Source organism: Eupeodes corollae, chromosome 1 (assembly GCF_945859685.1).
Source record: "Eupeodes corollae chromosome 1, idEupCoro1.1, whole genome shotgun sequence".
Taxonomy (NCBI): Eukaryota; Metazoa; Arthropoda; class Insecta; order Diptera; family Syrphidae; genus Eupeodes; species Eupeodes corollae.
In genome coordinates this window covers 195,005,288-195,149,466 of record NC_079147.1, presented here as the reverse complement: position 1 = coordinate 195,149,466, position 144,179 = coordinate 195,005,288, and the positions used below count along the sequence as shown (strand labels likewise).

The 144,179-nt window shown below is 34.1% G+C and overlaps 3 protein-coding genes and 2 long non-coding RNA genes across 7 annotated transcripts; 2 read left to right on the top strand and 3 right to left on the bottom strand.

The window, feature by feature from the left end:
- Nucleotides 1–532: 532 nt before the first annotated feature.
- LOC129939193 (uncharacterized) lies at nt 533–1,458 on the bottom strand. 2 transcript variants are annotated; one of them, XM_056047111.1, is made up of 3 exons: nt 1,301–1,458; nt 1,055–1,243; nt 533–955 (listed from the first exon to the last, which is right to left on the bottom strand). In XM_056047111.1, exons 1-3 carry the CDS (start codon nt 1,361–1,363, stop codon nt 764–766), a joined length of 444 nt encoding a protein of 147 aa, XP_055903086.1. In that variant the 5' UTR covers nt 1,364–1,458; the 3' UTR covers nt 533–763. The 2 variants fall into 2 exon arrangements, 1 of the variants encoding a protein (XP_055903086.1); XR_008780515.1 differs by lacking the exon at nt 1,055–1,243.
- Nucleotides 1,459–6,679: 5,221 nt separating this feature from the next.
- Nucleotides 6,680–7,344, bottom strand: LOC129939197 (uncharacterized). Its single transcript, XR_008780517.1, has 2 exons — nt 7,243–7,344; nt 6,680–7,179 (listed from the first exon to the last, which is right to left on the bottom strand). It is a non-coding gene; the product is annotated as an uncharacterized LOC129939197 (long non-coding RNA).
- A 2,587-nt stretch (nt 7,345–9,931) lies between these two features.
- Nucleotides 9,932–10,639, top strand: LOC129939196 (uncharacterized). Its single transcript, XR_008780516.1, has 2 exons — nt 9,932–10,103; nt 10,173–10,639. It is a non-coding gene; the product is annotated as an uncharacterized LOC129939196 (long non-coding RNA).
- Nucleotides 10,640–11,229: 590 nt separating this feature from the next.
- Nucleotides 11,230–12,938, bottom strand: LOC129939192 (uncharacterized). 2 transcript variants are annotated; one of them, XR_008780514.1, is made up of 4 exons: nt 12,690–12,938; nt 11,997–12,637; nt 11,418–11,904; nt 11,230–11,354 (listed from the first exon to the last, which is right to left on the bottom strand). XR_008780514.1 is itself a non-coding variant. In XM_056047110.1 (3 exons), exons 1-3 carry the CDS (start codon nt 12,765–12,767, stop codon nt 11,344–11,346), a joined length of 576 nt encoding a protein of 191 aa, XP_055903085.1. In that variant the 5' UTR covers nt 12,768–12,933; the 3' UTR covers nt 11,230–11,343. The 2 variants fall into 2 exon arrangements, 1 of the variants encoding a protein (XP_055903085.1); XM_056047110.1 differs by lacking the exon at nt 11,997–12,637 and having other exon boundaries at nt 12,690–12,933.
- Nucleotides 12,939–47,722: 34,784 nt separating this feature from the next.
- On the top strand, nt 47,723–111,417 carry LOC129947899 (protein dissatisfaction). The gene is made up of 5 exons (XM_056058657.1): nt 47,723–48,193; nt 69,151–69,238; nt 75,892–76,053; nt 109,397–110,307; nt 110,370–111,417. The coding sequence occupies exons 1-5, from the start codon at nt 47,723–47,725 to the stop codon at nt 110,853–110,855; spliced, it is 2,118 nt and encodes a 705-aa protein (XP_055914632.1). The 3' UTR covers nt 110,856–111,417.
- Nucleotides 111,418–144,179: the final 32,762 nt, after the last annotated feature.

The following is a 144,179-nucleotide window of genomic DNA, read 5'->3' as shown; positions in this document are numbered from 1 at the left end:
TTTATGGAAGAGATGGGTTGTAGAATACCTACCACAACTTTTACGCCGTTCCAAGTGGCATGACAAACCACCACCGCTTAAAGTCAACGATCTGGTCATCATTTGCGATCATAATCAACCTCGTAGCCAATGGCAAAAGGGACGAGTTACAAAGGTTGTCCCAGCTAAGGACGGCCACATCAGAATAGCCGAAGTGAAAACTGCAAATGCCCTTCTAAGACGCCCTGCCAATAAACTAGCCGTTTTGACGATTGATGGTGAATCCTAGAGGATCCACGGGGGGTGGATTGTAAGAATGAAATAGAGAGAGAAGGATCAGTGATCAAATCGAAGCCGACGAAATCGGACGCCGCGAAAATAAACAATTATTAAACGATAGTACAAGAGTAAAAATTAAATAAAAGTTCTGTGTAAACAAAAACGAGAAATAAATGTATCTTATTGAATAAACGTTTTGTTAAAATTAACATTGAGTTTTGTCGACGTAAACGTACAATAAAAAAACCACCCTTTAAAAGAAAAAACATCAATGTAGGCTATATTCAATTTTTATTTCTTTTTTATTTTAAAATGTTTTCAATTTATTGGTTCTCCCACTTGGCTGCGACCTTTAAAAATCACTAAGTCCAAACCACTTTTCAATGGTTTTCAGTTTTTTTTTGTTTCAATGCTATTCTCTTTTCGGTTAAAGGTAACCAACAAATAGGTTCATAAAACTTATGATCCATTACTTACAATCCATTTTTGTAAATACTTTAATACCTCAACGGCACTGATAGCAATCACAAGATGGATAGTAAGCAACTACACATCGGTAGCTTGGACCAGGTCGACGATAAGGTCTCCCCAAAACAAGCCATTGAGGTGTTTCATCTTGGATTCCATTTCGCTTACAGCATTCCCAAGAACTATAAAGCACATCAGATTTAACCTTTTTGGTTATACGAGTAAATGGCTTTTTCAAAAGAAAGAAAAATTATTTAAAACAACATTTAAATAAAGGTTTAAAATCTTGAAGATAGCAAACATTCGAATAGATTATTATTTCCCTTACCAAATTATTTATGGTAGTAGGAATACATTTTCTCAAGTTCTCTATCGTCAATGGCAAAACTTTGTTTTTCTGAGACGATTTTTTATTCAAAACTGGTAGAATTTCTGAGGACAATGCATTTTTGTCTGATATTTCTATCTCCTGCGGTATAGCTTCCATTTCTGATCCAAAATAACATTCGAATGATTGCTATCCGAAAGTGAAAACATTTGCAATCGAAATGCTTTGAATTTAAGAAAAACTTACCCCATAAGGCATGCAACATGGATCACATGGCTTGCAACAAGAACAGGACGAATTTCGTGACATATTTTTACAATTTTTTTTGGGAGATTTTAGGTTGTGTTACTTAAATTTTGAGCTCAGTTCGGAAAGTAAATTTGAAGTTATTCTCCAAGAATATTTAATTTTTCACAGAAAGAAAAATTCACAAAATTTAAAATGTCAAAATATAGGCAAGTATATGAATCACTTAAGTTTTTTTTATGGTCATTAAATTGACATTGGTACATTGATTTTTCGTTTTTGGTGGTGTTGATATTCATATACCTTTAAGAATAAGAAAAAGGACGCACTGAAGATAGTAACAGTTTTGAAGAAGTAAGCTTAATGAACCAAGATCTTGGTTTTTAAATTCCAGTGATGAACGTTGTTAATTTTTGGTTTAGAAGGTAATTCATAAATAAACGAAACACATTAAGAGATTATTTACAACCATTTTTGATAAATATTTCACATCGTTATGAAGCTAAGACTTTTCCATTAAGTATGAAAAATAATATCATTAAATTGACGCCTCGGGAAGATTGACAACATGCGATTCTGTTGAGGTACTTTGTAATCACTTTTTTACATATTTCGGGCATATCTTGGGTAATGGTGGCTTCCGAAGTGTCTAAAGTTCACAGATTATTATTTGAGTAAACGCTATTTTTTACGTTTGATCGAGACGCGTCAGTGTTTTAGATTCTTTCTTGATGACAAACTTTACTTTGTTTTGCCGCATTAATCGTTAAAACCATTTTTGCCGCCTCTGCGTCAATATTCACAAAAACCATATTGACACCACATTGAGTTCTTCCGATTATGGCAATGTCATCAATTTATGTTGGTAATTGGACAGACTTTTAAAAGACAATGCCTCTAGTGTTGGCGTGGGAACTCTGCACAGTTCTTTCAAGGACGATGTTAAAAAAATCGCATGACAGCGCATCACTTTGTCTAAAGCCATTTATCAACATCAAAAGAACAGTAGCTTTCATTGTTGTTATGTTGTGTCCAACCATAGAGAATTCTCCATGGTCATCCTGCACCAACGGAAGAGTTTGGCAGGGATGCCAAAACTAGACATGGCTCTATACAGCTCGTCCCTGTAGATGCTGTCATATTGGGCCTTGAAATCAATGAAAAGATGGTGGGTGTCGATTTGGGTTTTTTGCCAAGATCTGCCGTAATGTGAATATTTGATCGACTGTGGACTTTCCTGGTCTAAAATCTTAAATTACACTGATAAGGACCTATCAGGTTGTTGACGATGGGCTTTAGACGTTAACAATATGTTAAATAGGCGATGTTAAGTAGCGACTAATTACTCTATAGTTGGCGCACTTTAGAGTGTTTAGTTTTTTCAGGACCGGGCAAACAATACTGAGGTGCCATTCATCGGGCATGCTTTCTTCCGACCATATCTTAGAGATAAGTTGGTGCATGCTCTTAATCAACTTATATCCAGCTGCTTTAAAGAGCTCGGCATTCAAGCCATCCGCTCCAGCGACTTTATTATATTTCAGCTTAGATATGGCAATCTTTACTTCGTCTAAGTCGGGATTGTTGGCTTTCGTCGTCCATGTTGAATGGATCATCCTGACTGACAGCGGAATTCGGTTCTCCGTCGCCGTTATAAAGTCTGCAGAAGTGGTCCTTTCATATCCTTAGCATTGACTGCGGTTCCACTATGATGTTCCCACTTTCATCTTTGCAGCCTTCGGTTCTAGGTTTACGTACCTGTGAATTTCGTTTCACCTGTTCATAAAACTTTCGAACTTCATTCCTGCTTTTAAACTTCTCAATATCTTCGACCACACGCTTCTCATGCCCTCTCTTTTTCTTTCTGAGAAGTCGGTGTTCCTCTCGCCTCTTCTTCTCATAGAGCTCGTGAGCATATCAATCTCTTGCAATTGTAGCCGTTCGACGTTGTACCTTCTCCCAGCACCTCCTGGTTTTGCCTTGGGTCTGGAAACCCGAAGTGCTACCTTGGGTACAATGAGGTAGTGGTCCGAGTCGATGTTAGCCCTTCGGAAAGTTCGCACATCCATGATGCTGGAAGCGTGTCTGGCGTAGATCGCAATATGGTCAATCTGGTTGACGATAGATTGATCTGGAGAACTCCAAGTTCTTTTGCGGATGTTTAAGTGTGGAGAACGCGTATTGGCTACCATGACGTTTCGGCCCGCAGCAAAATTTATGAGCCTGAATCCGTTGTCGGAAGTGTTGTCGAGCAGGCTGTTCTTCCCGATTATTCCACCAAAGATGTCTTCCCTTCCTAGCTTGGCAGTAAAATCGCCCATGACAATTTTAATATCGTATCCAAGACACTTCTCACATGTTTTGTCTAAGAGCTCGAAGAACATATCTTTGGGGTTGTCATCTTTCTCTTCTGTGGGGGCGTGCGCGCATATCAGGTTAATGTTTTGATGCTTATGGTCATGAGGCGCTCATTGATGCACCTATAGCTCAAGACTTCATGTCTTAGTCTGGCTCCAATGACAAAGCTGCATCCAAATAAGCCCTGTTAGTTTTCGTGGTACAAGTCCCCATAATAATTATCGCAGTTTTTCATCCTCTTTTTGCCTGGACCATCGCATCGTATTTCGTTGATGACACTGATGTCTGCTTTATAGCAGTCTAGGGCCTCTGCTAATTCTTCGGCCACACGTGGTCTGTTAAGGGACCTAACATTCCACGTACATATCCGAACTTAGTTGTCCTTAATTCGTTTGCGTAGGTTGTCAACTGTAAATCCGTCCGTATCCGAGGCTTGTTGGTGCTTTGCAACTATGAAGTTTTTACGTGGCCAGGAAGCCACCCCGACGGCACAACCCCCAACCTGGAGGGCCAGATTCTTGGTATAACTTTAAGGACGGAGAGCATAAAACCGCTCCCTATAGGTCTGGGCTCCGAAAAAGTCGTAGAAGACCTATAAGGTTTTCACTAAGTAGTTCAACCTTATTGGAACTTTAGACGCCACCGTTGATTCCATCTCGGGAATTCCTCCCCTGCCGTCTGGATAAATAGAGGTGCCTTAGTGGCAACACCTTTCCCCCCTCTCTCGTTTGCTGCCCACAACAACTTTCCACTGGGGTTGGAACCCAATCTCCAGTTGAAGTACTAGGCACCCGATGTTCATCAGTAGTAGAGTAGGAGTTGATAGACAAAGGTGGGTTTTGAGAAAAACCCGTGGACGCTTGTGTCTTCTTAAATGCCCACGTCTACATTTGAACATCAAAAAAAAACAAAAAAAAAAAGGCTGGGATGCGACCCATACTGATAACTTCCCGTCCCGTCTGTCTATTTGTCTTGCTTAGAAGTTTGTAGGTTGGGTTAAAAAAGTTGTTAGTTGAATTATTCTTACAAATTTTAAAATTACCAACAATATTTTTCACATAAAGAAATAGTTTAGTTTGAAAGTCCAGTTTTGTTAAATAGATTTTTATTGGAAACAAATTTTTACCAATTTTAGAAGCATTTCTTAAATTTTTACAATTTGGATGAATGAAATTAATTTAAGAGATATCAAGAACCGAACATCAATTTTTTACCAAATTCGCGTACTATTTTTTGTACATTTTATTTTTTTATGAAAAAACGAACTGTTGAATTTTTATAAAAAAAACTTCTGCATATCGAAAACAATATTTTCTGTGCAATAGAAAGAGTTTGAAGACAGTATTTTTAATTTTTGTAAGGCTATTTCAGTCAAAAGTAAGTTTTAGTATTGTTTTTTTTGTAAGGTTTTAATTTTTTGTAGAAAAAACTGTTAATTAGATTTTCCTCAAAATTTTACTAAGTTTTAACAACAATAAAAGAAAAAAAGTAGTTTCAAGTCAATATCTCAAAGTTTTGATATTTGAGTCGAAAATAAATTTTTCAACTTTGAGTAATGTTTTTTAAGATATTTATTTTTTTTTTAAACTGTCAATTCGATTTTTCTCAAAATTTTATAAGATGTTTAAAACTGTATTTTTCGTTGCACGAAATTGTTTTGGAGATAAAATAATTTGTATTCGTAAAATTTTCGACTAAAAAATGTTTGTTAATTTTTTTTTTCAGTTATAAAAAAACCGTTTTTTGGATTTTATTCAAAAAATATGCTTGTTTGGTATCACGTTACAATATATTATATAAAATTTGTTTCCAGTCTCTAGCGTTTTTGGTTCGTAATATATTAATAAAATAAATAAATTAGGTGGCGCAACAGTCGGTTTGAGAACTAGGGCCCAGTGACTGACAACTCTAAACCATTCCTGTGTGCGAGTACTGTTGTCAGGGATGGAGGGGACCTACAGTTTTAAACCGAGCCCTTTCAGCATCTTTCTGCCTTATTATCTGTATAACACAATTTATTTGAAGTCGATATCTCTTCTGGTTCTTCAACTATGGACAACGAAAAAAAACGTCGCGAACGTACGGACGTACATAGGTACGTACGAACGTACGTACACACGCACGCACAGACATCTTTCTAAAAATCTTTTATTTCGACTCTACCGAACTTGAAACGTCGAGAAATGTCAAAATTTTCAATTCGACAAATCGGACCCATTACAATAAGTTCCAATGTGAAGTTAAAAATGCTAATTGGATCTTTTAAACATTTTTTTTTCAATATTAAAAAAAAATTAAAATATATTTTAAATTATTGCAAATATATGTATTCGAGTCGAAATCAATTGTTCCCAACTTTAATATTTCTAAAAATTTTTCCAGATTTCAAACAATATACAACGTACAATTTTTTTGCAGGTAGTGTAATTTTTTGTTCGCAAGTTTCAGTTTCAAATTTGAAAGAAGCGCTCAATTTTTTGGAAAGTATTTTATTTTCTACATCTTTTGATGGTAATATTCAAAATTTTCCAAGCCACCTGGCAGAGTCAATTTGGAACTTGTTCGCAGATAATTTTAAGACTGCCTTTGAATATTATTCTTCTGCAAGCACATCTTCTCTAATTTTTCCTAAAACAATGTTTCCAATGTTTCAAAGCTAAATGAATGTTTCAGATGGGATACCTAACGCCAAACCATAAATATGTTGTAACAATTTAGTTACGAATTATCGTCCTATAGCGAAATTGTCTGCTATTCGTGCTAAATTTTAAATCCTTGTCATGCGTTATATTCAGGAGTAACCCTTCATGTCAATCTAAGATCAATTGTGGTATACCTTAAGGAAGTCACCTCGCTCCATTGCTTTTTTTTATTTATAAATGATTTACTTTCTACTTTTAAAAAAATTATATTGCCAACATACTTAAGAATTGCTAACAGAACTTCAAATAATTTCATACGAAGTCTTAGAGATAAAAGCCACCCGAATTCTTTAAATAAATATTTTAAAAATGCACACAATTTCAAAAACATTTCATTTTTATTAATTCCTTTAAGTGACTGATTGATGTATGTATATATACATATCTCAAGCAGCCATTTATTGAATTTTTTTTTTTCAACACGTTCTATATTGAGGTCCTGAACACGGTCCATAAGTGCAGTAAGTCTGATTTGGTGCCAATGGTTCGAATGGTCCACACGGACTACAAGGAGCACATGGACCATCTGGTCCATATGGAGCACATGGCCCACAGCTATAAAGGGCTCCACACGGCTTACCTGATCCGTTTGGCATTCGAGGTCCAGAAGCTATTGGTAGACCGCAGGGACCACATGCATATGGTTGATTTGGTGTACATGGCGGATATGGTCCACATGATACAGTGCCATAAGTTCCACAAGTTCCATAGGGTCCATATGGACCGCATGTACCCTTAAAACCGCATAACGAATACCTTGGATCACACATTTCTAGATTATTGAGGATTTTTGTTTGAAATTTATTTAAGGTTTTTTACCTAAAGATATAATAAATGAGATTATTGGATTATTTTATTTTTATTATTTTTTGTCATTCTTACTGTAATTTAAAAATTTTGAACTTTATTCATCGAAATTTGACTTTAAAATAACTAAAATTATAAAACTTCATTTCAAGGATAATGATTTACTTTTCTGAAAACAAAAAATATTCAGTCTAAGTGTATTTTAACTCAGCCGGTTTAATTTTGTTTTTCAAAAGCTGTGCGGTTAATATTAATCTAAGAGTTGATGTCTTATTTTTGACTTGGATGTCTAGGTGCCGAATTTTTTGCATCAAAGATAGCCGAGAATGCTTTTTTGGAGTTTTACACTTGGTTGGTTGCATTTGAAGGCCATCAAATTCCTTAATATGAATATGTTTATGACAGACGTGTGGATGCCAGATATTTTGAACAAATCTTCTGATAACAAATATAGGCCAATAATATACATATATTATTAAATTTTATTTTTAGTTGGATCAGAAGATTTGTTTAAAGAACCCGGGCTTGAAGATTCCGATCATTTGGAATTTAATATAAATGGGTATAATTTAGTGCCATTATTCTTTCCCCACCATGGTTTCGCTTTTTTGGTCAGACAAGGAAGGTATGTTGAAGTCTTAGCTGAGTTATATCAATTTTGGAATGGTATGGTGGAAAGCTTTAGAAAAGAGCACGAACCTGAAAACATTGACAAAAATTCAAAGACTTGTGTGCACTGCCGTTACGGGAGCAATGAGATCCACTTCAACTGCGGGACTAGAAGTTTTGCTCAATCTAATTCCCCTAGACCTCCTTGTTCAAGGTTAGGTTATCATATGAAAAAGATGAGAATCAGTTCAAATGATCTATACAGAGGATGCTAGTGACGAGGAGGTGCATGAAGACACTCCGCTCTTTCTGTGTCACTGTCCCGCACTCTTCCATCAAAGGAAGAAACTGCTTGGCAACTATTACTTTGGTGATTATGAAGAACTCGCTAGTACGCCAGGTACGAACATTCTGAACTTCGTCAAAGCCTCTAAATGGCTTGACTAACTGAACAAATAGGTTTTTCTTATTAGCTTGAGTAGCAATACTCGTATTGATCTAAATGTGACGGTAAAAGCATCAAATGTCAGCCACTCAACCTAACCTAACCTATATCAATTATCTCAGCTTGTTGACGAGCAAACTCGAATTTCTTACCCTTATCATGTTTGAATGAGAAATTTTATACCGCATAGGGTAAAATTTATTAAACTTTTGAGCCGAGTTATTAGGAATCCTACTGAGGAAAACTAGAATAAGTTTAAACAAGCTAGAAAGACCTGCAATGCTCATATTCGAAGAACCAAAATTTTGCATTACCAGAAATTGAGGCAAAAAATACAACACTGTCAAAAGGTAGTACAAATTACTGTAAAAACGTACGAAACATCACGTCGTCCTCGGTTCCAACGCTCGTTCACAATGACACTCCCTATGTAAGCTCGATTGATAAAGCCAATTTGCTTTAAGCACAGTTTGAATTCGACGCTACGAGAGAGTATCATCAGTCCTCCTGTTCTTGAGAGCGTAAATGATTTTATAGGACGATACTTCTTAACGTACACAAATCTGTTGGCCCGGATAGTATCCCCACATTGTTCCGGAGAGGTGACGCTAACAAAACGACCGCGTTCCGTATTTCCTACTCTACGGGTCCCCTTCCGATCGAATGTAAAACAGCATTTGTCCAGCCTGTTCCTAAAAATAGCGAATACTCCTCCAACTGCCGTCCAATAGCACTCCTGTCCTTTCTTTCCAACAAACGTCATGGAAACGCTGATTGATTATATCTCGAAGAACGGAAGCTTCTGAATGATCGACAGTATGGCTATCGTAGCAATAGGTCCACTGGTGATCTAATGCTTTTTCCCACGGAACAGTGTAACAAAATTTTACATCATTTTGGACGAAGTACTTGATATTTCAAAGGCATTTGATGGAGTTAATCACTAGTTTCTCTTATCGAAATGCTTTTGGTACTGATGAATCTCTTCTTCTTTGGATTAGAAACTACTTTTCGAACTTTTTAATATTTTTTAATTTGATGGTTTCTGAAACTCACAAAACAAATGCTGCTGTCTTTTTTACTCATTATCATAAACGATATCATTAAATTCTGATCTCGACAACATTGTCTAATTAAGAATTAAGAGCCGTGAAGAATTTAATGCATACAAAACATAATGTTGTCTCCTGCCGTTAAAGTGTTCAAGCTTTCAAAATGATGGAACTATAAACAAAGCATTTACATCATTCGAACACCGCCTCAATGTTTCATGCCTTTCGTTGTTTTAAAGATATTTTTACAAACAATATTCTGTTGAATGAGCCAGTTGCATTTTAATACAATTCAGCCGTAATAATCGCACTTCCAGGAATGCTCATCAATGGTTTAGCTCAATTTCGGACGTACTTTTAAGTATAGAGATTCTTTTTTAACCACTCATCGAGAATTAGAAATTCTTTTCCGAACTCTGTTTTTCCCTCCCATTCTAACATCCAAAAACTTAAGATCAAAGTGCACCGGTATCTCTTCTTAAATTATACATTATCAGCGAGTCAAGGTGTCAAGTATTAGTTTACCATCATATTTCAATTTTCGGAAAAGTTGTGCCTTTTTCATCGGAATAGCTACCAATACCTGAAACGTTTTAATCAACTGGTTCCCTTTTTCGCAATAAAATTAGCCCTAAGCTATTAAACCAATAGGAACCGCATTGGTCAGGTACTAAAAAACAAAATAAACCGAACGATTTAAAAAACACTTTCCAAGGAAATGTCTCTTTTTTTTCAAAAAAACATAATCATCCTTGAAATAAATGTGCCATAGTTTTCAGTTATTTCAAAATCAAATTTCGGTGAATAAAGTTCAAAATTTTTAAATTTTGGTAAGATTGAAATTCAAAATTAAGGAGATGAAAATAGTCAAAGAAACTTTTTTCTTATTTTTTTTTAAGGAAAGAACATTAAATAAACTTCAAACAAAAATCCTAAATACTCTTTAAAATGTGTGATCCATGTTATTCTCAATGCTGTTATAGGGGTGCATGCGGTCCATATGGAACATGTGGACCTTGTGCCCCCTTATGTGGACCATACCCAGCATGCGCAACAAATCAACCATATGTATGTGGTGTGCCGTGTGGAGCAACTTATAGTTGTGGGCCATGTGGACCTTGTGGCCCATGTGGCCCATGTGGACCTTGTGGCCCATGTGGACCATGTGGCCCATGTGGACCTTGTGGCCCATGTGGACCTTGTGGCCCATGTGGACCTTGTGGTCCGTGTGCTTCACCATGTCCGAGTTACTGCACGTATGGACCGTGCTCAGGACCGCAATATAGAACATGTTGAAAAAAAAGTCAACAAATAATTGCAAGAGATTATTTGAAGGCATTAATAAAAAATTAAGAGGTTTTTGGAAGTTGTGTTTTTTTGTTAAATATTTTTTTTTTGAAGAATTCGGTTAACTTTTTTTTCTAAGACCTCACGTGTTCTAAACCAAAGTTATCAAGACTTTAATCGTCATATTTTTACGTTTCGAAAAAAGGAAATACAAATCTCGTTTTACATCAAGCCAACTGACGTGATAAGTGATTGTCGATGCGTAGGAATGTTATGCCAGAGGTCTTGGGTTCAATCCCGGGATGTGCCATCTAGTTTTTTTTTCACAAATTGAGTGCTTTCTAACATTACTGGCGAGGAATTGTTAAATCTTCTAAGAGTATTTCTTGTCATAAAAAGTGATTTCTCAAGTTACCCGTTCGGGTTCATTATGAAACTTTAGGTCGCCTTCATCTCTTGCAACACTACTCGCATACAGGAATGGTTGAGAGTTGCAAGTCACTAGGCCCGGTTCACTAGGGAATGTTGCACCACCAAATTTATTTTTATAATTGACAAAATTCACAGAAATTCATAAGTAGGGCTTATCGCCAACAAAGGGTCTTAATAAATTTCGCTACAGACTAATGGAAAAAAAGCTTAAAGATCAAAAAATTACAACCACTCATATTATATTTTTAACAACAACAACAATAATTGTCTCTTTATTTCTCAACATCTAAAATTCAAACATTTTAAGACTTAAATCTTTTTTCGGTCTAATCTTCAAGAACCCAATCTTGTCTACATGTAGCCTAAAAATGGAAAAGTGGTTTTTTGAAATTTTGTTTAAGTACCAATGGATTCTTTTAAATTACATGGATAGTTGCTTTGGTTTCCCATATTATAGTTCTGAGCATTTTGCATTAAGTTACCAGGTCCTGAAGAATAAGACGAAGGGGGAGCTTGAATACCCATAGGCATCTGAATTGGCATTTGCATAGTATTTTGATAACTATTCTGATAACCATTCATTGGCATCGAGTTATAATTCGAAAAATTAGATGATTGTTGTCCGGCGAGACCATTTTCAAAACCTGATGCTTCATAGCCTTGATTTGGAAAACCCATCATTGCCATTGAATTTGATTCACCAGGATATGACGTTGGAGGCATGTAGTTCTGGAAAGGTTGCTCTTGTTGTCCTTGGTGAAATCCATCACCAGATTCTCCTTGGCGACTTATTGAATGAGAACAAGTGTCTTGGAGACCATTTCTTCGAAAACAATCACAATTTGTATACAAACGACTTGCTCGAAGTTCATATTTGTTGAAAACGTTTTTATTGCTGTTGTTGTTGAGGGGCTGAAAAAAAAACAAAGAAAGGCGGTCTTAAAAATAACATCCAGCAAGGAGTCTGGCATCAAGCTTATCAAGGCAATCAAATCACAACTGACCTTGATAAGCTTTAGAAAAGAATATGATCTCGTTGATTTCGATTTGGGGGCATGTTTTGTGGTGGATAGTAAAATCTATCAGGACGACCGGAAGGTTGGGTGAATTCGGGCATGAATCCCTGGGGTTCCATACTCTCCATTGGTGGCATAAAGCTTTGATTGAAAGTATTGGGAGAGCAAAAAGATCCACATTTCTCACAGGTTGTATGGGAATTCCTTTTCATATCAAACGAGTAATTTGCAGTTCTGGGATCACTCATTCCTAAAGGCGGAAAAGACTGTTGTGTCATAGGTCTCATCTGAATTGGTTGATATTGGTAAGATGGCAATTGCTGCTGGTAATAATTTCCTGAAGGCTCTTGTCCATACATTTGATGCATACTTTGAGAAATCGGACCGGATACTGGGAAATACTCGTACCCTTGTTCAGGGAGTACCGAAGGACCAGCTTGTACATTTGAATCAGGATAATATGAAGGAGAAAAATTGTGGTCCATTTCCGGAATTTGAGAAGATTTCCTTGGTGGCTGATATACAGAAGGATTATTTGGCTTGGTGTATCGTGGAACATGAGTTGATGATGAACGAATTGGTTCGAGTTTTGGTGACTTCGAAACATCATTGTCCATCGATGATGATTTCTTTAAGGGGAATGAACATTTTGTAGAGAATTTATAAGAGCATTTTTCTTACCTCATATGGTCCAGGCATTCCACCTCCACCACCACTGGCACCAAATTCATTTCCAAATGGAATTGGCATATCACACATTTTGTTGTAATTTAAAATATTTCAAAATTGCTTAAAGGAAATGAATGGGTGATTTCTTTTTTATAGAATTAACTTTTGAATTTGTATTTTTAATTTTCACTAAAAATTTTGTTACGTGCTTTTCGTGAGCTTGAAAATATTCGAATGAGATTTATATTTTTTTTTTTGATATTAATAATTTTTGATTAAACTGTAATTTTACTTCAAAGTGTTTTTTTTTTTATTCAACAAAAAGCAAAATTGGTAAACAACTGGACCCGAAAAAATCAATTCAGACTTTAAAACAAATTGGAATTAAAGAAAAAAAACTTTGCCATTGTCAAAGTTAGGGGAAGTTGGCGCCGTTGTCTTCTTTCTGGTGGTTCCAGGCTGTACTCACAGATTTCTTAGATTATTTTGGCTTTAAGTTTTTGAATCGTTTTCGGATTGTTGACATAGCAAACACGTTTTGAGAATGGCTCTGCAAAGCCCAGCGTTGACCGAAACGTGTTGGCTTCTCGACGAGGCTAAGATGCGGCAGTTTTATAAGTTTACGTTTCCTACCATATTAAAATAGGGACCGTCAGAAGAAATGATTTTTCACCCAAAACCATTATCAAAGTCAAGCTGCGAATATATAAAGGAGTGTTTTGGCCGTGCGTTTTCAATTGTTGAGTTACAATTACACATCTTCTTTTGTTCGTGATGCTCGAGTGTGGATATCTTAAGTGTAGTACCTACACTCAAAGTCTCACGAAGTTTTTGCACAAATTAAGGTACCGCAGGCAAGGTGGATGGTAAACGGTTAAACTAAATGCTTTCCTTTAATTCCCTAAGCCAAGCAAGAAGACACAAATTACCAAGTTTCTTTGACTTTTACTACCCACCAGAAAGTTGGTTTGTTTACAAGCAATTTGAATAACAAAAGGCCTTTTGGTCTTGACAAAATTTTAAATTCTATATTATGTCCTCTTTTCTTTGATCTTATTCTAACAACGGATATTTTCCAACAGCTTGGAAACAGTCCAAAATAGTGTCTATAGCAAAAAAAGAATAATGCTTCAAACATTAACTATTTTAAAGAGTTATATCAGAAACCCTGGAAAGCTTGCTCGACGGTTCAAATGTTATACCAAACATGCAATTTGATTTTAAGAAACACCACTTAACAGACTATTGCCTTTAAGTGCTTAATGATAGAATTGTCCACAATCTTAGACAAAAGAAAGAGTAAATAAAGGGAAATAATTTGGTTAGGAGTATGCACTAACTTATCGGTAAGATGAATGGAACCTCTGTATTGCTTGTCCGATACTGGAAAAGGAGACTTTTAAAATACAATAACTACAGAGGCTTACAAAATCTTCTCTGCATCATGCAGAATTCACGCTGCTCCATAAGGGTTGGAAACAACTTTACCGAACCTTTCGATGTCAAAAAAGGCTAAAATGGATTTAGTAGTTAATGAAGGCAAAACAAAATACATGCTGCCATCGACAAAGGCCTACAAAACCGTCACGACGTCTAGTTCAAAACGTCATTATCGACAGACGTAACTTTGAGGATTTTAAGGTCGTTGTATACCTAGGATCCGCTATGAACTCAGAAAACAACATCAACGCTTACCACTATTTCTTTGGGCTACGAAAGCAGTCGAGTAGTAAAGCTCTCTCTCGAGCGTCCAAAGTGGCACCCCCGTCATACTATACGGTGCAGAAGAATTAACTATGACAAAATTGGATGAAAGCCAAGTTGGTTGAGGTCCTCTCCCACCTGAGTGCGACACCTGAGTCACGGTCTTCCTCTATTGCGCCCTCCCTCGGGATTGGATTCGAAAACCTACCGGGCTGGAGCGTAGATGTCCATTCGCTCTACATGACCTAGCCATCTGCTAACTAGGTCAGTGCCGCTGTACAACCCATACAGTTTCGTTATATCTTCTCCTCTATTCTCCATCTATGCGTACGGGACCGAAAATCACCCGAAGAATTTTTCTCTCGAAGCATCCTAAGATTCTCTCATCTTTCTTTGACAGGCCTCAGCGCCATAAATTAGAACCGGGATGATGAGTGTCTTAAAGATGGTGATATTAGATGCTCGAGAGAGGACTTTACTTCTCAATTGCCTTCTAAGTCCAAAGAAGCTCTGTTTTGCAAGACTTATTCTTCGTTTGATTTCAGCACTAGTGTCGTTGTTTGTGTTAATAGTGGTGCCTAGGTAGACAAAGTCCTTAACTACCCCAAAGTTAAAGCTGTCCATGGTGACGTTTTGTCCAAGACGTTGTTGTTCAGTGTCCTTTTTTGATGACAGCATATACTTGGTCTTGCCTCATTGACCACTAAACCCATCTTCTTCGCTTCCGTCGCAATGCTCAAAAACACTCCACTGTCATCACGCTTTGATCATCCAATTATGTCAATATAATCTGCGTATACGAGTAATTGGATGGACCTTTGGAGGATTGTGCCTCTAGTGTTGACGGTTAAGTTTTGCACAGTTCTTTCCAGAACGATGTTGAAGAAGTCGCATGACAGTGCATCGCCTTGTCTAAAACTATTTTTGACATCAAATGCATCGGTAAGATCTTTTCCGACCTTGATAGAGCAGCGTGAATTCCCCAATCGTCATTCTGCACAAACGGATAAGTTTGACAGGGATGCCAAGCTAGACATTGCTCTGTAGAGCTCTTTCTTATAGATGCTGTCATACGCGGCTTTAAAATCGATAAAGAGATGGTGGGTATCGATTTGATGCTCCTGGGTTTTTTCCAAGATCTGCCATAGTGTGAATATTTGGTCGATAGTGGGCTTTCCTGGTCTGAAACCACACTGATAAAGACCTATCAGGTTGTTGACGAATGGCTTCAGACGTTCACATAATACGGCAGAGAGGATCTTATACGCAATGTTAAGGAGACTGATCCCTCTGTAGTTGGCTCCGTTTAGAGGGTCTCCTTTTATATATCGGGCATACTATGCTCAGATTCCACTCATCGGGTATGCTTTCTTCCGACCATATTTTGCAGTTGAGTTGGTGCATGCTCCTTATTAAGTCATCGCCTGCTGCTTTAAATAGTTCGGCAGCGATGCCGTCAACTCCAGCAGCTTTGTTTGACTAAAGTTTAGATATAGCTATCTTCACTTCGTCAAGGTCGGGTAGGCGTCGCCAAGGTTGAGTTGTTCCATCTCCCTTACAGTGGAATTCAGTTCGTCATCGCCGTTATATAATTTGGAGAAGTGATCTTTCCATATTCTCAGCATCGACTGCGGTTCTACTACGATGTTCGCCTGATCGTCTTTACAGGCTTCGGTTCATGGCTGGTAACCTTGGTAGTTTTTTTTTACCTTTTGGTAAAATTTACGAACCTCGTTCCTGTTGTGACATTCCTGTATCTCCTCGATCGCGCGCTTCTCATGCTCTCTTTTTGTCCATCTAAGAAGCCGGTGTTCCTCTCTCCTCTTCTACTCGTAGAGCTAGCGAGCAGCTCTGATCTATTTGTGCAGCGCCGTTTTGTATGCCTGCTGTTTCGCTGCGTGCGCTTGCCGACATTCGTCGTCAAACCAGGGGTTTCGCTGTGGTGGCCGTGTAAAACCTAGCACTTTAGAGTCGGCATCGCTGATGGCTGCATTGCAATGTTGCCACTCGTTTTCAATGTTTAATGCAGGCAGCATAGGACTCCTTAAGAGGTTACTAGAGACTCGATCGGAATAGGACATGGCAGTCTCTTGCGATTGTAGCTGTCTTACGTCGAATCTTCTCACAGTACTCCTTATTTTCGCTTGGATCGATATATCCGTAGCCATACCTTGGCTACAACGAGGTAGTGGTCCGTGTCAATGTTGGCCCCTCACAATGTTCCGATATCCTGTATAGTGGAGGAGCGTCTTGCATCGATCGCAATGCGGTCAATCTGGTTGACGGTTGGTTGATCAAGAGATTTCCATGTCCCCTTGTGAACTGCGTACTAGCTACCAGAACGTCTCGCCCCTCAGCGAAATTGATCAGCCTGAATCCGTTGTCGGAGGTAATATCGTGCAGGCTGTATCTGCCGATTATGCCACCAAAGATATCGTATCTTCCTAGCTTGGCATTGAAATCTCCTAAGACAATTTTAATGTCATAGCCAGGACACTGCTCATATGTCTTGTCCAAGAGCTCGAAGAATATGTCTTTGGTGTCTTCATCTTTCTCCTCTGATGGGGCATGCGCGCATATGAGGCTTATGTTGGCAAATTTAGCCTTGATGCGGATTGTCGTCATGCAAAACAAAACCACACCCGAATAGACGCTGTCTTTGTTCTCGGTAGCAGTCGCCGTAGTATACATCTCAGTCTTTTAGTTTGCGTTTGCCGGGTCCATCCTATCGCACTTCTTGGATGGCGGTAATATCTCCCTTACAGCAGTTTAGGGCTTCAGAAAATTGTTCAGCTGTACGTGGTTTGTTAAGGGACCTAACATTACACGTACTGATCCAAAGTTCGTTGTCCTTATTTCGTTGGCGTGGGTTGTCAACAGTGAATCCGTCCGTTGGTGCTTCGCAACTAAAAGTATTGTTTACGTGGCCAGGAAGTCACCCCAATGGCACAACCCCCAACCTAGAGGGCCAGATCCTCCAAGGACGGGGAGCCGGATAAACCGCTCCTTACAGGCCTGGGCTCCGAATAAGTCGAAGAAGCCCTATAAGGTGTTCACTAAGTATTTCAACCTTACTGGAACTGCAGACGCGACCGTTGATTCCATCTCGAGAATTCGTCTGCTGCCGTCTGGATAAGGAGAGGTGCTTTAGTGGAAACAACTCTCCCCGCCTCTCTCGTTTGCTGCCCCCAACAACTTTCCCCTGGGGTTAGAACCCAATCTCTAGTTGAGGTACTAGGCATCCGATGTTCTCCACGGGAAGGTGAGAGTAGGAGTTGATAGACAAAGGTGGGTTTTGAGAAAAGCCTGTGGACGCTTGTGTCTTCTTGAATGCACATGTCTACTATTTGAACATAAAAAAAAGTTTTATGTTGGTTAAATTAAATAAATGACTTTCATAACATCTATTTTAAACTCTGTACTTAGAACTGGTGACTATCTAAAGCTTTGGATGCAAGCCAAAATTATCCCACTTCTAAAAAATTCACGTTGTAAGAATTTTAATAACTATACTTCCTTTTCTCTTTAAATAAATAAATAAATTATGTGGCGCAACAACACACCATTCCTGTGTGCGTGTAGGGTTGTCAGAAATGGAAGGGACCTACAGTTTAAATGCCGAATCCGAAAGGCTAATTTAAGAAAGTACTTTTTTATGACAAGAATTACTCTTGGAGAATTTGTCAATTTCTCGCCACAGGCAGGTATTACACCCAAGACTCTTGCATGACAGTCCAACGCACTATCCATCACGCTACGGGCACTACTTTTCCTTTTCTCTTTAAGGTAAAATAATCACTTTTACTTTTCATATCAGATCAAATATGATTACACTTCTTCAATTTGCTTTTTGTTCAAAGCATTACAGCCTTTTTGAAGTTGAAGGAAGATTTGAGGCAAGCAGTTTATGACCATAAGGTTAATCTCTTAGTTTTTCTGGATTTCTCAAAAGCCTTCAACACAATTGAAAACTCGATTTTCATTCGGATGATACTACAATAATTTAACTTCTCAACTTTTGCAGCAAATCTGATACAATTATATTAAAGTGAACGAAAGCAGGCTGTATCTATTTGCCATTTTTTAAATTTCCTTTGAATGGCTATCCATAATGACCAATTATATTTGGTCCCAGCTTAAGGCTTAGTTATTTCTAAAATGCGACTTGATCTTGCGTATTTCCCTCGGTTATTTCTAAGTGACACTGCTATTTATTTTGTATAAGCTGTAGAAAACTTTGAAGTGATCTTTAACACATCTTTAACTTGGGAAAATCATATAAATTAAATTTTTGGAAAAATTTACGGAAATCGTTCAAGAATTCCAATACCTTAATGTTGGGCAAAACTATGATTATTACTTGATTAAAACAACTCAATAAAGAAAACTGAACTGAACGAAACGGCACTGGAAAACTTCATTTAAAAAAACGCACTGTTTTTGTTACACAGAACTCACTTTGGGAATAAATTTTCTACATTTTCCAACGTTGGAATATACGTTCCTAACGTTTCGTCAAGATTTCATGTGGGAAACACTGACAGTATTTTAAGATTGACAGCTGTCAATAAAGTGAAGAAGTTCATATGAAAGTCTATCCAATTTAATTAAATAAATACTCAAAAGCTTGTGAAAGTCAAAATAAAGACTCCTTTTATCTACGTCTTTTTTATTGCAAGTGAGTGATAGAAAGTTAAGGCATTATTTATTATTATAAAAAAAATACATACTATATATAACATGCATAAGAGAAATGTGTATGCTATTTCTCCAGAAACCCCCATTCCAAATAAGTTACAATTATCTCTAAAAATATCAGAATTGGTGGGGGAAATGTCCAAAAATGACCTTTTAAACATTCTTGGAACACTTTTGGATTCTAAAATGGAAGAAGTTGCAAAAAAGAACGATATCGATGCAATTATCATTTCTAATCAACAAATCATGGCTACGAACATTCATATAACAAATAAAATCGGGCAACTAGAAAAAAAATTCGACCAATTATAAAGCAAAATGGAGGAGATAGAAAAGAAAAACACAATAATCTACGGATAAAAATCCAAGAAAATCAGGAAGAAACAGTGGTTGCAAGAAACACATCCATGAATATGATCAATCCACCGCCATCTGAAGCAGACTTGCAAACTCGGGAATTACGATCAAGAAATGATAACGTAAAGAGCTTTCTAGTCAGACTTGACTCGAAACAATAAGTTATCTCAGCACTCAAGTCATCTAGCACACTACGCAACACCGGAATCACAATGTCAAAGGATCTGCCAGCCTCTGTCCGGCAAAAGAAATACAAATTGATGCGTTTCAAAAAACGGCTTAATGAGTTTAATTCGCAAATTAAAGTGCTGGTTAGGGATGATAATATGTTTATCAATAAAAATGTTTTCCGCTAGAGCCCGACGTTGGGTTTAATTAATATCAACAAGCATAGCAATGCGACGGATGGAGTTAAAATTCTTACTGACATTTACAATGCACATATAGTTCAACAGCTGGGTTCTCTATTTGTAACAGATGACACTTTGGGTGATAGTGCTGCCAATAAAAATAAAACAGTTTCTGATGATGGGAGTCAATCAAGGTTGCAATTTAAGCCCAAATCTTTTTGCCTTGTTCAGAGAGGACCTGATTGATTTTCTTCCTGGTGGAATTAAAATATCGAGGACACTCATCAAAGCCTTGCTTTTTGCAGATGACGTCATATTGTTTGCTTACTCGCCCGAAACCCTACATTTGATGATTAACCGACTCAATGTGTATTGCCGGTTACAGAATCTGAAAGTTAATATGAGCAAATCCAAGGCGATGATATTCCGGAATGGTTCTGGTAAAACAACCAGGAATGATAAATGGCACTATCTTAATATGGAAACACATCTTAAAGAAAAGCTGATTAAATCTAAAAGTGCAATATCTGCAACATGGAGGAAATGCTTCTCAAACCAGTCAATATCACATAGTTTTAAATATAAGGTCTTTGTTGCAGTGGCGGAATCCATTATGATGTATGCAGCACAGGTATGGGTACTGGAGACGTTTGAAACGGTCGAAAAACTTCAGAGGTTCTTCATTAAAAGATGCTTTCGTTTACCGAAAAACACCCCAAACTATACGACCTCAATTGAGACAGGACTACCACCGCTCTTCATGAAAACTATTAAATGTCATATTGATTATATCCAAAAAGTATATGCCAGATGAAAGACTCCCAAAAATTCTGGAATTGAAAACAATTGAGAAGAAAAATCTGCGGTATAAGAAGCTAGAAGACCAGGTTGCCTACTGTAGAACGGACTTTCAAATAGTTAATGAAAATGGTAATTGCTGGGATGACGACTTCAGGAATCTAATTGCAAATTTAGATGGAATTTTATGTGAAATACGCAGAAATTTGCTCATCAGCAATACAAAGTCAGCAGAAGAAATAGTTGCCCTCCTCAACTGTGAAGGAAACGTTAATCAATTATTCAATTATTACTTACCGCAATCAAATTATAAAAAAAAAACATTTTAAAACAGTAATTTATTTAATTTATATTCTAAATGCTAATTCAAACAAAAAAATCCATAAAATAAACATTGTTAATTTTCAAACAGAAGTCAATCGGCAGACGGCATAGCCTAGCCTTCACGATTTTACTAAATTATTTTTGTAAACAATGTACATATGTATGTATATAAACGAATGTTACTATATCGAATTATCTATCTATCTATCTATCTATCTATCTATCTATCTATCTATCTATCTATCTATCTATCTATCTATCTATCTATCTAACACTGTCAGTATCAAAAAAGCCTATGAAAGTTTGAATAAAAGCGCTGAAAATATTAAGTCTTAGGGTATAAATTATTCTCGCCCAATCAGGTTCTGGTGTTAATAACGCAGAAAGTGTACCTGAGAAACAAAAGAAAAAGTCTAAGAAAAGAAGCCGAGAAAACTCTAAACCTGCTAGAAATTCTACCCCACCATCAAAAAGAACAAATGTCAACATCATTCCAATACCTACAGATCCCACCGGAACTCCCAATATACCTCAAATTGTTGCCTCAGATTTAGCTTCCAATAGTGACACCGTTACAGGAACTGTAATAAACAACGTCATCCCTATCAAAGCTGTCTCCAAACCAAAAATAATTTTTATATCTCGTCTGGACCCAGTTACTACGCCAGAAGATATAACTTCCCACTTAGTATCTACCAAGAGCATACCTTCCAGCTCATCTATCAGGTGTACTAAGATCAGTAAACCAAAAAGCTTTGTTTCCTCTTTTAAATTAATAACAAATCCCACTTACTTTGATTCTATTTGCAACCCAAATATATGGCCCGCAGAGACTTTAGTCAAAGAATTTACTTAACAACAGGCTTACGCTCTTCTACCAAAACGTAAGGGGACTTCGTAGCAAGACTACTGACATTTTTCTTAACTCCCAATCATTTCCACACGACGTATTCGTTTTGACAGAAACGTGCCTTAATTCAAGCTTTTCCGACACAGAACTTTTTAGTCAAGAGTTCGAAGTTTACAGAAAAGATCGTCATGTTGGTAATGCAAAGGATTTAGGTGGAGGTGTTCTCATAGCGGTAAAAAATACATATTTCTCTTCTTCTGTATCTTTTCCATTTGTATTATCAATTGAACTGGTATGTGTAAAGATAATGGTACAGACTAAGACTTTTTTCATTTTAAACGTTTACATTCCTCCAAAAAGTTTGGAGTCTGTTTATAACCATCTCTCCTTGGCATTAGACTATCTTATAAATTTGTCCAGCTCTAACACCAATATCTTACTTTTAGTTGATTTTAATTTACCATACATTGACTGGATTCCATCCAAAGACGAATCCTGCCTTGAAGCCTCTCCTTCTTCTTCACAAATGGAACTATCTCTTCTCGATAAAGTCCTTCTTACTGACTTACAGCAAACAAGCTGTATTTAAAATTCAAAAAATCGAATTTTCGATTTAGTCTTTTCTTCTGACGCTATTAGTACTCTTGTTCTAGAATCTAGATCAGGATTTACTAATATTGACAAATATCACCCCCGTTTGGAAATTTTTTTTGACTTAAGTAATCACCTTACTAATCACAATAATTCTTTTGATTGCTTACATATATAATTTTTATTTCAGAAGAGCCAATTTAAAGCAGTTGTCTGAAGATTTAACCATTTCTGGAATTGCTGATACACTAGCATTTTCTAACATTGACGAAGCAGTTTCAACTTTTTATAGGAACCTTAATTGTTGTTTTGAAAAAAATATACCGATATAGAAATCAAGAAATTCAAACTTTAGCCATCCATGGTACACGAAAGAATTGCGTTTACTGCGTAACAAAAGAAATAAGGCATGTAAAACGTATCTCAAAACTCTGTCTCCAGTCGACTTCTCTTTTTATGTTGAACTCTTTAACCAATTTAAATCTCTTTCTAATTTTGTATATGCTTGTTATGTTACTGATATGGGCACCTCTTTGAAAGAGAATCCTAAAAAATTTTGGAATTTTGTAAACTCAAAGAAAAAATCAGATGGCTTTCCAGTTAACTTCACTTACAATAACCTTTCGTTAGATAAAACTTTTGATATCTGTAACGCTTTCGCGACGAATTTCCGTGAGTCATTTGTTAATAGCCCTCAAGAAGTTGATGAAGTATATTTTCATAATAATCACACTTTTTCGCAAACTAGCTGTAGTCACATACCTGTGCTACAGAGTACGGTCCTTGATCTTTTATCTGCGTTGAATGATGACTGCTCAGCCGGTCCTGATGCTATTCCCCCGATAGTACTAAAAAAGTGTAGTAATGCTTTAGTTGAACCCCTTACGTTTTTATTCAAACTTTCTCTAAAAACAGGCAAATTTCCCAGTATATGGAAGAAGTCATTTCTTACACCAATTTTCAAGAAAGGTAACAAGTCGGATATAAGCAACTACAGACCCATTGCAAAGCTTTCTTGCATGCCTAAAGTATTTGAACAAGTTGTTTGTGAAAGCGTAGCATATTTTAGTAAAAATATCATTTGCGAACAGCAACATGGTTTTGTGAAAAAAAGATCAACCGTTACTAATCTCCTCACATTCTCAAACATATGTTCAAACGCTTTAGAACAAGGTTATGAAGTTGACTGTGTATACAGTGACTTTTCTAAAGCTTTGACCAACTTAGCCACGGAATTATTTTATTTAAACTTAAGGCTCTTGGTTTTACACCATTTTTCTTAGCTTGGAGGTAAAATTTAGAAATTGTCATTCTGAACCTTTTGTTGTTCAATCTGGTGTTCCCCAGGGAAGCCATTTTGGCCCTTTTCTGTTCATCCTGTCTATTAACGATGTATCGTCATGTCTACGCTCAAGTGAACTTCTTATTTTTGCTGATGACATGAAGATTTTCAAAATAATAAAGTCAAACCATGATCGTATTCTTTTACAAGCCGACATTGATAGTTTCACATTTTGGTGTGGGAAAAATAGCCTTTTACTCAACCCTTTAAAATGCCAGACTATAACTTTCACTAAAAAACTAATCCGTAACGTATTTGACTACTGTATATCGCGAAAAACTCTGTCGTGTCTCCACATTTAAAGATTTAGGTGTACATTTCTGTTCCAACTTAGAGTTTACACATCACATTAATGTTATTGTTAATAGGGCAAGTTCTATGCTTGGTTTTATAAAACGCTGGGCAAAGGAGTTCAATGATCCCTATGTTACCCTTTCTTTGTATAATTGCCATGTTCGTCCTCATCTTGAATATGCTTCGCAGGTATGGACTCCCTATTACGAAATTCATAGAAAACGTATTGAATCAATTCAACATAATTTTATTCGCTTTGCCCTGAAAGGTCTTCCTTGGGAAGATCCTTATGATCTGCCTCCTTATGAACATCGTATTCTTCTTCTTCAAATGCAATCTCTTCATCAAAGGCGTGTTAATAATGACTTAGTATTTTTTCATCAACTCATTAATGGTGAAATTGATGCACCTTATTTGCTATCTTGTGTACATTTGAATTGCCGGGGCGGAACTCATCACCTGCGCACATTTGATTTTATACATATTGACTCCCATAGAACTAACTATGGCAAGAATGAAGCTTTAAGTCGAATGAGCATTTTATATAACTTAAACTGTTCATCGATAGATTTAAATTTAAATAAGGTGGGATTAAAATCATTGTTTAGAACCAGTGCTCCATTATCGTAAACGTTCTGTAATAGTTAAATGCTAGTTTTGTTTTGTATTTTGTGCGTGTGTTAGGCTATATTTGTATTATTTTTTACTAACAACTAACACATGCACTTATAATGAGCCTCTGATCGTAGTTTGACGCTTGCTATAAGTTTATTATTTTCTGAAATTATTGGAGCTATAGAGCTACATATTTAGACGAAAAATGTCCTCCCTACAAAAGATGAATATTTACAATGTTCGTACTGAAGTAGGTCTACGCAGTACCTTTACCTTTAACTAATATCTATGTTATGTGTCCGCCCGTCTAGAGGCTTAAATTAAAAAAAATAAAATCCCAAAGTCTGTGCTCAGAATAAAAATCCTTTCATTACAATTATAGAAATAAAAAAGAAAACACCGCCCCAGCTATTACAGGACGAGTATAAAAATTCAATCAAAATATAGTGAAAAATATTCCGCCTTCTTATATTGGTGGTGGTCCACAAAGGTGTGCATAAGCAAATAAAAATTGTAAAAACTCAGCCAGGATTTCATTAATTTTTCTCTTTTTTTCGAAATATACATTTTTGTAGATTGGTAGGTACTTTCCATTTGCTTCAATGTTTACTAAGGAATTGTTTTAAGTCTGTTTTTTTGTGTTACTTTCATAGAAATTTTCCTTTAGTCCCTTTTCAGAAAAGAGAAAAAACCTTTATAGAAAAACAAAAGGAATAAACTTGAAAATCAGAGTAAATTTCCACAACGATTACACCGTAAGAATGCAGAATCACATCACGCAAAAATGTGGAAATCAAAATCAAATAGTAAGTAAGAAGCGAAACAGAAAAAAAATCAAGCCCAGAAACACACTGCGAGTCGATGGATTGAAACATATTTGTGCTTATAAAATTCTCAAATAAAAGAAGGCCGTTTTAAATCAACTAAAAATTTTTTAATTTCATGTGATTTAGGAAATTTCATGTGAGTAGGGAAATGATTTTTTGTATGGAAAAACAATCGGCTGTTTTTAAATTCCTCTTAGTGAAAAAGAATACATTGCACATGTTCCTAAATCTGTCATTTAAAAACACGACCAGCAGTTATTATAAAAGGAAACCAATTTGTGGAAACTAAACATTTCATTTCACGCATTCAAATTTCGCTTATTCTTCCATATTGTATTGTCCAGTGTGCTTTGGAGAAATAAAATGGAAAAACGAATCTTGTGGCGTTAAAAAGAAGCAAAAGCTTGTGGGTTTTAAAATCATTCAAATCACGGCCCTAATTTTCTTTACTTTGATGGAAAAGTAAAACCAAATACCAGTGTTTTGGAGGAAAATCTATCAATAGTATAGTAGAATTTTACACGAATAAAAAAAACAATATTCGTAGTATGAATACTACCGATAAAAGTTAAAGTAGAATTTAACTACGGTTTGACATTCATACGAGTCTCTAATGGATCTTATGTGATTTAGTTGCTACGATTGATATTGCATTCGTATCTGGAGTAGTTGTCCATTTGGACTCAAGTGTTTTCCATTGGCGAACAAAAATCAATCTGTTACTGTTCATATTATTTAATTTTGTTCATGAAAATAGACTAACTGGGCTTATTTTGCAAGAGAAAAAAATAGAAAAGATTATTAAGTTTTGCTATGCTTCCACCAAAGGTTTATGCGGTGTTTCCACTGCACAAGAAGATTTAAAAATGATTAAGCTTGACAGCAATTTCATACTAAATGCAAATGGTGTTTCTATGTTTCTTATGAAGTGCAAGTGAGATAATTTGATTGGTGATAAACAAATAAGAACTAAAAAGCTGCTAATAGCCGAACTTCAAGCTCGCTACAAAACCTTCTTGATGTTTTTATTTTCTGTCAAAGCTGCAATTGTTAAATGCACTTTTTTATAGAATCTCAATTTCCAGATGTTTTCTTACCATTTCTTGTTGAAAATGGCCCATTTTATTAGTTTTAGTTAATTTTTTTGCTTAGTTAATTTTAACTTTTGATTTTCAAAAATCTTTCTTCTATTTCTGTGTTTTTTTTTTTAAATTATTATTCTGAACGATCCTCTTTCAGTTGTACCAATTTTTAATGCCGATGCATTTTTTGGAAATTGTCTGCTATACTATTTATAGAATTCCAAAAAACAACGTGAAACGAAAACAGTTGAAATGTTGCATGTGATCTTAGGCCGGCTGTTCAAGACACAAATTAAGTGCACAAATTGATATTTGTAAAAATTGTTTGTGTTGTTTTGGGATTGTTAGCTCGAATTGTTGAATTAACTGTTTAAAAATCAAAATACATAATTGTGATGTATGCTCAGGTTCTTCAACTTTGTGACGGGAGTTTGAAAATCTGCACAACCATTCATTTAAAAAAAATGTCTGGAATGCACATTGATTTTGCCAACTTTTAAACTCTTAAACTTTTAATAATAACAAATGGGCTATACAGGAAAAACACCGGTTCTTGTGAAAGTAAACAGTCCTAATTGTAGCAACAGGATTATAAAAATCAAGGATACGATGTTTTAAAACGAAATATTAACAAAAATTGAAATGTCGACCGTAAGACAGCTGTGAAGGATTTAAATAATTTCCAGCCAAATAACCGGAAAGAGCTTTGCAAAGTCCAAAGCAGTCAAAATCTAAAAAAAATTAGGTGGCGCAACAGTCCTTAGACAACCAGGGCCTAGTGACTTACAATTCTCAAATATTCCTGTGTGCGAGTAATTTCAGGGATGGAGGGGACCTACTATTTATCTGCCGAATCCGAACGGCTAATTTGAGAAAGCACTTTTTTCATGACAAAAATTACTCTTGGAGAATTTGTCATATTTTCGCAAGAGGCAGTACCCGTGAAAAAAAAAACTGTAGGTGGCACAGGCAGGGGTCGAAACCAAGACCTGTCGCAAGACAGTCCAACGCACTTACCATCATGCCACGAGTACTACAAGTCAAATGTTACTTTTCTTTTATATGGATTATATTTTTAAACCGTCGTTATGCTATTTTTTAACAATTTTGCTTGTTGTGTAAAATTCTTTCCGAAAAATAGCTGTCAAGAATTTTAAACGTTCTTAGCTGTTTTCACTGTTTTTTTTTGTGCAATGCAATAACAAGCAATATACTCGTGTATCGCCCGCGAGCAACCACCTCGAGTCCATTTGGTTGACCATCTAGAGTTCCACCCACTCGACCAGAGTGAGATAAAATTACCCATTACCAGGCTGAAGTGAAACAAAGCGGCCGGTGATCACGGTCGGCAGGCAGAGCATTTTAAGTACGCTGGAGCAGATTTGGTAAGGAGCATGCACCAGCTAGTTACTAAAATTTGGTCGAAAGAAAGCATGCCTCAGGTCTGAAAAATCTACCATCGACCAAATTTTCACTCTACGGCAAATCCTGCAAAAGACCCAAAAACATAACATCGAAACGCACCATCTTTTCATCGATTTTAAAGCAGCTTATGACAGTATAGACAGAAACGAACTATACCGAGATGCTGAGTTTTGGTATCCCTTCCAAACTGATGCTTCTTATCAGGATGACGTTGGAAAATGCATTTTACTGCGTCAAAATTGAAGGAGACTCAACCGAAACCTTCAAAACCACCAGAGTACTTCGACAAGGGGATGCGTTGTCATGTAGCTGCTTCAATATTGTTCTTGAAAGAGTGGTGCGCAACACCAACGTCAATACAAGTGGCACCATCTTTCAAAAATCCACACAATATCTTAGATATCCAGATGACATCGATATTATGGGCAGTACCAAACAAGCTGTGACGGGTGCCTTCTCTAATATCGAATGTGAAGTGAAGAAAATGGTTCTTGACTTTAACGAAATATTAACTCTATTATTTACAAATAGAGTCGATGCACACCGTAGACTTGATCAAAACGTGACAATTGACAGGTATAACTTCGAGGTGTTAAACGAATTTGTTTATCTGGGAACTGCTGTTAATTCTGCAAATGACATCAGCTCGGAGATCAAACGTAGAATAACCCTTGCTAATCGCTGTTTCTTTGGCCTAAGCAAGCAGTTGAGAAATAAGACCCTATCGACAAGTACCAAAGAGGCACTGTACAATACCTTAATTATCCCAGTCTTGCTGTATGGTACAGATGCACGGAACCTCTACCAGGCGGATGAACGATCTCTTGGTATCTTCGAGAGGAAGATTCTGCGTACGATCTATGGTCCAGTTTATGTCGTACATACCAACAACATGAAAGCGGAGAAGATATAATCTGAGCTGTACAGCGACATGCCATTGGTCAAAAAACTGCGTGTTCAACGCTTAAGATGGTTAGGTCATGTCAAGCGAATGAACATGGAAGCTCCAGCACTTGAGGTATTCAACGCCAAGCCTGAGGGAACAAGAAGCATTGACGCACTTCAATTTGGTATTCGAAACTGGAGGCAGCAAGCTATAGTAAGCTGACGAAAGTTATTACTTAAGGCCCAGGAGTATTATGCGCTGTAGTGCCAACAAAAGTAAAGTAAAGTAAGTTTTCTAAAACATTTTTTTTTAAATTCTCAAAACTGTAATTTGTATCGTGTGTTTTTTTTAAACGGACTTGAGCAAAATATCAATTTGCGCAGTTATTTTTTGTCGGGCTTATTAAATGCGGTAACAGAAGCGTTTGTCTGCCGGCACGTAGTTGCCACGCTTGCGATTAATAGTGCATTAAAAGTATAACTTTTAGGAAAGGTGCAATAGGGAGGCAAACCACATTAAACGCATTGCGTTTTGACAAGAATTACGCTTAGAAGATTTGTCAACCCGTGAAAAGGCTTTGGGTAGCACAGGAAGGGTTTGAATCCAAGACCTCTGGCATGACAGTTCTATGCACTAACCATCACCTCACGGGTAATATTGTAGTTCATAATAGTGTTAGAACAATTGTATATCCTCCCTCTTTCAACACAAGATTCGTTTTACTAACTCAAATAGAGATGACACTATAATTTTTTTTTAATTCTGATGTAAGAATTTCCGAAAACTTGTATAGAGATAAACATGAGAACTAAAAAAGGTTTAAAAAAAATTTGTATAAATCAGAATGACCTGAGTGTAAAGCAATCACTTTGGAGAGCTATGTATGTGTTTTCTCTTCTTTTTTTTTGTGTACATGCATACGGTTCCGCAGGACTAAAACATTTCGTGACGTTGCAAAAATTAACAGTGGCAGGATTCAATTTTTTCTGTTCTGCCTTGTCGTTCATGTTCCTTCTTCATTTTTTACATAAAAACACCATTCGCAAATAGCTTTGTTTTTTCCATTCAACAGAACGCAGCAGAGGGTGTTTTTTTTCCTCCATCGAATTATGTACTTCTAGGTATAAGAGAACGAAGGGATTCATCATTGTTGCCTCATTAAGGCGATTTTCACTATTTGTTTTGCAATTTTTAAGGATTTTCTGGATTTTTTCATTTTTTCTTCACCACACCAAGAAGAAAAAGATGATACAAAAACAAACATGTTGACAGATGATAAACGTCAAACAAAACAAAAAAAATAAGGAAAAAACAAATAAACGACAAAATTAAGTGGCTAAAATGAGATCCTTATTTTGAAATGACAATGGCGATGACAACGATAAAGACGACGACGACAACGACGTTGACAGATACTTAAGAAATTCCCTTTTATAAATAACTCTCCTCTGTACCCCTGCGTCAAGCTATCACCCACTTAATTCCTTCTCGGCTATGTGATGGCGGGGATTTATGTTTTCAAATATTCTTTCTTCAATGTGATGAGAACAAGAAGCGCCATTTTCGTATCTTCTTTTGTTTGGTTTGGGGTTGGGCTGGATTTTTTTTATTTCGTTCAGCAACTCCCAACCCCCAAAAAGACCAGGAAATCGGTGGTGGTTTATTCTTAACTGGCTGATGATGGTGGTTCCAGAACAAAACCAACACGCGATAAGCCGATAAGATATAGCTAGCTCTAGTTAGCTTGATAGGTATAGGTATAGGTTAGGCAGATACTTTCGTTTCGACTAACTCAGATGTATTTTTCATGATAAATGAAGTGACAATTTTCATATTTACATACCTTAATCCTATCAATTTGTCTGTCGTGCAAGGGGAACTTGAACATTTATGTTTTTTTTAAATTTTGTTTTTGTTTTTGTGTTGCTTGTTGTCTTTTTGTGTTTGGTTCGTTGAGAATTTCTGTGGGCTGTATGGACAATCTTTGGTCCGTGTCAATTAATGTTATTGTTTTTTCCAGTTTAGGGACTTTTTGCAACTGGTCATCTTAAACATATAAGAACGACTTAAGAGCGACGTTTGTCTGAAGTGTTAGCTTTAGACCTTATGCAAGCTTTGAACATACAATAAGTCTATCATCATCCCGATTACGGTATTCGGCGTATCAGCTTAAGATTTATATTAAATTTAAACAGCACGCTGCTCTTTTGAGGTAGGAAAAGATGTCAAAAAAATGCAATGTTATGCGACTTCTTTAACATAGTTATGGAAAGAATTGTCTAGAGGCATAATCTTCCAAAGATCCGTCCAATTACTCGTATACGCCGATGCTATTGAGATCAAAGCGTGATGTCAGTTTCGCTTTTTTAAACATTGTGACGGGAGCGCTATAAAGTTAGACAATAATACCAGCGCCGAAATCAAACGGGTAGTAACTTACAAATCGCTACTTCTTTGGACTTAGAAGGCAATTGAGTAGTTAAGTCATCTTTCAAAAAATTAAAGTCATCATCTATAAGACATTCATTATCCCGTTTCGTATTTATGGCACTGAGGCTTGGACCTTGTGAAGGAAATATGACATTGTCTTGAAATGCTTCGGGACAAAAGTTCTTCGAATTATTTTTGGTCCCGTATGTACGGATGGAGAGTGGAGGAGAAGATACAACGACGAACTGGAAGGGCTGTACAGCGCCACCGATCTGGTCAAAAGAATAAAAGTCCAACGATTTCGATGCTCGATTGAGCTCGAGCTTTCGAGCATGAGCACACATCCAATCACGAGGGTGTGTGCAATAGAAGAAGGACCCGATACCCTAAAGCATAAATAATCTTGAGACGCTCAAAATTTGTTATTAGTTTGTAAAGCTTTGGTTTCCACTAGTTGGAGTTACAGTAGTTGAGGTTATATTGTATTCCGCATTATTGGCTTATTTCCTCCTATTTTTTCATCCAGCTTGTTTTAAAGTCTTTCATTAGACATAGTGAAGGTTTTAAGAATAGAGTCTAGGTTTTTAGTCATAAGTACACCAATGTAATTGCCCCATTTGGGGCTTGCAAAAACCAGCACATTAATGTCAGAAATTGCGAAATAGGAACCTAAATACCAAGTTAATTAAAAAGTTTATAAAAATGAATGTGTTTTTTTATAGATGTTTTAATAGGAAACAATTTAGAGAAATGGAGAAAATGATAAAGACTCAACTGAACATAGCTAGTAATCTAAAAAAAGTCTGTTGATAAACAACAAGAATTTTGAGAAGACTCCAAATTATTCTTATGACATTGGTCTAATGTATATGTATTTTATTAGAATTATCTACTTTTGATTCCTTGAAATTTATCTTTATGACCACAGTAGAGGCGGAGGTGTGGTCCCTAGAAAAAAGCAGATTACAGATACATGTATGTACTTAAAGAACATCTGGGATGAAGTAGATAATTTGAGAGATATTAAGAAGCTTAAATCTAGTGTCTTTAGCAAGTTGGACTTAAAAACTTAAAAAAAATGCATTGGAAGCAGACAGCGTAGGTAAAAAAGTTCAGAAATGATACGGTAGTCTTAGGAATTTCATAACAAAGTCCTACAAAGACTGCGAAAGGTCGAGATAAATTCTTAGAATTATGTAATCGACCGTGTCTTATCGATTTTCTTGATTGACCATAGATTTTCTTCTCAATACAAGTGTTATCATCTAACTATACACATTAGATAAGGAACAAATCTAATGCAATGAAGCTTTTAATTTTTAATTTGTACATAAACAAATTTTGAAATTTCTTAGAAATCTAAAAGAATCTCAAGTTCAGAACTTTTGGAGTTGTCTTAAAATATTGTCTATGATAGCTAGCACAGCATTAAGCACAGCAAGGCATACCGGGTATACAAGTTGTATTCACTTTGTAAGAAGCAAATGAACCAAAAATTGTATCAAATCAACGATTAAGCAACACAAATCATAACTCAAATTGAAAGGAACGAGTGTCAATAATGAAGGTCTATTGACCAAGACTCGATTTAGGCTTAAAAATTAAAAGAAAATCGTTTTGAAGTTTTAATAAAAATCAAGCGTAATTGTTTACGAAATTGGAAGAATAAGAATGGGCAGATAGCCAAATTGCCTTCTAAGCGTTTATGAAGTGCTATGGCCTTAAAGTTGACGCCATCCTTTATCTAATATTTTCGATCAGATTTATAAAAAATTGCATAAGTGAAAATCATATAGGTACATTTATGTAGTTCTTCAATCTTGTTTGTGACCTTGAAAAACTTTCAAAAATTGTTATAAATTTCACTACTAGTTATAACACTCGAAAACTAAGCTTTGTGGTTCATCACGTACTAACGGATTGACTTCATAATGGCTTCTTTTTGAATTTTAGGATGTTTTGACATTTGCAGCAGTTTGCCATTTAATATATTGACAGAAAATCAGTATTAATTTGAATTGCATGTAGGCTACACCGTAAGCTTTATGATTTGAAGATTTAGCCGAAATTAGTTTTTTTCAAAGTCTCCTTAGCCATACTATACGGACAGAGAAGAATGTCTTACTCAATTCTCACATAACTGGCCATCGATTTCAACAACTCAGCATTTAAACTTGAAGAGAATTCTGCTAAATAATCTCGTATTATTAGCTTAAACGGTCCAATTGACGACACTTGGCGCTTAAAAACCCGCAAATTAATGTCAGGGTTCACTTCATTGCAAGATGTCCTGTTTTGAAAGAGTTCCTTATAAAATATTTTAGAGCAGCTTTGATGGAATTGGCAGAAGCAGAACGGGAAAGTAGGTTGGAAAATTTTATATAAATATTACAAACGCATTGCGCTATAGACAACGTATCCGTGAAGGAGAATTTCAATTAAACAACTAGGTTAATTAAACAATTAAACTTAAAACATTGTCAACCTGGTAGACGGCCAATGGCCAACCATATTTAACAATTTTTCAAATAAAGTTTTTCTAACTTCTAACTAACTTCTTGTCAAAGATCAATGCATCCATAGAGAATTTAGTGATGGCATCATTGAATATATTTTCTTGGAATATGAAAATAGATCTTTTTCGCGCTCCAAATTCCGAAATCGTGTTATCAACGGTTTTGGAGACCTCAATTGCCATTTTTTGGAGCAATGATTTCGACTTCTTTTTACTTTTTTTTTTTGGAGAACCGTTAAGGGCCGATGTTATGTCAAAGAACCGAAAATGATTGAAAAGCTAAAAACCAATATAATTAAAACATTTTGTGAGCTATAGCCCGAAACCATTAACAAGGTGTTAGAAAATTGGAATGACAGACGAAACCGGCCGAAGCAGTTAATTAAACAACGTTGTATTTCAGTTTAGGATGTAACAAGTGTTTCTAAATAGTTTCAAAGGAAGACAGGAGTCAGGCAAGGTTGTGCTCTATGCTCAAGCTTATTCGCACTATATTTATCGAAGACATTACAAGAGCAGGAGGTTTTTGGAGTTAATATAAAAGCTTTGCTTTTCCCAGAAGATATAGTTCTGTTTATCAACACCAAGAGTAGATCCAGACTTTTTATCAGGAGGGGTCACACACTTAACATAAAGACAAGTTTTTACTCTCCACTTTAATGTTCCCGAAATGAGTCTGACCACATTTCAAGGGCTAAAGTCACAAATTAAGTTACAAAATTATTTTAGAATATACTATTGTCCAGTAAGGTACGGTCTTACTTTTTAATTTGGATCACTCGTTAAACATGAAAGCATTCTAAGATTCCAACATTTTTCTAAATATGCCATATGTAAGAGCTAAAATACAATAGTTTAATAGGTTTTTAGTGCATTTAACGCAGAAATGTAACAAATTGTTTTGAAACGTAGCTTTTTTCAAAAAGAATATATACTTTTCTTGTTTCCATTTCTATTAATGCGAAGAATGCTACAAAATTAAAAATTCAGAAAATGAAAATGAGAGAGAGATATGAAGAATTTTCTAAATTTTTTTTCAAATTCAATTTTCGTTAGCCTATTACTACTATCTCTATCAGTCTGCCTCGTAGATGCTAGAAAATATTTTGATCTTAAAGGAGTCAACAAAAGTTAAAAATTGTAAAGAGAACAATTTTTGGTTCTTTAATTTAAGAAAATAATTGCATTAAAGTACACAATTTCTCTAATTTGTGTGCCACTTACAAATTACACGTTTCAAAATCTTTTTTTACTTCAAATCTCAAGTGATTCAAAGCCTTTATATCAATAGATATGAAACGTTCATTATGTTTTTCAATTAGGCATTAGTTTAACAAAAGTGTCAATTTTGCTGTTTTTGGGACATTTATATTATTGAAGTTCGTGTTTAAATCTTAGTTCTAGATCATCAAAAGCTAATTCACATCAAACAGTAGATTTATTGAATTTTTAAGATCATAAAAGTTATTTTTATTCGACAGAAAATCAATTTTGAAAGAAATAAAATGCAGGACTGGGTCCCTAAAAGTTTTTTATGTCTTCCAAAAAGACTGTTTAAAAATATTTATTAAATTTTAAGATTTGCAGGAAAAGTTTTTCTCAAAAATTGTAAAGGCATTTTATTTCTCAAAAAAACAAAGAGAATTTTTTTAAATGACTTTACATATACAATTTTTAAATTTTGTTTTAAAAATATTTTTGGTTTGCAATTGTTGTGTATAATTAAACATTTTACATGGTGACCCCTTTTTTGAGATATCGAATTTTGTAAACAGAAATGAATACATTTTTAAAAATCAATAAAAGAATAATGACATTTTTGAGAAAACATACAAAAAATAACTGTTTAATGAAATGTACTCTTCTGGATCAATACCGAAATATGTTTTTCTTGAAGAATTTAAGAAAAAAAAATTAGAGAAAGTTTGAAAAACATCTATCTGTTAATTTTTATAAAATGGACAGACGGAAAGAAGGATGGATGGAATCAAAGGACTCACTTTTTTGATTTTGTCATATTTGATGAAAACCTCGAGTTGGAAATTACGAATTACTAATTTTTTAAATGTAATTGAAGGCTAGTTTCAGGAATTAAAAGGCAACTTAATATCAATTTAACGATCTCTTATTTAAGGTTTCTTTTTAAGAACCTAAATATTTGATCTTTTTCTTAGAAACAACTTTTATGAAAATAATTTAAAGTATTACTAAGGTTTTTATAAATTCTAAATAGTGTGAAACAATTGATTGCAAACCACTTTTTGTGAAAATTTCTATAAATTACTAACCAATCTTTAGATGAAATCTTTGATTTTCACATTAACTGTGTAAGCTTTTAATTCATATGACCCCCCCTTGGATCGTCCATTGGTAAAAAGTGGATAAACTTGTGCTCCGTTATTGGAAAAAGGAGGAATTTCCAATAAATATTATGTTCTCAGCCCAGTCCTCAGTTAAAAGTAGTACTTTAAGCAAACAAATTTTAAGGAATTAAAATACAAATTTTCTTTTCATATATAAAAATAAAATTAAAAATATAAAGGGAGTCATATCCATTACCGCAATGCAATAGTTTTGAATTTAAGGGAGTTTCTACGAAAATAAAAAAAAATATTCTCCCAGGGGGGGTCATGATGCCTACTAGACCCCCTCTGGATGCGCTATTGGTCAACACTCCGGTATCGATGCAGCTTATGATAAACAAATTTTCCGAATACTGCATGAGATGGAACCTGGGTGTTAACTTGAATAAGTCGAATGTAATGGTATTCGTAAAAGGTACATGCCGGCCTAACAATAACGATTAATGTTGTTTGAACAACGAAGGATTTTGTTAAAGAGTATAAATACTAAGGAGTCTAATTTTATTAACATCTCAATGAAAAGTTGGTAAAGTTAGAAACTGCCATAAGAAAATTGTAGACAGCAAATAAACAAACTTTGAAGTTGAATCAGAATATGCACTTTTTTAAAATAGCTCAAGTGTGGGAATAAATTGCCAATTTTATAAACTACATGATTTGAAATGTGCCCGATCTTGTTGTTAATAACTTATAAGATGCATTTAAAAGGAACATTTCTCTGTAGTTTTCTGCATAAAATAACGATCTTTTCTAGTGGATTGTCAAAAGTCATCTAAAAAAAGTTATTATTCCAAAACTGTATTCAAACGTTTTAAAATATCCTCCTTGAGCATGGCATTTCCATGCTTAAAAAATTCGACTGTAATATCGTTCGAACATGTCACAAACGTTCTTTTCAGCTCTTTAATTGCAAATGCACAGTATAGAGAGTTTACTATGACTCGGTTTGATGTGAAGTGTAACTTAGTCGGCGTTGTTTCAGGATTTCAAAGATCCTTGAAATGGGAGAGCATTGTATTTAAAGACAGTTTGGAGTGGACAGTAAAACGTTTTCCAACAAATTAGAGGAGTTTTTACAAGATGCTAATTGGATTTCTTGAGTTTCAGCGTATAACTTTTTTTCAATTTTATAAAACTCTTTGAACTTCTTATTGTGAACTATATACAAACCCTTAAAAAGACCTTCGGTGGAGTTACGGAAGATCTCTTACCACGCAAGAGATGTTTTTGGAGGTTATTGGCATTCTTCTTCAAACAAAAGACGATAACATCAGTTATTTTTTTCTTACAAAAGGAAACGTTAAACAATTCATCATCAAATCAAATTTTTGACTTCAAGGAACTACGTTATCGAACAACATCGTTTGCATGGAGATTAAGTTGACCTTTAATGTCTTTGTGAGAATATAGTTGAATTTTATACGCTTATGACGTTTTTGATGACAAATGCCTGTAATCCACGACTTGAAATCATAAATTTGTATTCCCTGGCTTATACGTTTGCAATACATCAACACATAACAGATAACTCCAGACGAAGGTATTACAAGATTAAATCTTCTATAATCCTCTTCAAAAGTTCATAACCTCTAAACAATGACATGTGTTGCAAACATTAATCAACATCACTCTTTCCATTTCCTATACCAAAAATACCGAATGCAACTCTGGATGCACCACCATCTATTTAAATCACCTGGAAGAGCTATCTAGCTACAGTTACATAATATTCACTCCCGCAATTGTCCTGAAAAAAAGCACTAGGAACTCTTGAACAAAACAAAAAATTCCACCTCCCATGGTTAAGCCCAGGTGTCAAAATTCCCACTATCACGATGGCTCCTCAACTACCGCCGACTCGACGCAACGACAAATGATTCCTTCACCAAATTCAGCCTCTCTGCCGCCCGCCGCAACTCTGATGGCAAAGTTATATTTAAGGGTGTACGAGATGCCATAAAGATGAAATGAGATGAGACCTGGAAATGTGGACGATAAAGCAGCCCGCCTGCTACCACAACATTTCTGATGCCTTCGAGTGGTAATCCGTAAAACGAGTAATAAGGTTAATTACAAGAGGGTTTAAGTTGAAAGGTGAATCCATCATTATTCGCCCCCTCTCTTCTTGTGCGAAAAAGGGATTTACATGCGATGGGTATCCATCCACTTTGATGGGTATTCTCTTTTTGTGTTCGATCCTAATTTGTTAATGAGAAATGTTAATTCAATTTATGCCTCAAAAAAAGGTACATTTTTGGGGAAAGAAGATCTTGAGGTTTTAGTCACTCCAATGCAAAAATTCTACAGCATCCAACTCCGAACTTTAACTAAACCTTGGGCGAGAAAAACAAAATCAAAAATCAATTTGTTCGTGACGTTTTGGCTAAACAAACATTAAACATTTCATCATCATGGAGTATCGGCTCTGTGGTGTGGAATAACATCTCATCCTTTTCACCAGGGTTCACAGAGGATGCTATGATGGGTTAAGGACTTTTCGTCAGAAAAGCTCATAATTAAACCGAAGAAATCAATACATTTTGTTTTAGCTCCTGGCATCCAGCCCATGATGATGATGATGATGATAGGTTTTTGGCTCACTGTATACTAGTTCATGTCAAGGGTATAGGTGATGGGATGTATTGGAACCTATAACCTAGATGGAGATGTTTGTGTTCTGTCAAAATTTATCCAGGGAGAGGTCTTCTTTGAAAATCAAAAACCCAATTTCGAGCTACAAAGCATGACTATAATGGGATGTGATGTTGGGTCAACCACATAGTTTGCACAACACTCGGAAAGGCCAAAGGGATTGGTGCTATAGGAATAGGTTGGAAGGTCGCAAACACCCCTTTTTATGGATCTCTATACCTATGTATGAATGTTTTCTATTGATGATGGGACAGAGTTTATACTATAAATATGATGAAAATGGAAGGATGATTGAAAAGCTGGCATTTGGCATTCATCGGTTTATATATTTCGATGTTGATGACGATGATGTGATGCTGATGCTAAAGCTCATGAAAACGACATCAACGACAAAACCATGAACGATGACAAACGACTACGTGACAACATGGATTCTGGAAGTTGAACAAATATTTGTTTTATCAAAAATCATATAATCAATTCGTCGGATTATTGCTTTGAAAATGAAATATACGTAGGAAGTTATACATAGGTATCCTCTTGTTATGATGATGATGAAACTGAAGCCGATGATTGGGGGAAAAACGGAGATTAAAAGGGAAGGAATATATAAATATTTATACATAAGTGGAGGTATTTATTGGGGTTTGGGGGGAAAATGTATGGCTTTTATACCTCCAGACTTATACATAGTTTTCTCTTTCAAAAGCTTTTGGATTTTGAATTTATTGGACTTTTTGATTTAAAAGGCTTAATGAATATAAATTGAAATCGAACGTAGAAAAGCCAGAATTCATAGTTCTATCCAGTTTAATACAACATTTGTTATATCTAGGGTTGATTTTGAATGTTTATTTTTAAATGAGGGTCATTAAATGTTCTTGGAAAAGAAGGAACTGAATTTAAAGATTAGTTCTTAAGAAACTTTTATATAAGCACTTTTATACAATAAAATTGTTTTATGCTTCATTCAAAAACCTCGAAATCGATGTCGAGATTATTACAGGCATTGTAGATGCCCGGTTTGGAGAAACGAAAGATTGATATTCACCTATTGTATTAAAAAATTGAATTTTAATGAAAATGCACATTCTAGATGAAAAACAAAAGGTCAAAATATTGATATTCATATTTGCCAAAAGTTGAGATTTGATACTTTGTTTTTAAATACTTTTATTTATTTTGTCGTTATCAAATTGTACTAATTTTTATATGTTTGATGTATTGAAAATAAATATTAATACTGTTCAGAATCTTAAAACATCAGGCTATGGGCCTTACCACGATCTAAATACAAAATAATAAGGAAATTTGTATTGAGAAAAGATGTCTGAAACGAAATTCAGTATTGAAAAGCTTCGTGGAAGCGAAAACCTCGAAGACAAGAAATTTTCCGTTGAAATTTATTTCCAAATGAAAGGACTTTGGAAGGCTGTTTATGATGGTAGTGACACGGAGAAGGATGCAACAAAGCTCTTAAACGCAAAACCGGACCTTACATTGCTTGTTGAATATCCTCACATAAGACATTGCAAAAGCGCTACGGAGATTTGGGATTCTTTTCAGAAAATTTTTCAAGATTCTGGTCTAGTGAGGAGAGTTGGGCTCATTCAAAAGTTCTTATCTACAAAATTGAAAGATTGGATAGGATCAAAGTTTTTAGCTAGTCTTCCCGAAGAATACATGCCAATGATAATGGGAATCCAAAGCTCTGGGATTCTTATTACAGGAGACAGTATTAAAACTAAACTTATTCAAGACGTTAATTTAGATGCAAGCCAAGATACTGCTTTTGTTGGCAAGAACAAGAAAAACTTTGGGAATAAGAACTTTAAGGGTGCCAAATGTTACAACTGCAAAGAATTTGGCCATATTGCTGCTTAATGTCCAAAAAAGAATTAGAACCATCAGAAAAAGAAGAATGCGATGGCTCTTGACAAAGAAGAATGGTATTTCGACTCGGGAGCGTCAGCTCACATGTGCTCAAATAGTGTATGCTTTTCAAGTAAGATGGACAATCTTAACTCTGAGGTAATGCAAGTCCAAGGTATAGGTAAAGTCGATATGAAGGTATCTATTGGAAAATTCAAAGAAAGTGAGGTTGGATTTTTAGAGGAACTTCACGTTCCTGACTTATGCATTATTCTTTTATCTATCTCCAAAATTGTTCAGAAGGGCTTTTCAATGGTTTTTGCCAAGAATGGATGTTTAGTAAAAGACCAAAGGGTTAATGTTATTGCAACTGCAAGCTTGGTGAACAATATGTTCCGACTCAACAGACCATCCAATTAAAGTGCATATGTTACAAAAAATGTACCTTCACACTTTGAACTTTGGCACAAGCTTGTTGGACATCCAAGTATTGAAACCACACAAGCTATGATTCCGAAAGTGGTGCAGAATAGTGATTGCGATAGTTCAAAAATAAATTGCATCACATGTATCAAAGGTTAAATGGCACGTCTGCCGTTTTACTCAATTGGTACTAGAGCAGAATCAATATTAGAGCTAGTACACACAGATCTTTGTGGTCTGATTGAACAAAAATCAATTTTAGGTTCAGAGTACAAGCTTCTATTCATTGATAATTTTTCAAGAAAAATCTTTGCGTTTTTCATTAAAAGCAAGAATGAGGTAGAGGAAAAGTTCCTTGAGTTCAAAAATTTTTTAGAAAATCAGACTGGTAACAAAATAAAGGCCATTAGAAGCGACAATTGAAAGGAATATTGCAATTTCAAGATGAAAAAAATTCTAGCAGATGCAGGCATTTAACATCAAACAACGGTTCCATATTCGCCACAACAAAACGTGTTGGCAGAATGAATAGAACCATAATCGAAAAAGCGCGTTGTCTTCTCATCGAGTCTGGTTTACATAAACATTTTTGGGCTGAAGCTGCAAATACGGCAGTTTATTTAACGAATAAAGGTACATAAGAAAAAACACCTGAAGAAATCTGGAGTGGAAGAGAAGTGAGTCTGCAGCATCTTAACAATTTCGGTTGTCAAGCAGTTATTCACATTCCAAAAGAAAAGCGGAAGAAACTCGATGCCAAAGGAAAAGAAGTAATTTTTATCGGATACTGCACACACTCTAAATCATATCGCTTCTATGACGTTAAGAAAAAAGAAATCATAATAAGTCGAGATGCAGTTTTCCATGAGCAAATTTTTCTTAAAGATGATGAGACAAACGATACATCTTATTGTGATATTTTTACGGGATTATCATTCAGTGATGAATGAAGACGAAATTCAAGCAATGAATTTAAGCAATGAAATACCAATCGAAATACCTGACAAAACTGCAAGTGAAAACAGATTCTTGGATGCCCAAGATGATTTTGTTGTTGAAGAATTTTCAAAAGGAATCATTTCTGAGAGAGAAATAAGACAATCCACCTGAAAGATGCGGTTATCTGCGGTACGTGGCCAGCAACAATGATGAAGATCCAAAGACAGTCGCTGAGGCAATGAAGAGCGAAAATTTGTCTGATTGGAAAAAGCAGCTCTTTTGAAAAATGGCACTTGGCACAAGTTTCTTTACCAAAAAGGAAAGAAAGCCATAAATTCCAAACAGAAATTTAAGACGAAAAAAGATGCAAGTGGTAATGTCAACATAAAGCTAGATTGGTCGTAAAGGGGTATTCGCAACGTCAAGGGATCGATTATCAAGAAATATTTTCTCCCGTCGTAAGGTACACGGCCATAAGGGTACTTTTAAGTTTGGCTGTACGATATGATTTGGATATCGATCAAATGGATGTTGTGACTGCTTTCCTGAAAAGTGAACTTAACGAAGAAATTTACATGAATCTCCCTGAAGGTTTTGATAATGTTCAAAATAAAGTATGTAAACCCAAGAACTCATTGTACGGTCTCAAACAAGCTAGCAGAGTTTGGAATAAGAAATTGGATGAAACTTTAAAGAAAATTGGACCTAAACAATCAAAAACTGATCCGTGTATTTATTACAAGACAAACAGCACGGATAAAACTTTCGTCGCTATTAACGTAGACGACATACTGATTTTTACAAATAACAAAGATAAAAAAAGAATTATCAAAGAAAATTTGGCTAAGTCATTCGAGATAAAAGATTTTAGAGAAGCTAAATTTGTGCTTGGTATGCAAATAACTCGCGATCGAGAAAAGGGAAAGTTATGGATAGACCAACGGACATACTTAAAGAATATTCTCAAGCGATTCAACATGGAGGAATGTAATCCGGTATCCACACCCTTAGATATTAACCAAAAGTTTACAAAAGAAACACATCAACAACGCAAACACGAAACTGATTACATGAAAACCGTCCCATATCAAGAAGCTATTGGAAGCATTTTATATGCAGCACAAGTAAGTCGCCCAGATTTATCCTTTGCAGTGGGGGCTTTATCAAGATCAAAATCTCATTGAAGGATTATTATAAAAGGAACAATGAATTACAAGCTAGAAAACACTCGAGACAATGAAGGATGTTTAGAAGGGTTTTCAGATGCTGACTGGACTAGTTACTCTGATGACAAAAAATCAGCTACAGGTTATCTCTTTAAATACCAAGGAGGACCTTTTTCGTGGAATGCAAAGAAACAACCTATTGTCGCTCTCTCCGCCACAGAGGCCAATTATATGGCCTTAGCCTTAACATTTCAAGAAGCACTTTGGCTTCAATCTTTATTGCGAGAACTAATTAATTGGAATCAAGAACTTATATTGCAATGCGATAACAAGAGTGCAATAAACATATCTAAAAACAATGTTTATCACACACGTTCAAAGCACATCGATATAAGACATCATTTCATTCGAGATCTTATAGAAGACAATAAATTAAAAGTAGAATATTTGAAAACTGAAGAGATGCCTGCTGATGTTCTAACCAAAGGACTCCCTGCTACAAAACATAACAACTGTTGTACTCTCATTGGCATAAAGTATACAAATATAGTGGGGTGTTGAAAGTTGAGATTTGATACTATGTTTTTAAATACTTAGTTTATATTATCGTTATAAAATTGTACTAAATTGTATATGTTTGAAAATAAATATTACTACTGTTCAGAATCTTAAAACATCAATATTTCTAAAAAAAAGTCACTAACAAATAGAAAACAGTGTTTTCCAATAGAGACGCTACAAAAATAAAGCGACTGGACAGCAAAAAACGCCATATTTTGCCGCTCTTTTGACATTTTTCTTTAGTAAGGTTTGCCATTTGCCAACAAAGAGACGAAATTATAAAATTTACTCCCGAAATTCGGAGTCAGTGGCCAATATTCGGAGTCAGTGGTCAAATATACAGCCTCAGTACAAAATGTTCCCGTGCAAGGAGATAAAGAAGTGCCTGTAGTGTCGAGGCTCCAGTTGCAGAAAGCCCAAATGTATCTCTCACACGTCGTTTTCAAGCGTTGTGAATCACTGTTACGTCGATGTGGCGAATTTTGCGAAAAGATCTTGGCCTACATCTTTACAGCATTAAATTGACGCAAGGACTGAAGCCACTTGACCACCACAAGCGTAGTATGTTATAGATTGGGCTGAGCAAAAACTTTGAAAACGATTCGGATTTTCATCGAAAAATCATCTTCAGCGATGAGGCTCATTTCTGGATGCATAGCTTCGTCAATAAACAAAATATGCGGTATTGGTCAGGCAGCAATTAAGTCGTATTCCATTAGTTATTTTTGCACCTAGAAAAATTACAGTTTTATGGGCCGGGCGGCGTCATTGGGACGTACTTTTTCCGTAATGATCAAGACCGGCACGTTAATGTGAATAAAGATAGCTGCCGTTCAATGATAACCTAATATTTTTGGCAACAATTCGATAATATGGACTTGGAGGACACCACAAGCCACACAGCAAATGTCACAATCAATTTATTGGAAACCAAGTTTGGAGAACGTGTTATCTCACGAAATGGTCTAGTCGTTTGGCCGCCTCGGCCGTGCGATTTGACGCAGTTAGACTACGTCAAGGGGCTACGTCAAGTCCATGGTCTATGCCAACAAGCCAGCGACGAGTGAAATTACGGCAGTATCGAAAAATATAAAAGAAAACGAGTTCCATACATAATAGCATCGAACATACTTTCACTGGAATTTCATTGATATCCAAAACGGTTTTTGTTTTAGATATTAAAAAAGAAACTTTTGTAGCGCTCTTATTGAAAAACCCGATATATGTTATTGCTTTAAAATGTTTTAGAAAGTAGAGTTAATGAAAAAATTGTATGATGCATTTGTTGTTTTAAATATTCTGTACAAATAGTCCGAAAATTAAAAAATAGTTTTTGTAATTTAAAAATGTTTTCAGTTTTATTTTACTGAATATTGATTTGACAAAATTTAAAATATGCAGTAGTTCATACATTTTGTAAATTTTTGACATAGATTTAACTTTAACTTTTCAAATTTTAGAAAGATGAAAATAATTTTTGTAGGTTATTGTTTAGGTCAAGGTATTTTGAGTTGTAAGTATTTCGAGTCATAACATTGGTATGAAAAATGAAAGCAAATACTAATTTTGAATTTATATATGAAAAATTTGCTTAACATTATCAAAATTTTATTTTTTTGAACTTTAATTTCAATATTTTGAATTTAGGGGCGAGATATACGAGCATGAAGCTATCATTGAAATAAATCCTAAACATTTTTGAATGGATATTTGACTATGTTTTCTTTTGATTTGATATGCAAATTATGAAGATACTATACTATTTTCCTGACAGAAATATATTTTTCTGAATAGCTGACAGTCTCAAATTGAAACAAATCGTTCAGTTGATTCATGCTTCAATTTCAGACGATTCCAATGACAGATATCTGCTATAAGCGACCGGTCAAAAAATTAAAATGACTCCATTTAATGAGAGATATAGCTAGCTCCTTAGTTTCTTATGTAGTTTTTGGTAACTGAACGTTACTTTGTTAGTTTAAAGTGATTTTAAAATTCGGAGATTTCATAACAATTATTAGTTTTCCAAATTTGAAGGAACAATTTAAAACTAAGAAAAATTATTGCACAATGCTATTGTAGAAAATATATATGATAAGCTGTGTAGTTGCACAGAGTATTGGTTAAAAGATATCTGATCAAAGTTCTTGACTAAAATCTCCTTCATACTTCTTTTCCTTACACTTATCAGATATTTTATATCACGGTTTTTAAAGTTGATCGAATTTAAAATAAAATGAATAAATAATTTTAATTTGTATTTACCTACCTTAAACTTCCAGTTGTCAATGATTCTTATAATTGACATGCATTCATTGAACAGTCGCTGGTAATTTTATTCCCAAATTCCATTAAAATCCAACTTGATTTATAAGACCCATGCGAAGTGTCTGCGTCAAATTATTGCTGTAAATAAATAATACAAAAATAACATTAGAAAGTGGAAAAAAATCCAGTATGCGGCTATTAACAAAATTTACACTTTTTAATAGCGATTTTGATGTGTTTTTAATATTTAAGAACTTTGACGGACAATCATAAAAGGTTTTAAAATATGTATATGTCAAATAAAATAGATACAAGATTTACAGTAGCGTGATGTTTAAAAATATTTGTAAACATTTTTGAAAAGCTTTAAGGAAATACACTGTGGCGTATGTGGAATATGTTTTTAATTTGTAGGTTAGAGCTTCAAGCAGCCGTCATCGGAGCTCGATTGACCAAGAGCCTTCTAGCTACCTATTCAATTCAAATTTCTTTACTAACATTCTGGTCAGGTTCGCGCACTGTACTATTTTGGCTTCGTTCGGATTACCGTCAGAAAACGTAGCTGACGAAGCAACGAAGTGGCAACGGATTCCTGATTTTTAAAACGACAGTCGATGGTTAAATGGACCATCTTTCTTAAAACTTAATTCATGTCACTGGCCAAAAGAATATAACAAAAGTAAAACAACAGATGAGGAACTTCGCGCCCAATATATATAGGATACCATGGTAAAGACAGTCTGGCTGGTGAGTGTTCTATTGCTATTGAACTTAAACGCTTCTCTTAATGGAAAGGATTGCTAAAGATTATGTCAAAAGTCATAAATTATGCTCGATTTTGAAAAGAAAGGGTCATTGAAGAAAAATTAAAATCAAAACGTGATTCGAACTTTCAAGAAGGTTTCGTTAAATGTAAACCTGTCTTGCAAAACGAAATTTAACATTCTGAGATAATTTTGTGCAAAAAGCACATTGCGATGAATTCATGGATGAAATCTTGCTGCTATCGAAAGGATATGCCATTAAGAGATTGAGCCCCATGTAAAAGCTATCACCCTACTTGCATTATAATGGCTTACTTCGACTTAGTGGAAGAGTGGCCCTCGAGAACAGAAATGTTCCTATCATATTGCCTAAGTATCAATATATTACACAACTAATTCTTCTTGATTATCATTTTACCATCACCATCACTGTAATAACGAAACAGTTGTGAATGAAGTAAGGCAAAAATATTGGATTCCACGTCTCAGAGTTATTCTCGACAAAACTCGACGAGATCATTGTCAATACTGCAAGAATCAAAGTGCTCGACCATCTCCTCCAAAAATGTCATGTCTCCCACAGACACGCCTTACTTCATATTGCCGCCCGTTTACATATGCTGGTGTAAACTATTTTGGCCCTTTACCTGTCTCGGTACGACGCAGCAGTGAAAAAAGGTATGGAGTGTTAATAACGTGTTTGACAACAAGGGCAATCCACCACGAGGTTGCCTATTCGTTTTCGACAGACTCCTACATAATGGCCATTCGCAACTTCATGGCCAGACGTGGGTCTCCTATTGAACTATCGAGCGACAATGGCACAAACTTCAAAGGTGCGGAGCGTGAATTGAAAGAAGCTTTCGAACTGGTTGATAAAAACAAAATACCGAGTGCGTTTATGAGCTCTTCCATGAAATGACGTTTTAAACCACCCAGCTCACCACATATGGGAGGAGCCTGGGAGCGTTTGGTGCGTTCCGTTAAGGATGTACTTTATAAAATTTTACCATCACGCAATCCTAATGATGAGCTCTTACGTAGTTCCTTAATGGAAGTGGAGATAATTGTGAATTCTAGACCACTTACATACATTCAAATTGATCATGAAGAAGAGGAATCCCTGACTCCTAACCACTTTCTGCTTGGCAGTTCTAGTGGTATTAAGCCAATAATTGAAGATGTAAGCAAGGGAGTGCAACTCCGAAGAAATTGGCAAACCGCTCAACAACTTGCAAATGGATTTTGGAAAAGATGGCTACGTGAATATCTACCAGTTATAACTCGACGTTGCAAATGGTTTGATGAAGTAAAACCAATCGAAGTAGATGACATCGTACTCATTGCTGATCCTGATAGTTCTAGATTCTGTTGGCCAAAAGGAAGAATCATTGCCACTAAAGCCGGCGCTGACGGTAGAGTGAGAAGTGCGTTGGTTAAAGCTTGGGAACATATACTATTTACATATTTTTGAAAAAGTAACAAGAACAGTTTTAAAACATATGCAGCAATATTTCATATAAATTTTGAAATGATACATTTTAAAAGCTGGTAAAGACAATTTTACATTGAGATGCTTATAACTTTGAATAGAAGATCGGATCGTGCTGATTCTAATCTCAATATTTGTGTGATGTTTCATTTAGTGGTCTATTTGTCAAAAAGTCTAAGGTGATATGGCAAAACTTGATTTTTACTACTTCAACTTCAAGCTGAAATATCTCGAAATTTCTTAAAGTAATTTTGAAAAATAATTATAATATACATAAAGCAAAGCATCAGCCTTAATTTGGTACTTATTTCATACATATACACACTAGCCCCAAAATTTTTTGAAACATATTCCACATTTTTTTACAATTTATGATTCAACAAAATAAAAAGGAGTACAAATTCATTTCAATAAATTAAATGTCCATCCAAAACCAAAATATTAGGATTTATCAGTGATAAACTGAACAAAAATAAAGGTCCGTAGTTATTCTAAAATTCAGCTTCTTTCTTCTAAATTTCAAATAACTCACTTACGTAATCTACTTGAGTAGAAAAGGTATAGCCATTTGTGTCCATAAATATACACTGTACTTATTTCAATAAACAAATCGACTACAATTTAGATACCTGTATCTTTCAAAGGGTTACAATTAGTTTGACCTTTTACACGAAAGAGGAACATAATCATCATCATGATTGAAGAGTGAGAAAATCACCAAACAAATCAACTTATAGGTACTATACCTGATCCCTTAAAACAATTTATATACCAAAAACGAACCTTTTCATTTTCACTCACATCCCTTTTTACCTTTTCATATCATATAAGTTAACCCTCTACCGATACCTATAACACATGTGAAAATTTGGAACCTAAAATCCAATCTAACCTTACCATATTCATATATATTCCCACCTAACTATAACTATAACTTAAAACACAAGAGAAATGATAAAGAGGGGTAAGTGAAGAGGCGAGATGAGGGAGAAGGGAAAAATCAATTTGTGTGATGTCAGTCAGCGCGAGAAAAATGTAGCTTTTAGCTTTTCCGTTACAAAATATCTTCTTCATGACTGTCCTTCCTTCCTTCTAACTGTCTGTGTCTGGATGTCCCTATAGCCATATCTATCTATACGATATAAATACCCTCATACAGAGGAACCTACCAATACTTACCACCACCTACAACAAAAACAAAAACTAGAATTTCCCATTAAAATGTTACATTTTTCACCACTACATTTGCTCCATGATCTTCTTCTGTACTATAAATGGACCGACCTGAACCCAAACCCGGCACAGACCAGGCACCAGGACCAGGAATATACCAAAACCAACCAATGCCTGACGTATGCGCTCTTGATGCTGAGCTAAAAATGATTTTTTGGCTTGCTTTACGCTTAGTGGTTGGCATATTCCCTCTTGACAAGAAGGTGTGGCCTTCCAATATCACACAACGACTACGACGACTGTAACTCTCTTTCTCCTTACAACATAACATCAGGAACAGGAACTGTGTGTATAGAGCAATTTTCAAAATGGTGGTCTTTTGAGCACTAATACTATCAGACAAAGAGTCAAATTCGTTTAGGGGTTGCATAGCCAACCAGCCAGCTATCTAGTCTAGGACACAGGCAACGACAGCAAGGAGCAGGCAAAAGGACTAACCGACTTACTGCTGCTGGATGCTACTTATGTAACCACAACATGTCTTCTCTTCCTTGTGCATCATCATCATCATCATGGTTCATGGTAGTGCAGGGTGAGATCGAGATGAGCCTTCTCTGTCATCCTCCTTTCACCACCTCCCACCACTGAATATAAGAATGAAATACCAGGAAGCTGCAGGGTGATGATGGCTATAGTGGGTGGTGGTAAAGTAACCTATCTTCAGTGATGTGGCAGGAGTCAATGTCATTTACACTCTTCACATCATCCACATAGCTCCACCCTATGTATATGAATCCTTATTATGGTGTGTGTTTTTATGTGTTGATGTGTATGTCGCTGGGGATAGGGATATTCTGATTCTCTGATGTAGGTACCTTTTGTCTTAACTCAACCTCACTTTTTACGATTTTAAGTCATTTCAATTTGCGGAGTCAGTAAATCAACCCTCATGCGATACACACGCAGCCATTTTTATGCACACACATTTTTATATGACCACCGACGACGTTAAAGTATCTTGATCCTGGGATTTGTCTTTATATTTTTTTTTACTTTCGCATTCGCAAATCCCCGCCCTTTGAAATACTTTTTTTAAAAGCTTTTTGGTGGAAAGTCCAATTTTTCAAAGGTGGCAAGTCCTTTAAAAACCCTTCTAAAGGCATTTTCACCCTCAAATGACGATGCTGTCATTGAAATTCATTAATAACGGTTTATATCTGTCAAAATAATAAACAAAAATCGTGTTATGTCATCGTTTAATGGAGGCAATTATAAAGACAGCATTGCCAGAAGTTGATTTTTTGCTAAACAAAAACAAAAATCCTAGTCGCATTGCAGCAGTCAACTTTGAACGAAAAAGGTATTAGTGTGGGGAAGGTAAATGTATGTGTGTATCATGTGAGTTAGTGTGTGTGTGTAGAATAATAGAGGGTAGAGGGTGGTTCATGTGTTATACTTAAATACATAGCTTTGTCATTCTTGACATTTTGTGGTGAATTTGTCGAAAGCCACAAGGAAGATAGGTAGGAAGAGGAAGGAAGGAAATAATATAGAGGGGGATGTTTTCTATCAAGGATGCTATTTTTTTTGTTGTTGCTCTCTCCGTAAAGACTGTATAGGGTGCTGTGTGTATATGGGCGTTATTTTTACTGGTACTATATTTCCTGACTTTGTTTCTCTTTCTCTCGAGAGCACCAGCAAGGACATCACTGCAACATAGCACAAAAATGAGATTGAGAGTAACGTGAACGTATCTCGTACCTTGTTAAAAGAAGTGGTATAGTGGTAGTGCCGAACATCCTATCCAGAGAAAGGAAAAAGAAGCGCATCCTTTTTCTCATTCCCTGGTGGAAAATTGTTTTTTTTTTATTCTAATTTTTTTTCTTTCTTCAAATTTTACCGGCTTTTTGTTTTTTCATTTTATTCGGCAAAAGCTAGAGTTGGGTTTTGTTTGGTGTGCGATTGTTGTGCGTGTGCGGCATCAGGATAAGGCATAGGAGGGTGGGTGAGATTCTGTGGCCAATGTCAGAATTTATATCGTTATAAGAACCGGGGGTGGAATTGGATGTGTATATGGTTTGATGGTTGGTATGGTGGTTGGTTGGTTAGTCGAGTCGAATAGAGTCGAGTCGGGTTGGTTTGGTTTTTTTGTGTTTCATTTTATAGAGTCAGAGCAGATGGTATATCACCATCACCATCACCATCATCTTCATCAACACCGCACACCGTATCACCGTATATAGTGGAGTGAACTTTTCATATCAATGTCATCGTCATCGTTGTTTTGTCATCATCTATCAAAAAGGATGTCAGGGAAACCAACCAGCCAACAGAAACAGAAACAGAATCAGCAGCAGAAGCAGAAGCAGCCACATTTTCGAGTGGAAGATAAGTCGTGTCGGAGTCACTGACTGTGCAAAGTTACCGTGAGAAGGACGTGTACACTTAAAAAATATATTGTCTTGTGGCATAAACGTGTTATATTATTTTTTTAGTCGTTTTCGTCGATATGTGTTAACTTTCGAAGTCTTTTTTTTTGAACAAAAAAAAATTGTTACAAAAATTATTGAGTGAAATTTTCAAAATATTTTAAACGTTCGGTGGTTTTAGATATTTTTCGAAAAAAAAAATTTAATGATAGCTTTTAAATAGATTTAATTTTGTCGGATATCAACAAAAAAGTTAAAGTTTAGTGTGTTGGATGATTTTTTTGGAGAATTGTTAATTTCTTGTGGAAAATCACAAACAAATAAAATATCAATTTTAAGAAATAAAAGTCGTTCAAAATTGCTATCGCCCTGGATACTTTAGGATTTAAATATTTCCATCAACGGAAAATGGGAACAGGTAGGCTATATTTTCTATTTAATAAGAATTTTGTTTTGATTCCTATCAAATAAGTACACTAGTTGAGTACTGTGTCAGTTATTTTTGAAAAAGCCGTCGGGATTTGATTAAATGATGCTTTTGTTTTTATTTTTCAAAATGTGTTTTTTTTAACATGAGTTATATCTTTTTTTTTGATACTTGAAGTAGTCACTGTTATCTTCCAAAAAAGTACTTACATTTACAAAAGCTGTCACGGATATTTTTAAAATAATTTTTTTGACGTGGGTCCTATACAAAAATTTGGTTTATTGTTATGTTTAAAATTATGCAACGTTTTTAGGAAGGTGCAGACAAATCTTTTATTTTACTTAACAGTTATCAAAACAATCGATACAAGATGTATGGAATTTGATTCCGTAGGTAAAGCTATACAAGGCTAAGAAGTATCAAATCAAAAGCTTGCTTCTTTAAATGTAAATGTCAAAGTATTTAAATCCATTTAAGAGGATAATTTCAAATACAACCCTTGACCTATTAGAAAAGCATGGTGGATTGTCATTAGGCACATTCCAACGAAGCTACAGATGGAAGTTAAGGGTGATGTAACGAAATTAATGTTTCTTTCCAAAATTTTGAAAGATTTTTTGAATCTTATTCTCACTCCTAATTGGACAGCAATTAGTTTTTTGTTTTTATTAAGAATGAATATAAGGGTGATTATACAAAAGTTGAGTAACTTTGGATATTGGATATTGTGTTTACGATAGTTATTAAATCAAACTTCTACAAATTCGGGTGTAATATGAAAGCTTATCTAATTAATATATTGTTCCCAATCAGTACATTCCCTTTTTTGAGTACATTGGAAGATATTTAAAAAATTTCAAAATTTGACTGCCAGGGGACTGACGAGGCAGTTTTGAAAGTATTATAATGAAATCTTAGACAAATTAGTAAAAATCTTTTACGATTTAATAATGATCACTTAAAATCACTTAGTAACAATTAAAAATAATTATTGGTATGTAATACTGGTAAAAAATACTATATCAGTTTTGTACAGACTTTTGACATTTAACGTACCGTTATTTACTTATCTTTTACTACTTTCACATAGTTTTGCTAAATATTTCTAAGTAATCAACAAACAATATAAACAAAATCGAAAAGTTTCATCTTAAAAGTACTAATGATCATGAAATGAAGAACAATAACAATATACCTGACTGACACCATAGGACTGACGAAAATGCCGAAATTTAAAATTATAATCAGCACTAACGTTTTTTTTTTGTAATTTCGAATATCAAAAAACTACATTTTATCAAATCAAATTAACAAAAAATAACGACTCACCATAGGACTGACGTGTTGACTGGCTTAGCACGTGAAAAGACAACAAACATAACCCAAACTTGGTTCAGTTATGGTGGCCGTCAAATTGTGCGACCCACAAACTTTATTACCAACATTAAAATTCAAAGTGGGATTTGATGTTGAGTCGGCGATATTTCGCTCGAATTTTAAATTTAAATACAACACAACGGACTGACGAATGAAACTGAACACAAAACTTATTTTTTTTTTAAATAAAGTGGAGAACACCGCCTTATGAAAGTTGTAATATATACTAAACTATATATGTTCATCACAGATTGTAGTAAATTGATAAGTTTTCTCAAATCAAAGATAATGTTTAATAGACAGCCACTTTATTGTTGGTGTTCGGTTTTTTGTGACTTGCCAAAGGTTTGACGTTTTAAGAACTAATTGTGTTTTTTTAATAACTTGTATTAAAAATGAAGAAATTGGGTGACTAAATAAAGGTATTTCCATTGACTTAAAAAAATAAATTGTAATCTCAATAAAATATAATAAGACTTTGTATATATGTATATATTGGTTGATGACATCGAGTTACCCAACTTTTGTATCCTAAATTCTAGGATGCAAACCATACTGATAACTTTTCATTCGTTCTCTTATGCAAATGACATAATTTTTAAGGATAAATTATGATTTAAATAATTTATGCAATTCAACATTATTAAAAGTTAGGTTAGTTGCGGTCAAGATAATCGAAAAGTTAAAAGAAAAACGCCATTTTTAGTCACATAAAATAATCTAAAGATAATTCAAACTTTGTTTCGTAAAATATTTTTGAACTGCCAATTTTTTTAAAGTTTTTTTGATTAAAAAAAATAGTTGGTCGAATTTTTTAAATTTGTATCGATTGTGTTTGAAGTCATAACGTATTAAATACAATAAAATAAAAGTTGATAGCATGATTAGTTCGTGTGATATTTGGGATATAAAAAGAATTTACTAAAAAGATCTTTTAACACATCTTGAAAGTTTTTGAGTTATAGAGGACAAGAAAGTTACTCCGAAAGTACGAAAGTACACATCACACATCTCTAAAAACCATAGATTATGATTTTAGGTACCTTGAAACGTAAAGAATTGCCAAAATGTTCAATGATGGATCAATAAACCAAAGCAAGTTCAGCACTTTTAATATGATTAAAATATTAGTAGAAAGTATTCTAAATCTCAATTCGAAGACTTCAAAAATCAACGCTGGTAGCACAGTAATCAAAAAACTACATTTTAATGCAATTATACTAAGTTATATAATTAGCTATTTGTGAGATATCTAGGTTAGGTTAGGTTAGAGTGGCTGTCTAGATATCATTGACACACGTAGACCTCAAGGGTCCATTGTGATACCACTAATGAGGTTACTCATGGGAGTAATGAATTTAAACAAACCATTTTGTGCTTTTAATAAAGTTAGAGAGACGTTTTGTGTCAATATTTGCCAGTTCACTGGTATTATCGAAGAAGGGATTACCGAGAAAGTAATTCCTTCTAATGGAGAGTGCTGGACATGTACATAGAAGGTGTTGGACTGTTTCCTCTTCCTCCTCGTCCATGCAGCTTCTACAGAAGTCATTTGTGTAGACCCCTAGCCTCAGAGCATGTCTACCTATGAGGCAGTGTCCCGTTATTACTCCAATTGTAGAGCTTATACTTTGTCTGCTTAGTGATATCAAGCCTTTTGACCGTTTTAAGTCAATACTTGGCCATATTTGCTTGGTTGCCAGGCAGGTGGTACTTCGTGACCATCTAGTATTTGTTGTTTCTAAAGCATATTGCTTGAGAAGATATTTGCATGTAGCAAGTGGTGTTCCTATGTTATGTTTTTGTCTAACATAAGGCAGAAGTGTTCCGTTTTTGGCGAGCTCATCGGCTTTGCAATTTCCCGGAATGTCTCTGTGGCCCGGCACCCAAATGAGGTGAATGTTAAACTGTTCCGTCATCTCCTTCAGAGATGATTGACAATCGTGGACTGTTCGAGAGTTTGTGGAGACAGACGCGAGAGATTTAAGAGCGGCTTGGCTGTCCGAGAAGATACGTATATCCTTACAAGATATAACGTTTTCTTTGAGCCAGGATAGTGCTTCTTTTATCGCCATTACTTCTGCCTGGAACACACTACATTGATTGGGAAGTCTATAGGATAGACTGAGATTCAGTTGTTCTGAAAAGATACCACTTCCAACTCCGTGATCGGTCTTTGAACCGTCAGTGTAGAAGTGTACCGCATCGTCTTCCAGGGGTCCCTCTTCTTCCCAGGAGGATCTTGAAGGGATGGACACATGGAATCTTTTACCAAATACCATTTTTTGGGGTGGTATAGTCTAAGCGATCTGGGATAGATCTGAAATTATCTAGAATGGTTGTATGTCCAGTATTGTTACTGGTCCATTGAGAGGTGGCTCTAAGCCTTACACATGAGTTGGCAGCCACCTTTTTAGAGAAGATGTCAAGTGGTGTTAGGTTTAAAAGCACTTCCAGTGCTGCGGTTGGTGTTGTGCGAAGTGCTCCTGTGATGCACATACCTGCTGACCGCTGGACTTTAATGAGTTTATTTAGATTTACCATCTTATCCAGTGCGGTCCACCATACGACGGCTCCATAAATGAGTATCGGCCTGATTACCGAAGTGTATAGCCAGTGGGTTATTTTTGGGGAGAAGCCCCATTTTGATCCTATGGCCTTTTTACAAGTAAAAAGCGCTACAGTAGCCTTTTTGACTCTTTCATCAATATTTGCCTTCCAATTTAGTTTTTTGTCTAAAATGAGGCCCAAATATTTAGCTTGGTCGGAAAAGCTTAATGGTATTCCTTTAATCTTTGGTGGGCTAATCTGAGGAATTTTATATCTTCTCGAGAAGAGTATTAATTCTGTTTTGTGTAGGTTGACGTCCAATCCACATTGATTAGCCCATTTAGTTAGCCTGTTTAGGGCATTTTGTAGGAGTTCCGAGAGAACTTGGGGGTGCTTCCCAGATACGGATATCGCAACGTCATCAGCGTAGGCAATCACCTTGAAACCTTCTGTTTCCAATGTTGTAAGTAAGTCGTTTACTACCATGTTCCATAAAAGAGGCGAAAGGACTCCACCTTGGGGAGTGCCCCGATTCACCGATCTGGTGGTAGTAAAACTTCTCATGTTAGAAATTATTGTCCTGCTTTTGAGCATGAGACTTATAAGATCTATGAGTGACTTCTCTAATTTCAGCTTATCCATTGCTGTTGTGATCGCCTGGTAACTGACGTTGTTGAAAGCTCCTTCAATATCTAGGAACGCTACCAGGTTATATTCTTTGTATTCGAGGGAATGTTCAATAGTACGTACCAGTGAGTGAAGTGCTGATTCTACTGATTTTCCCTTAGAGTAAGCATGTTGAGCTGTGGAAATGAGACATGGTTTTAAATTATGTCTGATATAAATTTCAATCAATCTTTCCAAGGTTTTAAGAAGGAAGGATGATAGGCTGATTGGTCGTAGATCTTTAGGGTTAACGTGTGAGGGTTTCCCTGCTTTGGGAATGAAGACTACTTTTGCCATTCTCCAGGCTTTGGGAATATATCTCAACCTTACACAGCTTGTCAGAATGATTTCCAATGGTGGAATAATCATGTCTGAGCATTTTTGTAGTTCGGCCGGAATGATTCCATCTGGTCCTGGAGATTTATATGGATCAAAGCTGTCTATGGCCCATTGCAGTTTTTCCCGCGTTATTAGATCAACTAAATCGCTTGTAGAAGCTTGAGACTCTGATGTTAAGTCGTTGAGTATGTTAGAACTACCTGGAAAGTGGGTGTCTAATAACAGGTTAAGAGATTCTTCATCTGTGATAGTCCATGTGCCTGTTTCTGTCTTTAAAGCACTAGGTATTGTTGGACTTTTTGAGAGAATTTTCCTGAGTCTTGAGGCTTCTGAAGTATTTTCTATTTTACCACAAAAATTTCTCCAAGAAGACCTCTTACTCTTTCTTAATTCTTTTTTATATTGCTTTAGAGCTTGTTTGTATAAGTCCCAGTCAGAAGGAGATCTAGTGTACTTAGATCTATTGAAGAGTTTACGACAGCTCTTTCTGAATGGTTCTAATTCTTTATGCCACCAATGAGGTTTCTTTTTACCCTTTAAAATGGTTACAGGGCATGAAGATCTCATTGATTCATTTAAGGCTTCGGTGAGATGATTTACAGAAAGGTCTAGTTCATCTTTACTGGAGGAGCTTTTAAGAAGGTTATGATTAAGCAGTTGTGCTAGTACCTCCCTATAACGCTCCCAGTTGGTATTCCGGTGATTTCGAAATCCCGTAGATGTATTTGCTACATCTTTGAGCTCAAACTGAATGTATTTGTGGTCAGAGAAGGAATTCTCTTTTGAGACATGCCAGTTTGAAATCATATTGTGGATCGAGTCAGAGGTAAGTGTAATATCAAGTACCTCTTTCCTATTCTTGGTTACAAATGTGGGTTCATTACCAATATTACTTATGAGTAGGTTAGTGCTTAGTAAATAATCAAATAAGTACTCACCTCTCTCATTTATATCAGAGCTACCCCATACCGTGTGATGGGCGTTAGCGTCTGAACCAATTAGGAGACCAACTTTTTTCGATTGCGCGTCCGCAATTGCCTTCCTCAAGGTGTTTCCTGGAATTGGGCTGTCGTGGCCAAGGTAGGAGGATATGAGCCAGTAGGTGGCTTTATCTGTTGTTAGGACAGCGGTGGTGGTGTCCTTGTCGCTGTAATTGGGGAGTAAAAATATGTTTAAGTCATTTTTTACTAACATGCATGACCTTGGTTCACCTTTCTCCGATGCATATAATATTTTATAGCCAGGAGTCCTGAGACCTCTGATGATGGAGTTTGAGACCCACGGCTCCTGTATTAAGACGATGTCTTCCTTGTTCTTATGCAGTCGGAGTATCAGGTTGTTTGTGGCCATGATGGCGTGATGGAGATTAATCTGTACTAATCGCAGCATTGCTACTATTAGTCAGATCAACCTCCACCACTGTTTTGTCGGCGTTTTCCTCGTCTGAGGAGGACCTAAGCAGGTCTTCCTCACTCTGGGTGATGCCTAAGGTGGCGTCTTCAGTCTCCATGTCGGAGTTACTGTCGACTTTAGTTTTAGCCTCCACGTCGGATGGCTTATTTGGGGCAGTGGATGTCGATGGTTCCACTTTTGGTGTTGCATCGACCTCCATTTTCGTTGCCAATGAATCGCTTCCCTCCGCTGAAGAGGCTTCTGTGGGGGGCGTGTTTAGCGTATCTTCATCTTTTTTATAAATACGCATCATGATTTCATCGAAACCATACCTAATCACACCTTTGGTCGCGGCCAGTGGAGCCAGTGATTCCCTATTGATCAGCACGAGAGCCGATCTATAGTGACCCACTGTCTCCTTCTCAACCTTTGGTACTTTCCAGTCGTGAGTAGGCAGGTCCGGATTACTTGTTTTGATCAGTTTCATGATCATGTCTGGACAGTTGTGAAGAGCCGGGACCATTATACGTGCTCTTGGCCGGCAAGGAATATTCTCCCTTGCAACAACCTCGAGCTTGGCACCCGGCCAGACTTCTGGCAAGCCATTGACAGCAGCCCTGTATAGATCGAAAGATCTCTGATCACCACAGGCGATGAGTTTGATGCGATTTTGGTACCATCCTGCATCGGCTGTGTCTGGGAGAGGCCCCGGATTTTCCTCGATAACAGATAAAAATCTGAAACCGAGGTGAGCCTTGACCTCTGCCCAATGATCATGAGAGATGTTACCATCCACATGACTCCTGTCAATGACCGCGGCAATGATCTTACCTTTGAGCGCGTCGCTGAAGGAGAGATCTTTGTTGACGGCTGATGTGCTGTTGGAAAGCACCTTCTGCCTTTTTGGTTCGGGCTTGTCACCCTCGAAAGACCTATCTCGCTTTGACGTTGAGTCGCCGCAGGTCGGTTTAGCTTTTTTGCTAAGAAAGCCACTAGCCCACTCGAGTTCACGCGTTTGCTCTGGGGTTCTTTCCGCCGCCGGTATGACACCGACTGCGGCTAGAATCCTTTCGGCGTTGCGTTGGTCTCGATTGGCCTGTGACTTCTTGGACTTCTTTTTGGCCGGCCCAGAACTATGTCCGTGTATCACAGATGTGGGTCCACCTCCAGATTTAATCGCTACCGATGCCAATCCGGGTGTGCCCTCACCCTTTGAGTCAATTCCACATGTCGCAGATTTTGTCTCTCCGGATGGGGTGTCCCTTTTTGGGGTCGCTTGCGACGTCCTAGCAGGAGCGGGGAAGAGGTGGGGTGTGGAATTTCCGCCATTGGGACTGCCGAGCGTCACAGCTGTTCCACTGACGGGTAATTCCTTTAAGTATATGTTGCGGCTAGTAGAGGGAGAAGGACTCTCGCCACTAGTTGCAACCACAGGGTTGACAACACGTTCACACACCTGATTTGGCTCGACAGCCTTTTCAGGTGATGTGACCGCATTGGCAGCCTTGGTGCGATTTTTTTGTTTAATAATTGTTTTGTTTGTTTGTTTATTTTTAAATTTTTTCATTTTATTCCCACGAGTAAAGCGGAAAGACGGTCAGCCCCGGCAGAGCCGCTTGCCGGGGTAAGGCAGAAATATGACGGACCTTGCCACAGCATCCGAAAGAGCTCGTTAACGGCTGGTTTATCCCCCAGCCTTTCATTCTTCGGCACGGTTTTCGTACTAGTACGCTCACACCACCACTGAAATTAGGAACCTCTAAACTATGATTAAATTGGGTTTCCGAACGTTGCACTATTGAGGAGTTACAACAATTCAGCGATCCAACTCAACCTTAGCTAATCACCATCCTGCCAAAAACGCACAGGACTACTGTGGTGATCATTGCCCGCCTGGCACCCACTTGGAGAGTTTGAATGAGGATTTTGCCGGGCTGTGAGATATCTAATATTGGTACGGTTCATTTAGGGTTCCATAATACACGAATCTCAGTTTTTTTTTTTTAAATTTATAGCTAAAACAAAACAAACGTCTTAAACTAAAAATAAGACAACAGAGGAAACGCTGTGATGCCTTACCTCTTTCTGAAGAAGGAATTCTTGTTCTTTAGTTTGCGTACTTTTTTAACTTCGTTTTAAGGCCACTAAAAATTGAATACATTTTTCGTCGGCCATATATCAAAAACCGGTGAAGATATTTGGGCACATTCATAGATGTTTGTTAAACTCTTCCTAAGTTGTTATTAAGCTAGCTAGTGTTTTAAATATAAACATAGGAATTGCTATGTTTAAGTAGTTATTATCACAGACAAATGTCATATTTGATTTTTGTTTGTGAATTGAAAAGCTGAAAAAGTCAATTATATCAAATACATTTTAAGTAAACTTGATGTCCAGAAAAATGTCGATTGATATCGCAACTAAAGAAGATATGGATGTCTTAGAGGAGTTTGAGTTATTTGGTGATCTGCAAAATATACCACCAAGAAAAAGAAAAATATACAAAACACTGTTTTATCCATTTGAATTAAGCTACAAGGATTTCTACTAATGATATCGTTTGGATAAAGAAACAGTCAAATTTGTTTTATATTATTATTTTTGTATATATCTAATTTGAGGAATGACAGCACAAAATAACAAGTTTGAAATTATAACAGTATTTTTTGCTTTGCCCTGTCATTTGAAGTATACTTGTAGTAGAATACAATCTTAACCTAGGGTTTTACTAAACACAGCTAGAAAATTGACTATGAACAAGAGCTGTGTTTATTTAACCCACAAGCCTTAAACTATAGATGAAGAAATCACGGCTTTAATCTTTCTCTATGAATACACCCCATTACCTTTAAATACATAGTCTCTAAATTGTAAACATTCTTTTTTTTAAGGTCTTAACATTTAACTTATTAGCAATTGAATAAAAACATTTTTTTTTTGTTTGCTATGTATTTATTAGAATTCCCAACTGTGGACTGGACCATTCCACTTACTGCTCTTTTAAAAATAATGATGAACAGATGTCTATGATAATTGATAAAAGTAAAAGTAGCTTTTTCGCGACTTTAGCAAATTGTTAAAATATAGTAAGATATTAGAATCGTCTTTTAGCTTAGTGATTTGCTAAAAATCATTTAAATTTTGCGCCTTTGAAATAAGAAAAAGGGATGATTTTCCGGAGAATTTGCTTTGAGGGTTTCTTTACGTTTCACCTTTGGAAGAAATTATTTTTCGAATTTTAATACCCGTGTTTTGTTGGAAAATCTATCAATAGTATAGTAGGATCTTACATGAATAACAAAAATAATATCCATAGTATGAATACTACCGATAAAAGTTAAAGTAGAATCGTACTACGGATGGGTTTTTGACATTTATACGAGTCTCGAATAGATCTTATGAGACTTCGTTCTCAAATGATGGTAGGTATTACATTGCGTTTTTATCTCAATGGCTGTGTTCGTTGAGTAGTTGTGCATTTGGAATCATGGGTTTTCCATTGGCGAAAAAAAAAATCAATCTGTTACTGTTAATATTATTTAGTTTTGTTAACGAAAATGCACTAACTGGGCTTATTTTTCAAGAAAAAACAATAGAAAAGATAATTAAGTTTCCACCGAAGGTTTATCTCAGTTTAGATTAAATAAATCTTGTTGGTGTTTCCAACCGAACAAGAAGATTTAAAAATGATAAAGGTTGACAGCTCTTTCTTAATTGCAAATGGTGTTTCGATGTTTCTTATGAAGTGCAAGTGAGATAGTTTGATTTGTGTTAAGTTTAGTTTAGTTTAGTTTATTTATCAAACAGAGATTACATTAATCAATTAATTCAAATTAAGCTTATATTTAAACAAAGCAAAAAATAAATAAATACATTTCAATTAGTATTTGGGAAATGGAACCCAAGTTTATTTTTTAAGGTGACTCTATTTAAACGGAAATCAAAGTCTCTTACATTAGAGACAGAATTAGTTTCCCTAACACAGTGAGTTATAGGTTCATCTACTGCGTAATTAACCCTATGGTAACTTCCGTGGAATAGATCATAATCTCTAAGTTGACGAGAAGGTATATTTAACTCAAATAAAGGAGATAATGGTATGGTCAGTTGAAATGATGCGACAGAATATCACGAATGAATAAAACAGAGAAGATTTTACTTCGATTTTCAAGTGATTTCAAACCGATAAGTTTGCATCTCGTAGCATATGAAGGAACTTCTATATTCCATCCAAGTTTCCATGAAACAAACCTAGTGAAATTATTTTAGACTCTTTCAATTCTTAATAAATTAATTCTATAGTATGGGTGCCAAACCACACAACAATATTCTAAAATAGATCTTACGTATGAACAAAAAAGAGATTTAATAAGGGTCTGAAAAGTCTGTCGAATTTCTTTTAATAAAACCAAGCATTGAGTTAGCTTTGGAAGCATGTTTGATAAAATTGAGTTTGAGGTCAAAAACAAGACGAAAATCTTTCAAGAACACTACTGCCAATTTCATATTCGAAGAAAGTAGGATAGTAAGAACGATAGAATGAAAAACATTGACATTTTGAAACGTTTAAATTTAATTGATTTTTCTTGCACCATTCAATAAGCATGTTAAGGTCATCTTGCAATTGGAGGAAATCAACAGTTTGTTTAATACATCTATAAAACTTAAGATCGTCTGAAAATAAAATTCTAAGAGAATTATGAAAAATCTCTGGCATGTCATTATTAAATATAAGAAATAGTAAGGATCCCAGGAGACTACCTTGAGGGACTCCTGCTGACACATGTACAGGAGTGGAGAAAACATTACCAATGGAAACAAATTGAATGCGTCTCATAAGATAAAATTTCAACCATTGCAAAATATTTGAATGAAAACCAATTCTTGATAGTTTGTTCAGTAGAATAAGGTGGTTGACTCTATCAAAGGCCTGCAAAGTCAGTATAGATGACGTCAACCTGATACCCTGCCTTAATTTTATTGAGAACGTAGTTTTTGAAATGGAAAGGTTAGTATTTGTCGACCTGCCCGATACAAAACTTTGCTTAAGCAAAAATGAAAACTTATCACACACAAGAATTTCAAAAAGTTTTGGAATTGTGGACAGTTTGCAGATTGGATGGTAGTTAGATATTTCTAGTTTGGTCCTGCTTTATGAATAGGAATTATGAAAGATTTTTTCCATTCGGAAAGAAATACATCTTTAGAAAGAGAGAGATTAAAAATATAAGAAATAGGTTCAGAGAGTACTTTTAAACTTTAAAAAGTGCTTCTTCAACTTCAGACTTGTTTATAACTAATCTTCCAACATTGATCGCGGTAACCGAATTGCCATAAACAGTTTGTTGGTGACCTATGGTACTCGCAAAGTTTGATTTAAAGTATTCAGCACACAAATTACAAATCGTAGTCAAATCGGAATAGATAGCACCTTTATACTGAATATTTTTTTTGGAATTCCACTGTTTTTTTACGAACGGTGAAAAGCATTTACTATTTTCTTTTAAACTACTTTCAACCGAGATAATATACATTTTATATAGAAACTTGTTAAGAATATTGAATTCCCTTTCAAGAAAGAAATATTGTTATAAAAATTGTATTAAAGTTTTAAGCAGGATATATCAACAGACTCTTTTTTATATTTTGTATAGTAATAAGTTTTCAGGCTATAAACGCCCAAAAAGAAATTGAGAATTTAGCATAGTTTGTTTGGTAATATTTTTAATCCTTATAATATGTTGCGTACGTTGTGTTGACGTAATTATGTAAGTGATACGTTGTTATGACGAGCAACTCAAAGTAAATCTTACAATATAGTATTTTGTAACTTTAAGTTCAATGCTTTTCGAAAAGAAATTACTGTTGGGTTCATAAGTTATATGAGTAAGTGAAGTTGTATAACTGGAGTAGTATTTTTTACGAAACATTGTTTTATTGCTAAATTCTGAGTGAGAACCAAAAGTTTTGTATGTTATTCGATAGTAAAATTAATGTTGTTTAAAGCTTTATGAACATTTTTTAGGTTCAGAAGATAGAAATTAAAGAAACAATGGCAGTTTCAGCTAAGCTGCAATTAGCTGCTACTCTATTTCCTGGGAAGTGCACTCTGCAGTTGATAAGATATTGAAGGTCCTAAGCTGTTGCCAAAGTCTTAATAACTTTGTATTTGCATTTCCCTGTTGACGACTCGGCAATATTGCTTGTACTAGATTGCTCATTAACTCCAGCGGTAATGCCAAATAGTCACTTCTTTTCATGTCGATTAGTTTTTTATATTTTTTGATTTTTGAAAAAAAAGCTTAACTAAATAACAAAAATCAATTTAATACAAAATAAATCATTCAAAACAACATATTCATTTCTCTGCAACATATTCGACAGATTTTTAAGTATAGCCTTCAATTGATAAATTATCTATCGAAATCAGAGGACTGGAAATTTAGAATTTTAGAATTCTGACACAATCGTTGTTCTCCCTTTTTTAATTAAACTTCATTTTTAACTTCCCATAGGAAGTTATTGTTATCGGTCCGATTTGTCAAATTGAAAATTTTGACATTTCCCGATGTCAAATATCTCACAAACTAAAACGCTAGAGACTCGAATTAAATTTTATATAATATATTGTAACGTAATATTAAACAAGTATACTTTTTGAAAAAAAAAATACAATTAACAGTTTTGTTTATAAATGAAAAAAAAAAAACTGAGAAAAAAAATTTGTCACCTCGAAAATTTTACGAACAAAAAATGATTTTATCTCCAAAAGAATTTTGTGCAACGAAAAATAACGTTTTTAACATCTGGTAAAGTTTTAAGAAAAATCGAATTAACATTTTTTTTTTTATAAAAAATAAAAACCTAAAAAAACATTATTCAAAGTTGGTAAAAATTGAATTTCGACTGAAATAACTTTTCAAAACTTTGAGATTTTAGCCTAAATCTAATTTATTCTTATGAGAAATATTGGTTTGAACATTGGATACAATTTTTTTAAAAATCGAATTGAAAGTTTATTTTACAAAAAATTAAAAACCTAAAACAAAATTTAACAAAAAATGGTAAAAATTGATTTTCGACTCAAATATCTTTCTAAAAATTTGATATTTTGGCTTCCAACTAATTTTAGCTTATAAAAAATATTCTTTTCAACATTCGAAATCGGAGAAATTTTGAGAAAAATCGAATTGACAGTTTAAAAAAAATTTTAGGAGTTGACTTCAAGATAATTTTATCTTATAGAAAATATTGTTTTCAACATTCGATCAAATTTTGAAAAAAATCGAATTGACAGTTTTTAACAAAAAATAAATATCTACAAAAACAAATACTGACACTTGCTAACATGTACTTTTGATTCAAACAGCTTCTCAAGAATTAAAAATATTGGTTCCAAACTTATTGTATCTCACCTAAAATATTGTTTTCGACATTCAGTGAATTTTTGATTAAAATCCAACAAAATCCAAAATGTTCGTTTCTCGATATCACTTGAATAGTATAAGATATTGACTTCAAATTAATTTCATTCATTCAATTAAGATTTGTTTTAAGAAATTAAAACCTTTAAAAATGCTACTAAAATTGGTAAAAATTGATTAACGACTAAAAACTCTCTTTAAGAAACATAAATTTTGAAATCAAACTATTTCATCATATGCAAAATATTGTTATTTATTTTAAATTCTTTTAGAATAATTCAACTGACAACTTTTCTAGCAAAACAGGAAAACCTACAAACCTTTTAAGCAAGACAAATCGACAGACAGGATGGGAAGTTATCAGTGTGGGTCGCATCCCAGCCTCTTTTTGTGTTTGTAATAATTTGCATGGCAAATATATGTTCATGGATCGCATCCTAGCATCTTTTTACTATTATAATTATCATTTTTGAGAAATGAACTCAGATTCCTTAATGCTGAAATTTAATAAATAACTGAAACAAATAAATAAAATTAACGATGTATTTTTTTAATTTTCTAAAAAATAAATCAGCTTAGTAACAATTGTATTCTCGTCTATCTTACTTTCAAATACTCTTTCGTCCAAAGTTCATCAATACGTTTACATTTGGTTTTGTTAAAATGTCCTGAGTTACATGGATTGCTCCGGAATTTTAAAGCAACAGAAAGGCATAGCTTCTTTTTAAATATCGTATCGAAACATATCATTTACAACTTGAAATTTAAAGTGCTTATCTAACTATTTCAAAAGCATATTGCTTTTCCTGTAAAATATCAAACCTAAACATTCCCAGACGACATCACTTGAACTCTTTTTAACACTTTTTTTTATTCCCACCATCTCCGAAAAAAACAATAAAAAACCTTCTCAAACAGTCCTTTACACTTCTACAGTCAGTCCTTACCCTTTTTTCAATTTTAAAATAAAACAAAAAAGAAAAGGAAGACCCTTAAAAAAAATATTTGCTACTATTCACCAACCCACACGTCTTTATTTTCTTTTTAAAAATAAAAACAAAAAAAAAGCAATTCAACACCTTAGTCCTTTTAATAGTGTCTTTTTGGCATGTCGCAATGTGCCACCGCCTTTAAACAATAAGCTTCCCATCATCATCACACTCCTCTCTCGAATAGCTGGTTTTGTTATAAAGTTTTAAAATCAAATCAAAACAATAAACGTTTTCACTTCGCCTATTTAAATAAGATTCAATTGAATCTAAAAAAATGGTTAAATAATATCCTTCTTTTGTGTTGTCCTTCGGAACTAGGAACTAATGGAACAAAACAACCCTCTCGTCGAAATCCTATATTTTTGACACTTGAAGCGCATCTAGCAGGCAATTGAGCAACTTATGAGCGCACACATTTTTATATAGAAATAGCAAAACGTGCCACCGTTTAAATGTCACAACCCCTTGTATTTTGACAAGTGTCAAATTGATGATTTTAACGAGTACCTACCTTAACCTAAACCTACCCTCCAAACCAGGAAATATCTAGCCTCTCTGTATACGGAACAAAGGGATTAGCCACATACTTATGAGGGACACACTCTTTTGTAAATAGCAAAAGAGAGAAAGTGTGAAAGGCAGACAATAGTCGAATGAACAAATTAAATCAACAACAAGGACAAAACAAAAAAAAAGGACGAAAAGGGACGCGTGTGTGTTTGGATGTAGCCTATTTTTCTTTTGTGCGGCTAAAATCAAGGACTAACCACTTTCGATGCAAAAAAAAACTAATTTCCAACGTAATCCTGGATAATTTCATTTGAATCTCATCCTCCAAGAGGTCGAAGGTACAGGGACGTATTCACTATACTCCACAAAAAAGGCCACTTTTGTTGGAATATGGTCTCATATTGTTCAGGGATTTCCAAGTTTTGTCTTCCAACTGTGGATATGAGACCTTTACTTTCGAAAAGTTAGAGGTGAGCCTAGAGGAGGGACGAACATTTATAGGTTTTTAGAAATATGGTAAATTATCTCAACACTAAAATAAAGATCAGTGATAAGGCAAAAAGTATGAAATCAGACAGAAAACAGTTAAGGTTACCAAATAAACAGACAATTTAGAGAACCCCGATTTTAAATATTGTGGCAAGGCCTTGCAATACTTTAGTCCGGCAATGAATTGATTTTGATACCAACCACATTTGTTGCGGGTGCGTTGTGCGTATGCATGCATCGAAAAAAAAGAAAAGAAGAGGTGTTGAATATCCTTGTCCAGGATAAATAAAAGCTAATTCATTTCGGTTCGCTCTTCTTTTTTTCTGTTAGTCTGACAAAACAAATCCTTTTTTCTCGAATAACTAGTTAAGAGAATACCCTTAAGTTTTTTTTTTATTTTATATTCACTGAGAAAATCACCACTAGGTGGCAATTAAACAAGAACAAGGAAGAAGAAAAAAGAAAAAGGATTCACGCAAACATTTATAAGCGCAACGTGAAGAAGAAATCCATACCCAGAAGACAACACTGATGATGAACACAGCGAAATTAAAGAAAGAAGTACAAAAAAGTGCAAGAAATCTCTTTTTTGGCATTTAAAAGGATTTTCTTGTCCTTCGGAACCGGCGGCGGCGCTCGGTGGCAACGGGAACTGGCGTCATTTTCAGTATCTGTATTATAAATTTCAGAAGAGAGTTATGGGGCAAGGGGTCGTAGGAAAATCTTTAATTTAGTTGCTTTGCGCCAAAAACCACCGCATCCACTTAACTCTTCTTCGTATTCAATTAAAAGTGAACAACATTTTTTTTTCATTTCTTAGGAAGGTGTGGGGGGTAGTCAAGGAGTTGAAAAAAGGATGATGTGTAAGGAAGTTCTTTTCCTTGTTTTACCAAGGGAGAAAAAAAAGAAGAATGTTTTTATGTTTTAAGGCAAAAAAGAAAAGTTCTTATGCCGCATGAAGTCCTACCGATGATTCTACGATGACGCCGCAGAGTGCCTTTCTTTTACTTGGAAGAATTAAAGGATTAATATCCTTCTTTTATTTTAAGTTTTATTTTATTATTATTTTTGGTTGAATTATTTGTTTTAAGTAAATTTAATATTTGTTTATATTGTTTTTATAGGAGATCGGCTTCTGGACATTCCATGTAAAGTTTGTGGTGATAGAAGCTCAGGAAAACACTATGGAATATACAGCTGTGATGGTAAGTTATATATACAACATTTTAAAATCAATTGTAAACCTTAAAAGATATTAACTTCCCATAGGAAGTTATTGTAATGAGTCCGATTTTTTAAATTAAAAATTTGGGCATCTCCCGACGCTTCGAGGTCCCTACAGTCGAAGTAAAAGATTTTTTAGAAAGATATCTATGCGTGCGTGTGTACGTACGTCTGTACGTTCGCGACGTTTTTTCGTTCTCCATAGCTCAAGAACCAGAAGAGATATCTACTCCAAATTAATGTTGTTATACAGATAATAAGGCAGAAAGATGCAGAAAAGGCTCTCAAAAAAATTGCGTGGGCGGTTTTTTTTACCATAGCAGGTTAAAAAACAGGTGACATTTTTGTTAACTCTAAATATCTTACGAACCAAAAACGCTAGAGACTTGAATTAAATTGTATATTATATATTGTAATATGACACCAAACAAGTAGGTATATTTTTTGAAAAAAATGCAGTTAATGTTTTTTTTTTAAATCAAAAAAACTGAAAAAATAAAATTTGTCACCCCGAAAATTTTACGAATACAAAATAATTTTATCTCTAAAACAATTTTTAGCAACGAAAAATCATTTTTTTTAAAATCTGGTAAGGTTTTGAGAAAAATCGAATTGACAGATTTTCTTACAAAAACTAAAAATCTAAACAAAAAAATCAATAAAAGTTGGTAAAAATTGAATTTCGACTTAACATCTTTTCAAAAATTTGAGATTATGGCTTCCAGCTAATTTTAACTTATAAGAAATATTGTTTTCAACATTCGTTAAAATTTTAAGAAAAATCGAATGGACAGTTTTTTTTTAACAAAAAATAAAAATCTAAACAAAAAAAATCAATAAAAGTTGGTAAAAATTGAATTTCGACTAAATATCTTTTCAAAAATTTGAGATTATGGCTTTCAGCTAATTTTAACTTATAAGAAATATTGTTTTCAACATTCGTTAAAATTTTAAGAAAAATCGAATGGACAGTTTTTTTTTAACAAAAAATAAAAATCTAAACAAAAAAAATCAATAAAAGTTGGTAAAAATTGAATTTCGACTAAATATCTTTTCAAAAATTTGAGATTATGGCTTTCAGCTAATTTTAACTTATAAGAAATATTGTTTTCAACATTCGCTAAAATGTTGAAAAAAAATCTAATTGACAGTTTTTTTTACAAAAAATAAAAAGCTATACAAAGAAATTAATAAAGTTGGTAAAAATTCATTTTCGACTAAATATCTTTTCATAACTTTGAGATATTAGCTTTTAACTACTTTTTTCTTTTAAAAAGTATAATTTTCAACATTCAGTAAAATTTTGAGAAAAATTGAAAAATTGACAGTTTTTTTTACCAAAAATAAAAACAATACTAAAACTTGGTAAAAATTTACTTTCGAAATCAAATAGCTTTTCAGAAATTAAAAATATTGTCCTCAAACTTTTTATATTTCACAGAAAATGTTGTTTTCGATATTCACTAGTTTTTTTCATAAAAATCCAACAGTCAGTTTTTATTTCATAAAAAAAATAAGATCTACAAAAAGTAGTACACAAATTGGTAAAAATTGATGTTCGGTTTTTGATATCTCTCAAATTAATTTCATTCGTCCAATTTGTAAAAATTTAAAAAATGCTACTAAAATAGGAAAACAAAATGTTCGACTAAAAATCAATTTAACAAAACTCAATTTTCAAACTAAACTATTTCTTTATATGAAGAATATTGTTGGTAATTTAAAAATCTTTAAGAATAATTCAATTACCATTTTTTAAACCCAACACGGAAACCTATAAACTTTTAAACAAGACAAATCGACAGATGTGATGGGAAGTTATCAGTGTGGGTCGCATCCCAGCCTCTTTTTTTGGTAATATATTGAACAGTGAGATTTTCTTACCCACCACTTTTAACAAGAATTCCGTTACACAATGTAGGCCAACTTATTGACAACTCCTTGAAAATAAGTTGAAATTGAAAATAATTAAAAAAATGTGCAAACACAAATGTTTACATTTTGACCGAATTTTATCAACATCAAAATATTTCCGTCAACCTTAATATAAAAAAAAAGTCTTCATCTAATTTGTTTTGATAAAGCTTATAATTTAACCATAGACTTAGAAAGTAAACTCGATTACGCACTTCTCCTATTTAATCATTGGATGAAATTTTGTATTCCTCCAGAAGTTTAAGTTTTGTTAACAGCCATGCACAAGCTCAATAGTATTTCATGATCAAAAATGTTAAAATTTAACAGACAGCTGCTTTACCGATTTGTGAATAAAATTTTCGTAAAATCTAAATGAATTGAAAGAATTTTTTTGAAAACAAACTAAACTTGTGCGACCTAATGACGAATCAATGAGAACTTCATGCCCTGTAACCATTTTAAAGGGTAAAAAGAAACCTCATTGGTGGCGTAAAGAACTAGAACCATTCAGAAAGAGCTGTCGCAAACTCTTCAATAGATTCAAGTACACTAGATCTCCTTCTGACTGGGACCTATACAAACAAGCTCTAAAGGAATATAAAAAAGAATTAAGGAAGAGTAAGACGTCTTCTTGGAGAAACTTTTGTGGTAAAATAGAAAATACTACAGAAGCCTCAAGACTTAGGAAAATTCTCTCAAAAAGTCCAACAATAACCAGTGCTTTAAAGACAGAAGCAGGCACGTGAAGAATCTCTTAATCTTTTATTAGATACCAACTTTCCAGGAAGCTCTAACATACTCAACGACTTAACATCAGAGTCTCAATCTTCTACTAGCGATTTAGTTGATCTAATAACGCGGGAAAAACTGTGTGAGGCTTAGAGCCAATTCTCAATGGAACAGTAACAATACTGGACATACTCTTATTCTAGACAGTTTAAAATCTATCCCAGATCGCTTAGAGTATACCACCCCAAAAATGGTATTCGGTAAAAGCTTCCATGTGTCCATCCCTTCAAGATCCTCCTGGGAAGAAGAGAGACCCCTTGGAAGACGATGCGGTACACTTCTATACAGAAAGTTCAAAGACCGATCATGGAGTTGGAAGTGGTATCTATTCAGAACAACTGAATCTCAGGCTATCATATAGACTTCCCAATCAATATAGTGTATTCCAGGTAGAAGTATTGGCGATTAAAGAAGCACTATCCTGGCTCAAAGAAAACGTTATATCTTGCAAGACATACGAATCTTCTCGGACAGCCAAGTCGCTCTTAAAACTCTCGTGTCTGTCTCCACAAACTCTCAAGTAGTCCACAATTGTCGATCATCTCTGAATGATATGACGGAACAGTTTAATATTCACCTCATTTGGGTGGCGGGCCACAGACACATTCCGGGAAATTGCAAAGCCGATGAGCTCGCCAAAAACGGAACAGTTCTGCCCAATGTTAGACAAAAACATATGATAGGAACACCACTTGCTACACGCAAATATCTTCTCAAACAATATGAAGAGAACCTTGATTAGCACATGTATGTTGTTGCAAACGGCAGAAGAATTATTTTAGCTTTCCCTGACAGTAAACTGAACTCGTCTTTCAGCATGCAAAAAGTATTTTTATCGACAAATCTGATGCCAGGTCAATCAAGCACTCAAACTGCAGCGATGTCAGTGAAAGTGGTTTTTCCAACGCGAAAACGCTCACTGCATAACATGTCTCCCAAAAAAAAGTTGTCGTCAATGAGGAAGTTCGAACTTCACCTGTTATTTCGGAAAGCCGCGTCAGTGTTTTTCCGAGAAAGCCACCTTACTTCTACTTGAAGAAGTAAAGACGTATGTTGACTAACCATGTCATCACACAATACTTTAAAAAGTCTTCTATTTTTTGGCCGTGATTTAATAAGTTAATTATTTTAACGCTGTCGTCCAACACCTATTTAAGGGAGACCGGCATTTTCATTGCAATCCTTTAATAACTTTCTCAATTCTTGCGACGGCATCGAACATTTTTCCATTCATGGCCTTGGCACCGTCCGTCCATACTTCCACGCATTAACCCATGGCATGTCATTTACAATATAAAATTGTCAATCACGCTTGCAGAAGAGAGCAGATCTTTTTGAAAGGACGGGAAATATTGGTAGCGCACAAATACTATTAAAATAGCGAACCCTGCAACATCCGTTGATTCATCAATTTGCAGCGCAAATTTTGTGACTTTTATTCGTTAAAGTAAAGTAGCTAAGTTGAGATTTAGTAAGTTCAGCATACTTGCTTTTGCTATCTGGATGAATGCCTGCAAAGTGAAGTCTCATTTCTGCTGGAAACATTGCACCGTTCGGCAACACTTTGCCTCAAATAACGAATTGAGGTTTGTTGTCACTTGTCTCAGCAAATCCAAAATTCAAATATGATTCGTGGTACTTCCTTTTAACTGATTTTTTTTTCTGTAACTTTGAGAACCGTGGAACTAGTACTAGGTAAACTATCAAACTCAAAACCTTCAGAAATCTCTAACGCCGCTGTCTCTCTTGCGTCATTTTACTTCGCACTAAAATAAGTATATGGAAAACCGAAATTGAACAGACAAAATACATAAAATCATTGAAATAATTTTGTGCGGTTAAATGCTCCAAAAGCAGAAGTTATTAACCGAGGATTGCTATTGTACGTAAATTATGGTTTTTATTGGACATACCCGTCAGTTGGTGATTTTTTGGCAGCTTTGGGTGCTTTTGCGGAGCATTCACGTGCTTTTTTGAAAGGTCCAGACTTTAGCCAGCGATTCATTCGGAAACTGTATATATTTTTTTTTAATATTAAAACTTTTCTTTCAATTTTGCAATTTTTAAATTTGTATTATTTGAAAAAATTGTATTATTTTTTTAATTTTAAAAATTGAAAAAAAAAATGATAGAACTATTTTTGTTCTGTAAAAACTACTGACGCATTCGGTCATTTTGGATAGGTCCTTCGCTTGTACACAAAATTAAACAAAAAGATATGAATTTCTCATAATTAAAATTATTTTTCATTTATCATTTAAAAAAGATTTTGTAAAAAAAGCGCTGGGTGCATTGATTGTTTGGGTTATAGTGGCCGAAAGCAATTGAATCGTTTCTAAAATACTGGCATTACATCGGTTCCTTACGACAAGGAATATTTGTCTTTCTTAAATTAAAAATTATAAAGAAGAAATAAGGAAACATAAAAGGAAAAACATCCACCAACAGTTGCCCAAAAAGCTTCATTATTTCAGATTTTTCAGCAATCTAGCCATTTTCACATAAACAGGATCATTTAACTCTTTATTATCTTCATCAAAACAAAAGTTTGTAGGTTTTCTTGTTGGGTTAAAAAAGTTGTTAGTTGAATTATTCCTAAAAAATTTAAAACTACCAACAATATTTTTCATATAAGGAAATAGCTTAGTTTGAAAATCTAGTTTTATTAAATAGATTTTTAGCCGAAGCCAAATTTGTACCAATTAAGTATTTCCTAAATTTTTACAAATTGGATGAATGAAATTAATTCAAGAGATATCATGAAACGAACATCAATTTTTAACAAAATTTGCGTACTATTTCTTATTGATTTTATTTTTTTTTATATAAAAACGGACTGTTGGATTTTTATACAAAAAAACTACTGAATATCGAAAACAATATTTTCTATGAAATAAAATAAGTTTAAAGACAAAATTCTTAATTTTTGAAAATCTGAGTCGAAAGGAAATTTTTACCAACTTTTTTTTTCATTTTTCTCAAAATTTTACCAGATGTTGAAAACGTTATTTCTCGTTGCATAAAATTGTTTTAGAGACACAATTTTCGAGGTGACAAATTTTGTTTTCATTTTTTTTGATTTATAAAAACTGTTAATTGAATTTAAAAAAAAATATACTTGTTTTTCTTTTTTAACATTAGTCTTAGCTTTTTTTAATATATTAAATATATTTCTCTAACTTGATATTATAGCTATTCATTTTTTTACACCTTCGGTTGGTTTTAATATTAACTTCTAAAGATTTCTATATTAACCTAGTACTAAATATAGCCTATGTTACTCAGTGATAATGTAGCATTCGAACGAAAAAAGAATTATTAAAATCGGTCCAGTACTTTTTGAGTTTATTCGTTACATACAAAAATACAAATCTTTCCTCTTTATAATATTAGTGTAGATTATATAGACATCAAGTCCTAAAAAGAAGTAAAAACATTTCTAAACCAAGTTCTAATTTTGTAGACAAACATAGTTGAGGGTTTAATAAATCAAAGTTTCATTTCATACCGATACCTAATTCAGTAATAAATGAGTAAGAACTCAATCAAATTCTAATTTGTCAATATGTATAAGAACAAAGATTCTCGTTTTTGTGTTAAGAACCGTTTTAGCATAAATTCTTCAAAGTTCTTTTAAGGTTTATGTAGGGTAGGTGAAGAATTAAAACTTATGTGGATTTGTTGGAAAATAAATAAAATACTGAAAATATTTACACGAAATTTGAAAGTGGTACGGGCTGATTTTGAAAACTAAACTTTGTTGCCAAAAAAAACACCTTTTACTAATGCACGAATTATAAAAGGATGTATACCAAAAACAGGCAGTTGATTCTTAGTCGGCTTATGTGCTTCAAAAATAAAAATAACAGTTTTAAAAAAAAACTTTATTTCTTACACAAAAACTTATTTTTTTAAAATCAAATTTCAGGTTGTTCTGGTTTCTTTAAACGCAGCATACACCGAAATCGAATATACACTTGCAAAGCAACTGGTGATCTAAAAGGCCGCTGTCCCGTTGACAAAACTCATAGAAATCAATGTCGAGCTTGTCGTCTAGCTAAATGTTTTCAATCAGCAATGAACAAAGATGGTAAGTTGAAACTTTTCCTATAAATACAAATCTAAATTATTCAAAAATTACTTAAATTTACAAAATAAACATCAACCACCAAGGACCTCCCTCCCCCCAAAAAAAGAAAGAACTGTGTTAACCGACAAAAAGCCAAAATAATTCCCATCATCATCGTCAAATAAGAACAAATCCCTCGGTTTCGGTTTTTTGAAACATTTTTGCATGATTAAGTTAAATTAAAATTGTTATCCTTGGTACTTTGTTGTGAAAACAATAAAATTTGTTGCGAGAATTAAATCCGATAAAGGTGTTTGTACAATTCCATTCCTATAAAGACACAAAGGTTAAGCAGATATACATAAGTATATACTGGTGTACCAGCAGCTTCCCCAAAAGCTGAAGAAGGAATATAGAAATGGGTAAGGTATAAGTATAACAAATCCTGGAGAACAATACCAAAAAGTGGTCCTGTGAAATATTAAACTAATTTGCATAGAAAATGAGAAGAATTTGTTTTTGAAAACTCAATGAATGGGGTCGAGGTGTATACCAACCAAATCTACCATCAAAACGAGCATCCTTTTCATCACTTGTCCCCCTTTGTCTCCCTGGATAACAATATTCTGTCAGAATAATCCTATGGAAGATTCCTTGCGGAAACGACTTATTCCAGAATACTTATAGGAAAATATCCTTTTTTGTTTGGAGGGTGTGATGATGGGGTTCCTTTCTTACTTTTTTGGTTTCTGGGGAGAAAAACTGAAAACAACATTGGTTTTTCGTTCTCAAAACAATAGGAAAGGATATCGCTTCCGCTTCCGATGTTAGTACATGGTGTGGCATTTTGTAATCCTATTGGCACTGTGTCCTTTTCTGGGATTCCACATTCCAGGGTGTTAATGTTATTTTTATTTCAAGTATATTTGTGTATGGAATGTGTGGTGAATTACATGTTATATACAATGCAGGATGTCATGTCGACAACAAGGCTTCTTCTTCTTTCTTCATCTTTCCTTCGATTCGCCTGATGCCTTATGTGAAATTCACACGACCAGAAAAACCAAAAGAAACAACCACACTTCGTCCTTATTTTCTTCCGCAGTTCCTCAGAACTATACGCCGAGTATATGAGGTTAGCTCTATAAGGACAATGTGGGATGTCCTGTTTTGCGGGATGTGCGGTTTTTTCTGTCGGCTTTGAAAGAGACTTTTCCGTGAAAAATCATCATCCTCTTTGGAGATTGAAGCCCAAAAAGGAGAATTTTCAATTTTCTTCTTGTTTTTTTTTTGGACAGAAAGATAAGGAAAAAGTTTCGATCTTCTTGCGGTTTTAGATGATATAGGAAGGGTTTTTTTAACTATAGAATGAAGATGATGATGATGATGGGTGGTGGGGTGGCCTCTTTCATTAAATTGGTTTTTGGTAGGATTAAGTTAGATCCCATCATTTTATGGATCATTAGATGCGACACAAAAGTAAATAAAAGGATAAATCGAAAAGTATATTATTATATTGTTGTTGATGGTGGTGTTGTTGGATCTGTCAGTCTGAAGAAAATTCAATATGCTTTCTATAGAAAAAGGCTAATTTTTGTATTTCTTCTTTTATTAATGACATCTTCACATTTTGTATATAGTTGAGATGTTTATAAATCGATTGGTAAGGTTGGGTCGACACATCAAGAATTCAAGGAGTGTTTTGGTTCACACAGGGTTAGGTAATCTTTTGTAAGATCTAATTCTCGACTTTTGATAGGCAGATCAATTATTTGGGGATTAAACGAATTTGATAAGAACATTTTGAAGCCGTACGTACAGAGAACATTTTAAAAAATTTGTTTTTTGTGTGGGTTAAATTTGATAGATAATTTTGATACATGACTGAAGAGTGGTATTGATACTTGAAATTACAAATTGATACAGCTTTTTTACTTTTTATTGCTGTTAATTTGATTAGTTTTTATTTATTAATTCATTGGTTTTATTTAAATTTATTTGGGTAAGATTCTTGACAATTTAATACATGGATTTGCTTTTGAAAATTTAATTAAGTTTTGGTTTTTGGCTGCCTCAATAAACAAAGTTCAAAAATATGTTTTGGATCAAGACGGGTTTTTCAAGTGGAACAGGCTGGGAATCGTTTTTGTTGAAGAGGTATTAGTGAGAAACAGATGTGTATCTGAGTTGAAGTTGAAGTCTAGCGAAGTTAGTTATATTATTTTTCGAACACTTAGTACGGTAAAACGACGGTAAATTTAAACTGGTGTTTAATGTTTAGTGATATAGGCTCCAGCCGTGGCTATTTTTGTACAAAAGATATCTTTCCGGTGTGCTTGAAGAGATCGGTTTAACTGAAGGCATATATACCAACACGTGCGTTTTTGGAAGTTCGCAACACTGTCAGCTAACTAATTTCTACATTTTCCAACATCGCCGGGGGTCCACTGGTATGCTGTAGAAGCATATAAATAATTTTGTGGAAAGATTGCAGTTCTAGTCGCTTGAAATGTAACAAATGCTATTACTTATAGTTCCAAGTATTTATGTAAAAAAATTAAATAATAACCTGTGTTTTTTAAAGTGTTAGCTTTATACCTGCACAAATTGTATTCAAGCCTCATTTTTTTCCTTAAAGGCAAAAAAATTTGCAATACCGAGTACGTGCAAATTATAAAATTTTGAGTTTTTGCTGAGCTATTTTTATTTATAAAGATACAAAAACTGATTTAAAAAATAATTTTTCAATATGAATTCAGTGAGTTTCGTCTCGGTAAAAAATTATGCTGAACTATAATTACGAACAAAATTTAAGCATTCAAAAGGTTTTCTGACTCGGTAACTAATAAGTCTGAAAGAAAAAACATGGACTTAAAGGCTATAAAGGAAATCAACTAAAAATTAACAACAGTATTTTGCATCCAATGAAACAGTTTGGTTTCAAAATATATTTTTGCTTACGAGATTTTTAGTAGAAAACCGATTTCTAAAAATTGCTATGCTAAAAAACCATCCAAACAAAGTTCATTCAAATTCGATTTGATTTTGATTTTTGTGATTTGGACGAAGAAAAAAGCTTCCCGAACGTACGGACATACGAACGTACGTACACACTCACGCACAGACATCTCTCTAAAAATCTTTTATTAAACTCGAGAAATGTCGACATTTTCAATTCGACAAATCGGAACGATTACAATTACTTCCTATGGGAAATTAATACATGTTGTATTTTGCAGAATGTGAATTTTTTGTAACTTCAATTCGTTTGTGAAATGCTCTTGCAAATGAATTGCAAATTACAAAAAATATTAAAACTAGTTTCTTATTTTTATGATAAATAATGGTTATATTTTTTTATGAATAAATATTTAAGTTGCTATACGAGTTTTTGTATGCATTTTTCATAATTTTGAATACTTAAAAATTGTGCAGCTATCGAAATCCTCAAACATTTTAATTTGGACGTGACATTTTTAAAGAATTTTTCTTTGAAATAAATGAAATGAGCCTTCACACTGCATACACGACACGGCTACACCACTAGAAAAATTCACGAACAAACAAATATTTGTTTAATAGATTAAACATTTAATTAAATTTAAAATGATTTCTAAAAAAAAATGATCATATTTTCTAAATAAAAAAGCTATCAATGTAAGACCCTCAATTTTAAAAAAGAGCTTAAAATTTTTATAAAAAGTGAATCCACTTCCCGTAAAAAGCTTAAAGCCACATAAAACACTAAAGTTTAGAGTTACATTTGCCACTTTTTTTGTATAATTGCATTTTGAGAATGAATTTAATCACTAAAATTGAAATTAACATGAATTTTGTGGTTGTTATAGTTATTAAATTTATTAAAAAGATCGCAAGCAATCGATTAAATATGAAATTTTAGTTTTAAATAATTGCTATTATCGTTTCAAATGCATTTCTTGCTTAACATTACAAATTGAGCTTCAGCAAAAAAGCTTATAAAAATAGTTTACATTTTTTTTACAAACAACAAGATTATATACTTATTGCAAACATTAAAAGGAGTTAAAAAGAGATTGAACTTACAATGCTAACAAAATTAGCATTTAATTATTACAGAACAAAAAATAAAATGAGAACGTTTACGATTGTGGAGCACTGGTTCTAAACAATGATTTTAATCCCACCTTATTTAACAGTTTAAGTTATATAAAATGCTTATTCGACTTAAAGCTTCATTCTTCCCATAGTTAGTTCTATGGAAGTCAATATGTATAAAATCAAAAGAACGTAGGTGATGGGTTCCGCCTCGGTAATTCAAATGTACACAAGAAAGCAAATAAGGCGCATCAATTTCACCATTAATGAGTTGATGAAAAAATACTAAGTCATTATTAACACGCCTTTGATGAAGAGATTGCATTTGAAGAAGAAGAATACGATGTTCATAAGGAGGCAGATCATAAGGATCTTCCCAAGGAAGACCTTTTAGGGCAAAGCGAATAAAATTATGTTGAATTGATTCAATACGTTTTCTATGAATTTCGTAATAGGGAATTATACAAAGAAAGGCTAACATAGGGATCATTGAACTCCTTTGCCCAGCGTTTTATAAAACCAAGCATAGAACTTGCCTTATTAACAATAACATTAATGTGATGTGTAAACTCTAAGTTGGAACAGAAACTTTTGCTGCCATATACAGTAGTCAAAAACGTTACGGATTAGTTTTTTAGTGAAAGTTATAGTCTGGCATTTTAAAGGGTTGAGTAAAAGGCTATTTTTCCCACACCAAAATGTGAAACTATCAATGTCGGTTTGTAAAAGAATACGATCATGGGTGGACTTTATGATTTCATATCGTCAGCAAAAATGAGAACTTCACTTCAGTGTAGACATGACGATACATCGTTAATAGACAGGATGAACAGAAAAGGGCCAAGATGGCTTCCCTGGGGAGCAACAAAAGGTTCAGAATGACAATTTGTAAAGTTTACCTCGTAGGATCTGTTTTAAGGGCATGACTTAATCCAAGCTAAGAAAAATGGTGGAAAACCAAGAGCCTTAAGTTTAAATAAAATAATTCCGTGGCTAAGTTGGACAAAAACTTTAGAAAAGTCAGTGTATAAACAGTCAACTTCATAACCTTGTTCTAAAGCGTTTGAACATATGTTTGAGAATGTGAGGAGATTAGTAACGGTTGATCTTTTTTCACAAAACCATGTTTCGTATTTTTACTAAAATATGCTACGCTTTCACAAACAACTTGTTCAAATACTTTAGGAATGCAAGAAAGCTTTGCAATAGGCCTGTAGTTGCTTATATCCGACTTGTTACCTTTCTTGAAAATTGGTGTTAGAAATGACTTCTTCCACATACTGGGAAATTTGCCTGTTTTTAGAGAAAGTTTGAATAAAAATGTAAGGGATTCAACTAAACCATTACTACACTTTGTTAGTACTATCGGGGGAATACCGTCAGGACCGGTTGAGCAGTCATCATTCAACGCAGATAAAAGATCAACGACCGTACTTTGTAGCATAGGTATGTGACTACAGCTAGTTTGCGAAAAAATGTCAAGATTATGAAAATATACTTCATCAACTTCTTGAGGGCTATTAACAAAAGACTCACGGAAATTCGTTGCGAAAGCGTTACAGATATCAAAAGTTTTATCTAACGAAAGGTTCTTATAAGTGAAGTTAACTGGAAAGCCATCTGATTTTTTCTTTGAGTTTACAAAATTCCAACATTTTTTTAGGATTCTCTTTCAAAGAGGTGGCCATATCGGTAACATAACAAGCATATACAAAATTAGAAAGAGATTTAAATTGGTTAAAGAGTTCAACATAAAAAGAGAAGTTGACTGGAGACAGAGTTTTGAGATACGTTTTCCATGCCTTATTTCTTTTGTTACGCAGTAAACGCAATTCTTTCGTGTACCAAGGATACTTCGAAATAAACACAGTCCTTATAAAGGATATTTTTTGAAGAGGAATGAAATAAAAGAAAGTTGATTTTATAAAATTGAAATTTAATTTATTTGGAAGATGCCTTTATTCCAAAATTTGTGACCGTGTATCGGCATAACGAGGTGAATGTGTTTTTTCAAGTGCGCAATTGTTTCTAGCTTATTGGCGTAGATAAGCGACTTCACAAATCCCCATAGAAAATAGTCAAGTGGTGATGTTAAATCAAACGATCTCTTAAGAAAATTCATGGGTCCGTAAAGTGAAACCAAAAGTTTCCTTTCAAAAATAGAGTGTAGCACGTCTTATTGATGAAGCAGTTCTTGCACACAATGGGTTTTTAGTTGATGAACAAAAATCATATAGCATTGACCATTGACTGAAAATTTTCGGTCAGATTTATTTTTACTTGATTTGTATTTCTTGTACAGACCAATTATCAATCTTACCCTTAAAATACAGTAAATAGTAAGTTTAACATAAATTTCACTTAAAATACAATGTTTCAATGACGTATCTATCAAACCAAAAGTGAATATCATTTCTAAACAAAACTCAATTTTTCCGTATTTCGAACAGACTCATCATTTTCCAAACAAATTTGCATAAGTTTTGTGCATTTTTCAAGTATCTGTCTATTCTTGTTCAAATGCCAAAACCAAACTAAAAACAAATTACTTGAGAGCTGAAAAAATGGCCGCCATTTAAAAAAGTGGTCTAACTTTATTGTATTATTGTATACATCTAAAAAACACTTATGAAAAATCCTATTTGAAATATTAAATGTCATTTTAAAATGCCGCTTTTAAAACTGAACAAGCTGAAAAACAGCATTTTTAAATCTTTGCGAAAAACATCTCCTATTTTTCTAATCCAATAACTTCTATTTTAAGATCTTAAAAACTCTTAAAACTCTTAAAAAAAAGATATACTATGCTTTCAATCTTTTAAAAGTGGGTATAAACATTGTATACATTTTAAAGTAACTTAATTTCTTGCCAGCTTTATAAATCGAAACATTCAAACAAAATAAACTATTTACTTTTCACCAAACAATGGTTTCTCAAATATACTTCTATAACTTTATTTATATTCACAAGCTGTTATATAAACAATTAAACATCGTATCACTTTGATCTATTCAGCAAATATTTAACATATTTCTTATATATTTACCTTACATGTTGTATTAACAATTTGTTACTTTAAAAAGTCAAAAATACTAAACAATTATAATATTGTTGTTGTTAATTTTAAACCTTGGTTGGATGGATGCGTTTGTCATGAATAAAAATAAATTAATTTTTAAGATACATGCCTCTTTAGCTCAGTGGCAGAGCACTGGTCTTGTACAGGCTCCACCAACGGTTGCCCCAAAGGCCCCTGTGCCTAAGGCACCAGAGGTGCAGCCTGACATTGTAGCCTTGTTGTTGAGCATTCAAGGTCAACTAACAGGACTGCAAAGTCAGATAAAGGAGCAAGGCAAAAGGGTAGATCATCTCTACTCTTTGTTGCCTGGCCTGGCGCAATTTAGATCATAATGGGCGCGCTGCCGGAGACGCGCCTTAAAGTCCTAGCTGTGAATGTAAATTCACTGATTAGGATTGAACGAAGAGCCAATATGTTCCAATTGTTGACAGACTACAGTCCCGATGTGTTTATGGCTAGCGAAACTAAGCTAAACCACAAACACAAATTGACTCATAAAAATTACAATATCGTAAGAAGAGACCGGCCCGACTCCACTCAAGGGGGCGGTGTCGCTCTCTTTATACGAAAAGGCATTAATTATAAAGTCATATACAACAATGAATTGCGAAAGCTCAAGACGCTAGAAGTTTGCGTTGTATGCATCTCTCTCTCTCAAGGGAAGCGGATGTATATGATTGCAGCTTATGCGGCTGGAGCTCCGCAGGTTACTTACTTTGCTTCAGAACTCGAGATTCTTTTTAGGGAACTTAAACTGAGCTTGGAAGAAAACTATTTCATCTTGGCCGGTGATTTGAACGCAAAACATGAAGATTGGGGAAATCAACATAGTAATCCCAGAGGTAATCATCTTTTTAATTTGATGAATCTTTACAGCGTTGAATATGGCGTCGACCTGCTGGATACTGAAAGGCCATCGTATCCAAGAACCGGCTCCTTTCTTGACCTTTTGCTGTACGACACCAGACTGACAGTTACAGACAAAGTGGGTAATCACCCGCGAAACTGCTTACAGACAGTCGAGTACGACAGTGATCACTGCGGACTGGCTGCTGTAATGCAGATTCCGAACGAACGCGTGGAGTTGGAGGAATACGTTCCAACGCATTCTTACAATTACAGTAAGATGCGGTGGCCTCGTTTCACCAATGCCCTAGCGAGAGAACTTCGTTCGAGTGACATAGCCCCACCAAACAACAGAAACCTGACAAATACAGAAATCGACCAACACTTACAACAGATGGACGAAACAATAAAACGAACGATGGAACGGACAATCCCAAAGTACATTGAACGGGACCAAATGGACGCTTACAGAAACGCGACAATTGACACACTACGTAGGCACAAAAGTGGCTTACTGACAAGACTCAAAAACTTGCACAGACGACTTACAGACCCACACGACCTGGAGGTTAGGACACTGAAGTCGTCAATAAAAAATGTCAATCTGTTGATTAAGGAGAACTACAGGCTATCAATTAACAAGTACTGGGACCGCAAGATCCGGTCAGTTAATTCGAGCGACCCTAGTATGTTCCCTAAAATCAACAAAATATTCAGAAAAAAGAACGACAATGACCTTCCGAGTCTGAAACTCCAAAGAACCGAAGAAAAAAGAGACGTACTCATGACAGCGCAAATAGATCCAGAAGAAGCCATCTTTGACGATGACTTTTATATAATTGAAGATCCGAAGGAAAAAGTGGAGGCGGTGGGAGCTGCTTTCCAGCAAGTGTACAAGGTGAATGTTAGCATTCGCCCCAACCACGACCTGGAAAACAGAGCCCTACTTAATCACTTTTACCTTCGAAATGATATCACACAATGGCGATCTGAGAACCGCGGTTTCATGCGGTTCAATGACGATTCCTTGGCAAATGCCATAATCGCCGAGCAAACGGGACCAAGTCCCTTGTTAGTGACGAAGGTTGAGCTTCAGCTCATCTTTAATTCAATAAAAAACAAAAAGTCAGCAGGTGTCGATGGTATATCCAACGTTGTACTAAGACATTTACCGTTGGAAGCAATTGACATATACACCACGCTCTTCAATAATGCACTGAATAATGCATATTATCCAGTGCATTGGAAGACCGCTGTGGTTCATCCTCTCCCGAAAAAGGGAAAGGACAACTCCAACCCGTCAAATCTTCGGTCGATAAGTCTTCTTCCGAGCATCAGCAAAGTTTTCGAAAAGATCATTAATAGGGCTCTGACTAAGTGGGCTGCGGACAACAAAATAATTCCGGATAAACAGTTCGGGTTCAAGGCGGGTCATGACACAATTCATGCTGCGTCTAAACTCGTTTCTGATATCCAATGGAATAAATCAAAACAACAATGCACAGGTGCTGTTCTGGTTGATTTGGAAAAGGCCTTTGACACCGTATGGTTGGAGGGTCTTTACCTAAAACTGAGCAGGCTTGGCATAAGCAAGCCATTGTTGTATATACTTTATGATATGCTTAACGGTAGAAAGTTTGTTGTCAAAAGTGGCAATGTAACTTCTACCACAACATTCTCAATTAAAAATGGTCTTCAACAGGGAGCGGTGAATTCGCCGATTCTCTTCAACATTTACACCAGCGATCTGATAGGTAGTCTTACAAAGGCAATTGCGTACGCCGACGATCTAATTGCGTACAGAACGGCCCGAAAGGTTGAGGTTATTAGAATTCTCTTGCAGCGTGATTTCGACAAGATTCAGCGATATTGCGACGACTGGAAACTGAAAATAAATGTCCAGAAGTCAGAGACAATTCTGTTCCGGACTCCGTTGGCTAGGGCCACGGGGGATACGTGTAAGAATTGGCGCAAGATGGTCATCGTTGATCTTCACGGGCAGCCATTAGCGAGCAAAAGTGTAGTGAAATACCTCGGTATCTGGTTAGATCAGTATTTATATTTCGACAGACATATAAATGCTGCTCTGACCAGGGCCAGAGGAGCCTTTACTTTGACGAAACGGCTGTTTTTTAGCAGTCGGCTTGACCCCAGAGTGAAGGTTATTTGCTACATGGCCCTCATACGGCCAATGATCGTGTATGGTTGTCCTGTGTGGTTCAACGTTGCCCCTTCCCAGATGGAGAAGTTTCGGGTGTTCGAGCGGCAGTGTTTACGACGCTGTACCGGCTTATATCGAACAGCCGAATCTTCTTATGTGCATTATTATTCCAACGAGGTCCTGTACAACGGGGCTCGAATCAACAGAATTGACAATTTCGTGATAAAACTCGTTCGAGGTCACATTGCAAGAGCTATGTCTTCGACCAACAATTTAATTTTCGGGGCGTTCTATCCGAACGACGAGTATTTTGAGAGTGCACGCTTGAGCGGCTTCATTCCCCCAGAGGCATTCCTCTTTTTAGATAGATGCGGTCTGATACAGGATAGATTGGCAGTTCCGTTAATCTACCACGTCAGACGAAGAACCGTGGATAGGCGACTCCTGTACAATCAGGACGTCATGGCACAAGGCGGAGCAGAGCTCCTTCGGTTCAGTAGGGCTGTGTCCGAACGGGACCGAACTGATAGGGTGAAGCAGGAGAACCAGTTTTGGTGGCTTCAATCGACACTTGATAGTGGGTAGTCGGGATGGGGTTTTAAGCCTTGGCCGGCTTACATACTTGTTTAATAGTATTAGGGTTTAGTTTTAAGTAGAATAGGCATGGTGGCACGAAAAAAAAAATTAAAAATAAAAAAAAAAAATAAAAAAAAAAAAAAAAAAAAAATTAAAAAAAAAAACAAAAAAACATTAAAAAACATTAAAAAAAAAAATAATAAATAAAAATAAAAAAAAAAAAATAAATAAAAATAAAAAAAAAAAAAAAAGACAACGAAATATGAAAAACAAAAATGTTAGATAGTTAGATTTGCTGCTGTGGTTGTTCTAGTTTTAAGTATGTTATAGGTAGAATAGGTAGTTTAAGTTAGTTTTTAAGTTTTATTTAAGGACCTTATTTTAAGTAGTTTGTAAGTAAAAATAAATAAAAAAGGATATTGATATTAGTTTTTTTTCAACTTTTCTAATAAATACAAAATAAATAAAATTTAAATGAAGTAAAATAGATCTTAGGGCCGAAAGGCATTAGTAATTAGTGTTATATTTTAGCTTAGAGTGTCCGTATGGGACCATTAAGTTAGTTGTAAGTTATGGATAATTAGGCTAGTTTTATGAATTTTTGTCTAGCTTTAAGATAGGTTTAAGAATGAATCAATAAAAATGAATTTAAAAAAAAAAAAAAAAAAAAAGAGCACTGGTCTTGTAAACCAGGGGTCGTGAGTTCAATCCTCACAGGAGGCAAGTTATCTTTTTTGTCTAATAATTGAAATCCCTTTTGAGAATATAAAAACACTTAAATTAAAAAAAACACTCATAGGTAAAACTTCGTCTATTTTTAAATGATTTCAAGTTTTATGACTTCTGATCCAATTTGTTACAATTTAAGGGCTTTTCTACATTTTAAAAATTATGAAAACATTTTTCTCAGAAACAAAAACTCACAAAAATAAAGTTAAATTTTATACATGCTTTACATAACATGAATCTGGGTTTCCTTGATTTTTCGATTCCTGGATTACAGTAGCACAAAACTTAAATTAAACTATTCAAGTGCACCCGTTGATTTTGTATTTACAATATTTAAATAAAAAGAAGAAATGAAGATGTATGTATGTAGATTTATATCTCAAACGACAAATTGATTTATGTTTATAAGCTCAACACCTCATGAAAATGCCGTCGGCCAAAAATTCCCACACGTATATGAATCTACATATTGATGTACATATAAGGTCCTTCATTCCATCATTATCATCAATTTCAACATCATCATTGAAAATTCACTTTGCAACCCTTTTGGGATTTTCATCATCATATCATCATCAGGAGTATTTTCATTTTCACACCCTCTCATACAAAAGCTAACATGACATTACACCTTGACAATCGCATCATCCACCTGGGAACTATACAACACTGCGTCATCTGTTTCAACAGAAAGTCCTCATCAAAAAGGACTTTCTCTCTTTCTCTTTCTGTTTTGTCATCTCTACATATTTATATACACAACACACTCATGCAATACATTCAAAAACCGATTAAAACAAAGTCCTAAAGTGCAAGAGAGGTGATTTATTAATGCACAGGACACAGAACCAGGATATTTATCATACACATCTCCCTGAATGAAAAACGTTCGTACATACATTTGACACCCCTTATCGTTTACAGAATATTGTCATTCACACGACACCTCTGGTATATCTACATGTGTAGATACAGCTATGGCCAAAATATTAGGTATTACCAAAATATTGTGGTAATTATGGCTTGAGTCCCAACCATTTCATTTTAGTTTTAAATGTTTTTTTTACGTGTTTTAGTTTGTGGTTTTTAAAAAGTAATATTAGATCTTATAGTTTAGAGGCTGTCAAAAAATGTCAATTAATTTCCTACGTTCTAAGATTTCACCGGGTGTTTTTTTTAAACGTGTGGTTTTCATCTGAAGATACTTTCTTTAGAGTTGGTATGTTTAACAGCTGCCACTTTATGTATGCTTACTTTGGTTTGTTATTTCATAATGAAAAGACTTACTCAGCTTATCTGGCGTAGTGGGCCTGTGGCGTGGCCTACAAGATCGTGCAATTCGTTGGGTTATGCGAAGTCAATTGTTTACTCAGATAAGCGAGAGATGATTGACTTAAAGGTCCTAATTGCGGCCAAAAATTTTCGAAAATAAGGTCTCTCAGCTGAAATTTGTTCGAGCCAACCGGGTGGCGACTTGTCCGAAATTATTAATAAAACATAATGTGGAAAACACTTAGTTCTCTTATTTTTTTTAAACCACACGTCTAAAAAAACAATATCAAATAGACTCAAACAAAGGTAATGAGAATACCACTCAAAAACATAAATTTGGGTCCTTTAAAAACAGAGCTGTGTTAAGATTACAGTAGACTTAGGGTCGTTACCCTGTTGAAAACACCATCGAAGGAGCGTATTTTTAAACGCAACATTCTGTTTTATGGTAACAAACACGACTTTTGAGAAATCATACCACTTATAATCAAAATTAGACACATGGTCACCCAACAAGAGCTTATGGTTAAATCCTTCTTACATTTGGTGGCAAAGAAACATGTTTCAATCCATTCAAAAATTAATATATTTTTGATTTAAAACTCTAAAGTCCAACTAACCTTCGTTTATACCATTATAAGGCCCAGTTTTTCAGACCGAGGTTGTATTAGTTTCAGAGTTAAACTCAAGTTAACTCCTGAAACATATTTTTCAGTCTACTATAATCTTGTAGTTAAGCCTACAAATAAAGTGAGTTAAGTAAGTCTGGTTTCATTATTTAGATGTTTTTGACAGATACTTAATATTTCTTTGTTTGGAAAAATTCATAATAATCAGTTGTAATATTCAGAGAGCGAAAGGAATGTATACTCAATTTTAAGTTTGAATTTCATTTATTCATATTGTATAGTTTAAATAAATCAACTAATGAAATCCACTGACTGGTGGCTGTCAACCAAAATGTCAAAAACTATTGACTTCGGTAGTTTTTTTGACAACGCATCGATAACTTTTCAGTGAGAGTAAATTATTATACCAATCATCAAGTTAAAATTGATCCCTCACAGAAAAGCCTTTTATCGCGAGTTAACTCTTCATTCAGGATAAACTAAAAACCTGGGTTCAACATTGAGTTAACATAACACTGAAAAACTGGGCCTTATACATCTTGGTTTATACATGTACCTGTTTGCTAACTACTGCAACTAAATGTTGTAATAAAGTTCAATATTAATTATATGTCTCAAGCTTTCTGTCAAAAATGAATCTTTACTATTTTGAACTTATTATTCTACATTCTTAAAAGTTATTCAAAATCATTAAAATGGGTTGATACCTCTTTAACTATTTTTATTTTCTTAAATATCTACATACTTCTGAGCATAGACATAATTTTTTCTCTTCACCAGAAATTTTTACTTCCTCGTTTCTTTAATATAAAACAAAGTCGTAGGGGAGTTCTAACTTAAATTATATTTAAAAATAATTTGAATTAACACGAAGCGGGAGGGGGAAGACACAAACCATTAATCTTCATTTAGGAGTGTTAAATTTTTCTTAGGATGAGTTTTTGTTTTGGTGTGATGAGATTTGGGGTTCTCTAAAATCATTTAAAAACCATGTTTTTGGGTCTTACAACAGCATGACTAAGAATGATTTAACTCATTTTCCGCGTTAAAAATCCATGTCACCAGTGAGTGAGAACAAACTGAAAGAATTCGGTCCGGCGTTAAAAAAAAACCTTATATATAATTTGAAACTATGTTCCAAGGTTTTAAGAACATTCAATCGTCACTTGATGTTTTCGCAATGCCGTTTGATGTAGATCCGGAAAATGTCTCTGCGGAATTGCAGTTAGAAATAATTGAAATTCAGTGCAGCACCCATTTAAAACAACTGTTCTTAAATTAAACAAAATTAGATTTTTAAAAAATACTGCCAAAAACTAAATTCCCCAAGATTATTTCTAACGCCCAGAAAATATTGGCGATATTTGTGGCGTCGTACATGTGCCAACAAACTTTTTCGACCATGAAATTCCGGAAAAACTCTATCAACAACCGACTTACTGATGAACACCTTATTGCGCTGCTGAAAGTTACTTCGTTACAGCTTGAACCTGCATTCAAAAATATTATGGCAAATCAAAAGCAATTTCATACATCTCACACGCCTACCATGGCAGGGCCTTCAAATAAAAGTTAAGTTGTGTTTTTGAACATTTCTCGAAAAGTGTGTAATGCTGCACCTAATGTCTTTATGTGAATAAAAGATTCAACACAAAAGACATTTTTTCACATAGTTCTGGCCCTCTGCGATTTCTAGAATTTTTTGGCCTACCATTAAGAAAGTTTGCCCATCACTGCTCTAAGGAAATAACTCATCCCAAAAATAAAAAATACCGGGAAACTAACATATCCAAAAATAATGGTTGGTGCATTCGATTAGTTAGTTCATTCAAATACACAAACTTAATATTTTCACAGTTATTATAAAAAAAGCAGAGTTTTAATAAATAATTAACTTTAACAATCTCTTTCTTTTGGCTCCTAATTTTTTTTAAATTAATTCAGTTTGATATAAGAAAAATGGGAACTTATTAACAACATTTTTGGTATATGAAAAAACGACACATTTTATGGAAATCGTGCTGTTAGGTCTCGTCCTAGAGCCGACCGTGTTAAAATCTCCATGCATATTTTGTGTGGCATAGACAGCTTAGCCTTTGATTTTTTCTATTAAAGTTATTTTGTCTCTAAGTCATTTTAAAAGAATATGTTTATTTTAGGTAACATTCTTGCAGACACACAAAAGTATGAAATGTTTCTATTATATTGGCCATAACTGTGCCACCATTATGCATTGCTTCCAGCTATAGTGTTGGTATTTTTATCTGATGATATGTGTATGCGCAATGACACAACAAAATTTGAAAGTGACAAATTCATTTACACAAAACAGTTATATATTTACCTATATTGCTATTGGTATTTACAGTGCTGTGCCATAAAGTAAAAAGTTTACATACTCTAGGTGTTGAAAGGACGATTTTTGTTCTGAATAATTTTACATAAGTAATACAATTTTTGCAACTCCATGACTTTTAAGACCTTTGCCATGAAATATTTTATAAATGAAGCAAATATAGTTGTTCTATCATGCATGGAAATGTAACATAATTGATCCAAATTATGAGATATGATTTGGCATTATTCTTATATCAAAAGATTATGAGAGAATTCGTGACAATATTTTTGCAAACAACATTCTAAATACAAATCCTAATAACATGGATAACCAAGAATTTACAAACTTCAACTATTCACAAATAAAAATTACACATACGCCACCGAACACATCCAAAACAAGAGTTATTAAGTTTTTATTTTTTAATGTTTTTATATGAGAAATAATAAGTTTATAACTTTTAAGAAAATATTCGAATATTTAATTTCAGACAGATGTTTTTGTTCCAAATGAACCATAGTGAAAATCAGAACTATGGAAATAAATTCTTAAAACTACAGTTTGTTTAGAGTAATTTTAAGTTTTTATCAAAAATAATCTAGATATATCTGGGACAAATATAAGTTTTTTTTTAAGCAATACAATTAACAACATATTATTTGTTCTAATTATCAAGTGTAGCTCATTCTGCCATTCTAGTTTTCAAACATCTTTTAATGGTTTAAGGATGTAGTTCACGGATGGTTTGATGACATTGACCTCAAGTGATTTTATATTTTTCGGATAAAATTAGTCCTTCAATGCTCTCACCATAAAAAATTCCAAAGTGGTCAAACCGGACGAGGCCAATTGACAAAGCCAAGACGAATAATTGCAGGACTTACGAATTTAATGCTAATACGATCTATTTCTTCATGGCCCGTGCGACATGGCGCACCATCTTGTGTGAAACAGAGGTTATACAATTTAAGGCCATGCCTTTAACTGCAATACACAAAAGAGTTCAAATCTAACCTCACAATCCAAAATAAAACAAGGTTTTTTTGGAATAAATTGGCTTCTCGGCAATAAAGTGCTGGTTTTCGACGGCCAGCTGCTGAAATTTTTCTTATGAATAAAGCCGCCGAGATCCACCTTCAGTACCTGAGTCAATTTTGTAAGAGAATATTTCGAGATCTTTGCGTAGAATTTACATTCTCGTGTGTACGACAGCGGAGAGCATGACTGTTGTCCACTAGCATTCCACGATTGTTTTGCACAAACTTAGGCACTGCAGGTGTAATGATTTAAAACTTTTCCTTTCAAGAAAAGCGCTTTTTAGGCTAGAGACACTCACTTTATAAATACGTTTTCAATATTTTCAGACTTTGTTCAAGGGTGACGCATCTCAATTCGTTCTCCTAAGGGTACAAACTGACTTTATGTCAAAAAATGGAAACATTCATGGTTTAGAAATTAAGTAACTTATCCCAGCTTATTTGAAGAAGATCCAACATTCGAATTCTTCAAATATAATTTTCATTCCAAAATATAACTCAAAAGAAAAGTATTTGTCCTTTCTTTGTTTGTCAAATAAAACATATCAAAAATCGATCGTTTACAAATTCAAAATATGCTCAATATAATTTTGAAATTCTATACTTTTGAATATTGTATTCTAGATTCCTGAATATTTTATTTTCAAATTCTATATTTCTTAATATTTTGACTCTTTTTTTTTACTTCCGACAAACAGAAAATCTATGGTAACTTGTGCTTTCGTATATAAAATTTTGAAAATTAAATCAAACATGATTATTATGATAGTTGATGTTTGAAAAAAGTGGTTCGGCCGGTTTCGTCTGTCAAACTGATGAAGTTCAAACTTGGACATTAAAGTTTCAAACAGATTCGTGTTTGGCGTTTTTCATTTTGTTTATACCAAGAATAACAGCAGGCCTTACAAATTTATTAGTCAAAATTAAAAATTTTAATTTTCTCAAAAGTTTTGCACCAAATTTTATCTAATTGGTTTTTTCTTAACTTATTTTCTCTTAAAATAAAAATAAATGTTGTATTGCTTCAGAAGGGTACCCATCTATAGTAGCCTTTTTTTTTTTTAAATATTAAGAAAACCGCTCCAACCATTTTCAAAACAAAAATTTAATAGGTTAATGGAATTAAACTACTCAAAACAAAATAGGTCCCAGCCAAGATTTATTTTATATTTTGTTTAAAAAATCCATCATCGAAGCCCAGCATTTTATCGTAAAGACTGCATGTGATTCCATATAAATACTTTGAGCAACAATTTTACCTTTACCTTCAAGTGAAAAGGCAAAAGAGCCGGTCGTTAGAAAAGGTTTCTTTATTTAATTGTTATTCTTAATTTTTTCGTGATTGAAGGAGATTACAATGTCCGGTTCTAGACGCCATTTGGATATTGAAAACACAATTAGAGGGTTTAATATGATGGGGCAAGGAGTTTTTTAAGAGGCGATGTGCCGCTGCGAGCTATCCGAAACATGTGGGAACTTTCCCAGGAAACAGTTAGTGTAGCAAAGAGACCTAGATCAGGAAGCATTTGAGCCACAACTCAGTAAGAAGACCGTACATTCGAATAACTGCTGGTCGGGAGCGTAATGTAACTGAACGGGCTTTACAAATTCAACAAGCCAACTGGCACTCAAGTCAGTGATCAAACCATTCGCAGTTGACTCCACGAAGATGGTCAACGTTCTAGAGTATATGTTATTCGGTCGAGACCGAAAGACCAGTAAATCGGGTGATTAAAGTACGCCCGTGAGCAAGCAAATTTGACCATGGATGTCTGTACTCTTTATAGTCGAATGCAAAATCAAATATTTGAGTGATAACAAACGAGTTCTAGTTTGGAGAAGGGTAGGTTTTATCGTATGAGCAAGAATAAGATTATCCTGGATAATGATACCATTACTGCTGCCAGTTACATTAAAATGGTAATAGGACATGTCTTGATCCCATTTTAACAAAGAGATGACAATGGGTTTGTTCTTATGCAAGACAATGCTGGCCTATATACGGCCTGTATCACGCAAACAGCTTTTTCTGACTTCAATATTATACTTTTGGCTGGGCCAGCAAAGAACTTCAATACGATCGATCTTTTATGGGACCAGTTAAAAAAAAAGCGTCATAGAAAACCGCAACAGTGTCCACATAAAACAGGGGCTCATGAACGCGTTAAAAGCCTATTGGGAGCTTATTCCCCTAACAAAATGTTACGCATCTGATAAAAAACGTATCAGATGGACTTATATAAAGCATACGGAGTAGAGGAGGACCTACTTGCTACTAAGCAAAATAAAACAACAAGAAATCATAACAACAAATAGTGATATGTAAAGTTTATTTTTTTTTAAATGTTCTTATAAAATGTTTTCATCACTGTAACTTGTATTGAGAATTTTGTATCCGTGTCAAAAGTGTGTTCACTATAATTGAAACTTAGTTGAAACACAATAACCTAAAAACAACATAAAAATACAATTTTTTTCAGACTAAAGCCAAAAACTTTGTGGACCCTATTTTGTTTTGAGTAGTTTACAATTTCTTAATCTTATTTAAATATTTAACTAAATGTGCTACTTTTAAAAAGACTTTCTTAATACGGGAGTTTTTTTTTTTTATTTTAAAAAAAGCGATAGAAAAATGAAGTCGCTTAAAAAAGGTGAAATGTAAACAATGTCCTAAAATTTATTTTGTATCAATATTTGCATGATTTTTGACACATACTACTTATGATGCAACAGATTCAAATCTTTTTGAAAATGAAATGCATTTTATTTATTTTACCTTCCCCAAAGTTTATAATTTTATTCGAAAATTTTAAATGATTGGTATTTTTGATCGATAGTTATTATTTGGTTTATATTTCAAAGATCTCAGAAATATAAACGAAATGTCTTATACAAAATTCACTTTTTTGATGACTAAATTAAAAATGTTAAAAAATGCAAAGTTAATTTAAATTCTAGGTGAGAATGAATAGTGACTTCTGTTTATATTTGTTTCACCTGTGAATCTGAATGACAGAATTTTCAAAAATCATATAAATACAAACTGTTTTAACATAAAAATCTCTCATTCAGAAAGCCTATTTCAAAAACTGGAACAACGAAACCAAAACTAATAGCTACTTTTTTTTTACTTCTGTTTAGTGCATTCGTCAAAATTGTTGCCAAAGTTTTCGAGAGCAATAAGATTTTCCATAAGTTCTTAAAAATATTCTTTGTCTCTTTTGTCATTGCAGCTAAAAGGATAAATCGATTTTTATATACATATGTATGAATAGAAGGAGCAGGACCAGTTTATTCAATTTCTATAATTATCGTTTTCCTCGTGTATAACTTAAACTTTAACTTAACTTAATTCTCAAAACATGTTCCACCTCCGGACAAATTAAAATTACACAGCACTATTATTCAAATACCGTATATCTGCAATCAGGTCTGAATATTTCCCATAACAGAGAAATAAAGCAATATGCAGAGTCATAGTCACAGTCATAGTCACATAGTACAAGTCCTTGGTGCAATAATGATGATGGGGATATCCCCCGAATGCAGTCATTTCCTCGCATTCAATTGACATACAAAAGGATTAAAAATTTAAAATCGACTCAACATGACATTGCAGTTTATTTTCCATGTTCCTTCCGGCTGCTTCTCTCATGGCTCCTATCTCCAATTCCAATAAGAAGAGAAGGTATGAGTCCGATGCGATGCGATATGGTAGGAAAGTCCATGTCGATGTTTATCATCATCAATCTATACTAAAGGTGTGGACATTGTCCATTCCTCGACATTATCATCATATCACTCATAGTCCTGCAATAAGAGAAAGATAGAGAGCGCAAAGATGGGGGGGGGTGTTAAGTTTAAAAAAAGGTGAAAGATTTTGATAAAATTCACAACTGGAACTCGACGAACATCGAGCATAGATTATTCATGATGATGCATCAACGATTTTCAAGCTTAACCAACTGAGCCATGTTTCTCTGGGGGCGGCTTTTTAGTTAAAGGATTATAAAAGGCAACGTCGTTAAAACATGACACACAGATGTGAATTAAAAAACTGACAGAATTAACTGTTTTTTGTGTTCTTTTGATTGACATACACTTTGCAGCTGATGAAATTCCCTCGATTTATAAGTATTTAGATCTATCATAGATCAAATTGTCAGTCTTTATTTTTATTTGTTCATCCTTAAAGAGAAAGAGAGAGAGAGATATAAATGTTAGGGAAAAGGATGTACAAGTTCATCACGCACACATGACTTCAATGTCATGTAATTAAAAAACCACCCTCAACTCTTGATTTCAACAAACCCTGTAAACTGTTTAGCTTTTGAAATCTTCACCATTCTTCTATTCTCTATCCTTGTGTAGACAAAACTTAAGGCATCCTGCGTATACATATGTGAACTATCTCACGCCAGGGATGTTCTATTTTTTTTTATTTTCGGGAAATCTTTAGAAAACTTATCCTTTTTGAAACTACAATATCATATCAACCCGCTTGAATAATTCGAGTGTGTTTTTCAAGAGTCAAGGAGAGTACCTATAGTAATAGAAGACGTAAGAAAAGGAACCACACTAATCCGATTTATTGGCTAAAAATAAACAGTTAATTTCACTTCAAATAACCAAAAGTCCTTTTTTGAATATATATTCTATATGAATGTATGTCGGTTATGTGTTTGTAAGAGTGATAAAGAAGAAAATGTCCTTTTATTAAGAAAATTACAAGAAACAAAGGAAGACATGATAAAGGTCCTTTCAAATGGGTGTACATGTAGATGGTATGTAGATTGAAGATAGTAAGTGAGAGAGATGTGATGGCATCTTTATGAAGATCATTGGAGCATTATTAACGAAGGTCCTTTATTTTAAGAAGCTTAAGAATAATGTCTTAGTATAAGAAATTAAATATATATATGTATTTGCCTTTTTGGAGCTTTCTGTGTCTATACGTTGATAAGTGAAAATGTCTTGACAGTTTTTGGAATATCTAATGTTAGTTGAGGCGTGGATTTGCTTGTTTATACTTAAACGAAACTGTCAATATCTGGAGATTGTTTGAAATACGACCCAGAAGTTTTATTTTAGAAATACATATTATCGGATAAAACTTTTTCGGTTATAAGTTGTGACAATATCGCTTTTCTCAATATAAAGTTTCGCTTCAATACAACTTTACTCCTGGCGCCGTTTACAGATCGTAAAAACGAGGTAATTAGCTTCCTTCCTTCCTCAACATAGCCCTATTTAAACAATCATCGGTTTGTGTGTTCATCTTTAAGCTTTAGTCAGTTAAAAATGTCAGTTTACGAGCCGAATTTTTGTCATTTGCGGGAGATTTTACTTTTTTTTTCAAATGAAGAAAACTGCCGCTGTTGGGGACGATATTAATGAAGAAAGTACCATGAATGGTTGAAATGGCATAAGGGATAAAGATTTCGAAGATGCAGAATTGGAGACATTACTGATTGATACCCTACATCTCTTTATCGATTTTAAAGTCGCGTATGACAGCATCTATGGGGAAGAGCTCTACAGAGCAATATCTAGTATTAGCATCCCTGGCAAACTTATCCGTTTGTGCAGAAAAACGATGGAGAATGCACGCTGCTCTATCGAGGTCAGAAAAGATCTTACCGATGCAATTGATGTTAAAAAAGACAAGGCGATGCATTGTAATGCGACTTCTTCAACATCGTTCTGGAAAGAATTGTTCAAAACTCAACCGTTAACACTAGAGGCACAATCTTCTAAAGGCCCATTCAATTAGTCGGATACGCAGATTATATTGACATTATAAGAAGATCAATGCGTGATTTCAGTGAAGCGTGTTTGAGTATTGCTACGGAAGCGGAGAAGATGGGATTAGTGGTCAATGAAAACAAGACCAAGTATATGTTGTCATCAAAAAAGGACATTGAAAGACGACGTCTTGGACAAAACGTCACCATGGACAGCTATAACTTTAAGGTAGTTGAAGACTTTGGATACCTAGGCACAGCTATAAACTCTTTAGGACACTCATCATTAAGGTTCTTATTTATGGAGCTGAGGCCTAGACCCTGTCAAAGAAAAATGAGAGCGTCTGAGGCTCGTTTCTCACTACACGGTTTTGACCGTACGGCAAAAAACCGTCTACTGCCACTACAGTATACGGCAAACGGACGGCTCGATGAGCTTAGCGGCGTACGCGACAAAATGCACAAAAAGAATTAAAGTCTAACAACTTAGATGGCTGGGTCATGTAGAGCGAATGGACATCAACGCTCCAGCCCGGAAGGTCTTCGAATCTTATCCTGAGGGACGGTGCAGTAGAAGAAGACCGCGAATCAGATGGCGCACGTAGGTAGGGACCGAGCTGGCTGGAGACGCATATTGGTTGAGGCCCAGGTCCGTCTCTGACTGTAGCCCCACCTTTAGTAATTAAGTAAGTATCCACTAATTGAAGACTCGTGCCAAACTCAAGAAGAACCGGTAAGTTCATTGGAAGTGACACAGCAAGTGATTACAAAACGTCGCAAAACCATGGGTATCATTTAGAAAGAAGTACTTAGGGTTCCGAATGAGTTGAATTCATGAGACATTTGAACGGTGTTAAAATGTTTGCCTAAAGTTGCTTCAGATGCAAAAAAAGCATTGAACGGGGACAAACCGAATATTTTGTTAGCATTTGTGTATAACCTGCTAAAACCAAGTGGAACAATCACAAGTGACCGTTATCGAAGACCATTAGTGTGTTTTGTATATACTTGTTAATACAAAAGAAGAAAAAAATTCTGGTGTAGTGGGAAACGGCGATAGGCAGTTCAGTTGCAGACTTTGACCTTTTTAACCCAACTATGCATCGTCTCGGAGCGCGAAATAACCAAGAATGGTTGAAAAACAACGTTTCGAACTAAAAAATACACTAGCCCCAAGACGCTGAAAAAAAGCCACTGTCCGGAAGTGGCCTTAAATACCGACAAGTTACGTTCGAGCAGCTTGCGATTTGAACGTCTCAAGGCATTATTTAAGATAAAAGGTGGGCATTTCGAGTCGAATTGAATAGATTACGTTCGGACAGCTTGCGAATTATTATTGAATGTCTCCAGGCGAAATGTGGGCATTTCGAACCAAAGTGAATAGATTTATTGATTTCAAAAATTCTGTTCATTAAAATAAATGAAAATCATTTTGCAAAATCGAATTTTTATGTGAATGGAATAATTGGCCCGTACTTCTTTAAAAACGATGTTGAAAAGAACGTTACAGTTACAGACTGCCAGAAGATAATCTTTCTTATAAAGTAAAGCTTACGTCATGGAATAAAACAAATGTTTTATGAGGAATTTAAAAGTTATATAACTTTAATAAATATTTCAAAAGTTTATAATTCCAAAAGCCAAATAAAAGCAATATTTAGAAATAAATACTAAAATAAGGAGGGATGCATTACTACTGGCAATGGTATATGCCCTAGAGCTGTGTGGAAAGGTTAGGCAGTTTTTAGACTTAGGCCGTTCGTATAGTAGGGCCACATCGCATCGTTGCTTGAAAAATGAAAAATTAGTGCGAACAAAATGTTTAAATGTAATTTTATACATTTTCGTAAAGTGGAGCTATAATTAATGCGATTCTTACAAGTCTTCACAAGACTTTTGCTTTAGAACAAAACAGGATTTTGTAAAGTTATAAGTTACCAGTTGCGAGAAAAAAAAGCTGAAACAAAAAATACTAAAAAGTATCTAGTATACAAATTTAATTTTGCGTAAATATCTCAACAATAAAAGAAGATACTGACTTCGAAGTTGTTTCATGATATACATAGATATATGTTTTTTGTTATATTAAAAGATAGTTTTTCATCATAGAAACACATTCATATTTCTCCTCGATACTTTTCCCTAGAAATCATGCTAAGCTTAAATTGACTTCATACAAAAAAATGAAGTTTGAAGCCTCTTTCTCTTTATTTTTTAAATGCTGGAATCCTCCCAACATCAAAAAATTAAATTTCCGAAAATTTCTTACTGTTCTGGAATGTTACTCAAAATTAAAAAAATGTCTAACTTGTCACATCTTTTTGACTGTACATATTGAAAAATTAGCATTTCAAAATTTGTCTAGCTTCTCGATCTTAATACTTAATAATATACTCTTGAATCAATAAACAATAACCCTTAATGTTGTATTTCGGAATAGAATAGAAGGTGGACTTGTATTGTACAGATATTTTATTAAAAACAAATAAACAACCCATTTAACCCCTTTTTTATTCAGTACACACTTGAACTTAAAATTAAAACCTAGTTTCGATATTATTTCAACTTCAATGTCGTTCTTATGATTCAAAGTAAATAATTTCAAAAACCAGTCGTGACTAAATTTACTCACCCCTAATTTTGTACTAACTAAAATTTTGCTCAGACACTTGTCGTCAAAAAAATACAGAGCACACAAAAATAAACGTAAAACATAAAACTTCAAAAACGATTCAATTAATATATTGTTCAAAAGTCCAATCAACCCCTGCATCTTCTATTTTAATGATGACCATCAATTCAAAAATAAACATCTGCTAATGTCAAACACCCCAGGTAAAACAATAAAACGCTTTGCTGATGATTCGAATAAGAATCTCCCTCTTCTGAACTAATTTGTTCACTCTCACTCAGGATGCATCCCTTATCAAAGCAACCCCTAATAATTACGTATATGGATGTTCGTTACAGTAACAGAGGAAATCAATTTTCAATACACAAAATAAAACAGCGAATTAGTCTACACAAAAAAATGAAAATAAGCAAATAAATCTATAAAAACTACCCTCTTGGGTGAATATCAAAAATTCCGAGGGTCGCGTATCTTCACATCATTATTACGGATGCAACCATCCATATCGAAGTTCCCATCATCATCCATTTGAACTTGATCATCATTGCGTCATCATCATCAACATCACCATCAGAATTCACCTGATGACGATTATGTGATATCGCTTCCGCCTCGCCTCCCATTTGCACGCTAACTTCAAATGCAAAGTAATTTCAATTCTTCGCGCCATTACATTCAGATGTAAAATATTTAAAAAAAAAAAATACGGTATTTATTTATTGTCGTGAAAAATATCATCAAACAAGAGTAAAGTCGCTGAACAAACAAGGAAACATTGCGTGTCACTTGCGTGGAATTTAAAAGTGGCAGTGGCAGCAGTGAGACATAATTTAACGGCAAATAAGACATTCAAGTGGAAATGATGGAAAAATGAAATGAAAACAAGCGGGGGATGGGATGATGTGAAGTGAAATTATTGTAAATTGTATCACTTCACCTAAATCTTCTTCTTTCTTCCGCGTGGGAAATATTTCCGAAGTGAACACATTTTATTTCAATGTTTTTTTACTTTTTATTGTTTTGTCTTTTTGTCGGGATGTATTTCAATTTCAAGCCATCACCCTCTGTCTAAGTTAGAACCCACCCTCCCATCATATGGTTTTGTTGGTGAGACAAATTGTGATCCTTAGGTAAAGCAGAAGAGTGGCAAAATGCCATGAAAAATTACTTCACATCAAAGAATCCATAAAGAACAAACAACAGTTACTGAAAATGAAACTGAAACTGAGTTAAAAATTATGTGTGTCTTATGGAATTTACTCCGCGTGATCTTTTTCCGTTTTCCGGTTCTGAACAGAAAGAAGCTTACCAAGGACTTTTCGCCGCCCCCCATTATAACCAACAAAAAAAATGATGTAATAGGTTTTTGTGATGCGTTTCTTTGGATTGAGTTGGTTTCGGTTTGGAGGTTTATAACTTTGCTTGGAATATTTCGAGGGGTGATGTGATGATAAAGGCTATAAAGAAATAGAGTCACAGTGGGAACATCTTCTAATGACAGACTGAATGGTGTGTAAAGAGGAGGCTTAAGAATAAAAGCCGCTTTAAGTAGGTAAACGACGACGATGAAGGAGCTTTAGTTTAAAATATAGGTTGGTTCGGTTGGAGTGTTGGGCAAAGAAAAAAAAGAACAAGAAGCTATTTTTGTAAAGAGAAGTGAAGAGCATTTAGTAGAGCACTGTTTAAAATGCCGACAGTTTTGGAACGCTTGAAGAACGAATCGTAATTGTTAGGTAAATATTGCACGCTGAAAATCAAAAGTGGCACTACACCAAACTTTTTCAAAAATCCATTTTTTTCTTTAAACCCTTATTTTTTTGTAATCTTAAAATGACATGTTATAAAAAGATAGTAATACTATATTTTGTCAAAGTAATGATATTTAATAATATTTTTTCTTAAAGCTATAGACAATTGAAGTGAGTCCAGATCTTTAATTAGGGCTTTTTGTATAGTGACACTTGTGTTTTCAACGTGCGATATGTTTATTAAATGAATTATTCAATTTTGACAACTTTAAACCAAACGAATTTAAACTAAATTACAAGACCATTTGAACACTTATCCATGTTAATTTCATGCAAATTTATAAGTCTTTCCAAAAATCCTAACAAAACTGTATTTTATATGAGGTGTATAATTTTAAAACTTTTGTTTAGTTACTTCAACCGGATGTTTTATCGGCACGAAAAAAGGTCTCTTTGATTTTTTTCTTTGATTTGAAAGCTGCATTCGATACGGTCAAGAGGGAAATTGAGTTGTTTATTGACCCAAATCATAAGGTTCTACGAGAAGATGCTTGAAAGCACTTGTACAGATATTCCTATCGCAAAAAAAAAATCAAGAAACTTTAAATACCTAACAAGAGTTTTTCAAGGTTGTGTATAAAGGCCTTTGCTTTTCTCCATGTTTGAATATGATGACGAAATTCACATGACAGGGGGAGTTAGGATCAGCGATTAAACGCCGAAGCAGTTGCCGAATTCTATTACATTGGTTATTTATTAACCTTCAACTCAAACGTGCAAAAGAAAAAACGTAAGCTGCAGAATTGGCTATAAAAAACATTTTTAAAATTTAAAGTTTATTAAATTGGAAGAACTGGAAAGTATTTAGAGGATTATTTTGAAAACAATTTTTAGATCGACAAGGGACACCCCAAATTATACCATTCACAAATATTTTTGAAAGACCTGAAAGCAAATGCGGATTACATAACAAAGATCACATAAAGGCGTGTCCTTTAGATTTGTTTTTGGGGTAAAGCCTTATCAAAAACTGGTACAGAAAGAATCAAAAACGTAATTTTTCGAAGATAAATAACACACTATTATTGCACCATTCTCAAATTATCGTCTAAAAGTATTGAGCGACAACTATATTTTAATCTGGGGGAGAAAAACTATTTTAGGAATGAGCTCTCAGTTCGTGAAATGATTGTCAAAGTATGAATTGAAGTCTTAGAATACAATTATAGACCTGATAGATCTGACATAAATCAAATCTTGTCGCTTTGCAAACTTGATCAGAACGAAAATATTTCACACATATTGGAGACTTCATTTTTGAAAAAGTTTCTTTCATAACATAAATATATCAATATTTTGAATGGCAGCCAAATTGGAAGTCTCTTATAGTATATGTTTCTAAATGTTTGAAAATGTTTTGAATCAAGAAATTTTGATTCCACATCTTTAAGCTTTTGAAAAAAACGGGCTGAATATTTTCGTTTTTAACAAGTTATAACATGACATTTAAAAAACAAAGACGAAACTTTACGAATCTTGTGTTGGATTCTTATCACCAATGTTTTGGTTTTCTGTTTACCATCAAGACAAATCCTGGGCTCCTTATGTCTGTTGCATAACGTGTGTCAAAAATTAAACCGTTTGGAAGAAAGGCGCAAGACCTATGCCGTTTGGAGTACCCATGATATGGACCGAACAGCAAGATCACGTTTCGGATTGCTATTTTTGTCTCACTGACATAAACGTTATAAAATACAAGAAAAAAATACTGTTATTTAACCTAACTTATCTTCGGCTATAAGACCAGTCTCTAATTGAAACAAAATTACTAGAACTATTACCAGTTGCAACTACGTCTGTTGAGAATGACCATTCACACCCGTCCATTTTAGGTAAATGAGTTGACGAGAACGATGACTTTCAGTTTAAAGGAATCGCAAACGTGCCACATTTCATAATTCAAGGAGACTTAAATGATTTAGTTCGGAATCTAAATTTGTCCAAAAAAACAATTAGAACTATTAGGATCTCGTCTAAAAACTTTTAAAAATGTTGTTGCAAATTTGTTGGGTAACCACAAGAGTGACAGCTTTAGGGAGTTGGTTAGCGAGCTGTTAATGATATATGAAGCTTTGGGTTGCATAATGTCACTTAAGATCCACTTTTTAGACAACCACTTGGATTTTTTTCCTGACAATTTAGTGCCTGTCAGCGACGAGCACGGTGAGAGGTTCCATCAACACATTTTGAATATGGAAAAGCGGTACTAGGGCAAATGGAACCCAAAGCAAAATATGTCAAAAAAGTCCGTGTGGCAAAATAAAGTTAAAATTTTGTTGACCAGTGGTATTATATAAAATTGAAAATGATTGTTTTCCGATTTTCGTTTCCATAATTCTCAAATATAAATATTTGAGTTTTGAATTAAATGAAACAGTGGAATAGTATATGTAGTCTTGAAAAGATCTTCACTTTTGAAGTTCTGAAAAATGTATAAAATAACACGTTTTTAATAAATCTGAGCTTAACACTTAGAATTATTGAATAAATGAGTGCACTTTCACGGAATTTTGGTTTAAAATTGTGACAAAATGCCAGGTTTTGGAAATACATAGAGTTTTTCATTTTAAATAAACATCTTTTTGGGAAACTGTCACTTTTAAAGTTGTCAACTCTAAAAATTTGTTTAGAAAAAACTATGAAAATACTAAAAACGGTACTATACAAGGCATTGAAGTTGTTACAATTTACTCAATTAACTACACAAAATGTGATATTTTTGCCCCGTTCGTCAAAAAAAGTGAAACTGACCAACAGACAATATTTGTTCTGACGCACGAAGTATTGACGCAATAACAGGAACTGGACATGCCACAATTGCCATTACACAGTATTTTATATATAGGTATAAAGACTTATAGTTACGTAAAACAAGATTTGCACCTCGGAATGAGATATACTTATAGTAGGAGATATGTTTGAAACCTTTCTTTGGTCTTCTAAACATTCTATAATAAGTCTCATGAAATATCCTACCCACATTTTAAGCTATAGACTATTGAAAAACAATTTCATCGTAATTATTTTCGATTCTATAGGTGCTAAAATGGTTTTCTTGAGCTATTTACAAAATGGTATCACTAGCTTAAATAAAATATATTCACTCTATTGTTGTAAAAAAAAGGGTTGCAATGGACATGTAGCCGGAAATTCATTTTGGAACAAGGTGTAAGTTTTTGAGGTTCTAAATCATGTATTATTCGTTCTTGTTTCTGAAAACAGAAACAGTTAATATGCTGAGAACTATTTAAATAATATAGGGTGATTTTTTCAAAAGCTATAGGATCGTCTTGGTGAAACCACATGTCATGCATCTGGCTGATATTCACTTAAAAATCGACAATTCTGCTTATTTACGTACAATTGAGCCAAAAATGAGGTTCGTCGCTGAACACAATTAAACAATTGATGAACTTTCTTAACAGAGCACGCATTTTGATAATAAAATTCAATAACTTGAAAGCGTTGTTCGTTTGTAAGACAACTCATGTTCAAATTATAGACCAAACTGAAGATGTTTGACAGTGAAACAAAACACCAAACGCGTGAGATAAAAAATCAACCTTAGATAACAAGTTAAAAGCTTAGACATTTCAAAGTAAAAATATTTTATTTTCATAAGCTTTAATTCTTTTATCAAAAAATTTATTTAAAACATTCTTGAGTGTTGTACTCTTTTTGCCCTCCATCTATGAAAAGGTTGAGCATTTAAGAATATATTATATAGACAGCAATTTTAAAGCAGTTTTAGCGTCTCTTGGCTTTCCATAATTATTTAAGACGTGGTCACAATGATTTCATAAAAACTCTTGCACAATATTTAGGACACCAAACGGAAGGTATAAACAAATTTCCAGCTTCCTATCCCTCATTCAAAAGTAGAGTCCTTTTCTCGCATTATTTAAATGCACTATTAGTTCTTAAAGCTTTTAATTTAATATCAAAATGGCCATCGACCCATTTTTTTGAGAAAATCAACATTAATAATACGATTTTTTGAATTTGGGGAATTGGGCCTTTGCAAATGCAAGAGTGATGTTTTTATTGTCACTGTTTGATCCAGTTTCTAACATTGTGATTGGAAGTTACGTGCACCTCAAACCATGTCGTTTTTTCTTGATTCCTCTTTAAAAAAAATGGTTTTTTCGTTCCAAATAAAACTTTTTATTGGAAGACCTTTTATATTGACTGCCAAAAACGATTATATGCAATGCATACTTATAGAAAATTAAATTTGTAATTCTTAAAAACCTACATGAGTATTAAAATTTGTTTGCAACAATTATGAATCAATCCATTTCCAAATGTCTAATCGGTAAAGCCAGAAAAACGAGTCAGTTTAAATCAGCTGTTTGATTTCGAATATTTTCATATTTTTTTAGCTTAACCTTCCTCTGTATTTGTATTTTTAACTTCTCATAGGAAGTTATTGTAATCGGTCCGATTTGTCGAATTGAAATTTTTGATATTTCTCGACGTTTCAAGGCCCTTAGAGTCGAAATAAAAAGATTTTTTGAGAGATGTCTGTTAGTGCTTGTGTATGTACATTCATGCGACCGTACGTCTGAATGTTCGCGAAGGTTTTATCGTTGTCCATAGCTTAAGAACCGGTAGAGATATCTAATTCAAATAAGATGCAGAAAGGACGCTCAAAAAATTTTACGAACAAAAAATGATTTTATCCCTAAAATATTTTCTGCATCGAAGAATAACATTTTTGAAATTTGGTAAAATTTTGAGTTAGTTAAAATTTATTTTCCACTCAATTATCTTTTCAAAAATTTTAGATATTGGCTTCAAATTAATTTTTTTCTTATAAGAAATATTGTTATCAACATTATAACAAAAAAATAAAAACTTAAAAAAAATTACTAAAAGTTCGTTATAAATTGATTTAAATCAATTATTTTTGAATTGAAACATCGATCGATTTAAGTTTTAATTTACAATTTTAAAATGTCCTTCAAGTCTCAAAAGAATATGTGTTTTCAAAGTTTGTTTGCATTTTTTGGATCCTAATCTTGTGAAAAGTATCAAATTTTGATAACGAGATTTATTTAATTGTAATCGTTTTATTTTTGATGAAATATTAAGTCATACTCTCAATTTTTGTTACCTTAGTTTCTGCTTGGAAAAGTTAAAATTTAATAGTTTGTACTATTATCGCTGCTATAAAAGTTATTTAACTTAGATAAGAACGAACAAATATTTTCTTATCTAACAATATCCCAAGCTTTCCCAATTTGATAAATAAATTCCGTTTCTGACTTTCATCCTTCTCACAATCAAAAATTGCAATCTCCTTATTAATTTAAACTCAAATTTAAAACTTCGTATTAAGTAGTTATTTTTTTAACGAATTCCAAAAGCCTCAAGCCATAAAACTTTTATATACCTAAAAAAAACTCGAAAATTCAATTAAACTAAACCATACAAAATAAAAACAAAACCTCAAAACCCTGTTAATCCCTACATTTTGGTTATAGGGCCATATCCATTTAGAAATTAAAAAGTTTTTCAATATACATAGATACTACCATATATATGCACACAAAATCAGGTTCTTATTGCATCACAATCTTGTTCAACCCTTTTTGCCTTAGCTATACAAGAAATTCATTTAAAAAGATCAAACTTTTAAAAATATATCCTCTCGCTCAAAAACAAAAAATTGAAAACAAGTAACTCAACTATTGCAAAAGAAATTTGAACAAAGAAAAAAGAAAAACAATTTTCCACTGACTAAGTACTTTTCACTCATCATAGGTACACACACTCAGCTCAAAACTCAACCCACAACGTCATTAAGACGCCAATCCCTTAAAAAACAAAAAAAAAAAAAAAAAAAAAAAAAAGGAGGAAAATCATACCAACCCCCCCATAACACACATAGCAGCAAACAAAAGTTGCCAAGCCCCTATTTTCCACGACATACGACAAACTCCATCTTTGTCCTGAACAAATCAGAATTTTGCTAAGAAGGCGAAGTGCCTCACCCCAATCCCCAAATCAACATAAGAAGATGGGGTTTCTTTGCTTCTACTTTGCATTCACAATTTTGAGGGTGGAATTTTCTTGGAACTTTATAATTTCTCCATACATATACACACACACCCAGACACACACACGTATGAGAGAAAAGCTTACAAAAGAAGAAAAGGCACGTAGCTATACCTTAAGATGTGTATAATGTTCAAAAACTTTGATGTTTCTATGCAAATAAAATCAAAATGTCTTTAGGACTTTTTTGTTTGACATATACACTCTAAGGGGGTTGGTGGCTGTAGCGGTAGCGGTGGCGCTGGCGTCTATGATGTTGGTGTCATCCACTCAAGCATATAATTGCGCTAATCCGATTTTAAGGACAAACGCAAATAAATTCTGACAATCTTCTTATCTTATTCTTGATTTTCTCTCTTGCTTGTATATTTTCAGCTGTTCAACATGAACGCGGTCCCCGGAAGCCAAAACTCCATCCCCAGCTTCACCACCACCATCATCATCACCATCATGCTAATGGATTGGGCCACCCTAATCCGCATCTTCCGGTTTCTCTGGTGACAAATGTTTCGGCTTCGTTCAACTACACTTCGCACATCTCGGCCCATGCGGGGGGTTTCCATCCACCACCGCCGTCACATCTGCACGGAGCCTCTGGCATAGGTGGACCACCTCCACCTCCACCGACAATGCCCTTTCCACCACATCTGCTTCCCCAAATGCACCATAATCTCATGGAGGTGTCGAAAATGTCCGCCGCTGGCGCCGACCGACTGCCATCGCACAGTTTCGACCTAACCACATCGCCTCCCAGCAGTGGCGGTGGAAGTCAGGGAGATTTCTACAAGCCCCATCATCATCACCTTCACAATCTCTCGCCATCACCTTCGAGTTCCATTCAAAGTATATCGAGTGTAGGCGGACCCGAATCCGAAGGTTCGGAGAGTCCAAAGCTCAATGTAGAGTCCTCCCCATCGTCAACCCCAACTCTGCCCTGTGCTCCCATTAAGGAGCTTTTGCCTCCCAACAATAACAACAACAACAACAATAGCACTTCTCCCAACAACAACAATCATTCCAATGGTGGGCTGCCGAGCCGACAAAATGGCTTCTTGGAATTGTTATTGAGCCCCGATAAGTGTCAAGAAATCATCCAATACCAGATGCACAATTCGATACTCTTCCCACCGCTTCCTCAGACATTGATAGGAATGGATTCGAGGTTGTTGTCGTGGGAAATGCTCCAAGAAACAACTGCCCGATTACTGTTTATGGCTGTGCGATGGGTCAAGTGCCTCATGCCCTTCCAAACGCTGACCAAGAACGATCAACATTTGCTTCTTCAGGTGAGTTTGCATTGATTTAGATGGTATTTCATTGGGTCTTTACAAACTTTTTCTTCTTTTAGGAATCCTGGAAGGAACTATTTCTGCTGAACCTTGCGCAGTGGAGTATCCCTCTAGACCTGGCTCCGATTCTCGATTCCCCAATGATCAAGGAGAGAGTTCTTCAAGACGAAGCCACCACAACCGAGATGAAGACAATTCAGGAGATTCTCACACGATTTCGCCAAATCTCCCCCGATGGCAGTGAAGTTGGCTGCATGAAGGCGATTTCCCTTTTCGCACCTGAAACTCCCGGTCTGTGTGACGTCCAGCCAGTGGAGATGCTCCAGGACCAAGCTCAGTGTATACTTTCCGATCATGTTCGGATTCGTTATCCTCGCCAGGCGACTCGCTTTGGCAGACTGCTCTTGCTGCTTCCCTCGCTCAGGACAATACGCGCCTCGACCATTGAAGCCTTATTTTTTAAGGAAACCATTGGCAATGTACCAATTGCAAGACTCCTGCGTGACATGTATTCTATGGAACAATACGCCATGGAGAAGGTTTGAGTTGTTATCGCGTGACGTCGTCGTTGGCGAATAACTGACGGAGTTCACAGAGGTGACGGAGGTAACTTGGGAAGAGAAACCAACGAGGACGACTCTTTGCCATCAATGTTGTTCTTTAATTCCGCAGAACTGATGTTCTCCAGTGTTTTGTTTCTATATAACTTCCTTCCTTTTTTTGTATATCGTTTGTTCATTCCAATCAACCGCCATGTTATGTTTTCTTTTGATTATATCTAACGGGAAAAAATAATTTTCCAACATTGAGGGTGTTTTTTGTATTACCTCGCCCTTATTCAATGATTCACCTGTGTGTGTTTTCTTATGTCGATTTTTTTGATGAGAAGATGGAAAAATAACTTTGCTTCGGGGAGAAGCAAATTGGATTTGACTTTTTTTCTAACTTCTAATATTTATTTCGCTTTTTTTTACAATCTTTTTTAAAGCAAGCAAGGCTTGAGAATTAAAATAAACATTCAAAATATAATTTGAAAAAGAAAAAAAAAAGAAAAACAAAGCTATAATCAAAGAAAAAATAATATGTATTGTTAAAAATAATGCTAAATGTTAATATTAAATTAAAAGAAATATATTATAATTTAATATAAAGCCAAGAAAAAAAAACCAAAGAATATTTATTAAAAAATTAATTTTTAAGTGATTTTTTGTAGAAATAGATTGAAAAGAAAAATATTGTATAAAAAGAGAATGAAAAGTTGTAAACATAAGAAACCAATAAATAATAATAAAAATTAAATTATTAGTAAAAATTGAATATTTTGCTGTTTTTTACATAAAAAAAATATTTGAAGGTCAGTAGCTCAAAGGTTGGAATTTTGAAGGTACATAAGGTAAGCAAGGATTTTTAAGTTTCTTTACACTAAATTGAAAAACAACATCAACGAGTAGTAGTAAGTGTGATTTTTATTTACATTTATAAGAAGTAATTACATAGTTTGGTAGTTATCACAAAAGAGCATTGGCATGTGCCGTCAGCCGAAAAGAGAGCAATAATATTTCTTAATACAAAGTAAGAGTTAATTTAACGCAAAGTTTACATTAATAACAAATAAATAAACTAATACAATAAATATAAAAATGAATTTTTTGATTATAAAATTAAAAGCAGAATCAAAAAGATTCGTTTATGATTTGATTTCGATATTTATAGGCAGTTTTTATGTAGCAGTAAAGAAGTGTCCAATTTTCGCCATTAAGAATACCCTGAATTTCATCTTCATTAAGAGTATTTTTTCTCCAGATTGATCTTCTGATTGAGTTTAAAATAGGACATATGCCAATGAAATGACATATGTCTTCTCGAGTTCTCATATTGCACAAGGTGCATTCCGTATTTTGCTCGCTTATGTAGGGTACGTAATTTAGTCTGAGGAGTTCGCCTCTCGCTTTAAAGATAGTACTTATAACATCTAGACTATTCTGGTCATTAAAGTAATTATTTTCTCCCAGGAAGTGGTTTAAAAGCTTATACGAGCTTCTTGTTTGACTTTGATGGCAATGTTCGATGAAAGCATTTCTAGCTCAGTCTTCAATTTTACTTAAAAGGGTTTGCAGGTTTATTCTTAAATAATCTTCATTTTCTAGTTGGAGTGGAACATCATGCTCTAGGCTCAGTCTTCTCCATTCCGAAAAAAATTGTTCATTTCTGTTTTTGAGATGCAAAGCGATTTTATTTGTGAGGCGATGGTTAGGGTGTTTCAAGGTCTTTATTATATATGAAAAGTGTAAATCAAGAGTGTACAAATACAGTGGAGGTAGACCAGTTTCGAGGTGCAACATGTACGTTGGTGAATTTTCTGGAAGTCTGAATATTCTTTTTAAGAAAAAACGTAAGAGTTTTTCTACTTCTTCAAACTCGAGAATACCCCAAACTTGTGCCGCATAACACATAATTGATCTGACTACTGCCTCAAAAATTCTGTATTTTGCACTTGAAGCTATATTTCGATTGCAGAATACTGTTTTCCAATTACAGTTTATCGCGCGTTTGGATTCTTTAAGTTTTTCTTGTAAATGCTTTTTGAATGATAGCGTTTGAGTAATCCAAACACCGAGGTATTTATATTCCTTAACAGTTTCCAGTTTTTCATTTCCCCAACGATTTAGAAGTTATTGCACAGGGCTAGAAGTGTTCATTAAGAAAAGGGAAAGAATTAATGCCAAAATTAAGTTAAAAAGAATGAAAGTAACAAACGTCATCAATTTTTGTCAAAAACTTCAAGTTCTCAAGAGCACCCAATGCATACAAAAAAATATTTTAGAGTCTTCCATAAATGTACCTTTGATATAAAGAAGACAGCATGAGCATTAGGAAAAAGTGCTTTCAGTGTGTATTGGCTTTGAATTCTATAAAATGTATAAGGAAAAATGAAGCGTGCTAAGGCATTCCACATCCAATTAGTACGGCTTAAGAACGAATCTCTGCTAATTCACTAGAACATATCCTTAGTGACATAATTCAATTAGTAATGTTATTGATTTTAAAAGCTCTTCGTTGAATACTGTTTAAAAGGTTTAAGTATGTTTCTGGAGCACCAGCATAGACAGGCCCGGAATAAAGAAAATTGAGACACGGGTCTATTTCAAATTTGAGGCCCCTTAAAAAGATATAAACCCAAGCAAGCCAACCCCTCATAACCCAGAACGTCCAAAAACCCAAGAGAGCCAACCCAATAACCCAAAGCGTTTTTTAACGTTTTCGAAAAATTAAATGTGTTCATTTTGCAATCGCAAATAAAAAATCGTAAACCAAAAACGTAAAACCCACATAACTCAATTTGTAATAAATCCAAAAACCATGAACTCAAAACCATCAGACCATTTCTTTGTGATTATTTAAAACTCTAAAAATTAAAAGTAACAAATTATGTTGTATTTAGAATTTAATAGATTGAATGAGTAAGTTAAGTATACATTATAAATAATTATTGAACACATTTTTCTTCTCAATTTCATTTTTACAAAATATTGAATCAAATCATTAAACTCAATCGATCTTAATAATTCGGATTCGATTGCTAAACGAGTTAAAGATGATAACCTTGCATCCAACATCGAAGATCGGTACATATTTTTTATTCTTTTAAGAATTGAGAAAGATCTTTCTGCTTCACAATCAGCTATAGGTATTATTACAAATATTCTAAGGGCTATATAAGCATTTGGAAAAACGTCAATCAATTGTTTTTCAACGATCGAGTTAAGTATTTTAAATGGTGAAATAAGTTTACTTTTTCTTTTTGAACTTGAAAAGAAAACACTTGAGGCTACAATCTTTATAATAAATGTGTTGCTTTTACTGTTACTTTATTTTAACTCATAAAAATAAATTGGGTGGCGCAACAGTCCGTTGAGAACTAGGGCCTAGTGACTAACAACTCTCAACCATTCCTGTGTGCGAGTAACGTTGTCAGGGATGGGAGGGACCTACAGTTTTAAGCCGAATCCGAACGGCAAATTTGAGAAAGCGCTTTTCATGACAAGAACTACTCTTGAAAAATGTGTCAATTCCTCGCAAGAGGCAGTATCCGTGAAAAAAACTTTAGATGGCATAGACAGGGATCGAACCCAAGACCTCTAGGATGACAGTCCAACGCACTTACCATCATGCCCCGGGTATTCAGATTATCACTCATACTTAAAATATTGCAAAAAATCCGAAGATATCAGTGATGTTAGTGTAAGCTTCAATACTCTTGTGCATTTCTGTGAGTAATTTATCTATTATTACATAAAAAGTGCCAATTCTAAACTTATCAGATCCATAGAGCGTTTCTTTTTCCTTTTCTCCGTCGTACAATGTTCTTGTAATTTTTCTTTTATTGAAATAAGAAAATTTCTGATTAACTTCTTTGCTCAAGGCTTTCGATTCTATTTCGATTTGTGACAAATTATCTCGTTTATTTTTTAAATAATCAATCAAAAACAACATTATTTTTTAGCTACGTTTAAATCTAGTTCCACTTTTTGCAAATACGTATTGGTAGCGTCAAATCTATTTAAAACCTCTTTCCAGAATACCGCCATAAAGGCATTTTCAATTTTAATAATTTTCGATTGCTTCATGCTGAGTATCTAATTTTTAATTTTGATCATCAGCTTAGCAGCTTAACGCATTAAAAATACTGGCAAAATTATTAACTAGAGCATTTAAGCATCTGCTTTTTTCGACTATCGAGTTATGGACAAACTCGTACATTTTCCATTTTCTTTTTTTCAATACATTCCATCTACATATGTGTAAATGAACTAAGAAAGTTGGACAATGTTTGTAAAAGAAAAAAAAAATAGCGGAATGAATATTACGATTGACGCTACATTCGCCCACTAGATTCAATGACTGTGCAACGCAAATAAAAATAAAAAATAATACCTAAATATTGCAGTTATGATCCACATGCGATGATGTTCAAATGGTAGACATGTGCATTCAAGAGGACACAAGCATCCACAGGTTTTTCTCAAACCCACGTCTGTCTATCAACTCCTACTCTCACCTCACCGTGGTGAACATCGGGTGCCTAGTACCTCAACTGCAGATTGGGTTCCAACCCCAGTGGTAAGTTGTTGGGGGCAGCAAACAAGAAAGGAGGGAGATGTGATTCCGCTAAGAAACCTATCCTTATCCAGACGGCAGCGGAGGAATTCCCGAAATGGAATCAACGGTGGTGTCTACAGTTCCAGTAAGGTTGAAGTACCTACTTAGTGAACACCTTATAGAGCTTCTCCGACTTATTCGGAGCCCAGGCCTATAAGAAGTGGTTTTATCCGGCTCCCCATCCTTGGAGTTATACTAAGAATCTGGCCCTCCAGGTTGGGGGTTGTGCCGTCGGGGTTACTTCCTGGCCATGTAAAAGTTTTCATAGTTGCGAAGCACCAACAAGCCTCGGATACGAACGGATTTACTGTTGACAACCTACGCAAACGAATTAACGAAAACGAACTTCGGATATGCACGTGGAATGTTAGGTCCCTTAACAGACCACATGTAGCCGAAGAATTAGCAGAGGCTTTAGATGCGACTTATTTGGATGCGGCTTTGTCATTGAAGCCAGACTTAGGCAAGAAGTCTTGAGCTATAGGTGCATCAATGCGCTCCTCATGACCATACGCATCAAGGCTAAATTTGTCCACATAAGCCCGATATGCGCGCACGCCCCCACGGAAGGATGATAACACCAAGGATATGTTCTTCAAGATCTTAGAAAAAACATATAATCTATCTCGAAGTTCTCTGCCGCCAACACAATCTATCGAAAACCAGTGGCAACATTGCCAAGATGCAATCAGAGAAGCCGCCTCTGATGTGCTGGGTTTCAAGAAACCACCATAAAGGAACCCCTGGTTTGATAAGGAATGTCGGCAGGAAAATACAACCAAACAACAGGTACGCAAAGCGGCGCTGGATAGAAGGACGACAGCTGCTCATGAGCTCTATGAGCAGAAGAGGCGAGAGGAACACCGACTTCTCATAAGGAAAAAGAGAGGGCATGAGAAGCGTGCGGTCGAAGATGTTGAGAGTTTTAAAAGCAGGAATGAAGATCGAAAGTTTTATGAACAGGTAAAACCAAATTCACAGGTACAAAAAGCTAAAACCGAAGGCTGCAAAGACGAAAGTGGAAACATTATAGTGGAACCGCAGTCAATACTGAGGATATGGAAGGACCACTTCTGCAGACTGCATAACGGCGACGACGAACTGAATTCCGCTGTCAGGCAGGATGATACATTCAACATAATGTTGAGCTCTTTAAAGCAGTTGGAGATAAGTTGGTTAGGAGCATACACCAACTTATCTGTAAGATATGGTCGGAAGAAAGCATGCCCGATGAATGGAACCTCAGTATTGTTTGCCCGTTCCTGAAAAAAGGAGACCCTCTAAACTGCAACAACTAAAGAACAATTAGTCTACTTAACATCGGCTATAAAATCTTCTCTTCCGTAATATGTGAACGTCTAAACCCCATCGTCAACAACCTGATAGGTCCTTATCAGTGTGGTTTTAGACCAGGAAAGTCCACAGTTGATCAAATATTCACATTACGGCAGATCCTGGGAAACACCCAAGAACACCAAATCGACGCCCACCATCTTTTCATCGATTTCAAGGCCGCTGTATAGAGTCATGTCTAGTTTTGGCATTCCTGGCAAAGTCGTCCGTTTGTGCAGGATGACCATGGAGAATTCACGCTGCTCCATAAAGGTTGGAAACAACTTAACACAACCTTTCGACGTCAAAAAAGGTTTTAGACAAGGTGATGCGCTGTCATGTGATTTTTTTAACATCGTCCTTGAAAGAATAGTGGAGAGCTCACACGTCAACACTAGAGGCACTATCTTTCAAAAGTCTGTCCAATTGCTAGCATATGCGGATGACATTGACATAATCGGAAGAACTTAGCGTCAATGGGGCTTTTGTGAGTGTTGAGGCAGAGGCGGCAAAAATGGGTTTAACGGTTAACGAGGGCCGTCGTCGAGAAAGGACATACAACACCGACGTGTTAGACCAACTAAGCGTCACCATCGACAGACGTAACTTTGAGGTAAGAAAGCAATTGAGTGGAAAACTCTTCTCTCGAAGAATCAACGTGTCGCTATATAAGACCCTTATCATCCCCGTCCTGCTATACGGTGGAGAAACATGGACTATGACAAAAGCGGATGAAGCACCTTAGGTCGTTTCGAGAATAAAGTTCTTCGTTCGATCTACGGTCCCGTATGCATCGAAGAGGAGTATAGGAGAAGATGGAACGACGAGCTGTCCGGCTGTACAGCGACGTTTACTTAGACAGAAGGGTAAAAATCCAACGACTAAGATGGCTGGGTCACGTAAAGCGCATGGAAACCAATGCTCCGGCCCAGAAAGTCTTCGAATCCACACCCATAGGACAGCGCAGTAGAGGAAGACCGAGGATTAGGTGGCGCGCACAAGTGGAAGATGACCTCAACCAACTTGGAGCGCCAAACTGGAGACATGGAGTGATACCAAACTAGTATATTTTTGGAAACAAAATTCCAACTAACGCTTTTTTTATTAATCAAAAAAACTGATAAACAAATATTTGTCACCTCGAATATTTTACGAAGAAAATATATTTTATTTTCAAAATAAATTTATGCAACGAAAAATAACGTTTTCAGCATCTGGTAAAATTTTTAGAAAAATATGAATGGACGGCTTTTTTAAGAAAAATAAAACAGATACAAAAACTTAATTAAAAGTTGGTAAAAAATTGATTTACGACTCAAATATCTTTTCAAAAATTTGTGATAGTCGCTTCAAATTAATTTTATCATGTAAAACCCATTGGTTTTGACATTCTGTACAATTTTGAGAAGAATCGAATTGATAGTTTTCTTACAAAAAATAAAAATCTAAAAACAAAAATTCTAAAACTTGGTATTTATTTACTTTCGACTCAAATATCATTTCAAAAATTAAAAATATGGGCTTTAAATTAATTTTATCTCAGGAAAAAAAATATTGTTTTTGACGTTCATTTTTTTTATAAAAAATCTAACAGTCCGTTTTTTCAAAATAAAAATAAAATCTACAACAATTAGAACGAAAATTTGGTAAAAATTGATGTTCGGTTCTCTATATTTTGTAAACATTAGAAGATGTTGACTTATTATTAATTAACTTCCTTCATCAATTTGTTTACATAGGAAACATAAGAACTTTAAAGAAATGCTTCTAAAATTGTTAAAAATCGGTTTTCGACAAAAAATCTCGTTAACTAAAATAGATTTTGAAATTAAACATATTTCATTATATTCAAAATATTGTTGGTAATTTTTAAATTTTTAAGAATAATTCAACTGTCAACTTTTTTAACAAAAAACTAAAACTAACGAACCTTTTAAGCAAGACATATCGACAGAGGGGATGGGAAGTTATCAGCATGGGTCGCTAGCCTCTTTTCTAAATTTATTTTTGAGGTATTCTCACTGCCACATTTTTCAGCCAACACTGAAAGAATATTTTCTTAATTAACATTACCCAAAAGAAAAATCAGGAACAGACTTGAAGAGGGTGTGATAATTCGACTTATTCATTCCAATGACCTTACTAAAAATCGAAGTTGTTTTGATTTCAAAATCACAAAACCGTTAATCGACATATACTTTAGTAAAGTTTATAACCAACAGTAATGTACATATATAATATTATATAATTTATTTATTTATTTCTCTAAAATATAACTTAATGTTTTTTTATTAAATTTAATGAAAAGAAATGAAATCTAGTACGTATTTTTGTATTTAAAATGTTTGTGGTGAATTGCAAGCTAGTATTGATTTGTCAAGGGCTTAAAGAAGAATCTCATGATTTTTTTGAATCGGCAACACTGAGCTCAATTCCGTCTTTGTGTACCCAACGCATGGTCTGAACCCAAACTCATTTTTTAACTGTTTTCAGTTGATTTTGCAGATTTAGTTTTTTTTTTTAATCTTGTCAATTGGATTTTTCGAAAAAAGTATTTAAAAGTGGACAACAATATTTTCCATATATGTAGCTTGATTTTAACAGCTGTTTATGTTACTAAAATGTTTCATTCGAAAACCAATTCTTAGAAACACGTTTAATTTCTTAATTCTTATACAAAAATGATGAATGGATTGTCTTAAGATACGACAATATTTTGTACATAATGAAAAAATTCATTTATTTTCGAGATACTCGCATCAAAAATAAATTTCTTTGTGTATTTTTAAGGTTTTTATAGTTATTAAACAAAACCCTCACTTCGATATTCCTAAAAACCTTAAAATCCCGGTGTCAAAAACGTTATTTTTTTGCATACAATTACTTTGGAGGTAATACCAATTTTTGTTCTCAAAATATTCGCGGTGACAAGTGTTTGTGTTTATTTTTTTTTGTTTATAGGAAAAACAATTTTTTTTAGTCAGATCACAATATTTAATACAAAATTTAAGTGAAGTTTTTAGCGTTAACAATGTTGTCACTTCTTTTTTTTTAAATTAATACAATATAAAAAACCACCAACTTTATTTTTTTTGTAATTTTTGTTTCTTATGTTGTTATTATCTGTAAAACAAAATGTATATGAATTCGATATATCACGGTTCTTGAGATATGGCCAAGGAAAAAAGGTATCCACCCCCCAAGCACACACAGATAACTTTTTATAATTTTGATTTTGAACCCTAAAACGTCGGAAATTTTTAATTCGACATATCGAATCTCATTTCAAGATTACAAATACCAAGACAAGGACGAGATAGATATTCTTTTACAACTGATAATCATTCAAAGATTTAAATAAAAGTATTCATAGTATTATTGGTGATTTATTGGCTTTCATTATCAAAAAGAAACCAATCTAACAAAATAACCAAAAACCTAAATTTCTTCCAAAATTTATCACTAAGATATACCTTTACCCTCCCATCAAGTCAAATGCACAATGAAGACAAAGATTTTTGTTATCATTTAACATCTCTGACAAGATAACAAAATGAAATGAAATGAAATCGCCTTCGAAATAAAATAAATCGTTAGCAATAAAATTCATCAACAACTGCTTTAATTCCCATATCAAAGAGAAGAACGAACACTGACAATATGTTTTCTGTTTTCAGTTGTTGTTATTGTTGTAATTGTAAGCTTGTAAGAACACTTCTTCTATAAACATACATTTATCCTGAAGAATGACCATTCTTATATCAAAACCTAAAGTCCTACAATGTATTATCCTTCCAAACAACAAACAAAACTAACAATAAGTCGTTTGAACATAATTACCACTCTATTACCACAAATTCCAATCTTTCAAACACAAATACTCTTTATTATATGCCTCTCTTCTGCCACCGCCCACAGGAACGACCGTAACGCGGCCATTATTTCGTTCCTTTTCGATTTACTGCAATCTCATTGCGCACGCAATTATCCTGCCATAAAAAAAAACCCAACGTTACAGCAGAGCTCATCCTTAGTCGAATTAAGATGACCATCATCATCATCAACATCGCTAAACTTTTCACCCTCTTTATGTTTTACGAATGACGACGACTACTCGTATATAGAGCACAAAAGAAACCGAAAAATCATCATCAAATCATCGACGAGTCCAAGTCCAAGTACAAGCCCAAGCCCGGGCAATATGTAAGGTTGTTCCACAAGCAAAAGCAACACGAATATGCCATCTGTGATGCGGTTATAGGTTAGGATTCAATGAATCAAGGCTAAAAAGGACCTTTTCTGTAACTTCGAAGTCGTTTCTCGTAGTAGTCAAGAACATCATTGCTCCAGAGCAGAGTTTATCCTTGGAATTACCTGATTCCCTGACACTGACAATAAAAGCGAAACGAAATTGAAAGAGCAGAAAATCATTATACGAGTCGAGTATATACCTTTACCTTTAGCTAAACCACAACCTCACAACGTCACAACCTATATTCTTTCTGTCCTGGGAGCATAGAGCTTGATGCTTGCATGTGAATCCTTCATTTATATTCTCAGCTCTGACCAAACTCTGTTCGTTGGTGGGTTTGTCCCTGGAAGAAAATAACTTGAAGATACAATTGAAATATGGTTACCACTTTTAATATTTGGCTTAATTAATTTGATGTTTTATTTATTGCAACTTGATAGTCATCTTGTTTGACAGATGAAATATTATAGCGAATTGTGTTAGCTTGATAGCTAAAATCAATACTGTCTCACGTAATTCATAATATCAACCCAATCCTATCATTTTCAGATGTTATTTCTTAACTAACAGTTTTGATTGATGAGTGACCAGACTAAATGACTAAAATGATCAATAAGTGATGGTAAGACTGTAATCTTGTCATGATCTTGAAATGTTCACTCATGAATATTACTTTATGGTGAGAATTTATTTTTACACTTCAGAATTTTCAGAAAGTACTAAGCTTGCAGCAAGCGTAAAACTACAATCAAAGGCTCATCATAAGAGCATGTGTTAGTTGTTAGTAAGATAATAATACACTTAAAGCCTAACACACGGGCAAAATACAAAACATAATTAACATTTAACATGAATTAATACAGAACAACAAAAAATAAAATAAAAACGTTTTCGATAGTGGTTCTCAACAATGATTTTAATCCTACCTTATTTAAATTTAAATATATCAATGAACAGTTTAAGTTATGTACTAAGCCATTATTAACACACCTTTTATGTAGAGATTGCATTTGTAGAAAAAGAATACGATGTTCATAGGGAGGCAGATTATGAAGATCATCCCATGGAAGGCCCTTTAGGGTAAAGCGAATAAAATTATGTTGAAATGATTCAATACGTTTTATATGAATTTCGTAATAGGAATACCTGCGCAGCATATTCCAGATGAGGATAAACATGGCAATTATACAAAGAAAGAGTAACATAGAGATCATTAAACTCCTTTGCCCAGCGTTTTATAAAACCCAGCATAGAACTTGCTTTACTAATAATAAAATTAATGAGATGTGTAAATTCTAAGTTGGAACAGAAATGAACACCTAAATCATTAAATGTGGAGACGCGACAGAATTTTTGCTGTGATATACAATAGTCAAATGCGCTACTGATTAGTTTTTTCAGTAAAAGTTATCGTCTGACATAAAAAGGGTTGAGCGACCACACCAAAATGTGAAACTTTCAACGTTGGCTTTAAGAGAATACGATCATGGGTGGACTTTATTTTTTTTTAAATCTTCATATCGTTATGAGAAGTTGACTGGAGCGTAGACGTGACGATAGATCGTTAATTGACAGAATGAACAGAAAAGGGCAAAGGTGGCTTCCATAGGGAACACCAGATTGAGCAACAAAAGATTCAGAAAGACAATTTCTAAATTTTACCTCTTAGGATCTGTTTTCAAGGTATGATTTGATTCAAGCTAAGAAAAATGGTGGAAACCAAAAGCTTTGAAAAGTCAGTGTATACTCAGTCAACTTCATAACCATGTTCTAAAGCGTTTGAACATATGTTTGAGAATGTGAGGAGATTAGTAACAGTTGATCTTTTTTTCACAAAACCATATTGCTGTTCGCAAATAAGATTTTTACTAAAAATACTACACTTTTACAAACAACTTGCTTAAACACTTTAGGAATGCACGAAAGCTTTGCAATGCGCCTGAAGTTGCTTATATCCGACTTGTTACCTTTCTTGAAAATTGGTGTAAGAAATGACTTCTTCCATATACTCGGAAATTTGCCTGTTTTTAGAGAAAGTTTGAATAAGAACGTAAGGGGTTCAACTAGACCATTACAACACATTTTTAATACTATCGGGGGACCATCGTGACCGGCTGAGCAGTCATCATTCAACTCGGATAAAAGATCAAGGACCGTAGTCTGTAGCACACGGATGTGACTACAGCTAGTTTGCGAAAAGGAGTGAAGATCATGAAAATATACTTCATCAACTTTTTGAGGGCTATTAACAAATGACTCATAGAAATTTGTTGCGAACGCGTTAAAGATATCAACAGTTTTATCTAACGAAAGGTTCTGGTAAGTGAAGTTAACTGGAAAGCCATCAATTTTTTTTTTTTTTTTTTAGTTTACAAAATTCTAAAATTTTTTAGGATTCTCTTTCAAAGAGGTGCCCATATCAGTAAAATAACAAGCATATACAAAATTAGAAAGAAGCTTAAATTGGTTAAAGAGTTCAATATAAAAAGAAAAGTTAATTGGAAACAGATTTGTGAGATACGTTTTTCATGCCTTATTTCTTTTGTTACGCAGTAAAAGCAATTCTTTCGTGTAAGAAGGCTAAAATTTGTATTTCTTGATACGTTTTTTTTCAAAACAATGATTAAGGATCTTATTAAAAATTGAAACTGCTTCATCAATGTTAGAAAACGCTAATGTATTAGCAATTCCAGGAATGGTTAAATCTTCAAACAACTGCTGGAAATTAGCTCTTCTGAAATCAAAATTATATAAGGGATTACTGTGTTCAGTAAGGTGATTACTTAAGTCAAAAAATTGTCCAAAGGGGGTGATATTTATCAATATTAGTTATTCCTGATCTAGATTCTAGAACAAGAGTACTAATAGCGTCAGAAGAAAAGACTAAATCGAGAACTCGATTTTTTGAGTTTTTAATAATGCTTGTTTGTTGTAAGTCAGTAAGAAGGACTTTATCGAGAAGAGATAGTTCCAATTGTGAAGAAGAAGGAGAGGCTTCAATTCAGGATTCGTCTTCGGATGGAATCCGGTCAATGTGTGGTAAATTAAAATCACCTTGAAGTAAAATATTGGTGTCAGAGCTGGACAAATTTATAAGATAGTCTAATGCCAAAGAGAGATCGTTATAAAGAGACTCCAAACTTTTTGGAGGAATATAAACGTTTAAAATGAAAAAAAGTCTTAGTCTGTATCATTATCTTTACACATACATACCAGTTCAATTGATAATTCAAATGGAAAAGACACAGAAGAAAAAAAATATTTATTTTTTATCGCTATGAGAACACCTCCACCTAAAGCCTTTGCATTACCAACATAACGATCGTTTCTGTAAACTTCCAACTCTTGATTGAAAAGTTCTGTGTCGGAAAAGCTTGAATTAAGCTACGTTTCTGTCAAAACGAATACGTCGTGTGGAAAAGATTGGGAGATAAGAAAAAAGGTCAGCAGTCTTGCTTCGAAGTCCCCTTACGTTTTGCTAGAAGAGCGCAAACACGTTAAGTTTTTTGACTTGGTTTTCAAAGAAACACCTTGTTTTTGACTTTGAGTAAATTCATTGACTAAAGTCTCTACTGGCCATTGTTTGTGTTGCAAATAGAATCAAAAAAAGTGGGTTTCGTTATTTATTTAATAATTTTAATGTCCCAAATGATTCAAATGTCTGATTTGAATTTCTTTGAAACGTCCGTCGTCCCTGATAAATAGTTTAGAAAATAAAATAATTCTCTAAGTTGTATCAACCATATTTCTTTAACAAAACTACAAATTCTTTTAACTATCTTCAAGCTTATTAAGATCCATATAAAAAGAAACTAATTGAAATATCTGCCACATTTGATAATTTTTGAAATTCATTCGTAACCGATAGTTTTGATCGATGGAATGATATCAACAATTACTTTAATAAAGTTATGAACTTTTATTTTAAACTTTAAAAAAACAGAAAATTTGTATAAGAAATACAAATTAATATTGAGTTTATTTAGTCCCACTCTTTTTGATGATTGTCTATCAATCAATCAATCAATCCATCTATCGTAATTGACAGTATTCATGAATGACTAATGCCTTTTCTAAAATAAATTATTGAAATGTCCGCTATTATTATTATTATTACTTTTTGAAAATGATTCTGAGCTTACAGTTTCGATCGATGGTATGATCAACTGAAGGGTGGTAAAATTTTAAGAGCCGATGTCGAATGTGAATCACATCTAAACGTCAAGTTTTTTTCTGCATTTCATTTGACTGTTCCTAATTTCAGACTAACTCAATTTGAACCATGCAAAGATACGCATGTTGTTGATGTTGTTTTTTTTTTCATAAAAATCGTCTAAAAAAAGAAAACACCAGTGCATGTTTGTACAGCTTGTACTTCAACATCGTGCCCAACAATTGCACCTCTCACGCTCGTGCGTCGTTGATGAATATAATGCATAAAGACTTTTATTTACACCTCTTGACCATTTCAAGCGTCGCCAATGCTCAGAATGGTCATAAGAAATGGCAACAGTGGATGATCAATTTTCGAGAAAAACTATCTTAAGTGATGGCATATTTTCACCTCGTGGATTCAATAAACAAAAATGCCGATTTTTTCCGAATGATAATCTAAGATTGATTGTATAAAAACCACAACAAATAGACTGGTGGCATTTTTTCCAAAATGAAGCCGGTTACTCTGAATGGTGTTTGCTATCGTAATACGATAACAAACTGTTTATGGCCCAAATTGAAAGATTTGGATGTTGACGATGTTTTAACAGGACGATGCCACTTGACACACAGCTAAAGAAGCGAATGACCAACTATTAGTTTGATAAAATTATGGTTTATTTAAAATTTGAAAAAAACCAAAAGACTTTCGAAGAAATTATAAAAATTATACTTCATTCAGTACCAGGTTTTATTATTAAGTAAGTAGTTAATATATCACAATTTATAGTTTTCATTCAGAACTTTCAGTTTTTGATCTAAGAAATTTTATCTTCTAAAGAAAATATACAAATTATCTGAAATGTTTTTAAGTATCAGATGTGCATTCTTATGCAAATATCACAAAACTTCCATCAAAACTGACAGTATCAACCAAAGAATGACGAAATGTCATTGCTTAGATTTTGTAATTTGAAATGCGGTCAGTCAAAACTTTCAATCAATAATTTATTCTTTTTTTATTTCGGTTGGACTTTTATTTTTGAATAATTCAATATTACGTTTTTTTAAGTTTCAAAAGCAAGCGAAAAAAATTGCTTTAAAGACAAAAATTTCTCTTAGGTGGCAACCATGGTTCATCACCCTGCAATTGAATCGAAAAAAGGGGTTTGCCCAATCGTACTACCGTCCGTCCTGTGCGCTATGGTGCTTCGCGCGAAGTTATCTCCTATGTTGTGTGTGATCAGCGATGTTTACGAGAGGGTGTAATCATCCGTTGTGTGTTACGCGCTAATACCTTTATGTGAGCTGGACCACGTGTTCTCATCTCATCGCTAGTTGTTCTGTTTCTGTAGTCACGCACTTTATACCTACTTCCACTTTTTTGGTCATTTGATGAAGCTCGCTTTTGCCAAGGACTTGACAGGCGAGGAGAAGGCAATGCGATGCGAGTGTCTTCTGGTCCTTTGGTCTCTGTTTCAGCGTTTCTGATGTGTAGAGTAGCAAATAAGTCGAAATGAGGGTTGATTTTGATAGGTGAATAAAACGCGGGGCAGCGGTGGTGGTGGTGTGGTATATGACCGACGACGACGAGCGTGTATGGTTTTGTAACCTCTCAAACCGATTACAAGATGGATATGAATGTCAAGAGAGGGTGTATAGTCAAATTTTCACACCAGTTAAAGTTCCCACACCGGAACGACCAACGGAGATACTAAAGGCTCGTAGAGTAGAGATGGGATGTTGCATGCGAATACCTTTACCTATAACCTAGCTAAGACCTACCCATCATAAATAGGGGTGAAGAAGATGAGTACTTTTGTTTTGTTTAATGTTTACTTGCTAGCAGGCTTTATGTTAACATATCTCTGAATGTGATGTTGTAACATTTTCACAATACATGTCACGAAGAGTGTAAGTTAAAAAGTGATGATGTTTTGGAAACTGTAATATTATTTTTTTTGTCTTCTTTCAACTCAGAAAAAGGATACAGAGGACGCACGGTAGACTATGATGGGAACTTTGGGAATCTCTAATGTTTTAAAATAGTTTACAAGTAATTAAGGTAAAATGTACCTTTACTTCTAGAGGATGCTTTTAGTATAGATACATAGTTGGGTAAAAGGTACATGATGTAGAGGAATTTTTTAGTGACTGTCCATCTGTTGGAAATTCCCAGGCTTTCAGTAGTTTAAATAAAGTAAGGTACATGAATGTGGTCGTAGTATTATGATGCATGGGAATTTTTGTTTGATTGTTCTGACAGTATGTGTATTATTTATATATCTTTGTAGGTTGTTAAGTACTTACCTAATTTAATTATGTTCGCATCAGGTGGAAATAGCTATGGATTTTATACCTTCTTGAAATTTATTTTTAGAATTGACAGATGGTGTGTAGGCTTAATTGATGGTTTCCTAAAATAAATGAGTTGCAATATGAGTAAGTTGACAATATTGTAAGTTTGTAGAGAAGTATAACTTGTTCTAAACTTTAATTTATTTTATTTATCAAGGGTAGACTGGACTAACAAATTCATGTCTTTTTATTTTTGAATATTAAACTAGGAGAACTAATCTTCCTCAGTTTATTGACAGTTAGAACTCGATTGAGCTCGTTCTTATTTCTTCATCAAATTCTAAACCTCCAATAATTAGGGGTTTAAGGATTTTAGAAATTATTAGAAATGATTTTAGGTTTATTTCGATTTAGGGATAAATTGTATACTTCTTGAGGTCTTAATGAAATAATATTACATTTTCAGAAAAGTATATAACAATGATAAATGAAATTAATTTGAAGTCAATACCTTCTATTGTTCACGTGATATCGAGAACCGAACATCATATTTACAAAATGTTCGTACGTTTTTTTGTAGATTTTATTTTTTTTTATGAAAAAAGAGACTGTTGGAATGAAAACAATATTTTATGCAAGATAAAATAAGTTTGAAAATAATGTTTTTAATTTTTGAAAAGATATTTGAGTCGAAAATCAATTTTTACGAACTTTTAGAAATGCTTTTTTAAGGTTTTTATTTTTTATTAAAAAACTTTCAAATCAATTTTTCAAAAAATTGTAAAGAATGTTCAAAACAATATTTCTCATAACATAAAGGTTTTTATTTTTGGTAAGAAAACTGTCAATTCGGTTTTTCTCAAAATGGTACTTAATTTTGACATTATTTTTTAAAAAATAAAATTAGTTTAAAGCCAATGTCTTAAAGTTTTGAAAAGTTATTTGAGTCGAAAATCAATTTTCACTAACTTTTATTAATTTTTTCAAGGTTTTAATTTTTTTTTTAAACTGTCAATTTGATTTTTTCTCAAAATTTTACCTGATATCAAAAACACTATTTTTCGTTGCACAAAATTGTTTTGGAGAGTAAAATCATTTTTATATCGTAAAATTTTCGAGTTTTGTTCAGTTTTTTTGATTTATAAAAAAAAAACATTAACTGGATTTTTCCAAAAACTTATTTGGTATCACGTTACTATATATTGTATTAAATTCAATTTGTTTTTGGATATTTAGGTAAACCAAAATGTTCACCTTTTTTTAAACTGCTATAGTAAAAAAACACCCACGCAATTTTCTTGAGAGCCCTTTTTGCATCTTTCTGCATTATTATCTGTATAACGAAATTTATTTTAAGGCGATATTTCTTCTGCTTCTTGAACGACGAAAAAAAAATTGCTAATGTACGGACATACTGACGTACGAACGTACGTGACACGCACGCACAGACATCTTTCTAAAAATCTTTTATTTCGACTTTAGGAACCTTGAAACGTCGATAAATGTCAAAATTTTCAATTTGACAAATCCGACCCATTACAATAAGTTCCTAATAAATTTTAGAGTCATTAGGTTATTTTTAATTATTAAAGCGAAAAGTCTTCACTTGCGTTTGAACGCATACAAATATTTAAATTGTGTACGTTTTATGTATGTGCATACCCCACATTTTACTTTATATATATTGCACGCAAAGGCTGTAAAGCTGTTATAAATATAAGCATACCTGAGTCGAAAATTTTGCCCTATTAAAAAAGCTTCCTAATAAATAAAATGAAGAAAGTGAGAGAGAATGAAACAAAGCAAGTAGGAAAGGGAAAGATAGAAAGAAAGAGAACAGAAAATAAGAAAGAGAGCGAGATATTGTTGAGAGAATAATTGAACAAAGACAAAAACTGTGGTCAAGATGAAAAAGGTTCATTTGCAGCTTTTTGCTATCGTCCTCATTTGATCCTAAACATCGTATTTTGTCCGATAACTGCCACTATTAGGTTCAAATGAGGGGCAATATTTTAACAGAAAGTGATCCTCTTTTGAATCATTTTGAATCCCAGAGAACCTAAATTTTGGGGACGAAAATAGGCCCAATATTTCCACTCAGGTAAGGACCACATACCTTAAAGCTTCACAAAAGTGCATAAGGGCTATAATAACGTCCCATGAAATAACATCCAATGTTAAATGACTAGATCAAAGTGTAGATAGATCTTTTAGATTTGTAAATAACAAGTGCATCAGAAAAAATATTTAATAAATATTATTTTTAGGACAATCCTTTCAGAAATCTTAAATTTTCAACTATAACTTATATTGCTGCATTTTAATCTCGGCAATAATCTCCTTGCTACTAAATACGTCTTAAAAAGACTTTAACATATGTATTTAGTTTTGTGCATCTATTCTAGAAATTTCGATTTTGAAATGTGATATCAATTTGATGATATCGGTGATTTGAATGTTCAATAAAGAGTGGAAAAAATTTAATTAAAACCGAACTTTGTGAAATGACCGTTCAATTTTTGAGCGTTTTTGGTATGAAATCAACATTTTGCGCCAAAATTTATGTTTTAAAAGACTCTTTTTATTCTGAAATTGGTAAATTTACACTTGTTTCTTATTATAGGTGTTTTTTAGACTCATGATTTTCAATCTTACAATGATTATGGAGTTATTCTTTTTGACAGCTGTCACTTGATTTCATAATAAATAGACAAACTCCTGAACAAGGTTCAAGGTGAGCGCAATTGTTTAGCTCTTGAATCTTGTAGTGGCATGGCCTTTAACACTGCTGGACTATTGGACATAATGGCAAACCTTTGACTTTATTCAATAAAAAAATGAATTCTTGGCCATAACATTAAATTATAAGCATTGTTTTTTTTTTTCAAATTAACACATCTAAGAAACACCCTTTATATTATACCTATGCTTGGGCTGACTTTTTGATAAAATAAATATGTAGCTTAAAAAAAAATCTTCTATTCTTAGGCAGTTCCAGGGTTTTTAAAATTTAAGGTTTTGTAGGCACTGTTGATATCTGATAAATAAATCTTTTAGGTTTGTGGACAACAAACTAAATACTTGGAAAATATCTTACGTTCTTTTACTCAGCTCATAAAGACGATGGAAGAACTAGTATAATTTTCGGAATAGGCGAACCTCATGTCAATTGGTAAATTCATTTTATCCTTAAACGAAGAATGTCTTATAATTTAAAAAACATTGTCAATGTTCATTTACTACGACTACGGTCGGGATACATTTTTCGCCGACCATGCCTCAAGAACTGAATTCAAATAAATTTAGTCTTAAATGCTCTTTTTTCATAGTTTCAGTATCTTGGATGATAGGGGTTTTAGTTGATTAAATCTTTCCCGGCTTGTTGGTATAACATGGGGTCTTCATGATACTTATCCACAAAAAAGAGCCCAAAAGGGTAGTATGGCAGCTTCTCCGGTGCGGCGAATGGATTACTTCATCTGCTAACACGATTTACAAGATTAAATGGCCTATACCACATTCTATTTTATGCGAACCATATTAAAAAAAAACTCTGCTCCGCCAACCGAAGACGGTTATATTGTTCCAATGATGCCACCACTTCACAATCAACACTAAACTGTCACTTCCTGTGAACAAATTGGCTTCTCGGATATATGTAATGGACAGGTTTTCCTAGCCGATATGCGTCAAATTTTGTTTGAGACTGTAGCCGCGAAGATGAAAATTTGTCTTGTCAGGAAATATAATTTTCGCCCAATTTCGATTTCTGCTCGACAGTCCCACATTAAGAAGCGATAAGGCGTGTGCCTTTAATTGCTTCTAAGCGGAGATTACGAGAACCTCATCAGGCTATAATGTGTGACGAATTTATTTGCGTTAACTGGGTCATACGCTCTCGGTAAGCAGCCTCATTTTTGCAAGAGCGGTTGAACTTCTTTTTGGGCCTACACGACACTCAGTTTGAATTTTTGTAAATAAGTTTTCAGTATTGTCCATCAACGTTGTTTAAAAGGAAAGCAAAATATGAATTCTTACTTGCTAACATTGTTAAAATAACTTAGAATTTAAAAGAAATTGCTAGATGATCCAAAATGATACACTTAAAGTCTTTTACTTCAAAGAAAGATAAAAAAAATTTTCCTTACACAAAATTAATTCAAAAATGGTTTTTTAAGATATGCAAACATTAAAAAAAGCCATACAAGCATTTATTGGAAACAAGTCATTTCCGACTTAAAATTATTTTTTGTTTGTTTTAAACATTTTTATAACCGATTGATTAGTAACTTTCGTTGTCTAGTTAATTTTTGAGAAATTATACATATACAAAAGTTCCCTGACGAAAAACCTATGAATCCAAAAGTTTAAAAATATCGCTTCCATTTTTAAATCAATAAGTCCAGGTTCAAGGCTTTTGGTGATTTTAATGTTTAATGATTAAAAACATTAACACTAAGAAGCTCACAATAATTTTTCTTCTAAACATTTCACTCATTTCACTGCATTCAATTTAAAGCAATCATTTGAAGTTGAGTCCAATTGTTTGGAATCATTTGAAGTCAGATTTAAATCTTTTTGATTTCAAATGATTGATGATTGCACAAAGAAAAGTCACAGACTCAAATTGGATTCAAATAAAATGCAATCTTTAAATGAAATTCAAATTAAAATTAAAATTTCCTTATTTTATTACGTAAAATACAATTTATAATGACAAACAATTTTTAATTTGTGTTATTCAATAATCATATTTTGAAGAAAATATTTTTATTTAAGCTCAATAACTTTTTTATTTGAATAGAAGAAAGCTGTTGGAAAGTATACAGGATGTTCCGTTTTTAGATTTTGAGTTTTGAGCAAAATAAAAATAAAATACTCTCTAAATATTTTATTGTTAATGGTGATTTTATTAATAACATAAATGTCAGGCTACGACCAAAAAACGTTCCCAAAAATTATAAAACCCTTGTCTCGCTAAAATTAGACAATAGATCGAATTACAGTATAGAACTGTAATTTCAATAAGTATTACTTACAAATATTCCTGTGACCAAAGTTTTTTCGGCTTTTCGAAAGTCTGTGGACAAAATATTTGTTCGATAATTTTTTAAAATCGTTAAAAATTGTGGCCATAGAACGAAATGGTGCCGTTTAAGTCAGAAAAATAATTAGAAGTACCATTTAATGGTGGTGAGTCCAATACCAGTAACAAGCGATTGGGGTTGGCATCAAGGTCATGTCAAACTCATCGATTGTAACGATCAGAGGTCTCGCGATCTCTATACGCTTGCTGTCGGCAAGCTGGGCGAAGTGTCTGGCCAGGCGCAAAACTCGAGGTCGTTGCAAAGGAAGATATTCCTTGCAGGCCGAGAGCTCGTGCATGGATCCCGATAGAACCCTCTTGTCCAGATGACATTAGTGCAATGATCATGATCAGCAACCCGAAAATCCCTTGTCACGACTGGAGGAGCCAAAGGGTCTTTATCGAAGTGCGATTATCGTAATCAATAAAGACCCTGTGGCTTCTCTGGCGCGAGATAAGGGAGTGATAAGATACGGCTTAGAGTCAGTCACGCTCCGCGTATATAAAAAAAATGAGGCAGACGCTTCGAAGGCTGTGTCGCAAGACGTAGGGAGTCCCATTGCTGCTATCACCTTCCCATCCTTGGATGTTGTTGATGATCTACCTGAGCCCTCTTCTGTCGCAGTACAGTCTTCTTCCGAAGCTGTGCAGCAAGACGTAGGGGGTCCCAGTGCTATCATCAACCTCCCATCCTTGGATGTGGATAAGAATGTGGCGGGACCCTCTTCTGTCGTAGCACAGTCTTCTCCTGAAAACGTCAAAAGTTTATCCCTAATGGAGACCGATGACTCAATCGACAAAGCCCTTCCCAGTGAGGAAGAAGATGAACTATTAGGTTCCTCTTCGTCTGATCTGGATGAGCTGGATCTAACAGTGTTGGAGGTTGATCTGCCTATTTGTAGCCAAAATGCTGCAAATACTACAGATTAACCTCCAACACTCTAAAACGGCTTCGGCGTCCCTTCTTCTCCACCCGACAAAAAATGGAGAAGATGTCGTTCTCATCCAAGAACCTTGGATTGTGAAATCCCTGGTTCGAGGGTTGAGAACTCCTGGCTACTACGTGCTATATGTAACAGGAAAAGGTAACCCAAGGTCATGCATACTAGTAAAACGTAATCTAAATGTATTTTTACTCCCTAATTTCAGTGATACAGACGTCACCACAGCCAGTATGGTAATAGACAACCATACCTATTGGCTGGTATCAGCATATTTGGGCCACGACCACCAGGGTCCACTGCCTAGTACCATTCTTGAGAAAACGGTCGCTGAATAAACAAGACAGAAAACAAACCTAACTATCGGTTGTGATGCCAATGCGCACCATACTACATGGGGTAGAACCGATATAAATAACAGAGGTGAGTTTTTTTTGATTATATTCTAACAAGTAATTTGGTAGTAAGTAATGTAGGTAGTGAACCAACCTTCGTCACAAAAAATCGACAAGAAGTTTTAGATTTGACTCTTGTCTCGTTAAATCTCTAAAATAAAATATTGAATTGAAGAGTATCAAAGGAGAACTCGTTCTCCGATCATAGATACATCCAATTCACACTTATAGAATGGAAACTGCCTGCCCCCTCACTACAGTGCGGGGAAAGAAGAAACCATATTGGTGGGCTACTGAACTAGATATACTCATGAAAGATTGTAGAATGCTTGTCAATCCTGCAAAAAGACTAGACGCCCCCAAAATTGGGATTCCTATAAGTAGCTCAATAGAAGAATCCTCGGAGCTATCAAATCGAGGAAGATTCTCTGCTATGGGACATTTGAAGATGAAGTTTTTGACTGTTAGCAGTCGAGGAAATAAAAATAGCTACAATTTATCTTCTCTGAAGACTTGTAGCAACCATATAATTCACAGTAGCTATATGTAGATGATATTATATGGATTCTCGATTTATTCGAGAAAATATGCGTCAAGACAAGGTGCAATGGTCATCTTCTAATGAGCCCAACCATTGCATCGGGGCGAAACGCATATTTTGAACACCATGCTGGTTTATTTTAAATTCATTTTTCATGATTTTAAATCATATTTATTAAATTAAACGGTGTTGAGGAAATAACAATTCGACTGTTAACAGTCAAAAACTTCATCTTCATAAATTTTTTTGACCTCTGGTAAAATAACATTTGAAGTAACATTTTTTCTACAAAATATAAAAAATGTTAAAAAAAAAACACCACTAAAAAGTTGATAAAAATTGACTTTCGATGCGAAAATGGTTGATCCCAACCAAATACTGTGTGGGTCATAATACTGATCTCAAAATACTGTATTTTGAAATACTGTATTTAAAAAATACTGTAGGATTAAAATACTGTATCTCAATTTTTTATATTAAAATCCTGTATTTCAAAACGCATAGAGATTTGCCCCAAACTAATTGATCTGCCAAAACTTCCATCATAATACAGAATTATTAGATACAGTATTTTAACAATACAACATTTTAAGGCACAGTTTTTTAAATTTAAAGTATTTTAAAATACAGTATTTTTGACCCGCTCTCATTTGAATTTCTTGCCAAAAATTTAAGACATTACCTTCTAATTAAATTTATCTTGTTAAACGTATTATTTTTAACATTTAATAACATTTTTTAGAAAAACCTACAAAAAAAATATTAAATTAAATTTCTAAAAACTTATGTTCGATTTGAATTTTGAGGAGCAGATGAAGATATTGACTTCAAAATTATTTATTTGTATGCTAAGTTTAGTTGCTTACGTAAAACATAATGTTCTTAGAAAAATCCAATCTGTTTTTTTTTAAAAGAAATACAAATTTTCAAACAACGCTACTAAAATTGGTAAAAATTGACTTTCGACTAAAAATTTCTAAAAACAGAAAAGATATTGACATCAAACCTTTTTTTATCATTTGCTAAATATAAGTTACCCTTTTCTTTTTCCAATTTACAAAACACGAGCAAAGGAAGATATTTTTAGAAATAGCGATAATCTATCAGGTGGGTCGCATCCTACTTATTTTTTTGTCATAGTTTTTGAAATTTAAATTCACTGTATAACAAAAACGTCTACTAAATTAATTTACGACTCATAAATTCTGGTATTTAAATATTTTCTATTAGGTTGGTATTTTTAATTTATTGTTTTTTAAAGATACCTCAGTGGATTTTCGTTGTTTAATACTTTTTTTTAACAATCGAAGTACAGGTTTAAAAATAAATAATAAAAGCATCTTTGCTCTGGTCTTTTGCACATGTCGAAATTCTCACACTAACCGAAACCGAAACATATTATTTTATTTAAGACGATCTCGCTATTAACATTTTATCGTCAAAGGATAAGATATGTTCCTGTTCCATCTATCAAAACATCGATTGATGATAGAATCGCCCATAATCAAAAACCACATCATATACATTTTATCTTCAAAAATGCCCAACGGCCTTTCAAATAGCCAAATCCTAAATAGCCGAATCTTTATATCAAGGATTGAAAGACATCAAACTTCTTGTGTTCTTTTGTATAAGAATCTGAAATAAAATGTCAAAGGATTTTCCAAGGAACAAAATTCGTCTTCTTCTCAAACTTGAATCGCTTATCCTCTTTTGCATATATACGTATGTACATATAAACCCATAGTCTCGAATGTGTTGTTTGAAGGATTGGCATTATTTCTATACAAAAAAGGATTCACATTATTGTTTTTCTATACATCTTATTCTTGTTCTTGGAAAAGAAGCAAAATTCTTTGTATTCAAATATAAATCGCCCCAAAGCCGATTGAAGAAAATATACTTTATAAATCGTTGTATATATCCTTTTGAGAAAATAAGGATTAACCACCCATACATTTCAGCCCAAGAAAATCTATCAAAGGATTGATGGTGTCCAGCTTGCATATACTGGTCACACACTCTTTGTAAGAGCTTTGGACGATTGAACAGGATTTCAAAATCGTGCAACAAAATAAGAAAGAGGAAAAAAAGGACGAAAACGACACAATTTTAAATGCAGTTATCTTTCATTTTATATACATATAATAGGTAGGTGTATATATATTTTCTTATATGCATGTAGGTATATATTTTATTATTTTTATTTTCATTGCTTAGAATATATCCTTATATCCTTTGCGTTTCCTTATACAAATAAAATATCCTTCAGATTCCTTTTTTTTTTCTTTAGCGGAAAGTTTCTTTGATATTTCTTCTTCTTCTTTTTTTTGTCTTACATCAGGACTAAAATATTTGGTGTGTATTTGTTTTTAACATTTATTATTATCCTTTCAACATTTATTCATCTAAAATTTATTTATCTACCATCGCTACTTTTATACTTAAATTATTTGTTTTTTTATTTTTGTGTATAATATTTTTGCTTTTTTATTTTATATGTTTTTTTTGATGATGAGGTGTGCTTTCATTTTTATTTATTTTTTATTTTAGTTTTTTTTTATATTTTGTGTTTAATGGACCAATTCCTTATTTATTTATATTTATAGAATATTTGTATTTTTATTTTTTTTAAGGAAATATATTTGTATGTATTTAAAGTTTATAATAATAAATTGATACAAAATGTGGTGTTTTTATTTTTGTTTGTTGTGTTACACAGACTTGTCAGGATATAATTAATATTAATATTACAAAATTATTTGTTTATTTTATTGTGATGTATTATGTTTTATTGTGTGATCCTTGAATTAGGATTTTGAAATATATCAATTTTGGAAAAGATTTTTATTTTTTATTGTTGTAGATTTTTCATTTAATTGAATTTAAGAAATATACGAGATTATAAGACATCATTTTATACCTTTATTTTAAATATATATGTATATGTATTGTCTTTTTTGTGTGCATTATTTTAAAGTTAAAAATAAAACACAAAATAAGTTACATGGCTTTGCTAAGAAACTAAAAAAAAATGAACTTGGTAAACTTGAAGAAAGAAAGATGCCATTATTTGTCATTGAGAACAATTAAGCCGTTTCAAATAAATCAAAATTTGTTTTTTTAAAATAAAAAAAAAGTACGTATATATAGGCTTAGGTATATTTAAATGTGTTGCATTGTCATTTTTAAAACTTAAGCGAAATTCGTCATAATACTTTGACTTAAGATAATGTAATAGTAACTTACGTTTCAAAAACATTTAAAAAATAAATGTTTAAAAATGGGCAACAACAACACCATCTATAGATAAAATCCATTGTTTAAAGACGGCAGAGATGTGTATTCAGTGTTTGAATATCATAATTCTTTTGAAAAGAGTAGTTTTGTGATGCGCTTTTCAATGAAGCACAAGATAATCCTTTTATAGTTTTTAAGGCAGGTTTTAACCTACAATACGCGATTGGACTGAATTTGAGCATAAACACGTTGAAGACATTTCTGGAAACTCTGATCCTAAAGAAACCGAACATTGAAAATAGAAAAAGGAAGTGCATCGCAATAGGGCATAGCATTATATGAGTTATGCGTCCCAGATCATTCATGTCTCCAGTACTAAGCAGTCTTGCCTTATCGATATGCAGAAAGCTTGGTTCTAAGAAGTTGGTAAGCCTTATATCAAGCTTAAGGTTTTTTCCTCATACTATGAAGTTTATTTGTTGGAGATACTCGTATCAGCTATTTGCCCCACGCGACCAGATTCCAGCAGTTCTTTTAACCAATTTGTGTTTGATAATGCGGACTTCAATGTCAGAACGTTAGATGGACTAAATACATTACATTCTTTGGGCGGAATAAGATGCATCGCTGTATCCACTTCATAGGAAAAGAAACCGATACACCAAGGCAAAAGCTAAAAAAAAACTACCTTGTGCTGAATCAACTAGATAACTTGGAGTACTTCCTTTGGAAACATTTCAGAAAACAGATGGCGGATTAAAAATTTTAGTTTCTAAGAATGTGAATGCGTGTTCCGAAAAAATGTTACAGCCGAAACCATATGACACTCTTTGGTTGGCATCAAAATTTATTGGCATTTTCGATATTCCAGAATGGAAAGTGAAAAACTAAAATCATTCCTCTTCCTTTCATAAACTCTCCACTGTCCAAATATAATATAGTTAACACTGTATTGCACTATGCTGGCAGTTTGTGTTGCAAATTTGACCAAAAATGCCAGGTGGTAACATTTGACCAGCCTCTTTATATACAAAGTAAAGAACCCGTTGCCTCAGCTTCATCTCAGTCCCGTCTATCAAAATGCGTAGTCAGACTGGTTGGATTTCACCTGTTAATGGTCCCATATTGTTCGAATAGGGCAGTTCGTGTTTTAATACTAATACAGACACCTTTAGCTAATGTAATAATGGAACAAGTCTCATGAAACTTTTTGTTGATGAGTCTCCTTCGTTATATGCACTAAAACAAAACCCTCATTTGATCCAACAGTGGTAAACTACAAAAAAAATCTTATTAAACTCAAATCTAATGTACCAACAGCCTTATGGATTAAGGTTTATTATACATACTTAAAGATTTTATGCACACTTAGCGGTCTAGCGAATGGAAAGCTTGTGTGAAGAATATGATTCCATACCCAAATCATGTCACCTGTATTTTCAGGACTTGATAAAACTGCCTTCTGTGATGACCCCAGATGAGTTTAAAAACTTTGTTCAAGAGGGTTACTTTACTATGAGAAGAACTGACCGATTTTGGACAGGGGTGTGGTCGGACCAGACGATTGAACTAACTCTAATGCGTGGAATGAAGAGTATGGGTGGCTTGACGGGAGGGCGTGGATTCACTGATAGTGTCCTTAGCAAATGGGTTCTAGGGCTTACTGCTACTCATGAAATTTTCTCATCACCCAAAGAATTCACTGGCGTTCTTTTTTCTACTAGTGAGCACGTAAAATTAGAGATAATACAGACATTGACAAGCTGTCAAATTGCTTCCAAAGTCATCCTCCAATTCCAGTTAAAACTGAAATCATGTCAATAGCGAGTGGCATTGTTGGAGATGATAAAGTAACTTGCTACAATGCTTATTCTCTAGGCATGCAGGTAATGAAGTAAGAAAGGATATACAAAATATAAAAAAAATCCATGCCATATTTGTTTACAAAATTTAATAAGCTTTAATTTTGTAGAAGATTATTTTTTGATACGACAAATAGTTTTTAAGATAAAACCGAAAAATCGAAAAAAACCGTATGTTTCACTTCACTGCCGCTAGAGTTATTTTAAAAATTATAACAGATACGAAAAAAATCATTAAAGATTTTTTTTTATAAAATTTAATGAGTTTTAATTTTGTGGAACAAAATTTTTTGATACGACAAAAAGATTTTGAGATAAACGTGAAAACTGAAACAATCTCCATGTTTCTCTTAACTGCCGCTAGAGCTCACATCGAATTCTTGGGGAATTTTTTCTTTTGGGTCATCACCAGGCATCCCTTAGTAAGTGTGCCAAGTTTCAAAACTTTTGGATTTTTTTTGAGGTGAAAATCTTTCATTCCTCCATTATAGAGCGGAGGGCTTTGCAGCTAGAAGCTCAATAATTTTATATTAGCATGAAATGAAAAGACAGACGGCGCTACCAATCGTGGTAAAGACAAAACGTGGAAAATATTGCAAAAGCATTCAATGTTGCAACGTCGCCGGGAAAAGTAAGTCGGTACGTAGGACTGTAGTGCTTTTGACAGCTTCGACTTTGGGTTTGCTGCTATTTCAGGTGATAGCGACCAATAAATATCCAACGAGCCTAAAATTCAAAAGAACAGGAGCAGGAAATTTCTATAGAAGCCTGGGTTTTCGCCCATGAAACTTTCCTTAGCTATCGTGAATTAACCTTTCTAAAACATTTTCCTCTACTAAATATTCTTCAAAAAAAAAAGCATAAAGTGATCAAAATTACTCTCTTGCATGGGTGAGTCCTAATTTCTTAAAAGTATGATTTGCAAAACCTATTCATGATGATATTAAGAACTTGTTATAACGAAAAAGAACTCCAAAATACCCTTGAGCTCTACAAAAATCACTGGAATCGGCTCTATAAATAGTTCAATCGCTGCAGATTACAAACGCCAAAATCAACTTCCCTTCATGGAATCTACCAAGAATCTCTATAGTTTCTCATTTTAAAAGATACTACCCATAATAGTGCCTATCATGCAATGATCTTAGAGGTAAAAGAGAAGTATTTTAGGCTGATATACAAAATTTAATTTACTGAAGCTTCCAAAAACAAGTGACGGAACTTCATTCCCTACTGCAAGCGAAGAACGATATGTTGTTAGTAAGGGTCTAATCCATTGCACCTCATTAATATTCACTGCAGAAGCGTTTGCAATACTGAAAGCAATTCAAACTGCATAAATAAAAAATCAATTATTTTTTATTGATAGCCTTCAATAATAAGAGCTATAAACAACATCTTCAAATATAATTGCAGACATCCAGGACAAACTTATTGCAAAAAAAAAAGAAATTTAAGAATTCGATGGGACACTTTGGCATCAGAAAGCGGCTTCAAAGTCAAACTAGGATTTAAAGAACCGATAATCTAGTTCTACCAATTCAACAAAAAATACTTAACAACATTTTTATGAATAAGAAGTTGAAAAATGCATGGCTGGAATACCAACACGTCTACTCACTTCTCAATCCTAGAGCTACAAAGGTAATATTCCCTTCTAACTTACCAAACTCAGAAATCAAGAAACAACCAAACACCACCCAAAAGCACTAAATCTACAAAGAACTTCCCACACTTTGCGAATTTTGCTTAAGTGCCCAACTATTGATACGAACTCTTAAATCACTTCTGGAAAAGACTTTGAAGAACTTCTAACTGTTACCTACTCAGCCAATATCAAACAAGTTAACGATTTTTTTTTGTATATTATGCGAGCACTAAAGTGGTTATGGATACCCTTATAATGATTAAACACAGTGCGAGCAGTTAGGAATGGATGATAGGATTAGAAAGGAGAAACCGATGCACATTCAATGGCGGATCTAGAGGGGTCGTAGGGGTCGTGAACCCCCCCCCCCTGGCAGATAATTTGTTTGTATTTTTGTAGGAAATATGAAAACAAAATTTTTATTTTACTTTCTAAATTTTGTTGCAAAAAGTACCACTTTTAACTTAAAGCTGGACCAAGAACATAATATGAATCTGACATTCAGCCCTATTCCAAAAACTTAGCACAAATCATCAAATTTTGACCAATGGACGATCCAGGGGAGGGGGCATATGAGCCAGAAAGCTTATACAGTCAAGTTATATAAGTAAGGATCTGTTAGTAATTTAACGACATTCACAAAAAAGTGGTTTGTTATCAAAAACATTTAAAATGTTTGTAATTTGAGTAATGCGTTAAATTATTTTCATAACATAAGAAGAAGAGCAAATATTCAGGTTTTTAAGAAGAAACTCTTCAAATTTATATTAAGTTCCCTTTAAATTCCTGTAACTAGACTTCAATTCCATCTTATTTTGTGTATGCACATATAAATAGTGAACATTGAAATGATTTTTACTTGTGACACAAGTTAGTAGAAAGATGGGGGACCGTCTCGAAACCTACCGCGTGCTGTTGTCATGTGTTCTTTCTTTCTGTTGTTCTTTCTCTTCTGTCCTTCTGTCTTGTATTAATGTCTTGTGTTGTTATCACCTTTCATAGCCTTAGTTGCTCAAGGTGCTGTGTTCTCTACTCTGCACATTTATGTGCAGAGTAGTGTGAAATGTAATGTAATGTAATGTTACTTGTGACACATAGGAACTATATACATATATGACAAGTATTGTATTAGTAAAAAATTTTGAAGCAAGCATGACATTACGATGTAAGAAAAGTCAAAAAAGTGGGTTCTCCATTTCATCTGTCTGTCTGTCTATCCTGACCCCTAAGACATAAAACACTGCGCCGATTGAAACTAAACCTTTAAGCTTAAGGCGGTTTTTTTTCATTTTTGAATACTATACATTTTTTGGTGTAAGTTCGAAAATTCGATTTTTTTCAGAAATTAACCGATATATTTTTTTAGAACTTTTTCTAATTTTTTTCTTAATTTAGCTGCTTTTTCCAAAAAAAAAAAATATATTTTGGTATTGCTCCAGAAGGGTACTCCCCATAAAGCCGTTATTTTGTTCCTAAATTTTCTCAAGAATCAGATTTCAATAATCTTGTCTTTCAATGCAAGCTCTTGTCGATGGTCAAATTTTTAAATTGATGATGATTTTTGATGATCGAAAATGTCATCATTTTGTTTTTAATGGCATTTAAATTGTTGAGAATTGTTGTTGTTGATATATTTCTTTCAAAATTGATTTTCTGTTGAATACAACTTTTAAGGTCTTAACAGAATAAAGAAATCTTCATTTCGAAGGAAATTTGCTTTAGATGTTCTAGAACTAAGATTTAAATTTCAAGAATATAAATGTCCCAAGAACAGCAAAAGTGACACATTTGTTAAACTAATGGCTAATTGAAAAACACAAAGCACGTTTCGTATCTATTAACATAAAAGCTTTGAATCTCTTGAGAACTGAAGTGCAAAAAGATTCTGAAACGTGTAATTTGTGACTGTCAAACAAAAGTTTCTTCCCAGCTTATTTGTTTACCTTAGTTTGTTTTTATTTTATATTCAGAGAAATTATGTACTTAAATGCACTTATTTCCTTAAATTCAAAAACCATACATTTTTCTCTCTACAATTTTAAAGTTTTGTTGACTCCTTTAAGATGAAGCATCAGCTCCAATCTACGAGTAAGCAGACTGGTAGCGATAGTAATAATAGACTCTCGAAAATTGAGTCCGAAAAAACTATATCAAAAAAAAAAAAAACAGAAAACTCTTGATATCAGATTCTTTCTCATTTTATGGATTTTTGAATTTTTGTAGCGTTTTGCGCATTAATATAAATGGGAACAAAAAGAATTTATTTTATTTGGAAAAAGTTTCAAAACAATTTCAAAAAAAACATGAAAGTAATAAAGACAATCTAACTTATTGTGTTTTGCTATTAAAAATGGCATATTTAGAAAAATGTTAAAATCTTGAATGCTTTCATATGAAGAAAGTCTACTAAATTAAATAGTTAGACTATACCTTCCTGGACAATAGCGTTCTAAAATAATTTAATAACTTAAGCTGTCGCTTTGGCCCTTGAAATGTGTACATTTAAGGTAAAGATGCATATTATGTAGTTTAAATTTTGTTAGCCTTCTTTAAAGAACATTTTTAAGCGGTAAGTAAAAACTCGTCTCAATGTTAAGTGCGCGACACCCCCCCCCCCCCCCTCCTGATTAAAAATCTGTATTCGCCCTTGTGCACATTGTTATGAGTGGGAAATATTGAGCCTGGTAAAGCATTCAACATTTGTGTAGTGCGGTTTAAGAAATAATCTCTGTACTTAACAGTATGTCCGAAATTGTTTTAAAATTAAAACTATTAATTTAATTTGTAATGTTAACCCTGATAGGTAGACCTCAATTCTTTATTATTAATTACGTATTTTATTTATGCACAGTAAATTTTAATAATAATAATTCTTGACTAAACTAAATATTGAGCTCAATTTCGGAAATACTGTCAAGAATAGATAGTCTCTTTTTTCAACCACCCATGGAGCGGTATC

What these genes read in the sequence shown, in the direction of transcription:
- LOC129939193 (XM_056047111.1), bottom strand. Translation starts at nt 1,363, where the DNA reads ATGTCACGAAATTCGTCCTGTTCTTGTTGCAAGCCATGTGATCCATGT. An exon ending in CATGTTGCATGCCTTATGGG is followed by an intron (nt 1,244 to 1,300) that starts GTAAGTTTTTCT and finishes ACTTTCGGATAG; the next exon opens with CAATCATTCGAATGTTATTT. An exon ending in CTACTACCATAAATAATTTG is followed by an intron (nt 956 to 1,054) that starts GTAAGGGAAATA and finishes CTTTTGAAAAAG; the next exon opens with CCATTTACTCGTATAACCAA.
- LOC129939192 (XM_056047110.1), bottom strand. Translation starts at nt 12,767, where the DNA reads ATGTGTGATATGCCAATTCCATTTGGAAATGAATTTGGTGCCAGTGGT. An exon ending in GAATGCCTGGACCATATGAG is followed by an intron (nt 11,905 to 12,689) that starts GTAAGAAAAATG and finishes TTTTTTTTTCAG; the next exon opens with CCCCTCAACAACAACAGCAA.
- LOC129947899 (XM_056058657.1), top strand. Translation starts at nt 47,723, where the DNA reads ATGGGAGGAGCCTGGGAGCGTTTGGTGCGTTCCGTTAAGGATGTACTT. An exon ending in AAGCCGGCGCTGACGGTAGA is followed by an intron (nt 48,194 to 69,150) that starts GTGAGAAGTGCG and finishes GTTTATATTGTT; the next exon opens with TTTATAGGAGATCGGCTTCT. An exon ending in ATCAGCAATGAACAAAGATG is followed by an intron (nt 76,054 to 109,396) that starts GTAAGTTGAAAC and finishes GTATATTTTCAG; the next exon opens with CTGTTCAACATGAACGCGGT.